General features: G+C 50.3%; 2 protein-coding genes across 2 annotated transcripts; one reads left to right on the top strand and one right to left on the bottom strand.

Annotated features, from left to right (window-relative positions):
• Positions 1-26,071: 26,071 nt before the first annotated feature.
• On the bottom strand, positions 26,072-49,098 carry ARL2 (ADP ribosylation factor like GTPase 2). The gene is made up of 6 exons (XM_063943682.1): positions 49,000-49,098; positions 44,598-44,795; positions 43,495-43,605; positions 42,659-42,821; positions 35,903-35,983; positions 26,072-26,579 (listed from the first exon to the last, which is right to left on the bottom strand). Exons 2-6 carry the CDS (start codon positions 44,660-44,662, stop codon positions 26,445-26,447), a joined length of 555 nt encoding a protein of 184 aa, XP_063799752.1. The 5' UTR covers positions 44,663-44,795; positions 49,000-49,098; the 3' UTR covers positions 26,072-26,444.
• Positions 49,099-49,184: 86 nt separating this feature from the next.
• DCPS (decapping enzyme, scavenger) lies at positions 49,185-115,834 on the top strand. The gene is made up of 6 exons (XM_063943681.1): positions 49,185-49,484; positions 52,931-53,099; positions 59,965-60,110; positions 73,759-73,872; positions 94,263-94,373; positions 115,279-115,834. Exons 1-6 carry the CDS (start codon positions 49,305-49,307, stop codon positions 115,543-115,545), a joined length of 987 nt encoding a protein of 328 aa, XP_063799751.1. The 5' UTR covers positions 49,185-49,304; the 3' UTR covers positions 115,546-115,834.
• Positions 115,835-122,347: the final 6,513 nt, after the last annotated feature.

Here is a 122,347-nt window from a genome sequence, read left to right as displayed (position 1 = left end):
TGAAACCTGAGGAACACACCGTTGCAGCGTATTTGTGAATAACAGCCCTTACTTATGTAGGGTACAAACTTGAACGATGTGTTGAGCGACCGACTGATTTAACGATGTAACAAAGGATGCACACCAATATTGTGCGTACACAATTACCAATTGGCCGCACAAATGTGTTTGTTCAGAAAGACCCATGTAAATGTTCCTGCCTAGTTTGGGACCATCTTTTCAAAGGATCCTGTGGACGACATATACGTGTGCGATCGTTTGGTTGTCTGTACACACAAGATACAGATGACATATCAGTGCAAGATATTACATCAGCCCTTGCTAAGTATCGGTGAAAGACGTCAGTCACAGATGTATTGGGTGTACACACAGATGGGACCATAGGTCTTTCATCAGCTGTATGAACAATATATTGTCTAGTGCATGGATCTTCAGCCCGTGGCCCTCCAGCTGCTGTGGAACTACACATCCCAGCATGCCCTGCCACAGTTTTAGCATACCTTAAGAGCAAAACTGTGGCAGGACATGCTGGGATGTGTAGTTTCACAGCAGCTGGAGGGCCACAGGTTGAAGACCCATGGTCTACTCTAGTGTGTACCCAGCATTAGACGCATTAGTAACCATGGATGCAAATTGCACCTGCAGTGTGTTTCTGAGTTTTCCCAGATTGATTGCAGGCCCATTCTTTGTATCGGCAGTTATTCCAGGCAGTTCTAGTGCCCAGCATAGCGGTTCTCATTAGACAGAATCATTTTTAGGTGGTGGTAAATCTGCTTTCCATCCTGCAGAATCAGCGGCTGGTGAATTAATATTATTTTTATATTCTTTCATTTCGAAACAAAAATTACAGAACTATCATTGGTGTCAATAATACAGAATAAAAGAGATACAAGATACGTAGACACAAGACTCCAAATCCATAATAAAGTAACACGACAACCCTGTAACAGAACATGCCAGCAGCAAGCTTATAGGTCAGTGTTACAACACGGGAAGAGTAAACACGCGGAGACAGCGAGAATGTTTCAGAACACATTTTATGAGTTTTCCTTCCAATCACCCCAGCGCTGCACATCAGGAGTCACACTCATGCACCAGGGAAACCTGCCAAACGTCAACAAGCAGAAGCAAATAGGGGAGAGGTGGCTGCGGCCACATGCTGAATGCACGCTCCCACCGTGCCAGGACAGCGGCAAATTGATCCAGATGACAATCCAAAACAAGATGATCACAATAGGGAAGTAAGTTACCCACTGCAATAGGCAGAGGTAAAACGGAGGCGCTTTACGTAATCTCATCAGTAACACGATGGCTGGTACCTGGGCGCTTATGGTGATGTCACAGCGCAGATCCCAACAAAGAGAAGAATTTGGGAATATTGCTGCTGGGTCACTCCAAAAGAAAAATCTGGGTCGGGGCACAGCAGCCACAATGTTACCCTGGCATTGGCATTTAAAGCACCCGCTGATTCACAGAGATGTAATAACCCATAACACCAATTGGATCACTATACCTCCTTATAAATAATCAGTCCCCGTATAAGGGACACATCTGGTTTCCCATCTCTGGAGCAGGGGTAGGCAACCTGTGGCACGCCAGCTGCTGTGGAGCTACACATCCCAGCAAGCCCTCTCAGTTTTAGACGCTTTAACTCTAAAATTGGCAAAGCATGCTGGGAGTGCCACAGGTTGCCTAGCCTTGCTCTGCAGAATTGTGTTTATTATGCGCTATAATGAGAAGACTAGCTGGGACTTTTCTACCATCAGATTATATTTTAGACTGAACATTTCGCGGCAGTGTTCTTCATCAGACAGGACGCACCTACAAGTAGGCTACAGAACGGCTAATGTCAGCAGGTGAAGCTGCGCCCTGAAACGAAAAGAGACGGCCATCGGAGCCATCGCAAACTCATTTGCAACTGTGCACACATACGCAGCCTATACGCAAGAACGAGGAACACTGTAGGGATACCCCTGTGGCTACGCAGGCTGGCCGTCGCAGTAGCGTCACTGGCATCCTCTTTGCACACATGATTGCAGCTGAAGGCAGACACACACCCCGAAAATGGCATGACAAGCCTGCGTTTTTGCAGCCCCTCCCCGTTTACTCCCTCTACCGGTCGCTTACCATCAATCACTCTACGTTAAAGTTCTCAGTGTGATTGCAAAGATGTCTTGCTGCGTGCGCAGTGCGGCACATGTGCGGCCTGCCTATAATTGCCGTGTTGCATAAACATCGGCATGGTGTACAAAATGAATTAGGCACTACAGTATGTGTCCAGAGACTTCCTTAATGTTTCAAAGCAAAAGAGGACCCCACGCTATAGAGCAGGGGTGGGGAACCTTTTTTCTACCAAGGGCCATTTGGATATTTATAAAATCCTTCGGGGGCCATACAAAAATTATCAACTTAAAAATATGCCTGCCCCCAGTATATCCCCAGTCAGTAGTTATGCCCCCAGTAGATGTGCTCCCAGTAAATATGCCCCCAGTCACTTGTTATGCCCCATTAGATATGCCACCAGTCAGTTGTTATGCCCCATTAGATATGCCCCCTAGTATCGACACTTACACACACACACACCCACACACAAAGAAAAAAACAACACAATACTCACCAGCCCCGCTCCTGCTTCCGGACCGTTGCCCTCTCCCTGGCCGCTCGCTCCTCAGAACTATGGGAGAGAAGTCATGACATCTCTCCCATAACACCGCACAGCAGCACACTGCCGGAAGCCGGAGCTCAGGAGTGAGCTCCTGCCTCCGGCTGCTACTGAGGGTAAGAAGCTAGGTGAACCTGGCCGGGCCGGATCAAGTGGCTCTGCGGGCCTTTTAAGGCCCTCGGGCCTGAGGTTCCCCACCCCTGCTATAGAGCAATCCCAGCATTTAAACATTACTGCAGGGTATTACGTGGGATCTGGCGTTCCACCCGACAACTGCTACAGTCCTACATGTCTCTCCAGCAGGTGGTTTATGGGTGTGGAGCGCACGTCCTCAGATCAAGTGTAGCTATCTGTTCTTCTATGGTGAGGCCTAGCCCCTCGTGATGGCCAGACCTAGCTTGGTCCTCAGGCTACATGTCGCCCGGTTGAAAAGCCTGTAATTCCCATGATGATGACCCTACCGGGGGTGATTGAATATCACTGCGGAGTTGTGGCCCTCCCAGGAAGAATGGGACAAGCGGCACAAAAGTTCCCACATTTTTCAGCGCTGCATATAGTTTCCCATGGCTTAACCTGGCAGGGCGTTGTAATGTTCATATTCTCAGCCAGGGTTCACCAGGTCTCGGCCCACTTCACGGTATAAGTGTGTGGTATCTATTAGGGGTGTCCGCTCTTCATATTCCGGAGCCTCCGGGAATTTGTGGGAGAGTAGGCAAGCATGACCCAGCAATAAAAAGGTGTGACGTCAGAAGAAGCTCCAATGACTCTTTGCCATCAAGTTTGTCCTAAAAAGAAATGATGTGATGGTTTTATGGCTTACATCAATTTCAGATCACATAGCAGCCTTGCCTTTACTCCAAAATGACAGGAGCTCTAATTATGTGGGATTAGTAGACACTTACTGCTGGGAGTCTGGGGGAACTCACCAAAATTTGTCTTTCATGTAGGTAAATATGGATTAATGTATCATTGAAAATATATGGTTTCCATACTCTTGCTACAATCTTGATATCAAGTGGCACTGTTCCTCTTCTACTAAGCTGGCCGTTCCGTCCCCTTCCTGTTTCCCTTCCTTCCCTCACAGAGAAGATCCTCTCCAAACTGAAGAACCTAAGCGTGGCCTACATACCCAGAGAAGCTTGGACCTCTGGTGAGTGAACCCTGACCCAGTTATGCGGGCCATACACCCGAGTCGCAATTCCGCTTTTTGCCAATCGGCGCACCTCGATGATCAGAGATATGGCGGTGAGTCGTCAAAATCACTGACTCAACCTGTAAGTGCAGTGACCTGTCGGCGCCAGGCGGAGGGTGAGACCGGGTGCGGGCGGCTGCCTGCACGGAGCCCTGCGGTTGCCGGGACGACCGTCGCGAGCCGCCGAAGACGAGCAGTGGGCCTTTCCGGCTTGCAGCTGACGGCGGCGGCGGCTCTCCCCCTCTAAGCCGGGACCGTCTACGAGTGATAACCTCGCTGCCCGACGGAGCCCCTCACGAGGGCTTGAAGAAGGCAATCCCGCGGCTGGCGGCCATCTTGGATTGGGGAGCACGGACGCGGGTGCGGCCCCCGGCGGCCGGAGGTGAGATTAGGGGACCCTGTGAGTTGGCTGGAACACAGGCAGGGAACCCCCCTCTCCCCCCTCCCCCCCCCGGTGGATACCTACAGTGAACCTCAAAAATAACACTCCTGATCTGCAGGATTGGAAAGAGATCCCCGGTGAACCCGGAGCACACCACATGGCACTGGCTCACTGCCCCCCATCACAGGCCCACTAGAGGAGCCCAGCTCACCCGGGTATACAAATAAATAAGTACAGGGGGGCCCTATTTTTCAACCAGGGCAGAGTATTTCACCGCAAATATTGCTCACCATTTACTTAGCTCTGTTTCACCTATGATATATGAGCCTGGAGCTCCACCTACTGGCAGCCCTTATATATGACCCCAGCTGCAAGCTGTGTACTTTAACTTTCATAATGTGACCAGCCGGAGTATGCCCTGAGTCTCGGGATCTCCTATGTCATAAAATAGAGGCTGCTCCGTCTCCGCCACCGGGACGCTCTCAAATACACTGATGCAGTGATTCTCTTTAATCCAACATTTACACACGCATGCTCAACATGTCTAAAGGCAATAAAAAGCAACAAGCGGCAGCGGCCACTCCGAACCTGAAGAAATACGCATACTCAAACTCCAAACCAAAAGATCAAGAGACCACATCACAACTCGACGTCTCAGACTCGGAGGACTCCGATCATTCTCCTCTGACACGAAAAGATCTCCATCTGCTTTTCTGCGAAATCAAGGAGACAAGGAGATCTGTACAAGCGGTACAGGCGGAGGTCCACACCGCTATTACCTCCCTTAAAGCCGATATCTCAGACCTGGGGGACAGGACAGACCACCTGGAGTCCAAAATGGACGAAGTGGTTGCCTTCCAGCAGGGGGTGGAGGACGATGTCCATACCCTGAAGCAAGAAATGCGCCTAATCCTGGAACATCAGGAAGACCAGGATAATCGGGCGCGCCGGAATAATCTTCGCATCAGGGGGATCCCTGAGGAAGTGGATATGACATCCCTCCCCGGCTTCCTCAAGAAATTGTTTATTCATCTCTCGCCCTCAACGCCGGAAGATCAATTTCTGCTGGATAGAGCTCACAGAGCTCTTCGCCCCCGCTCTCAAGACCAAGCGCAACCCAGAGATGTTATTCTACGATGCCACTACTACTCGGCTAAGGAGGACCTGCTGCGGGAGACTAGAAAGCTTCCCAAGCTGGATTTCCTAGGACACTCCCTGCAAATATTTCAGGACATTGCTCCCAGTACGCTACTTAAGAGAAAGGAATTCCGTCCTATCACTATGGCTCTGCGGGATAAGGGCATCAGATATAGATGGGGATTCCCCTTCCGCATACTTGTGTGGCACCATAACCGCCTACATTCAGCTAGGGACCTAGATGAAGCTAAAGACCTCCTACGTAACTTAGGCGTTACCCCGTCTCTGCCTATGCCTGAATCCCCGCAGCGGATGAAAGCGACTCCCCCCGCAGAATCGCCCGACACTCCGAGGCGCTCTCTGAATCGCGACTGGACACGTGTCCCATCAACACGGAAAGCTGCCTCTGTTGGTCGTATCCCTTGAGGACAGCCCGGCCTAATTGTTATATTTTTCCTCTGTCCTACATTGCCTACATGCGTGTCTATCTCTCCCAGATGTGGCCTTCCCCCACATCCGCCCCAACAACATCCCACCCCCCCCGCATCCAATACACCACCAGCTGGGTTCGTTAACCTAGATTGGCCACTGTCACACCGTTGATTAACTGAGGGGACGGTGGAGTTGGGGAGCAGCTATATATGTATATTTCTCTCCAATTATAGGCTCCCAGACTCGGGGCACTGAGCTGAGTGCCCGCCACTTTTGATGTGTCTGACTCGGCCAGGCCGCATCCCCACATTTGGGTCTTATACCCTTGCCCGGTCGTTGCCACCTGGCGACCCCCTATGGTTTCCCCCTGACCGGCACGTATGGCCAGATGCTATCTCGTCTGATCTCCAACCCACCCCTTTTTCCTGTCTCCCCCACGTTTGGTCCCCCCGGTTCCTACCACCATCTTGGCATCTGTATTTTTCCTTTTCTTCTGTCCGTCTATACATAAATACCAATCAATTACTGCATACACTCATATTGTTTTTCTCCTGGTTCTTTGTAGAGCTGCGGTGTCTGGAGGGAGGTGATGAAGCGACTCGAGGTCCGGTCGGATATGGCTCTTAAAATCTATTCGCACAACGTTAAAGGTTTGAATAGCCCCTACAAACGCACTAAACTATTCCTCTCCCTTAAACAGGCCAAGGGAGATTTAGTCTTCCTACAGGAAACGCATTTTAAGAAGTCCCTACACCCCGATTTAAAATCCAAAGCTTATCCTCTTACGTTCCATGCATGCGATGCCACACACAAGAAGAGAGGGGTTTCCATCCTCATAGCTGCTCACCTCACGTTCGAATTGCTGGACAGACATGCAGATAAAGCAGGTAGATGGCTTATCCTAGTGGGGAAATTAAACGATAGCCTATGTACCCTAATTAACATTTACGCCCCAAACCAAAACCAAGCTACATTCTTCAGGAGAATAAGTACACAGCTGACTAGCCTCGGCCGGGGTGAGGTCATCATGGCTGGAGATTTTAATGAGGTACTAGATGCCTCCCTGGATAGGACAAACCCTCCCCATCCTCGGTCCCCCCACCATCCCCGCCCGACCTTGGCGTCCCTTGCTTTGCTAAACCTTTTGAAAACCCACCTGCTATTCGACTCATTTAGGGTATCTGAACCACTGACCAGAGACTACACCTTTTATTCCTCGGTACACAAAACCTACTCGAGAATTGACATGATCCTACTCAGCCGGGATTTATCCTCAAAAATGAAATCTGCTGGGATCCTCCCTATGATATGGTCTGACCATTGCCCGATCACTGCCGAGCTTCAATCCATCACCCCACGACCTCCCCCAGTTTCCTGGCGTCTGAATGACTCCATTTTACACAACCAAGAAGTCACCACTCAAATCAAAGACTGCCTGGCCGAATACTTCCTTCTTAACGATTCCCCAGAGATTTCCTCTACTACTCTGTGGGAAGCACATAAAGCTGTCCTCCGAGGCCATCTGATAAACCAGACGGCTAGGTTTAAAAAATCCCAGAAGCTTAGTTTCCTCTCCCTCTCTACGAAACTCCAGGCCCTTGAGCGTCAACATAAACTCTCCCCTACCCTGTCTAATCTAGAGCCCCTACTAGAGGCTAGGAACGCAATGTCACTTTCTCTGTCGGAACGTACGGCAAAGACTCTTCAGAGGCTTAACCAGACCTTCTATGAGAAAGGTGACAAAGCCGATAAAATCCTGGCATCTCGCCTTAAAGCACAAAGATCCCGCAACAATATCTTAGCAGTAAATTCCGAATCTGGTGAACTCACATATGACCCAAGGGGTATAAACAGGGAATTCCAAGATTACTATACCAAGCTATATAACTTAAACCCTAAGACACCAAACCCCAACCCCCCTGATGCATTAATCTCAGAATTTCTCCGACGAGCAGACCTCCCCCAACTATCGGTTACTGACTCGATAGCTCTGAATAGAGACATCACGGAGGAGGAAATAACGGCCGTCCTGAGAAACCTTAAATCCTCCAAGGCCCCTGGCCCAGATGGCTTCTCGGCCTCATATTACAAAAAATTTGCCCCCTTGTTGGTCCCTCACCTGCGGGTACTATTTAACGCAGTCCTACACGGCGCCCCATTCCCGAGCACCATGTTGGAGGCCAGAGTAATAGTTATACATAAAGAGGGCAGAGACCCGAGAAATTGTGCTAACTATCGTCCCATATCCTTATTGAATCTGGATATAAAAATATATGCGAAGATCTTGGCCACCCGCCTCAACGGTGTATTATCTGAACTGATACACTATGATCAGGTGGGATTTATCCCAGGACGCCAAGCAAGAGATAACACTAGAAAAGCGATCGACATTATCCACCTATTGAATAACAGACAAACCCCCTCTATTATCCTCTCCTTAGACGCTGAGAAGGCGTTCGATCGCATTTCTTGGCCGTTCCTTTTGCAGACACTTCAGGCTTTTGGGATATCGGAGGAGTTTCTTACAGGGGTTTCAGCACTCTATTCCTCTCCAATAGCAAAAGTCCTCACTAATGGGATATTATCCCCCTCCTTCCCACTGACTAATGGAACTAGACAGGGATGCCCGCTTTCCCCTCTGGTGTTTGCCATGGTCATTGAACCATTAGCAGCCATGATAAGGAGGTCCGGCAGTGTCCGGGGAGTACAGATGGGCTCACAGGAGTCCAAGATCTCCCTCTTCGCCGACGACGTTCTACTATCTCTAACCCAACCGCAGTCTTCCCTTCCCGCCCTATACAAGATCATAGAGGAGTATGGTTCCCTCTCGGGATATAAAATAAACTACTCTAAATCGGAGGCCATGTTGCTCCATGTCCCTGGAGACCTCAGGCGCTCCCTACAGTCCTCTTATGACTTGCGTTGGCAGACTAATAAGATCAAATACCTTGGAGTTTATATTACCTCCAACTACAACTCCCTATACTCTGAAAACTTTCCACAAATACTGAACAAGATTAAATCAGATTTGTTAAGATGGAGGACCCACATCATATCCTGGCTGGGTAGGATAATTGCCCTCAAAATGACAGTTATGCCACAACTCCTATATCTTTTTCAGACCCTGCCTGTGAGGGTCCCGGAGAGGGTCCTCAGAGATGCCCAGGCCTCATTTGTGAAGTTTGTCTGGAACGACAAACCCCCACGGATTGCATTCAATATACTTCGACTTCCTCGCTCTGAGGGAGGCCGAGGTTTCCCTGATATCAAATTCTACTACATGGCTAGCCACCTCAGTCAAATAGTGGCCTCATTTGCACCACGTGGCTATATAGCCTGGGTCGATCTTGCCGCAAATTCTATAGGGATGCGTTCACTGGCTTCGCTGTGGGGCCTGGGCAAATCACACCGGCTGGCCCCTGGGGTCATCTCTCCTTCCCTTAAGTTCCACTTATCTACATGGCACAAATCTATTACGAAATTCTGCTTATCTTCCCCAATCTCCCCTCTTACACCCCTGTGGGACAACCCAGACTTTCCCGCCGGGATCCCCCATCGTAAGTTTACACCCTGGTTTAATGCCCAGATCCTTGTGGTCCACGACTTATCCCTACAAGGCCAATGGATGTCATTAGATGATATCAAATCCAAATTCCCCTCAATGTCCCCTCCCTTCTTTGAATATTTCCAACTTCGCCACTTCCTCCTGTCCTTGCCACAGGCCGACGCCCAGAGAGACCTTACTCCCTTTGAGGCTATATGTCTTGCAAAACCCATAAGCAGAGGCCTGATCTCGCAAATATATACCCTGTTGGTTGGGACCACCTCTGGGCGGCAGACCCGCCATGAGCGGGAGTGGGAGAGGGACTTGGGCCCCCCCCCTGACGAAACCTGTTGGGAGGAGGTACGGGAGGGCATTGCTAAAAGCTCAATATCTACCCGACTCAAGGAGACATCCTATAAATTGTATTACCGGTGGTACTATACCCCAGACAAACTTTCGCGGATGTTCCCTTCCGCCACCCCGGTATGTTGGAGGGGCTGCGGACTAAGGGGTACTCTCCTCCATATTTGGTGGACATGCCCACGTATCGTTAACTACTGGAAGAGGGTACTCGACATATTGAACTCGTTAGCAGGGCTTAAGCTTACACTAGACCCATGGATGTTTCTACTGGCCCGCCCACATCCGGACCTTGACCCACTATTGAATAAATTATTTTCCCATATATTAGTAGCGGCTAAATCACTGATAGCCAAAAACTGGAAAACCGCCGCCCCGCCCACGATCCCTGCACTGAACAATCATATATGGTTCGTAGCCAACATGGAAAAAATCACCTATTACCTGCATGACTGCCCTCATAAATTTGAATTAGTCTGGGGTCCATGGTTAACTGTACGGCCCCGCTCAATATAAGATTCAAACCAGGCCTCCGACCGTACCTCACCGACTTCCGAGCGGGACGCACCTGGACTCTCCCTCCGGGCACCGCCACGCAGTCTTGGGACCTGAGTGCCCCTACATTACCACATACTATACAGGTATGTCTATCCCAGAAGAAATGTTTATAACCATAGTGGATAATCCAGTTGCTGTACCGCCATAACTACATAGAACGGACTTGTTGTCCCCTCACCCCTTTTTTTTTTTTTTTTTTCTTCTCCTCTTCCCTTTCTCTCCCTATGTCCCACCTCCCCCCCCTCCCTCTACCTGTTGATGTTCCCAGTTTTTCCTCTTATGCGCTCCTTATATGAGGAGTAATTTTGTTTCACTGTTTAACTTTCCACAAAATAATTGGAAAAAAAAACGGACACCTTGAAGACTGCTATGTACATTTTATTATACCACTGTTTTTTTTTTTTTTTTTTTCTGTTTTCTGTTTATTGTGATACGAATTGTTGATCCTTCAGTCTATCTTGGTGTTAATAAAGAAAATTGTTTAAAAAAAAAAAAAAATCACTGACTCACCAGTCCTAATCATTTTATGGTGAATGGAGGTTTTCCAATATGTTGCACTCCCAGATTCCCTGACCCAAGCATCGGTAAAACGGGGAATTGCACCGCCACTTGCCAAACGTATGGGGCCCTTTAAGTCTACCTACAGCCGAATGACAGTACAAGGTTCTTAGCACGCCTTTGTCTCCAGGTTACAAACTTAACCTAACCTGACCAATTTAAATTTGCAAAAAAGGAAATGTAAAAACTTTTTTGGCTTGCAATATTGGACATCTGGCCCCAAAAGAAAAAAACGTTGCCTTCCCCTGGTCTAGAAGAACCTTCATGCACTACAAAACCAATACTGATATGTAAACTGAACTTTGTTACAGTGTTGCAATATGTTTTTGTTTTTTCAGTTTAAATGCTATGGGCATTTAAGTGGGTGAGATTATGCATGTCTTTTGGTATTGTCTGGTCATTCGTCCCCTGTAACTTAATCTTCGCCACCGTGGCGTCAGAAGAATTAGATTGCTTGCATCCATTATTCTTTCTACAACAGCCAACTAGAACTTAATTTCAGCTTCTAGTGTTGTACAATTATTCACTGGAACTAGATGCTCATATAGCACTGCCCCATGCTCTTTAGAAAGCCTTCTTGATTCTTATACCACTTGTCCACCAAAAACTCCAGTCAGACCCAGCTAATGAAACACTGTTTAAAGCTTGGTCACAGTAGCTTGAAACAATGGCCCTCATTCCGAGTTGTTCGCTCGTTATTTCTTTTTCATCCACTAGGGGTCACTGGAGTACTCTTGGGATATGGACGGCTTCCGCAGGAAACAGGGCACTGAATATTTAAATTTAGAACTCTCCACCCCTCCATATCCCCGAGTACCTCAGTGTTTTTTCTGTGCTCATGCACTAACAGAGGCTTGTGTGGGTTCCCACACTTATCTTTGAATATTTTTGATTTTAATTTTTCATTTTTACCTTTTTATTACTATTTCAAGCACATCCCTTCCCAGTTTCTCCTAAAAACATGGGTCCGGGATAGTGCCGCTTCACAGAAGCAGCGCATGGCGTGTCGGTCCTCACAAAGAGTACCCTCACAGCCACACGCAGCTCACTGATTGCTGCTACAGCTGGACGGAGCTTACAGAAAGAAGCCCCGTCACAGCCATGAACAAGAGCTGGACGGAGCTTACAGGAGAAGCACCGTCACAGCCATGACCTGATGCAACAGCTGGACGGAGCTTACAGACAGAAGCCCCGTCGCAGCCCTCCCTACAAGAGACAAGGTATGCTGGGGGGGACGGGGCGGTCAGCGCACGCTGCCGCCCCGCTGTGTGGGGTCCGTGTTTAACCACCGCCCGCACCCGCCGCTAATAAACCAGCCGCTCTGTCCGGCCGCCCAGCCGCTCCGTCCGCCGCTCCGTCCGCACTGTATCCAGCGCTAAGAGGGGGACAACCGCCGCAGCTGAGGATGCTCAGCGCTCACACTAGCGCCGCCGGAAGCCGCTAGCTCCAGCCAGCCGAACTCCGTTCGCTCAGCGGCTCTCCTCACAAGCGTCCCCCGCCTCCCTGCAATGAAGGTCAGCTTCCCGGCACCCGCTCCCCGCTAAACTACACGGAGCACAGGGGGAGGGGGGGGGGGGGGGGGAGACAAGGTCTGATCACAGACAGCGCTGCTGCAGGGGAGAGAAACTTATAAGGCTGCATGACAAGATTTCATATTCAGGCACCATAGGTATATTAATAGACTATTGAGCCTATATTATACACAGGAGTATTGTACCCTAACCTGTGATTATCAGTGTAAGCATGGCATGGGGGCCATTTTAACCATGCTTCCTGTTTTTTTTTTTCCTGTTTGTAATCCAGAACGTTCCTGTCCTACGTCTCTACTCCACCAGAGGCGCAGGGGTGTTAGTGGGAATTTTGGTTCAGGTTTCACATAGGCTGGCCATGTGAACTACAATTCGGCCATATATATATATATATATATATATATATATATATATATAAAACACACCTTAAGTAATAATTTTACTGAGTCGTGCAAGTGTCTGTCTTTGTCTATTGTGTTGTCTGTCTGCATACTGAGTAAGGAGACTAAAAAGAAGTTTTACTGCAATGTCTGTACATAAATTTACCAGATGTTCAGTATGTTTTGTAGGGGTCGCCGCTCGACAGAAGCGGCAAGATCGGAGGCTCAGGTGACACCGCCAGCTCTAACGGAGGAGTCTCAGCCTTTGCAAAGGTCCAACTTCACTTTGGGTAACAGGGTGTTAATTTAATTGGTCTTATAATTTAACCATTTCTGCTATGTTGCAGTCTGACAATTCTATGCCAAACCTCACGGCGCTAAATAAGGGTGAGGAGGGCACATTAGACCAGCAGTCAGATAGTGCGGTTTTTGACAACCAGACATTGATAATGACCAAGGCGTCAGTCTCTGAAGTTTACAGAGACTAAGGAGCCTCTAACATATAATCAGTCGTATTTACTAAACGACAGAGATCTCCAATGGGCTTCTTATTTAGGATATCTTACTAAGATGTTAGTAGACACAATAAGCGAATTTACCCGTTTCCACAAGAATCCGCCATTGGTGAATTTGTCTGTGTCAAACCTTATAAAGACCCAAGATACATTTGGGTCACTAAGGCGCTCTATGTATGGAAACAATGACGATCACGTTAGACTTATCGTTAATCAAATCTGAGAAGCTGCTGAGTATCTATGTACAGCTTCTGCTGCCGGCTGTTAGCTCGCTTCTCATCGTCGCTAGTTACAGCACGACAAGGACTCTGGCTGCGTTCTTGGCAAGCGGAGTCAGAGGTCAAAAGAATACGGTGGCCAGAAGTTGTTTGGTCCTAAATTTGACAAATGCATTTCAGTCTTTTCAAGGCTGTGGTACAGAAATTGTAACGCCAGGGCGCTAAAGTCACCAATAAGCCAGTGGCTTGACGGGCTCCCAGGTCATCTCGGATTTCCAATTGTGGGAGCGCGCCTTTAGACGTTACATTAGCCGGGATTCCAGACATCCACTGATGGATGTATCCGCAATTTAGGGTTAAAAGAAAGCTGTCTCCCGCCACTGCGCTTTTTCAAGAAAGGACTGCCTCTGTCGGATGACAAGAAGGCGTTTTGGCAGATTGCCATTCAGTCTCTGCTGGATTCAGCAGTTTTTAATTCCAGGCCTGGTACACCAACAAGGTCAGGGTTATTATTCCCGTCTGTTTGTGGTACCGAAGCCGGAGGCCTCCGTCACAGTCTCAATCAGTAAGTCACTTACTACAGATTGAAGATGGAATTTCTGCTGTCAGTATTTGCAGATTTGGAGCCACAAGATTGCATGATTGCACTTGATCTCACGGTTGCGTACTTACACGTTTCGATTGGTCGCCTCATCAGAGGTTCTTGCGTTTTGCAATACGCCACAACCATTAACAGTGTCAGGCTCTACCGTTTGGCCTCTCGTCAGCGCCACGGATATTCACCAAGTGATGTTTGTGATGATAGCTCATCTCAGATTCCTGGCAGTGACAATCGTTCCGTACTTAGACGATCTGCTCATAAGAGCTCCGTCTCAACAGATGCTCCTCCAACTTGCGCTGCTAACGTACACCACGGTTGCAGTGTCAACTTCAAGAAATCGCATCTCATTCCGTCTCAACGACTTCAATTCCTGGGTATGATTCGAGATACGGTAAATCATAGAATTTACCTACTACACCAGAAAGTACAGATTATTCGCCATCTGGTACAATTAGTGTTCAAGCCACGCACACTCTCGGTACATTTGTGTATTCGCCTATTAGGAACAATGGTGGTGGCTTTCGACGCGCTTCAGTTCAGAGGTTTGCACTCGCGTCCATTTCCACAGCATGTGCTCGCACAGTGGTTGCCCTCGCATCGGCAGATTCCCCACAGGGTGAGGTCCCCAAGGGCGAGGGTGTCTCTACTCGGGGTGAGTCTCAGAAGTTGGGGAGCTGTAGTTTAAAATCGTAAGCGACAGGGTCTCTCGGCGGATCACGACAGATTGCTGTCTTTAAATGTCCTGAAACTCCACGCAATTTACAAAGCACTACATGCTTCGCTCTCATACTCGCCAAGTGCAGTCAGACAACGCGACGGCAGTCGCATACATCAACAACCAGGGAGGAACGAGCAGCTGCATGGCAATGCGGGAAGTAGCTCGAATCCTCAATTGGCCAGAATACCACCAGGTGATATTGTCGGCAGGGTTCATTCCAGGAGTGGACAACTGCGAGGCGGATTATCTCAGCAGTCGGAATTTTCATCCAAGGACTGGGCATTAAAGCCAGAGGTGTTTCACATGTTGGTCCACAGGTGGGGTTACCCTCAGGTGGATCTGATGGCACCTCGCCACAATTACCAAACGCCCCAGTATGTGTCCAGAACCAGAGATCCAAAGGCGGTGGATGCTCTCACAATCGCGTGGCCGTACAGCCTCGTGTATCTGTTTCCACCGTTTCCGCTACTCTCTCGGTTGCTAAAACGGATCAATAGAGAGTCCGTCACAGTCATACTAGTGGTGCCTCATTGGTCTCGGAGAGCTTGGTTCTCGGATCTCCGAGGACTACTCGCAGACGATCCTTGGTCGCTCCTACTACGTCCAGACCTGTTACAACAGGGTCCATTCTTTTACCTCGGTTTAGCGCGGCTGCGTTTGACGGGGTGGTTGTTGAGACCGCCCTCTTAAGAAGAGAGGGCATTCCAGTATCGGTTATAACAACCATGTTACGTGCCAGGAAGCCGGTTACGGCAGCTCATTATTACAGAATTTGGCGTGCCTATATAGGTTGGTGTGAAGCTCGGAAGTTTCCGACATCATCTTTCAAGTTATCCAGTCTTTTGTTATTTCTACAGACGGGGTTAGATGGAGGACTGCGTTTATCTACACTAAAGGTGCAGGTATCTGCGTTGTCGATTTATTTTCAAAGACGATTGGCTCTATTGCCGTCGGTACACTTTTCTACAAGGTGTCCTCAGAGTACAGCCTCCATTAATTCCACCTACAGCGCCATGGGACTTGAATCTGGTTTTAGATTTCTTACAGTCTTCATATTTTGAACCCTTACAGCAAGTGGATATAAAGTTTCTCACTTGGAAAACTATTTTTCTTCTAGCCTTAGCTTCGGCAAGGCGTGTTTCACATTTGGGTGCCTTGTCATGCAAGCCACCGTATTTGGTGTTTCATGATGACAGAGCGGAACTTCGGACGAATCCCGTTTTTTTACCAAAGGTAGTGTCATTTTTTTTACATCATTCAACCAATAGTAGTTCCTGTGTTAACAACACATTCGGGAACTCTGAATGTGGTACGCGCATTACGCGTTTATGTATCCCGAACATCTACAGTTCGTAATACGGATACGTTGGTTGTTCTCTATGATGCTGCCAAGTTGGGTTGGCCAGCTTCTCAGCAGACCTTATCCAGATGGATAACACTGACTATACGTCAGGCTTACCTTAATGCTAGGTTACAGCCGCCTACATCAGTAACAGCTCATCCCACACGTTCTGTGGGAACTTCATGGGCAGCTGGTCGTGGAGCTTCTATGACGCAGCTTTGCCGTGCGGCTACATGGTCTTCAGTGCACACGTTTGTGCGCTTTTACAAGTTTGATACGTTTTGCGGCATCAGCATCTAGCTTTGGCCGCCTAGTGTTACAGGTGTCAAACAGCTCTCCTGCCCACGGGGAAAGCTCTGGTACGTCCCAAGAGTACTCCAGTGACCCCTAGTGGATGAAAAAGAAAATAGGATTTTGGTACTTACCAGGTAAATCCTTTTCTTTGAATCCATAGGGGGCACTGGACGCCCACCCAGAGCAGTTTTACCTGGTTTGTATTAAGCTCAGGGGATCTTATGGTAACACATTTTCACCGAGTAGTTCAAATTATAAGGTTCTATCGGTTATGGTGTCAACTGTTTAGTTGTCAGTAACGTTATGCGTCAACTTTGTTGTTGTCCGTTATGTTATATGTAATTCTCCATTGTCAACCTCTCTATAGTTCCTGTTCGGCTCAGTAAAAAACACTGAGGTACTCGGGGATATGGAGGGGTGGAGAGTTCTAAATTTAAATATTCAGTGCCCTGTTTCCTGCGGAAGCCGTCCGTATCCCAAGAGTACTCCAGTGCCCCCTATGGATTCAAAGAAAAGGATTTACCTGGTAAGTACCAAAATCCTATTTTTTTTCTTCGCATCGGTGCGATTTTCCGCTAAGTGCGCATGCTCAATGTTCGCACTGCGGCTGCGTCAATTAAATTCGCTAAGAAGTTTGGTATTTTACTCACGGCATTACAAGGTTTTTTCTTCGTTCTGGTGATCGGAGTGTGATTGACAGGAAGTGGGTGCTTCTGGGCGGAAATTTACAGTTTTATGGGTGTGTGTGAAAAAACGCTGCCGTTTCTGGGGAAAACGCGGGAGTGGCTGGAGAAACAGGGGAGTGTCTGGCCGAACGCTGGGTGTGTTTGTGACGTCAAACCAGGAACGACAAGCACTGAACTGATCGCACTGGAAGAGTAAGTCTCGAGCTACTCAGAAACTGCAAAGAAAAGTCTTTTCGCAATATTGCGAATACTTCGTTCGCAATTCAGCTAAGCTAAGATACATTCCCAGAGGGCGGCGGCTTAGCGTGTGCACTGCTGCGAAAAGCGGCTAGCGAGCGAAAAACTCGGAATGAGGGCCATTGTTCCCACTACAGGCAGGACAACGGTTAGTAGCGGGTCTGGCCTCGACCGGAGCATGGAGATGACTCATAAACTTGATAAATGCCAACTGGAAATTATAGGTTGCTATGGACAACTTCTCCACTCTTTAGAAGGTTTGATACATTACAAAGTCAAATGCAACAGAATACATCCAGCCTGCCACTGCTTCATCTCCACAGCACACCTGTAACAGAATACATCCAGCCTGCAGCTGCTTCAGCCACACCTGTAACAGAATACATCCAGCCTGCCACTGCTTCATCCACACAGCACACCTGTAACAGAATACATCCAGCTTGCCACTGCTTCATCTCCACAGCACACCTGTAACAGAATACATCCAGCCTGCAGCTGCTTCAGCCACACCTGTAACAGAATACATCCAGCCTGCCACTGCTTCATCTCCACAGCACACCTGTAACAGAATACATCCAGCCTGCCACTGCTCCATCTACACCGCACACCTGTAACAAAATACATCCAGCCTGCCACTGCTTCATCATCTACACCTGTAACAGAATACATCCAGCTTGCCACTGCTTCATCTCCACAGCACACCTGTAACAGAATACATCCAGCCTGCAGCTGCTTCAGCCACACCTGTAACAGAATACATCCAGCCTGCCACTGCTTCATCCACACAGCACACCTGTAACAGAATACATCCAGCTTGCCACTGCTTCATCTCCACAACACACCTGTAACAGAATACATCCAGCCTGCCACTGCTTCATCTCCACAGCACACCTGTAACAGAATACATCCAGCCTGCCACTGCTTCAACCACACCTGTAACAGAATACATCCAGCCTGCCACTGCTTCAGCCACACAGCACACCTGTAACAGAATACATCCAGCCTGCCACTGCTCCATCTACACCGCACACCTGTAACAGAATACATCCAGCCTGCCACTGCTTTATCTCCACAACACACCTGTAACAGAATACATCCAGCCTGCCACTGCTTCATCTCCACAGCACACCTGTAACAGAATACATCGAGCCTGCCACTGCTTCATCTCCACAACACACCTGTAACGGACTACGCCCAGCCTGCCACTGCTTCATATCCACAGCACACCTGTAACAGAATACATCCAGCCTGCCACTGCTTCATCCCCACAGCACACCTGTAACAGAATACATCCAGCCTGCCACTGCTTCATCTCCACAACACACCTGTAACAGAATACATCCAGCCTGCCACTGCTTCATCTCCACAGCACACCTGTAACGGAATACATCCAGCCTGCCGCTGCTTCATCCACACAGCACACCTGTAACGGAATACATCCAGCCTGCCACTGCTTCATCCACACAGCACACCTGTAACAGAATACATCCAGCCTGCAGCTGCTTCATCCACACAGCACACCTGTAACAGAATACATCCAGCCTGCCGCTGCTTCATCCACACAGCACACCTGTAACAGAATACATCCAGCCTGCCACTGCTTCATCCACACAGCACACCTGTAACAGAATACATCCAGCCTGCCACTGCTTCATCCACACAGCACACCTGTAACAGAATACATCCAGCCTGCAGCTGCTTCATCCACACAGCACACCTGTAACAGAATACATCCAGCCTGCCACTGCTTCATCCACACAGCACACCTGTAACAGAATACATCCAGCCTGCAGCTGCTTCATCCACACAGCACACCTGTAACAGAATACATCCAGCCTGCAGCGGCTTCATCCACACAGCACACCTGTAACAGAATACATCCAGCCTGCCACTGCTTCATCCACACAGCACACCTGTAACAGAATACATCCAGCCTGCCGCTGCTTCATCTCCACAGCACACCTGTAACAGAATACATCCAGCCTGCCGCTGCTTCATCTCCACAGCACACCTGTAACAGAATACATCCAGCCTGCCATTGCTTCATCTCCACAGCACACCTGTAACAGAATACATCCAGCCTGCAGCTGCTTCATCTCCACAGCACACCTGTAACAGAATACATCCAGCCTGCCACTGCTTAATCCACACAGCACACCTGTAACAGAATACATCCAGCCTGCAGCTGCTTCATCTCCACAGCACACCTGTAACAAAATACATCCAGCCTGCCACTGCTTCATCCACACAGCACACCTGTAACAGAATACATCCAGCCTGCCACTGCTTCATCCACACAGCACACCTGTAACAGAATACATCCAGCCTGCCGCTGCTTCATCATCTACACCTGTAACAGAATACATCCAGCCTGCCACTGCTTCATCTACAGCACAACTTAAACATTCTCTCACTGGCACAAGCACGTTCTCCACAAAAGAGCAGCCAAAATTTAACTGGGATATTTTTATTACAGAACAATGAAGTTATCTTGTTATAGACAGAAAACATTTTTAAAACCAATGTTTCTTCCTGGTGTAAATCATTAGCATGTAATCCGTATATAGGATCTGATATTAGTGTTGAATGTAATCCTCAAACCCTTACTGTGCAAGGCATAATGTGCAGGGAAAGGATACCCCAAGGTTTAAATCTTCATGTTGCACAGTCTCCCATAGAGACTATGTGAGCCTAACACAAAGAATAATCAGCGTACACTGTACTATTCATATCTAATCGCTAAAAATAGGATTTTGGTACTTACCAGGTAAATCCTTTTCTTTGAATCCATAGGGGGCACTGGAGTACTCTTGGGATATGGACGGCTTAGCAGAAACAAAGGCACTGAATATTTAAATTAAGAACTCTCCACCCCTCCATATCCCAGAGTACCTCAGTGTACGACCTCAGTGTTTTTTACTGAGCCAAACAGGAACTATAGAGAGGTTGACAATGGAGAATTCCTATAACATAACGGACAACAACAAAGTTGACACATAACGTTACTGACAACTAAACAGTTGACACCATAACCGATAAACCTTTATAATTTGAACCAATCGGTGAAAATGTGTTACCATAAGCTCCTCTGAGCTTAATACAACCAAGGTAAAACTGCTCTGGGTGGGCATCCAGTGCCCCCTATGGATTCAAAGAAAAGGATTTACCTGGTAAGTACCAAAATCCTATTTTCTTTTTCATCCACTAGGGGTCACTGGAGTACTCTTGGGACGTACCAAAGCTTCCCTCGTGGGCGGGAGAGCTGTTTGACACCTGTAACAGTAGGCGGCCAAAGCTAGATGCTGATGCCGCAAACGTTTCAAACTTGTAAACGCGCACAAACGTGTGCACTGAAGACCATGTAGCCGCGTCGTAGAAGCTCCACGACCAGCTGGTCATGACGTTCCCACAGAACCTGTGGGATGAGCTATTACTGACGTAGGCGACTGTAACTTAGCCTTAAGGTAAGCCTGACGTGTAGTCAGTTTTATCCAACTGGATAATGTCTGCTGAGAAGCTGGCTAACCCCACTTGGCAGCATCATAGAGAACAAACAACGTATCCGTATTACGAACTGTAGACGTTCTGGACATATAAACGCGTAATGCGCGTACCACATTCAGAATTCTAGAATGTGCTGTCAACACAGGAACCACTATTGGTTTATTGATGTGAAAAATAAGAAATCGGAATTCGTCCGAAGTTCCGCTCTTTCATCAGGAAACCCAAATACGGTGGCTTGGAATACAAGGCACCCAAATTTGAAAAACGCCTTGCCGAAGCTAAGGCTAGAAGAAAAAACGTTTTCCAAGTGAGAAACTTAATCCCCACTTGTTGTAAGGGTTCAAAATCTGAAAACTGTAAGAAATCTGAACCCAGCTTCAAGTCGCATGGCGCTGTAGGTGGGATAAATGGAGGCTGCACTTTGAGGACACCCTGTAGAAAGGTGTGTACCGACGGCAATAGAGTCAATCGTCTTTGAAAATAAATTGACAACACAGATACCTGCACCCTCAGTGTAGATAAACGCAGTTCTCCATCCCACCCAGTCTGTAAAATAACAGAATACGGGTAACTTGAAAGATGATGTCGGAAACTTCCGAGCTTCACACCAACCTATATAGGCACGCCAAATTCTGTAATAATGAGCTGCCGTAACCGGCTTCCTAGCTCGTAACATGGTTGGTATAACCGATACTGTAATGCCCTCTCTCTTTTCTTAAGAGGGCGGTCTCAACAACCACCCCGTCAACCGCAGCCGCGGTAAATAGGGGTAAAATAACGGTCCCTGTTATAACAGGTTGGACGTAGTATGAGCGGCCAAGGATCGTGTGCGAGTATTCCTTGGAGATTCGAGAAGCAAGCTCTCCGAAACCCATGAGATATCACTAGTATGACTGTGACGAACTGTCTTATGATCCGTTTTAGCAACGGAGAGAGCAGCGGAAAACGGTGAACCCAGATACACGAGGCTGTACGACCACGCGAATGTGAGCGCCTCCACCGCCACTGCCCTTGGGATCTGTCGTTCTGTACACATAATGAGCGTTTGTAATTGTGGCGAGATGCCATCATGTCCACCGGAGGGTAACCCCACCTGTGGATCCACATGTGAAACACCTCTGGATTTAATGCCCAGTCTCCTGGATGAAAATCCCGACGGCTGAGATCATCTGTCTAACAGATGTCCACTCCCGGTATGAACCCAGTCGACAATATCACCTTGTGGTATTCTGGGCAATTGAGGATTCGAGCTACTTCCCGCATTGCCATGCGGCTTCTCGGTCCTCCCTGGTTGTTGTGTATGCAACTCCCGTTGCGTTGTCTGACTGCACTTGGACAGACTGAAAGCGAAGCATGTAGTGCATTGTAAATTGCACGGAGTTCCAGGACATTTATAGACCGCAATCTGTCGTGATCCGTTTTAGAACCCCTGTCGCTGACCTTTTTAAACTACAACTCCTCAACCTCTGAGACTCTCGCCCAGAGTAGAGACACCCTCGCCCCCCTGTGGGAAACGCGAGTGAAACCCGCCGAACTGAAGCGCTTCGAAAACACATCATTGTTCCTAATAGGCGAATACACCAATGTAGCGCTAGTGTGCGTGGTTTTTGCACTAATTGTACCAGATGGTATAATCTGTTCTTTCTGGTGTAGTAGGTAAATATTTGATTTACCGTATCTGTAATCATACCCAGGAATTGAAGTCGTTCAGACGGAATTAAATGCGATTGTTTTTGAACTTGACACTGCAACCGTGGTGTACGTTAGCAGCGCAAGTAAGAGGAACCTCTGTTGAGACAGAGCTCTTATGAGCAGATCGTCTAAGTATGGAACGATTGTCACTGCCAGGGCTCTGAGATGAGCTATCATCACCAACATCACTTTGGTGAATACCCGAGGCGCTGACAAGAGGCCAAACGGTAGAACCTGAAACGGTTAATGGTTGTGGCGTATTGCAAAACGCAAGAACCTGTGATGTGGTGACCAAACCGGAATGGGTAAATACGCATCCTGAAGATCAAGCGCAATCATGCAATCTTGTGGCTCCAAATATGCAAATACTAACCGCAGAAAATCCATTTTCAAACTGTAGTAAGTGACTTGCTGATTGAGACTGCGACGGAGCCCTCCGACTTCGGTACCCCAAACAGAGGGAAATAAATAACCCTGACTCGGTTGGTGTACCAGGCCTGGAAATAAAAACAGCTGAAACCAGCAGAGACTGAATGGCAACCTGCCAAAACGCCTAATTTCGTCCGACAGAGGCAGTCTTGTCTTTTAACCTTTAAATGGCGGATACATCCATGAGTGGATGTCTGGAAACCCGGCAAATGTAACGTGTAAAGGCGCGCTTCCACAATTGGAAATTCGATATGGCCTAAGAGGCCGTCAAGCCACTGGCTTGTTGACTTTAGCGCCCTGGCGTTACAAGTCGTGACTGTTTTTGTACCCCAGCCTTGAAAAGACTGAAGTCTAAAGGCTTTAAACGCCGGACCAAAGTATTTCCGTTTTGATACCGGAGGAGGCAATGGCTAGACATTTACCCCCCCCCCCCCCCCCCCCCCGCCTTGGCCTGAATATCAAATTTAGGACCAAACGACTTCTGGCCTTGTCGTGCTGAAACTAGCGACGATGAAAAGCGAGAATCGAGGTAACAGGCGTCAGCAGAAGCTTTACAGAGATACTCTGCAGCTTCTCATTAACGATAAGTCTAACGTGATCGTCATTGTTTCCATACATAGAGCGCCTAGTGACCCAAATGTATCTTGGGTCTTTATAATGTTTGACACAGACGAATTCACCAATGGCGGATTCTCCCATTTAGATGTGGAAACGGGTAAATAGAGTAAATCTTAGTCAGATATTCTAAATAAGAAACTCATTGAAGATCTGTCGTTTATTAAATTCGACGGATTAGATGTTAGAGTCTCCTTAGTCTCTGTAAACATTGAGACATTGACTCACTGGTCATTAGCAATGTATGGTTGTCAAAACCCGCACTACCTGACTGCTGGTTTAATGTGCCCTTCTCACTCGTAGTTAGCGCTGTGAGGTTTGACATAGAATTGTCAGACTGCATTAAATTATAAGACCAGTTAAATTAACAGGGAAGTTGGACCTTTGGAAAGGCTGAGACTCCTCCGTTAGAGCTGGCGGAGTAACTTCCGAGACTCCGATCATACCGCTCCTGTCGAGCGGAGTCAATTTGAATTGCCAATGCTTAACATAGGATCTGGGACTGACCCGGCTTCCGGAGTGGAAACCTACAAAACAACTGAATCTGTGGTAGATTTATGTACAGACATTGTAGTAAACCTTATATTTAGTCTGTGTTGGAGCCTTACCCCTTATACAGACAGACACCACAATAGCCAAAGAACAGACACTTGCACGACTCAGTAAAATCTTTACTTAAGGTGCGTAATATATATATATATATATATATATATATATATATATTTATTTATTTATGGGCGAAATACAGTTCACATGGGCAGCCTATGTGAAACCTGAACCAAAATTCCCACTAACACCCCTGCGCCTCCGGTGGCGTAGAGATGTAGGGCAGGAATGTTCTGGAAATACCACTGGAAGAAACCGGTAACATGATTAAAATGGCCCCTATGTGTTACACTGATACTCACAGGACAGGTTACAATACCTGCTGCAGTGAATATAGGCTCAATAGATTATTATACAGTGATAATCACAGTCTAGTATACACTGATAATCACAGTCTAGTATACACTGATAATCACAGGCAGGTTACAATACAATCACAGGCAGGTCACCTTTAATATAAGCTCTGCCTGCAGTTAATTTTGTATTAATATCTTCTATAGATATGGCAGCCTGTTAATATTAATATCTTCTATAGATATGGCAGCCTGTTAATATATATATATATATATATATATATATATATATATATATATATATATAGGCTCAACAGCCTATTATACCGTGTTTTTCCCCTTGCAGCATTAATACCTTCTGGCAGCTGCAGCCACGCTGTAATCAGCCAGGTCCCCCACCCCCCCTTCCCTGTACTCCCTGTAGCGCTGTGTCTCAGCGGGGAGCCGGGAAGCTCATTGCAGGGAGGCGAGGGACACATAGTTCAGAGCAGCCGAGGTCGGCTGGCCGGAGCGCGGCGTCTCTAGGCAAGCTGCGGCGGGTCTCCCTCTCTGAGCGGTGTACCGCTGACGGAGCGCCTGGCGGGAGGACGGAGCGCCTGGGGCGGGCGGGTGGAGCGGCAGACGGAGCGCTGGACGGAGCGGCTGGGGCGGCTATCACGGCAGTGAGCGGTCGGCTTTACCCACGGACCCCACACAGCGGGGCGGCAGCCTGCGCTGACCGCCCCGTTTCCCCAGCATACCTTTTGTAGGGAGGTCTGCAACGCTTTCCGGTCATGGCTGCGACGGGGCTTCTATCTGTAAGCTCCGTCCAGCTCCTCAGGTCATGGCTGCGACGGGGCTTCTATGTGTAAGCTCCGTCCAGCTCCTCAGGTCATGGCTGCGACGGGGCTTCTATGTGTAAGCTCCGTCCAGCTCTTGCAGTAGGCAGTGGGCTGCCTGTGGCTGTGAGGGTGCTCTTTGTGAGGACCGACACGCCATGCGCTGCCCGTGCAGCGGCACTATCCCGGACCCATGTTTTTCCAGAAACTGGGAAGGGATGTGCTAAGTTGAAAAAGTAAAAAGAAAAAATGAAAAATTAATAAAATCTTCCACCAAGTGTGGGAAGTTCCCACAAGCCTTGTTATTGCTGTGAGCAGGGAAAAAACACTGAGGTCGTACACTGAGGTACTCTGGGATATGGAGGGGTGGAGAGTTCTAAATTTAAATATTCAGTGCCTTTGTTTCTGCTAAGCCGTCCATATCCCAAGAGTACTCCAGTGACCCCTAGTGGATGAAAAAGAAAAGGCCATGGTACGGACCACTGTGCTGTTTGGTGTTGCTGTGCGCCTTTCTGCAAGTGCACCTAGATTTTCAGCACAGTAAGCCAGGCGCTTTGTAGAGCAAGGTGTCCATGTTTATGGAGAAGCAGACGTGTGCACTATGGGAGAAGATGGGCAGAGGGAGGGAGCTCGCGGCTCAGCATGGAGTAGGCAGAGCTTTGTGGAAAAGTTCAGTACAGGATTACGGGGCTGCTCCTTGCTGTGTAGAAAGGTCGCAGAATGCCGTGCGCTAGATCTGAGCTGGCGGGGATTGAGACAAACACTAAACTGAACAGGATGTATCTTGTATTTTATTGGAGAAGTGCATTTGTGGCACAATTACCACATGTAAATAAAAGCTTCAACACACATAAGTGCAATAAAACAGTCCCTTCCCTCTGGAGATTAATGTAAGACGGGTCATTACTGTGTTAGCTCCTGTGTGTGTTCAGGCGTATCCTCTTAAATTGTAAAATATGAATTAAGTCACTGAAAAAATGTGCCCAATTCCACTTATGGGCCGATCATGCCAGTAAGCCGCCTCTGCCCCGTGGCCTGCTCCGCAGCTTCTCTCTGACCGCCACAGCCATGTTAGGCGTTGTTACACAAAATAATAAATAAGCCGCTGTGTCCGTCAGTCTCCACTTGCTGCATCTCGTCCGTCAGTCTGCGGTAAAGATGCGACTGGAGATATCATCCAATAACCAGTCTATCCCTAGAAGGAGGTTTTCTCCGGTCACCGCGCTACAGCCTTGTATGCACCAGTGATGCGTCTTAATGTTATCCAACTCGAGGGCCTGCAGGAAAATGGAAGGTGCGGTCAATGCAACAGAAGGGTTTTGTATATCAATATACACAGTAATATGTCAGCCCTTCTGTAATATTCAATACCGCGGCAGCTAAACGGAATACATTATTACGCCTCTCCCGATCAGAAACACACGGGTCTGATGCCTGCGACGCCTCTGTTATACATCTTTCGCCTTCTGCCGGTGACAGTTAATTATGAGCGTCACAGTTTAAGAGACATCAAAATGATGAAACACAAACTGGAAAACTTACAGCAAATATAAACAACAAAAATAAGGGGAGAAAGGAAATGGAGAATTTCACAAAACAGAGACCAGTGCCACGCCTCGCCGCCGCCCCCTCTCTTCCCCCAAATAGCTGTAGACTGCCAATAAACTGATGTGTGCAGCCGGACATGTTTGACGATGCAGGACCCGTACCAAACATTGGTGCATTGCGTCTTACTTCAAATGCAACCAGACCTGAATCACCCCCACCCCCGTAATAAATGCAGCATTGCATACTAACTTTACACATTCACATTTTGTGTTAATAACTGGACCTTAAAGCCTGAGAGGGTTTGAATGGGTATGGGGAAAACAATACAACCTCTGTTACACTAAAGCACAGATGTGTCCACACAACCCTATCCTCAAATCGCGCCAAACAACCCTGCTCAGTGTGCCACTGATGCGCCAAAACACTAATCCTATGTACCTAGGACTTTAGAAGTGAACTATCACTATAAGATCCACATCTGAGGAATAAGCAGCAAAATTGAGGAAAATGTTAAGTCTATGCACAAAAGGAAAATACAGGTCCAATATGAGCGACACAAAACAGCTAATCTGAAGATCCTAGTACACTATGAGTTTGTAAGTAAAGCAAAAAAAGCTAGCAACAGGGCAAAACCATGTGGCACTGCAGGTGGGGCAGATGTAACGTGCAGAGAGTGTTAGATTTGGGTGTGTTGTGTTCAAACTGACATCAAAAATATGCAGTGTAAAAATAAAGCTGTATCATTGCGGAAAAAAAAGGAATATCTCCCAGCGCTAAATTTTATCAGATGAGTCCTATACACTTTTAGCTATATGATCGAACTATCAGACATCAATAGTCACAAAGTCAAATGTTAAATGAATTTCCTTTATTAAAGGTAAAATATAGGAACCTACATATAATAGCTCTTTCACTCAATTCAAAATACTAAAATAAATTATAGTGATTCCTAATACCGGTATACTGAAAATAAATAAAAAGACAAGACAAAAAACATATACAATCAGTGATACGCTGTCTTAAGCGATTTACTCACTATAGTCAGATTGTTCTCAGATGCTTTTAAAAATTACTGAAGTATAGTCCTGAAGTTCCAGGAGTGGGGCAAATTTCCACCAAGTTAGGCTACTTGAACCAGAGAGGCAGTCTTAGTTTAGAGTCCGTTCAGGCCAATACCTCCTTAATCCAGTATATATTCCTGTCCCAGGTAAAACCATATGAAGAGCCACTTACTTCAATCTCACGGAGAAATAAACGACGGGTGTCTGCCGGCAGACAGTAAATTGGCGTCTGTGCAATCGACTAGTTTCGCCTGTCTCAGCAGGCTTCCTCAGGATGGCCGAGTGCACCTATTCCCGGCTATTTAAGCCTCCGTGCGGCTTCTGTTACTATGGTTACCCGCTACTCCCCGGCCGCCGTAGGATCAGACGGAAGAGTCACGTCACTTCCGTTCCTCGGAAGTTACATAAGTAACCAAGGCAACAAACATGGAGGAAGAGATCACGAGGAACGGAAGTGACGTGACGCTTCCGTCTGATGCTACGGCGGCCGGGGAGTAGCGGGTAACCATAGTAACAGAAGCCGCACGGAGGCTTAAATAGCCGGGAATAGGTGCACTCGGCCATCCTGAGGCAGCCTGCTGAGACAGGCGAAACTAGTCGATTGCACAGACGCCAATTTACTGTCTGCCGGCAGACACCCGTCGTTTATTTCTCCGTGAGATTGAAGTAAGTGGCTCTTCATATGGTTTTACCTGGGACAGGAATATATAGTGGATTAAGGAGGTATTGGCCTGAACGGACTCTAAACTAAGACTGCCTCTCTGGTTCAAGTAGCCTAACTTGGTGGAAATTTGCCCCACTCCTGGAACTTCAGGACTATACTTCAGTAATTTTTAAAAGCATCTGAGAACAATCTGACTATAGTGAGTAAATCGCTTAAGACAGCGTATCACTGATTGTATATGTTTTTTGTCTTGTCTTTTTATTTATTTTCAGTATACCGGTATTAGGAATCACTATAATTATTTTAGTATTTTGAATTGAGTGAAAGAGCTATTATATGTAGGTTCCTATATTTTACCTTTTAATAAAGGAAATTCATTTAACATTTGACTTTGTGACTATTGATGTCTGATAGTTCGATCATATAGCTAAAAGTGTATTGGACTCATCTGATATAATTTAGCGCTGGGAGATATTCCTTTTTTTCTGTGTTTCTAGCTACGGAGAGGATAGTGGAATCCGCTCTTTTTTCTCCATAGCAGCTTTAACATATAGAGTGAGGCAGAAATAAGCGCAGTCCCCAACTCTTTCTATTTTTATATTTGTCTATCATTGCGGGCTACATGCAAAAGCAGACAGTATTTACCCTGCACAGGAAAAAATTATTACCCACACAAATCTAACTCTCTCTGCACTTTACATCTGCCCCAGCTACAGTGCAACATGGTTTATCCAGATGCTTGGTTTTTTTTTTGCGCTACTTACAAACATGAATCAAGTACTTATTTGCAAACTAAGACACTAAGGCCCTCACTCCGAGTTGATCGCACGTAACAACTTTTTGCTGCTCGTGCGATCAACTTGACCCCGCCTATGTGGGAGTGTATTTCTGCATAGCAGGGCTGCGATCGCTTGTGCAGCCCTGCTATGTTAAAAAAGCTTCCTGCAAAACAAGACCAGGGTCAGACTTACTTACCCTGTGCGACGGATCCAGCGACGAAGGTCCTGGGATTGACGTCAGACATCCGCCCTCCAAACGCCTGGATCCGCCTGCGTTCGCCTCACCGCGCCTTGAAAACTGTCATGACGCCCCAGAACGCTTCCCGCCTGTCAGTCAGTCTTCATGCGATCGCCACTGCGATCACTTTCTGCGCTGGCAACGACGCGCGTGTGCATTGCAGGCGCCGCCGCAGTCCCGACCCGTTCGCACCGCCGCGAAGAACCGCTGCGTGCGAACGGGTCGGAATGACCCCCTAAGTTGAGAAAGAAAATGGTACAGCACGGCAATTGCGACAGGCCATATCCTGAAAAAAGGACGTCGGTAGGCAATACCTTAAATAATTAAAATAAGAATTTACTCACCGGTAATTCTATTTCTCGTAGTCCGTAGTGGATGCTGGGAACTCCGTAAGGACCATGGGGAATAGCGGGCTCCGAAGGAGGCTGGGCACTCTAGAAAGATTTCAGACTACCTGGTGTGCACTGGCTCCTCCCACTATGACCCTCCTCCAGGCCTCAGTTAGGATACTGTGCCCGGAAGAGCTGACACAAGTAGGAAGGATTTTGAATCCAGGGTAAGACTCATACCAGCCACACCAATCACACCGTACAACTCGTGATATGAAACCCAGTTAACAGTATGAAACAACTGAGCCTCTCAACAGATGGCTCAACAAAAACCCGATTTAGTTAACAATAACTATGTACAAGTATTGCAGATAAACCGCACTTGGGATGGGCGCCCAGCATCCACTACGGACTACGAGAAATAGAATTACCGGTGAGTAAATTCTTATTTTCTCTGACGTCCTAGTGGATGCTGGGAACTCCGTAAGGACCATGGGGATTATACCAAAGCTCCCAAACGGGCGGGAGAGTGCGGATGACTCTGCAACACCGAATGAGAGAACTCCAGGTCCTCCTCAGCCAGGGTATCAAATTTATAGAATTTTGCAAACGTGTTTGCTCCTGACCAAGTAGCAGCTCGGCAAAGTTGTAAAGCCGAGACCCCTCGGGCAGCCGCCCAAGATGAGCCCACCTTCCTTGTGGAATGGGCATTGACAGATTTAGGCTGTGGCAGGCCTGCCACAGAATGTGCAAGTTGAATTGTACTACAAATCCAACGAGCAATAGTCTGCTTAGAAGCAGGAGCACCCAGCTTGTTGGGTGCATATAGGATAAACAGCGAGTCAGATTTTCTGACGTCAGCCGTCCTGGAAACATATATTTTCAGGGCCCTGACCACGTCTAACAACTTGGAGTCCTCCAAGTCCCTAGTGGCCGCAGGCACCACAATAGGCTGGTTCAAATGAAACGCTGACACCACCTTAGGGAGAAACTGGGGACGAGTCCTCAATTCTGCCCTATCCATATGGAAAATCAGAATAGGGCTTTAATAAGACAAAGCCGCCAATTCTGATACTCGCCTGGCAGAAGCCAAGGCCAATAACATGACCACCTTCCACGTGAGATACTTCAGATCCACGGTTTTTAGTGGTTCAAACCAATGTGATTTTAAGAAACTCAACACCACGTTGAGATCCCAAGGTGCCACAGGAGGCACATATGGGGGCTGAATATGCAGCACTCCCTTTACAAATGTCTGAACTTCAGGTACTGAAGCTAGTTCTTTCTGAAAGAAAATCGATAGAGCCGAGATCTGTACCTTAATGGAACCCAGTTTTAGGCCCATATTCACTCCTGCTTGCAGGAAATGCAGAAATCGACCTAGTTGAAATTCCTCAGTTGGGGCCTTTTCGGCCTCACACCATGCAACATATTTCCGCCATATGCGGTGATAATGATTTGCTGTAACCTCTTTCCTGGCTTTAATAAGCGTAGGAATGACTTCCTCCGGAATGCCCTTTTCTTTCAGGATCCGGCGTTCAACCGCCATGCCGTCAAACGCAGCCGCGGTAAGTCTTGGAACAGACAGGGCCCCTGCTGTAGCAGGTCTGGTCTTAGCGGCAGAGGCCACGGGTCCTCTGAGATCATCTCTTGAAGTTCCGGGTACCATGTTCTTCTTGGCCAATCCGGAACCACGAGAATTGTGTTTACTCCTCGCTTTCTTATTATTCTCAATACCTTTGGTATGAGAGGCAGCGGAGGGAACACATAAACTGACTGGTACACCCACGGTGTCACCAGAGCGTCCACAGCTATCGCTTGAGGGTCTCTTGACCTGGCGCAATACCTCTCTAGTTTTTATCATGTCCACCTGTGGACGACCCCACTGATGTACAATCATTTGGAAGACTTCTGGATGAAGTCCCCACTCTCCCGGGTGGAGGTCGTGTCTGCTGAGGAAGTCTGCTTCCCAGTTGTCCACTCCCGGAATGAACACTGCTGACAGTGCTAGTACATGATTTTCCGCCCATCGGAGAATTCTTGTGGCTTCTGTCATTGCCATCCTGCTTCTTGTGCCGCCCTGTCGATTCACATGGGAGACTGCCGTGATGTTGTCTGACTGGATCAGCACCGGCTGGTGTAGGAGCAGGGATTTTGCTTGACTTAGGGCATTGTAGATGGCCCTTAGTTCCAGAATATTTATGTGAAGGGAAGTCTCCTGACTCGACCATAGTCCTTGGAAGTTTCTTCCCCGTGTGACTGCCCCCCAGCCTCGCAGGCTGGCATCCGTGGTCACCAGGACCCAGTCCTGAATGCCGAATCTGCGACCTCCAGAAGATGAGCACTCTGCAGCCACCACAGAAGAGACACCCTGGTTCTTGCAGACAGGGTTATCAAGAGATGCATCTGAAGATGCGATCCGGACCACTTGTCCAACAGGTCCCACTGAAAGATTCTGGCATGGAACCTGCCGAATGGAATTGCTTCGTAAGAAGCTACCATCTTTCCCAAGACCCGCGTGCAGTGATGCACCGATACCTGTTTTGGTTTCAGGAGGTCTCTGACTAGAGAAGACAACTCCCTGGCTTTCTCCTCCGGGAGAAACACTTTTTTCTGGACTGTGTCCAGAATCATCCCCAGGAACAGTAGACGTGTCGTCGGGACCAGCTGTGACTTTGGGATATTCAGAATCCAGCCGTGCTGGTTCAGCACTTCCTGAGATAGTGCTACTCCCACCAACAACTGTTCTTTGGACCGTGCCTTTATTAGGAGATCGTCCAAGTACGGGATAATTAAAACTCCCTTTCTTCGAAGGAGTATCATCATTTCCGCCATAACCTTGGTAAATACCCTTGGTGCCGTGGAGAGTCCAAACGGCAGCGTCTGGAATTGGTAATGGCAATCCTGTACCACAAATCTGAGGTACTCCTGGTGAGGATGGTAAATGGGGACATGCAGGTAAGCATCCTTGATGTCCAGGGAAACCATGTAATCCCCCTCGTCCAGGCTTGCAATAACCGCCCTGAGCGATTCCATCTTGAACTTGAATTTTTTTTATGTACATGTTTAAGGATTTAAAATTTAAAATGGGTCTCACCGAACCGTCCAGCTTCGGTACCACAAATAGTGTGGAATAGTAACCCCGGCCTTGTTGAAGTAGGGGTACCTTGATTATCACCTGCTGGGAATACAGCTTGTGAATTGCCGCTAGCACCGCCTCCCTGTCTGAGGGAGCAATCGGCAAGGCAGATTTTAGGAACCGGTGGGGTGGAGCCGCCTCGAATTCCAGCATGTATCCCTGAGATACTACTTGAAGGATCCAGGGATCCACCTGTGAGCGAGCCCACTGATCGCTGAAATTTCTGAGGCGGGCCCCCACCGTACCTGGCTCCACCTGTGGAGCCCCACCGTCATGCGGCGGACTTGGAAGAGGAAGCGGGGGAGGACTTTTGTTCCTGGGAACCTGCTGTCTGTTGCAGCCTTTTTCCCCTACCTCTGCCTCTAGACAGAAAAGACCCTCCTTTTCCACGCTTGCTTTTCTGGGTCCGAAAGGACTGAACCTGATAAAATGGCGCCTTCTTAGGCTGTGAGGGAACATGGGGTAAAAATGCTGACTTCCCAGACGTTGCTGTGGAAACTAGGTCGGAGAGACCATCCCCAAATAATTCCTCCCCTTTATAAGGCAAAACTTCCATGTGCCTCTTGGAATCTGCATCTCCCGTCCACTGACGAGTCCATAAGCATCTCCTAGCAGAGATAGACAATGCACTTACTTTAGATGCCAGCCGGCAAATTTCCCTCTGTGCATCTCTCATATATAAGACTGAATCTTTTATATGGTCAATCGTTAGCAGAATAGTGTCTCTGTCTAGTGTGTCAATATTTTCTGACAGTTTTTCTGACCATGCAGCGGCAGCACTGTACATCCAAGCTGACGCAATAGCTGGTCTAAGTATAATGCCTGAGTGTGTGTATACAGACTTCAGGATTGCCTCCTGCTTTCTATCAGCAGGCTCCTTAAGGGCGGCCGTATCCTGAGAGGGTAGTACCACCTTTTTTGACAAACTTGTGAGCGCTTTATCCACCCTAGGTGGTGTTTCCCAACGTGACCTATCCTCTGGCGGGAAAGGGAACGCCATTAGTACCTTCTTAGGAATTACAAATTTTTTATCAGGGAAAAGCCACGCTTCTTCACACACTTCATTTAGTTCATCTGATGGGGGAAAAACTACGGGTAGTTTTTTCTCCCCAAACATAATACCCTTTTTTGTGGTACCTGGATGTAAATCAGAAATGTTTAACACCTCTTTCATTGCCTCAATCATGCAGTGAATGGCCCTGACAGGCATTAGGTTTGACTCATCGTCGTCGACACTGTTATCAGTATCCGTGTCGACATCCGGGTCTGCAAACTGAGGTAGCGGGCGTTTTAGAGCCCCTGACGACCCCTGAGGCACCTGGACAGGCACGAGCTGAGATCCCGGCTGTCCCACATTTGGCATGTCGTCAAATTTCTTATGTAAAGAATCTATACGTGCACTCATTTCTTTCCATAAGTTCATCCACTCGGGTGTCTGCCCCGCAGGGGGTGACGTCCCTTCAAAATGCATCTGCTCCGCCTCCACCTCATTATCCTCATCAAACATGTCGACACAGCCGTACCGACGCACCCCACACACACAGGGAATGCTCAACAGAGGACAGGACCCACAAAAAGCCCTTTGGGGGGACAGAGTGAGAGTATGCCAGCACACACCAGAGCGCTCTAATATATATATATATATATATACACATATACATACAGGGACTAACTGAGTTATGTCCCTAATAGCTGCTTTACATATAATATATGTATATATACTGCCAAATTTAATGCCCCCCCTCTCTTTTCCCTCTTACTGTTACTGTATATTGCAGGGAAGAGCCAGGGAGCTTCCTTCCAGCCGAGCTGTGAGGGAAAAATGGCGCCAGTGTGCTGAGGAGATAGGCTCCGCCCCTTTTTCGCGGCCTATTCTCCCGCTTTTTATGGAATTCTGGCAGGGGTATTTACCTCATATATAGCCTCTGGGGCTATATATTGAGGTATTTTAGCCAGCCAAGGTGTTATTATTGCTGCCTCAGGGCGCCCCCCCCCAGCGCCCTGCACCCTCAGTGACCGGAGTGTGAAGTGTGAGAGGAGCAATGGCGCACAGCTGCAGTGCTGTGCGCTACCTTGGTGAAGACAGAGTCTTCATGCCGCCGATTTTCCGGACCATCTTCTTGCTTCTGGCTCTGTAAGGGGGACGGCGGCGCGGCTCCGGGACCGAACACCAAGGACTGGGCCTGCGGTCGATCCCTCTGGAGCTAATGGTGTCCAGTAGCCTAAGAAGCCAAATCCGGCTGCAAGCAGGCGAGTTCGCTTCTTCTCCCCTTAGTCCCTCGCTGCAGTGAGCCTGTTGCCAGCAGGTCTCACTGAAAATAAAAAACCTAAGTCTATTCTTTCTAAGAGCTCAGGAGAGCCCCTAGTGTGCATCCAACCTCGGCCGGGCACGAATTCTAACTGAGGCTTGGAGGAGGGTCATAGTGGGAGGAGCCAGTGCACACCAGGTAGTCTGAAATCTTTCTAGAGTGCCCAGCCTCCTTCGGAGCCCGCTATTCCCCATGGTCCTTACGGAGTTCCCAGCATCCACTAGGACGTCAGAGAAAATTAATTTCGAGTGCTTCTACCCTTCACAAGAATGGAGAGTGGATCTCTGCTATGGCAGGAGACCCAGCTCAGTGCACAGGAGGTAATAGCCGTTGTGGTGCTCAGTGGTTAAGCATACATTCATTCCATCCTCTTTTCTGCACGTGCTTGCATGGTAATCTGTCATTTTCACTATTCTTTGCTACACCGATCTTCCCTCAATGATTACAGACGCACTTCTATATTCAATGAACTATTGTCGCTTGCTCTTGTTACAACCACTGACTGCAGTAAAAGAACCAAATAACAAACCTACCTCACAGATGGCATCTTTAGACAAGGCACCAGGCAAGTCCTGCTTATTGGCAAACACCAGTAATGTTGCTCCAGACAACCTCTGCAAAACGAAAGAGATTGTAGGAGCTATTCAATTGTCCACAATATATTTTCTGTTAGAATTCTCCATAGGTAAACAGCACATTTCAATTCACCACCTCTGAATTGAAGCTTGGGGAAAATCCCTATTTTAAAACAAGTTTGGTTCAGAACCTCTGGTACACCTCCCTGAATGACTAATTAGTTGCCAAGATGTTTAATTATTTTTATTTGGCCAGTAATGACATATCAATTTTGGGGTCAAAAAAATGCAAAATGATGGAAACTGGGGTACAAAGTATGGGACAGGTATATGGGGAGCTATATCAGTGGGAAGAGTGTTTTTAGGCTTGTGGGTGGGAATAATCTTTTTGACAGTTTTTGAAAGTGCCCTAAAATGATCCACATATATACTTACATCCATGTACCCCTAATTTTATTCGGGCACTTGTTTTGCTGAAAGACACTAGCTTTATCCATATAACAGCCATTTCACCCAAATAAAGTACCCCAAATCCTTTTATTATGACCACCAAGACTTCTATACTGTTTTCCTATTTTAGTTTGGCAGTTTTGGGGGTACAGGCAGATTTCCACATTTTCTCCTACACTTTTCCCATTTTCACAAGTGTGTAATTGAATAGGGTGAATCGCGTGAGCGCATAAACCTGCAATAAGCCGCTTTTCACCGTAATTATTTTGCCAAGTCCGTGAAAAGTTCACTGGCGATAAATTACCATGTTACTGTGGCTAATTGGATTCCCCCCATAGTGTGCAACTCCCTTAAGGTGAATAGGCTTTGTACCATTATATTAAGGGAAGGCTAGTGATAACATTAGTTTTAATCAAAAACAACTGTATTTTCTCTCTGTTTCTGTTCTTGGATAGGCTTACTGGAACTTATATTATAGGTTAACAGGACTTTGAATAAGTTACTGCCATCTCTATGGGGCACCAGTCACGTGACAATGTTATAATGACATTACTTATGCCACGTAACGCTGATAATAAGATTTTACTTACCGATAAATCTATTTCTCGGAGTCCGTAGTGGATGCTGGGGTTCCTGAAAGGACCATGGGGAATAGCGGCTCCGCAGGAGACAGGGCACAAAAAGTAAAGCTTTTTTAGATCAGGTGGTGTGCACTGGCTCCTCCCCCTATGACCCTCCTCCAGACTCCAGTTAGGTACTGTGCCCGGACGAGCGTACACAATAAGGGAGGATTTTGAATCCCGGGTAAGACTCATACCAGCCACACCAATCACACCGTACAACCTGTGATCTAAACCCAGTTAACAGTATGATAACAGCGGAGCCTCTGAAAGATGGCTTCCTTCAACAATAACCCGAATTAGTTAACAATAACTATGTACAATTTATGCAGATAATCCGCACTTGGGATGGGCGCCCAGCATCCACTACGGACTCCGAGAAATAGATTTATCGGTAAGTAAAATCTTATTTTCTCTATCGTCCTAGTGGATGCTGGGGTTCCTGAAAGGACCATGGGGATTATACCAAAGCTCCCAAACGGGCGGGAGAGTGCGGATGACTCTGCAGCACCGAATGAGAGAACTCCAGGTCCTCCTTAGCCAGAGTATCAAATTTGTAAAATTTTACAAACGTGTTCTCCCCTGACCACGTAGCTGCTCGGCAAAGTTGTAATGCCGAGACCCCTCGGGCAGCCGCCCAAGATGAGCCCACCTTCCTTGTGGAGTGGGCCTTTACAGATTTAGGCTGTGGCAGGCCTGCCACAGAATGTGCAAGTTGGATTGTGCTACAGATCCAACGAGCAATCGTCTGCTTAGACGCAGGAGCACCCATCTTGTTGGGTGCATACAATATAAACAACGAGTCAGATTTTCTGACTCCAGCTGTCCTTGCAATATATATTTTTAATGCTCTGACAACGTCCAGTAACTTGGAGTCCTCCAAGTCACTTGTAGCCGCAGGCACTACAATAGGCTGGTTCAGATGAAATGCTGACACCACCTTAGGGAGAAAATGCGGACGAGTCCGCAGTTCTGCCCTGTCCGAATGGAAAATCAGATATGGGCTTTTGTAAGATAAAGCTGCCAATTCTGATACTCTCCTGGCAGAAGCCAGGGCTAGAAGCATGGTCACTTTCCAAGTGAGATATTTCAAATCCACCTTATTTAGTGGTTCAAACCAATGAGATTTTAGAAAGTCCAAAACCACATTGAGATCCCACGGTGCCACTGGAGGCACCACAGGAGGCTGTATATGCAGCACTCCCTTAACAAAAGGTCTGGACTTCAGGGACTGAAGCCAATTCTTTTTGAAAGAAAATCGACAGGGCCGAAATTTGAACCTTAATAGATCCCAATTTGAGACCCATAGACAATCCTGATTGCAGGAAATGTAGGAATCGACCCAGTTGAAATTCCTCCGTCGGAGCACTCCGATCTTCGCACCACGCAACATATTTTCGCCAAATTCGGTGATAATGTTGCACGGTTACTTCCTTCCTTGCTTTAATCAAAGTAGGAATGACTTCTTCCGGCATGCCTTTTTCCTTTAGGATCCGGCGTTCAACCGCCATGCCGTCAAACGCAGCCGCGGTAAGTCTTGAAACAGACAGGGACCCTGCTGAAGCAAGTCCCTCCTTAGAGGTAGAGGCCACGGATCTTCCGTGATCATCACTTGAAGTTCCGGGTACCAAGTCCTTCTTGGCCAATCCGGAACCACTAGTATCGTTCTTACGCCTCTTTGCCGTATAATTCTCAATACTTTTGGTATGAGAGGCAGAGGAGGAAACACATACACCGACTGGTACACCCAAGGCGTTACCAGCGCGTCCACAGCTATTGCCTGCGGATCTCTTGACCTGGCGCAATACCTGTCCAGTTTTTTGTTGAGGCGAGACGCCATCATGTCCACCATTGGTCTTTCCCAACGGGTTACCAGCATGTGGAAGACTTCTGGATGAAGTCCCCACTCTCCCGGGTGAAGATCGTGTCTGCTGAGGAAGTCTGCTTCCCAGTTGTCCACTCCCGGGATGAACACTGCTGACAGTGCTATCACATGATTCTCTGCCCAGCGAAGAATCCTTGCAGCTTCTGCCATTGCACTCCTGCTTCTTGTGCCGCCCTGTCTGTTCACATGGGCGACTGCCGTGATGTTGTCCGACTGGATCAACACCGGTTTTCCCTGAAGCAGAGGTTCTGCCTGGCTTAGAGCATTGTATATTGCTCTTAGTTCCAGAATGTTTATGTGAAGAGACGTTTCCAGGCTCGTCCATACTCCCTGGAAGTTTCTTCCTTGTGTGACTGCTCCCCAGCCACTCAGGCTGGCGTCCGTGGTCACCAGGATCCAATCCTGTATGCCGAATCTGCGGCCCTCCAATAGATGAGGACTCTGCAACCACCACAGAAGAGACACCCTTGTCCTTGGAGACAGGGTTATCCGTAGGTGCATCTGAAGATGCGACCCTGACCATTTGTCCAACAGATCCCTTTGGAAAATTCTTGCGTGGAATCTGCCGAATGGAATTGCTTCGTAAGAAGCCACCATTTTTCCCAGGACTCTTGTGCATTGATGTACAGACACCTTTCCTGGTTTTAGGAGGTTCCTGACAAGGTCGGATAACTCCTTGGCTTTTTCCTCCGGGAGAAAAACCTTTTTCTGAACCGTGTCCAGAATCATCCCTAGGAACAGCAGACGAGTTGTCGGCATTAACTGGGATTTTGGAATATTCAGAATCCACCCGTGCTGTTTTAGCACTTCTTGAGACAGTGCTAATCCCATCTCTAGCTGTTCTCTGGACCTCGCCCTTATTAGGAGATCGTCCAAGTATGGGATAATTAATATGCCTTTTCTTCGAAGAAGAATCATCATCTCGGCCATTACCTTTGTAAAGATCCGAGGTGCCGTGGACAATCCGAACGGCAGCGTCTGAAACTGATAGTGACAGTTTTGTACAACGAACCTGAGGTACCCCTGGTGTGAGGGGTAAATTGGAACGTGGAGATACGCATCCTTGATGTCCAAGGATACCATAAAGTCCCCCTCTTCCAGGTTCGCTATCACTGCTCTGAGTGACTCCATCTTGAACTTGAACTTCTTTATGTACAGGTTCAAGGACTTCAGATTTAGAATAGGCCTTACCGAGCCATCCGGCTTCGGTACCACAAAAAGAGTGGAATAATACCCCTTCCCTTGTTGTAGAAGAGGTACCTTGACTATCACCTGCTGAGAGTACAGCTTGTGAATGGCTTCCAAAACCGTCTCCCTTTCGGAGGGGGACGTTGGTAAAGCAGACTTCAGGAAACGGCGAGGTGGATCTGTCTCTAATTCCAACCTGTACCCTTGAGATATTATCTGCAGGATCCAGGGATCTACCTGCGAGTGAGCCCACTGCGCGCTGTAATTTTTGAGACGACCGCCCACCGTCCCCGAGTCCGCTTGAGAAGCCCCAGCGTCATGCTGAGGCTTTTGTAGAAGCCGGGGAGGGCTTCTGTTCCTGGGAAGGAGCTGCGTGTTGCTGTCTCTTCCCTCGACCTCTGCCTCGTGGCAGATATGAATAGCCCTTTGCTCTCTTATTTTTAAAGGAACGAAAGGGCTGCGGTTGAAAAGTCGGTGCCTTTTTCTGTTGGGGAGTGACTTGAGGTAGAAAGGTGGATTTCCCGGCTGTAGCCGTGGCCACCAAATCTGATAGACCGACTCCAAATAACTCCTCCCCTTTATACGGCAAAACTTCCATATGCCGTTTTGAATCCGCATCGCCTGTCCACTGTCGCGTCCATAAAGCTCTTCTGGCCGAAATGGACATAGCACTTACCCGTGATGCCAGTGTGCAGATATCCCTCTGTGCATCACGCATATAAAGAAATGCATCCTTTATTTGTTCTAACGACAGTAAAATATTGTCCCTGTCCAGGGTATCAATATTTTCAATCAGGGACTCTGACCAAACTACCCCAGCACTGCCCATCCAGGCAGTCGCTACAGCTGGTCGTAGTATAACACCTGCATGTGTGTATATACTTTTTTGGATATTTTCCATCCGCCTATCTGATGGATCTTTAAGTGCGGCCGTCTCAGGAGAGGGTAACGCCACTTGTTTAGATAAGCGTGTTAGCGCCTTGTCCACCCTAGGAGGTGTTTCCCAGCGCTCCCTAACCTCTGGCGGGAAAGGGTATAATGCCAATAATTTCTTTGAAATTTTCAGCTTTTTATCAGGGGCAACCTTCATTACACACGTCATTTAATTCTTCTGATTCAGGAAAAACTATAGGTAGTTTTTTCATACCCCACATAATACCCTGTTTAGTGGTACCTGTAGTATCAGCTAAATGTAACGCCTCCTTCATTGCCAAAATCATATAACGTGTGGCCCTACTGGAAAATACGGTTGAATCGTCACCGTCACCACTGGAGTCAGTGCCTGCGTCTGGGTCTGTGTCGACCGACTGAGGCAAAGGGCGTTTCACAGCCCCTGACGGTGTTTGAGTCGCCTGGACAGGCACTAATTGATTGTCCGGCCGCCTCATGTCGTCAAACGACTGCTTTAGCGTGTTGACACTATCCCGTAGTTCCATAAATAAAGGCATCCATTCTGGTGTCGACTCCCTAGGGGGTGACATCCTCATATTTGGCAATTGCTCCGCCTCCACACCAATATCGTCCTCATACATGTCGACACACACGTACCGACACACAGCAGACACACAGGGAATGCTCCTAACGAAGACAGGACCCACTAGCCCTTTGGGGAGACAGAGGGAGAGTTTGCCAGCACACACCAAAAGCGCTATATATATATATCAGGGATAGCCTTATAATAAGTGCTCCCTTATAGCTGCTTTGTTATATCAAAATATCGCCATAAATTTGCCCCCCCCTCTCTGTTTTACCCTGTTTCTGTAGTGCAGTGCAGGGGAGAGACTTGGGAGCCGTCCTGACCAGCGGAGCTGTGAGAGGAAATGGCGCCGTGTGCTGAGGAGATAGGCCCCGCCCCTTTTCTGGCGGGCTCGTCTCCCGCTATTTAGAAAAATCAGGCAGGGGTTAAATATCTCCATATAGCCTCTAGGGGCTATATGTGAGGTATTTTTAGCCTTTATAGGTATTCATTTGCCTCCCAGGGCGCCCCCCTCCCAGCGCCCTGCACCCTCAGTGACTGCCGTGTGAAGTGTGCTGAGAGGAAAATGGCGCACAGCTGCAGTGCTGTGCGCTACCTTTAGAAGACTGCAGGAGTCTTCAGCCGCCGATTCTGGACCTCTTCTGACTTCAGCATCTGCAAGGGGGCCGGCGGCGCGGCTCCGGTGACCATCCAGGCTGTACCTGTGATCGTCCCTCTGGAGCTTGATGTCCAGTAGCCAAGAAGCCAATCCATCCTGCACGCAGGTGAGTTGACTCCTTCTCCCCTCAGTCCCTCGCTGCAGTGATCCTGTTGCCAGCAGGAATCACTGTAAAATAAAAAACCTAGCTAAACTTTGTCTAAGCAGCTCTTTAGGAGAGCCACCTAGATTGCACCCTTCTCGGCCGGGCACAAAAATCTAACTGGAGTCTGGAGGAGGGTCATAGGGGGAGGAGCCAGTGCACACCACCTGATCTAAAAAAGCTTTACTTTTTGTGCCCTGTCTCCTGCGGAGCCGCTATTCCCCATGGTCCTTTCAGGAACCCCAGCATCCACTAGGACGATAGAGAAACAGTATTTATCGTTTACATTCTCACCTCTTCCAGCAGAAGCCCAGACAGTTCTCGAGCGCAGTCCTGTAACCTTGCGCGATCAGCGCTGTCAACCACCCAGATTAAACCATCTGTGCTCTCAAAGTAATTTCTCCAATAGGAACGCAGGGACTTTTGACCTCCAACGTCCCACATATTCAGCTTGAACCTACGGGAAAATATACAGAAACAATGAAAGAGAAACACAGTGCCAGGAATCGATGAACGGTGCGAGTCAGTACAGGAGGGCAGAGATCCCACTGTAAGTGACTGGGATGCAGGATCGTCATACGGATACTCCTAGCTCTCACAGGAAGGATTCCTAGCTTTCAACTAGCGACGCCAGGATGTGAGCTTTGGAAAGAAAGCACTAAAACAGTTTGAAGGTTTAATTCCACCGACATTACAGGCGCCTAAGAAAAGAATGTCAGAACTAAGAGGAGACGTCCTGGTTACGTTTGTAGCTCTGGACTGTCCTGCCTCACTGTAGTGAACGAGAGGTCTGACCACACAAAATAATGTCATTATTATAAGATCAATTTACCATATTCTGCAAAGACAACATTTTTTTATTTATTATTTTTAAAGTGAAATAATTATCTGGAAGGCAGATTATGTGAGGACGTGCAAACAGTAATATAGTGCAAGGGCATTCCAGAGAAGGTGAGCAAGTAACCCTAGCTTCCGCTCACAGGTATCCCAGAGACACCTCCAAGCAGTACGTAGCCACAAGCATAAGGCTTGCAGCGTCCAACTGATCCTTCCAGAAACCCCGATTTCAGCTGGTAATTTTAAATGCTGAAAAATTAAGGCTGGAGGAAGAAATATGACGTGCACCTTACCCTCTGTGCTCCAATGTTTTGATGTTGAATCCAAGTGTTGGTGAAATAGTGCTTATATCTTCACCATTAAACTTCTTCAGAATTGTGGTCTTCCCGGCGTTGTCTAGCCCTCTGAGGTAAGCAGTAAGTTAAGGAAACAGGAGGCATATATAACATTCCAGCTTACACATGCAGCAAAGGCAGATGGCCGTATCGGAGAACAGACTTGGGACGTTCTGCCTCAGGCCCACACAAGCGGATATGGGCATAGTTTAAATTTGCAGATCTTTTTTTCTAATATTTGCTTATTTTGGCTTCTTTTATGTATAACCTTCTCTGTCTGGCTGTCACAATTGTATGCAAGCCGGCAGTCTAATAATGTACAGCAGCCCACAGCATACACTCAGAATAGGTTTGCACACAGTGATGTGAAACTCAAATTAGGAAAGGCCATTGACAGCAACCATCGACGGTCAACCAACGGTGGCTAATGGTTTTTACCATGGATGGCGGGGCTCCAGGTGGTTCACCGCAATTAACGGAAGCCATGGGCCTAATGGCTCTCCTTTCACATTTGCAGGCGGACTGCTGCAGCTTCACAGAGCTACCAGGCTGTCTGCCAGCAGTGCTGCGCCACCCCCTGCTTACACATACAACACGGTGCACGTGCCGGGATGGGCTGGCCCGCCTCACTGACTGGACAGGCTGAGCGCGGCTGTCAGTCAGCACTCCAATACCGTCCCCCGGCTCACACACAGCAGAGAGTGTACCAGGGTGGCTGGCCTGCCGCCTCGTTCAGAACGAGCAAAGTGGTAGCACCAGCCGGCACACCTGCACTAGGAAGACTTGGGTCTCTGACGTCAGTGCAGGCCCAGTCTCTCCTGCGCATGCACAAACCATCAATGGTACAGCGTCACAGAGTTTAATACCATCGATGGATGCCACTGCAATGGCCATTACTTACACTTGTTCTATATAGTACGGTGGTCTGCTGTTAGTCCTCCCAATCACTGCTATATACTAGAGAACCTCACTAGCACAGAGCTGAGTAAGAGCCTCAGTAAAGGAATAAAGCCTGCGTCATACAGCCCAGCAGCAGCTCTGCCCGGTAAAGGTCAGGATACAACATGAGCAGCCGGACTTCTCGCTCCTTCTGTTTCATTTTCTTTAAAATGGTCAGGAGCCCCATACTGCCGCAGAGATCACTGCTTCCTTGTCGCTCCGCTGTGACGTAATGCCCAACCAATAAGCTCTCCTAGGTCAAACCGATGCGTCCACTTCAGTGACTGAAACTGCCAATCGGAGCGTTGTTGAGGTTGTCGCTACGGAGACGCAAATTTGTGAAAGCTTTTTGTTATATCAACAACTTTATACATACTCAGCAAGTGTACAATCTAAAGGTTTCTTATATCATCACTGTAGACCTTAAGCATGTGGGGGGGAGTTCCTCAAAGTTTGTAATCTCATTGTATATTAGAAAAAAATCTCATGGCTGTAACGCTAGATATCGTCTTTTATTGTTATTATTAGTCAAGACGTGTGACAACAACAAAAATCCCAAGACTACGGACTGTGGGCCTAATTCAGAGTTGATCGCAGCAGCAAATTTGTTAGCAGTTGGGCAAAACCATGTGCACTGCAGGCGAGGCAGATATAACATGTGCAGAGAGAGTTAGATTTGGGTGGGGTGTGTTCAATCTGCAATCTTATTTGCAGTGTAAAAATAAAGCAGACAGTATTTACCATGCACAGAAACAATATAACCCACCCAAATCTAACACTCTCTACACATGTTATATCTGCCCCCCTGCAGTGCACATGGTTTTGCCCAAATGCTATCAAAAATCCTGCTGCGATCAACTTGGAATTACCCCCCCATGTGCACTGCAGATGGGGCAGATGTAACATGTGCAGAGAGAGTTAGATTTTGGTGGGGTGTGTTCAAACTGAAATCTAAATTGCAGTGTAAAAATAAAGTAGCCAGTATTTACCCTGCACAGAAACAAAATAACCCACCCAAATCTAACTCTCTCTGCACATGTTATATCTGCCTCCCCTGCAGTGCACATGGTTTTGCCCAACTGCTAACAAATTTGCTGCTGCGATCAACTCAGAATTAAGCCCTGTGAGTGCACTATGAAAACACAGGAGAAACACAAACGGGTAAGCACTGTGACACAATGAGTACTACACTATACCAATACTATGTAGACTGAACTGCTACTAGTCAACCGCGTTGCTCGAAATCAGGCAAAAAAAAAATAATAATAATAATAATAATAATAATAATAATTATAGTGTGCTCTACAATGCGTTCCTCTATAGTTTCCTGTGTCCCGACAGCTTCCTGTATCCCGCAGGTGTTTGAAGAATCCATTATATTGACTGAAATAAATTAGCACGGGCTTTACAGCAATTTACAACCCAAAAAACAACCGCACTCAATGCTTTTCCTATGGGGGGAAAAAAAAAAATCATGTCTGGACGCGTTATTTCTCCACAGACTGACCTTTCACCAAAATTCTGCGACCTCATTGCACATCTACCTCACGGGCCCTATCAAATGACTCCTGATCCGTCAAAATCAGTGAAGTCATTGCTCAGCCGATTCAACATATAGCTATTCTGTAGAAAAGTTTCCGTAGAAAACATTTAGAGGGGAATAAAATTGGGTGTGCCCAACTTTGGATTGTAGGGTAAGGGGGGGGGCACGACCCAGTGTAGTGTACGGGGGAAGGGGCACGACCCAGTGCAGGGTACGGGGGAAGGGGCACGACCCAGTGCAGGGTACGGGGGAAGGGGCACGACCCAGTGCAGGGTACGGGGGAAGGGGCACGACCCAGTGCAGGGTACGGGGGAAGGGGCACGACCCAGTGCAGGGTACGGGGGAAGGGGCACGACCCAGTGCAGGGTACGGGGGAAGGGGCACGACCCAGTGCAAGGTACGGGGGAAGGGGCACGACCCAGTGCAAGGTACGGGGGAAGGGGCACGACCCAGTGTAGGGTACGGGGGAAGGGGCACGACCCAGTGTAGGGTACGGGGGGGGGGGGGGGCACGACCCAGTGCAGGGTACAGGGGGGGGGGGAGGGGAAAGGGGGCCACTGGGTACAGGGGGGGGAGGGGCCACAACCCGGTGGAGGGTACGTGGTGGGGGGCACAACCCAGTAGAGGGTACGTGAGGGGGGGGGGGGGGCACAACCCAGTGGAGGGTACGTGGGGGGGGGGCACAACCCAGTGGAGGGTACGTGGGGGGGGGGGGCACAACCCAGTGGAGGGTACGTGGGGGGGGGGCACAACCCAGTGGAGGGTACGTGGGGGGGGGGGCACAACCCAGTGGAGGGTACGTGGGGGGGGGCACAACCCAGTGGAGGGTACGTGGGGGGGGGGGGGCACAACCCAGTGGAGGGTACGTGGGGGGGGGGCACAACCCAGTGGAGGGTACGTGGGGGGGGGGCACAACCCAGTGGAGGGTACGTGGGGGGGGGGCACAACCCAGTGGAGGGTACGTGGGGGGGGGGCACAACCCAGTGGAGGGTACGTGGGGGGGGGCACAACCCAGTGGAGGGTACGTGGGGGGGGGCACAACCCAGTGGAGGGTACATGTGGGGGGGCACAACCCAGTGGAGGGTACGTGGGGAGGGGGGGCACGACCCAGTGGAGGGTACGTTGGGGGGGGGGGGGGGGGGGAGGGCACAGCCCAGTGGAGGGTACGTGGGGGGGGGGGCACAACCCAGTGGAGGGTACGTGGGGGGGGGGGGCACAACCCAGTGGAGGGTACGTGGGGGGGGGGGGCACAACCCAGTGGAGGGTACGTGGGGGGGGGGGGGGCACAACCCAGTGGAGGGTACGTGGGGGGGGGGGGGGGCACAACCCAGTGGAGGGTACGTGCGTGGGGGAGGCACAACCCAGTGGAGGGTACGTGGGGGGGGGGAGGGCACAACCCAGTGGAGGGTACGTGGGGGGGGGCACAACCCAGTGGAAGGTACGTGGGGGGGGGCACAACCCAGTGGAGGGTACATGTGGGGGGGCACAACCCAGTGGAGGGTACATGTGGGGGGGCACAACCCAGTGGAGGGTACGTTGGGGGGGGGGGGGGGAGGGCACAGCCCAGTGGAGGGTACGTGGGGGGGGGCACAACCCAGTGGAGGGTACGTGGGGGGGGCACAACCCAGTGGAGGGTACGTGGGGGGGGGCACAACCCAGTGGAGGGTACGTGGGGGGGGGCACAACCCAGTGGAGGGTACGTGGGGGGGGGGGCACAACCCAGTGGAGGGTACGTGGGGGGGGCACAACCCAGTGGAGGGTACGTGGGGGGGGGCACAACCCAGTGGAGGGTACGTGGGGGGGGGCACAACCCAGTGGAGGGTACGTGGGGGGGGGGGGGGCACAACCCAGTGGAGGGTACGTGGGGGGGGGGGGGCACAACCCAGTGGAGGGTACGTGGGGGGGGGGGCACAACCCAGTGGAGGGTACGTGGGGGGGGGGGCACAACCCAGTGGAGGGTACGTGGGGGGGGGGCACAACCCAGTGGAGGGTACGTGGGGGGGGGGGCACAACCCAGTGGAGGGTACGTGGGGGGGGGCACAACCCAGTGGAGGGTACGTGGGGGGGGGGCACAACCCAGTGGAGGGTACGTGGGGGGGGCACAACCCAGTGGAGGGTACGTGGGGGGGAAGCACAACCCAGTGGAGGGTACGTGGGGGGGAAGCACAACCCAGTGGAGGGTACGTGCGTGGGGGGGGGCACAACCCAGTGGAGGGTACGTGGGGGGGAAGCACAACCCAGTGGAGGGTACGTGGGGGGGGAGCACAACCCAGTGGAGGGTACGTGGGGGGGGGGGGGCACGAACCAGTGGAGGGTACGTGGGGGGGCACGACCCAGTGGAGGGTACGTGGGGGGGGGCACGACCCAGTGGAGGGTACGTGGGGGGGAACACAACTCAGTGGAGGGTACGTGGGGGGGGCACGACCCAGTGGAGGGTACGTGGGGGGGGGGCACGACCCAGTGGAGGGTACGTGTGTGGGGGGGGGGGCACGACCCAGTGGAGGGTACGTGGGGGGGGGGCACGACCCAGTGGAGGGTACGTGGGGGGGGCACGACCCAGTGGAGGGTACGTGGGGGGGGGGGGGCACGACCCAGTGGAGGGTACGTGGGGGGGGGGGGGCACGACCCAGTGGAGGGTACGTGGGGGGGGGGCACGACCCAGTGGAGGGTACGTGGGGGGGGGGGCACGACCCAGTGGAGGGTACGTGGGGGGGGGCACGACCCAGTGGAGGGTACGTGGGGGGGGGCACGACCCAGTCTAGAGTACGGGGGGGGGGGGGGGGGGCGCAATCCAGTCTTGAGTTCGGGGGGGCCTGGTGACCCAGTGTAGGGTCCAGCGATGTAGTATAGAACCAAAGCCTTCACATACGCAAACTTCACACATTACTCTGACTCCAAAGCCCCACTAACACTCCACATAGCGTCCTCACAGGCTGTTACACATCATACAGGGTTACATCATGCCCAGTACAGAGACTTACGGCTGCTACTGTGCAGGGACTGGGGGCAGCCGGCGATGAATGACTCCTGTCCAGTCATGTACTGTGTGTTGTGCAGTACACTTCCGTCTCTTCTGTTCTGGCGCTGGCGTCATGACGTCATAACGTCGGCGTTTGGAGGTTTTCTGCACAGACCACAGGACTATGCGCCGGCTGGAACTATCTCAGTGCAGTTCACTAGGGGCCCCCCAGGTGGCGCTGGTTAATGTCAGCGCAGGCGGTATGGAGTCGTTGTACTTCCCTAGGCTGTGCAGCAGTGGGCGCTCTGTACTCAACTCGTACTGCGCATGCTCCTGGTCGCCATGGCCCATGCCGGGGAGAAGAGGAAGCGGGCGGATGAGGAGGAGAATGGCGGCAGCGGGGATGCGGAGACCCTGGCGGGACCACAGCATCCACTCTCCGGGTTTCGGCTGCAGACTGTCCTGCGGGAGTCAGCCCGGGACAAAAGCATCTTCCTGCACGGACAGGTACCCGGGGGCAGAGAGAGGACAATGGGCGGCATGTAATGTACCACTGGCACGGAGAGAGGGGGTGTGGCGCATACCATCCAGCCAGGAATAGGGGGAGACTGGGGGGTGTACTACAGCTTCATGGCTGCTCAGTGGGGACAGTTAGGGATGGGGGAGGAGCAGGGGACTGTAGGGATGGGGGAGGAGTAGGGGACTGTAGGGATGGGGGAGGAGTAGGGGACTGTAGGGATGGGGGAGGAGTAGGGGACTGTAGGGATGGGGGAGGAGCAGGGGACTGTAGGGATGGGGGAGGAGCAGGGGACTGTAGGGATGGGGGAGGAGCAGGGGACTGTAGGGATAGGGGAGGAGCAGGGGACCGTAGGGGGAGGAGTAGGGGACTGTAGGGATGGGGGAGGAGGAGCAGGGGACTGTAGGGATGGGGGAGGAGCAGGGGACTGTAGGGATGGGGGAGGAGCAGGGGACTGTAGGGATGGGGGAGGAGGAGCAGGGGACTGTAGGGATGGGGGAGGAGCAGGGGACTGTAGGGATGGGGGAGGAGCAGGGGACTGTAGGGATGGGGGAGGAGAAGGGGACTGTAGGGATGGGGGGAGGAGTAGGGGACTGTAGGGATGGGGGAGGAGTAGGGGACCGTAGGGGGAGGAGTAGGGGACTGTAGGGATGGGGGAGGAGCAGGGGACTGTAGGGATGGGGGAGGAGCAGGGGACTGTAGGGATGGGGGAGGAGCAGGGGACTGTAGGGATGGGGGAGGAGCAGGGGACTGTAGGGTGGGGGACAGTAGTGGTGTAGGACAGTAGGGATGGGGACTGTAGGGGTGGGGGTGGAGCAGGGGACTGTAGGGGGAGGAACAGGGGACAGTAAGGATGGGGGACTGTAGGGGGAGGAACAGGGGACAGTAAGGATTGGGGACTGTAGGGGGAGGAGCAGGGTACAGTAAGGATGGGGGACTAGGGGTGGAGGAGGAGCAGGGGACTATAAGGATGGGGGACTGTAGGGGGAGGAGCAGGGGACAGTAAGGATGGGGGACAGTAGGGGTGGGGAGCAGGGGACTGTAAGGATGGGGGACAGTTGGGGTGGGGAGCAGGGGACTGTAGGGGGAGGAGCAGGGTACAGTAAGATTGGGGGACTGTAGGGGTGGGGAGCAGTAGGGGTGGGGAGCAGGGGACTGTAAGGATGGGGGACAGTTGGGGTGGGGAGCAGGGGACTGTAGGGGGAGGAGCAGGGGACTGTAGGGGTGGGGAGCAGGGGACAGTAGGGATGGCGACTGTAAGGTGGGGAGCAGGGGACAGTAAGGATGGGGAGCAGAGGACAGTAGGGTTGGGGGACTTAAGGGGGAGGAGCAGGGGACAGTAAGGATGGGGGACTGTGCGGGTAAGGGGACAGTAGAGGTGGGCAGCAGGGGACAGTAGGGTTGGGGGACTTAAGGGGGAGGAGCAGGTGACAGTAAGGATGGGGGACTCTAGGGTTGGGGAGCAGGTGACAGTAAGGATGGGGGACTTTAGGGGGAGGAGCAGGGGACAGTAAGGATGGGGGACTGTAGGGGTGGGGAGCAGGGGACAGTAAGGATGGGGGACTGTAGGGGTGGGAAGCAGGGGACAGTAAGGATGGGGGACTGTAGGGATGGGGGACTGTAGGGGTGGGGAGCAGGGGACAGTAGGGATGCGGGAGGAGCAGGGGACTTTAGGGGTGGGGACAGTAGGGACAGGCCCGGTTCCATACCCCCTTCCCCCTTGATAGGCAAAAAAGGGTTAGTGCGTGCCTAAGCATGTGTTAAAAAAATAGGGCGTGGCTTCATATGGAAGGGGCGTGGCCATATAATAGTACCAATTCAGTTTACACTGCACAGTACTATTAATATTATTAACAGTTTCATAAATAGCACAGCAAATTCCATTGCGCTATAGAACTGGACACAATTGGAAGACAAAACTGGGTAAACAACAATCATAGAGGTAGGAGGTAGCGTCCGTCTGTCACCTTACACCGAACAGTAGCGTCTGTCAGTCGCCTTACACCACACAGTAGCGTCCGTCAGTCGCCTTCACCGCACAGTGGCGTCTGTCAGTCGCATTACACCGCACAGTGGCGTCTGTCAGTTGCCTTACACCGCACAGTGGACCGCACGGCAGTGGCGTCTGTCAGTTGCCTTACACCGCACGGCAGTACCCCTTATACCATGTTAGAGCCCCGTATACACATTACACCACAGTAGAGCAGAGCCCCTTGCACACGTTGCGCCGGGCAGCCCCTTGCACACGTTGCGCCGGGCAGCCCCTTGCACACGTTGCGCCGGGCAGCCCCTTGCACACGTTGCGCCAGGCAGCCCCTTGCACACATTGCACTTAAGTGCCTCCTATGCAATGCCATCATTAGTGTTGCCCCCTAGTTGCGCCGCTTACACACACACAAAAAAAATCATACTCGCCAGCCCCGCTCCTGCTTCCGGACCGCTGCTGCCCTCCGTCTGGCATCCGTTCCTCGGTTCTATGGGAGAGATGTCATGATGTCTCTCCCATAGCGCTGCACACTGCCTGAGCCGGAGGCTGGAGCTCATAAGTGAGCTCCAGCCTCTGCCGGCTGCCGCTGGGTGGAGTTGCCGGATGCGGTGGACGCCCACAGCTGCAAAGTAGGTATGGTGAAGCAGGGTTTTCGGGAACAGTAGAGGTGTGGGGAACAGTAAGTATGAGGAGCAGGACTTCCAGGCACAGTAGGGGTGGGGAACAGGGTTTCATGGGAACAGTGTGGGTGGGGAGCAGGGTTTTCCAGGAAAGTAAGGGCTTGTAGGAAACTGTAAGGGTGGTCTTCAGGCTTCTTTATGCTGCAGAAACATGATACGCTGAGGGAACGTCCCCCGGTCAGACAAAGCCCCTTGGGTGAAACGCGTAAGCAGCACAACACTGCAGCTAGTACCTGGATGAATCTCTGTATTCTAAAAGTAGAATAATGTTTGTGGTTGAGTTTTGTGTTAAGGGTCCTACACACCTGGTGATTGGCCGCCCTAGGTGGCCGGCGAGGGACCCGGTGACCCGACTCCATAGCCCTGCATGCTAATATGGACGAGATTGTCCATATTGGTTTGCATGTATAAGGGACCCGACACCAACAATGAACGAGCGCGAGGCCGCGCATCGTTCATCGTTGGTGCATACACACTGAAAGATATGAACGAGTTCTCATTCATTAATGAACAAGATTGTTCATATCTTTCAGTGATAACGCGTAATGTGTAGGGCCTATTAGTAATGACGCTTAACTGCGTGTTTTTGTTTTTTGGGGGGGTTGGGCCGACCCAACGTAACCTTTCTCACAAAGAATCCTCCACCTTCTCACGCCCCGTCTTGTGACTCTCTGATAAATACGTTGCCCCAGTGACATACCTCTGTGTCGTTCTATATTGGTGATATCTGAAAGGCTGTGCTGTAACGGTGTGACTATGGTTTCATCAGGTGACGAGTGACGGTCAGGACACAGAAGATGCAGTCGTCATCCTGGAGAGGGCGCCCTTCCATGTGGATGCAATCTCTCCTCTACTTGGCAATAACCCAGAGCTGAAGCTCCAGCTAAAGAATGATATATACAGTGTTTATCAGCTGACTCCCCCACCAGCGCTAAGCGGTGAGTATGGGTCGCAAAGCTGACACTCTGTTACTGCACTGGCACTGCTGGAGGAGCCCTGTATTCAGGGGAACAGTATGTCTGTAAATCTGTAAGCCCTGTGTTATATTAGTTAATGGGATATCCAATATGACGTAGTCGCTCCTGTATTATATTATTATAGATTAGCCTAGGCCTGGGAGCTGATGGGAACTGACTTCTGGCTGACACCACTCTCCTAGGTGCAGAGGATTTCCTGACCCCTCGTGCAGTGTTGTCTACAGAAACACTAGTTATTAGTACCAACCTGGAAGTAGAAGACCTAGCAGAACCTGCCAAGCACACAGCTGGGACTTACTCATTCCACAGCTGAAAGAGCAGAGGTTGCCTAAGCCTGGGGTATAGTGTCTTTGCTACAAGGCAGTGGGGTAACTGCGCCACCTAGTGTATAATAATCACATAACAGAGCAGCACCACTAACGGGCTAAGTAAGGAAAAACCCACATATAAATGCTTGGCAACAGGAAGGGTCTCCATACTAATAACGGGTTGGTATCTATATATCGGCGATCAGAATCCTGCCAGTGGTATCCTGGAATGCCGGCAGCTGGGCGATCGCAAAAGAGACCCTTGCAGGCTCGCTGCGCTACACACACTGCGGGCACGGTGGTGCGCCACGCTATTTATTCTCTCTCCAGGGGTGTCGTGGACATCCCAAGAGGGGGAATAGGTGTCGGTGTCCCAGCGGTACAGGATCCCGACAGCCGGATATTGAATGCATCCCCTACTTCCACAGGAGGTGGAGAGTCTTAGATTTCCAACCTCTAATGTATTCATTATATATGCTGGTACAAGGATGTAAGTGCCAGGAGAACAGGTAGTACAGTTACTGTGCTGCAGGGGGGGATGGGTAGTACAGTTACTGTGCTGCAGGGGGGGATGGGTAGTACAGTTACTGTGCTGCAGGGGGGGGGATGGGTAGTACAGTTACTGTGCTGCAGGGGGGGATGGGTAGTACAGTTACTGTGCTGCAGGGGGGGATGGGTAGTGCAGGTACTGTGTGCAATGAGGGGGGGAATAGGTAGTACAGTCACTGTGTGCAATGGGGGGGGATAGGTAGTACAGGTACTGTGTGCAATGGGGGGGGATAGGTAGTACAGTCACTGTGTGCAATGAGGGGGGGAATAGGTAGTACAGTCACTGTGTGCAATGAGGGGGGGGGGGGGGAATAGGTAGTACAGTCACTGTGTACAATGGGGGGGGGAATAGGTAGTACGGTCACTGTGTGCAATGAGGGGGGGAATAGGTAGTACAGTCACTGTGTGCAATGAGGGGGGGGGAATAGGTAGTACAGTCACTGTGTGCAATGAGGGGGGGGGAATAGGTAGTACAGTCACTGTGTGCAATGGGGGGGGGAATAGGTAGTACGGTCACTGTGTGCAATGAGGGGGGGAATAGGTAGTACGGTCACTGTGTGCAATGAGGGGGGGAATAGGTAGTACAGTCACTGTGTGCAATGGGGGGGGGAATAGGTGGTACAGTCACTGTATGCAATGAGGGGGGGGGGATGGGTAGTACAGTCACTGTGTGCAATGAGGGGGGGGGATGGGTAGTACAGTCACTGTGTGCAATGAGGGGGGGAATAGGTGGTACAGTCACTGTGTGCAATGAGGGGGGGGGGATAGGTAGTACAGTCACTGTGTGCAATGGGGGGGGGAATAGGTAGTACGGTCACTGTGTGCAATGAGGGGGGGGAATAGGTGGTACAGTCACTGTGTGCAATGAGGGGGGGGGAATAGGTAGTACAGTCACTGTGTGCAATGGGGGGGGGAATAGGTGGTACAGTCACTGTATGCAATGAGGGGGGGGGGATGGGTAGTACAGTCACTGTGTGCAATGAGGGGGGGGGATGGGTAGTACAGTCACTGTGTGCAATGAGGGGGGGATAGGTAGTACGGTCACTGTGTGCAATGAGGGGGGGGGAATAGGTAGTACAGTCACTGTGTGCAATCAGGGGGGGGGGATAGGTAGTACAGTCAGTGTGTGCAATGAGGGGGGGGGGAATAGGTAGTACAGTCACTGTGTGCAATGAGGGGGGGATAGGTAGTACAGTCACTGTGTGCAATGAGGGGGGGGGAATAGGTAGTACAGTCACTGTGTGCAATGAGGGGGGGGGAATAGGTAGTACAGTCACTGTGTGCAATGAGGGGGGGAATAGGTAGTACGGTCACTGTGTGCAATGAGGGGGGGGGGAATAGGTAGTACGGTCACTGTGTGCAATGAGGGGGGGGGAATAGGTAGTACAGTCACTGTGTGCAATGAGGGGGGGGGAATAGGTAGTACAGTCACTGTGTGCAATGAGGGGGGGAATAGGTAGTACGGTCACTGTGTGCAATGAGGGGGGGAATAGGTGGTACAGTCACTGTGTGCAATGAGGGGGGGGGAATAGGTAGTACAGTCACTGTGTGCAATGGGGGGGGGAATAGGTGGTACAGTCACTGTATGCAATGAGGGGGGGGGATGGGTAGTACAGTCACTGTGTGCAATGAGGGGGGGGGATGGGTAGTACAGTCACTGTGTGCAATGAGGGGGGGATAGGTAGTACAGTCACTGTGTGCAATGAGGGGGGGGGATGGGTAGTACAGTCAGTGTGTGCAATGAGGGGGGGGGGAATAGGTAGTACAGTCACTGTGTGCAATGAGGGGGGGGGGATAGGTAGTACAGTCACTGTGTGCAATGAGGGGGGGGGAATAGGTAGTACAGTCACTGTGTGCAATGAGGGGGGGATAGGTAGTACAGTCACTGTATGCAATGAGGGGGGGGAATAGGTGGTACAGTCACTGTATGCAATGAGGGGGGGGGATGGGTAGTACAGTCACTGTGTGCAATGAGGGGGGGATAGGTAGTACAGTCACTGTGTGCAATGAGGGGGGGGGATGGGTAGTACAGTCACTGTGTGCAATGAGGGGGGGGGATGGGTAGTACAGTCACTGTGTGCAATGAGGGGGGGATAGGTAGTACAGTCACTGTGTGCAATGAGGGGGGGGGATGGGTAGTACAGTCACTGTGTGCAATGAGGGGGGGGGATGGGTAGTACAGTCACTGTGTGCAATGAGGGGGGGAATAGGTAGTACAGTCACTGTGTGCAATGAGGGGGGGAATAGGTAGTACAGTCACTGTGTGCAATGAGGGGGGGAATAGGTAGTACAGTCACTGTGTGCAATGAGGGGGGGGGATGGGTAGTACAGTCACTGTGTGCAATGAGGGGGGGATGGGTAGTACAGTCACTGTGTGCAATGAGGGGGGGGGATGGGTAGTACAGTCACTGTGTGCAATGAGGGGGGGAATAGGTAGTACAGTCACTGTGTGCAATGAGGGGGGGAATAGGTAGTACAGTCACTGTGTGCAATGAGGGGGGGAATAGGTAGTACAGTCACTGTGTGCAATGAGGGGGGGAATAGGTAGTACAGTCACTGTGTGCAATGAGGGGGGGAATAGGTAGTACAGTCACTGTGTGCAATGAGGGGGGGAATAGGTAGTACAGTCACTGTGTGCAATGGGGGGGGGAATAGGTGGTACAGTCACTGTATGCAATGAGGGGGGGGGATGGGTAGTACAGTCACTGTGTGCAATGAGGGGGGGATAGGTAGTACAGTCACTGTGTGCAATGAGGGGGGGGGATGGGTAGTACAGTCACTGTGTGCAATGAGGGGGGGGGATGGGTAGTACAGTCACTGTGTGCAATGAGGGGGGGGGATGGGTAGTACGGTCACTGTGTGCAATGAGGGGGGGATAGGTAGTACGGTCACTGTGTGCAATGAGGGGGGGGGGGATGGGTAGTACAGTCACTGTGTGCAATCAGGGGGGGGGGATAGGTAGTACAGTCAGTGTGTGCAATGAGGGGGGGGGGAATAGGTATTACAGTCACTGTGTGCAATGAGGGGGGGATAGGTAGTACAGTCACTGTGTGCAATGAGGGGGGGGGAATAGGTAGTACAGTCACTGTGTGCAATGAGGGGGGGGAATAGGTAGTACAGTCACTGTGTGCAATGAGGGGGGGAATAGGTAGTACGGTCACTGTGTGCAATGAGGGGGGGAATAGGTGGTACAGTCACTGTGTGCAATGAGGGGGGGGGAATAGGTAGTACAGTCACTGTGTGCAATGGGGGGGGGGAATAGGTGGTACAGTCACTGTATGCAATGAGGGGGGGGGATGGGTAGTACAGTCACTGTGTGCAATGAGGGGGGGGGATGGGTAGTACAGTCACTGTGTGCAATGAGGGGGGGATAGGTAGTACAGTCACTGTGTGCAATGAGGGGGGGGGATGGGTAGTACAGTCAGTGTGTGCAATGAGGGGGGGGGGAATAGGTAGTACAGTCACTGTGTGCAATGAGGGGGGGGGGATAGGTAGTACAGTCACTGTGTGCAATGAGGGGGGGGGAATAGGTAGTACAGTCACTGTGTGCAATGAGGGGGGGATAGGTAGTACAGTCACTGTATGCAATGAGGGGGGGGAATAGGTGGTACAGTCACTGTATGCAATGAGGGGGGGGGATGGGTAGTACAGTCACTGTGTGCAATGAGGGGGGGATAGGTAGTACAGTCACTGTGTGCAATGAGGGGGGGGGATGGGTAGTACAGTCACTGTGTGCAATGAGGGGGGGGGATGGGTAGTACAGTCACTGTGTGCAATGAGGGGGGGATAGGTAGTACAGTCACTGTGTGCAATGAGGGGGGGGGATGGGTAGTACAGTCACTGTGTGCAATGAGGGGGGGGGATGGGTAGTACAGTCACTGTGTGCAATGAGGGGGGGAATAGGTAGTACAGTCACTGTGTGCAATGAGGGGGGGAATAGGTAGTACAGTCACTGTGTGCAATGAGGGGGGGAATAGGTAGTACAGTCACTGTGTGCAATGAGGGGGGGGGATGGGTAGTACAGTCACTGTGTGCAATGAGGGGGGGATAGGTAGTACAGTCACTGTGTGCAATGAGGGGGGGGGATGGGTAGTACAGTCACTGTGTGCAATGAGGGGGGGAATAGGTAGTACAGTCACTGTGTGCAATGAGGGGGGGAATAGGTAGTACAGTCACTGTGTGCAATGAGGGGGGGAATAGGTAGTACAGTCACTGTGTGCAATGAGGGGGGGAATAGGTAGTACAGTCACTGTGTGCAATGAGGGGGGGAATAGGTAGTACAGTCACTGTGTGCAATGAGGGGGGGAATAGGTAGTACAGTCACTGTGTGCAATGGGGGGGGGAATAGGTGGTACAGTCACTGTATGCAATGAGGGGGGGGGATGGGTAGTACAGTCACTGTGTGCAATGAGGGGGGGATAGGTAGTACAGTCACTGTGTGCAATGAGGGGGGGGGATGGGTAGTACAGTCACTGTGTGCAATGAGGGGGGGGGATGGGTAGTACAGTCACTGTGTGCAATGAGGGGGGGGGATGGGTAGTACGGTCACTGTGTGCAATGAGGGGGGGATAGGTAGTACGGTCACTGTGTGCAATGAGGGGGGGGGGGGATGGGTAGTACAGTCACTGTGTGCAATCAGGGGGGGGGGATAGGTAGTACAGTCAGTGTGTGCAATGAGGGGGGGGGGAATAGGTAGTACAGTCACTGTGTGCAATGAGGGGGGGATAGGTAGTACAGTCACTGTGTGCAATGAGGGGGGGGGAATAGGTAGTACAGTCACTGTGTGCAATGAGGGGGGGGAATAGGTAGTACAGTCACTGTGTGCAATGAGGGGGGGATAGGTAGTACAGTCACTGTATGCAATGAGGGGGGGGAATAGGTGGTACAGTCACTGTATGCAATGAGGGGGGGGGATGGGTAGTACAGTCACTGTGTGCAATGAGGGGGGGGGATGGGTAGTACAGTCACTGTGTGCAATGAGGGGGGGGGATGGGTAGTACAGTCACTGTGTGCAATGAGGGGGGGGGATGGGTAGTACAGTCACTGTGTGCAATGAGGGGGGGGGATGGGTAGTACAGTCACTGTGTGCAATGAGGGGGGGGGATGGGTAGTACAGTCACTGTGTGCAATGAGGGGGGGGGATGGGTAGTACAGTCACTGTGTGCAATGAGGGGGGGATAGGTAGTACAGTCACTGTGTGCAATGAGGGGGGGGGATGGGTAGTACAGTCACTGTGTGCAGTGAGGGGGGGAATATGTAGTACAGTCACTGTGTGCAATGATGGGGGGGGGATAGGTAGTACAGTCACTGTGTGCATTGGGGGGGAGGGTAATAGGTAGTACAGTCACTGTGTGCATTGGGGGGGTGGGTAATATGTAGTACAGTCACTGTGTGCAATGAGGGGGGGGGTAATATGTAGTACAGTCACTGTGTGCAATGAGGGGGGGGGGTACTAGGTAGTACAGTCACTGTGGGCAATGAGGAGTGGGGGGGTGGGTACTAGGTAGTACAGTCACTGTGGGCAATGAGGAGTGGGGGGGTGGGTAATAGGTAGTACAGTCACTGTGTGCTTGCAGCGGGAGAGTTGCAGGTAGAACTGTCTTCACAAATACCAGCAATTTCTATTCTATTCATTTATAATGTCCGCTAATCGGCCTCCTCTTCAGTCTTTGGAGTTCCTCTTGTAATCTCAGTACGATAGGAAGTTGTGGCATTGGACGGGAAGGGGAAAGTGTAAACTATAATGAGCGACTTTCTGGTCTTGGGCCAAAGGCAGACATGAGCCTCTTCTATAAACAGTCGGTGATGTGGTCCGTACAGGTCACATGTATGAAACACGTGATTATACCATTGTGCGGTAGTGCTAGCCTGAGCTCTGTTACAATACTAGGGCTGCACACTGGCAGGATAAAGAGGTCACTCGTCTATTTCATCTCTCTATAATGCTGCTGTTTATCCCCCTTATCCAGAAGTGAAAACGACGATCATCCGTCCAGCCACCGCTAAGCATATAAAGAAGTATCTGCGTCAGGAGGTTTGTCTGATCCATGAAACTGGCGAGGACTATAAGAGCATCACCTTACCCTTCATAGAGTCCCAGAGCTTCAGCATCCAGGTAATCCGCTGTGCGTGGTATAATTGTTGCATTATCCAGGTGTCTGCAGCCAGGTAATCCGTTGTGCGTGGTATAATTGTTGCATTATCCGGGTGTCTGCAGCCAGGTAATCGGCTGTGTGTGTGGTATAGTTGCTGCATTATCCGGGTGTCTGCAGCCAGGTAATCGGCTGTGTGTGTGGTATAGTTGCTGCATTATCCGGGTGTCGACAGCCAGGTAATCCAGTGTGTGTGGTATAGTTGCTGCATTATCCGGGTGTCGGCAGGCAGGAGGTGGCATCAGGTCTTACATGATACTTTATGGAATCATTAACATTCTGAGTATCCAGCAGACATGGTCCATATTGGCCTGATATGTCGGCCCGTCATATCGTCTGTCGGCACATCGCCCGGTGTGCCAAGCTGTAGAGGCTGACATTAAATGTATCATTTCTGTTGTCCTGATTTACACAACAAACGTTCTCTACCGGACAGAGAGGACAATTGGCGACTTCTCTGAGAATCACAAACCTGTTCGTGGCCGGGTTACACCCCCTGCGTCCAGCGCATGTTTAGGGGTAACTTCTACAGGTGCAAGTAACCATTCCATCCTCCACGTACTCAGCAGGACTAAAACATCCGTATTATTACAACTAAACACATTTGCATAAAAACAAAAAATATAATTTATTTTTCTCTGACGTCCTAAGTGGATGCTGGGGACTCCGTAAGGACCATGGGGATAGCGGCTCCGCAGGAGACAGGGCACAAAAGTAAAAGCTTTAGGATCAGGTGGTGTGCACTGGCTCCTCCCCCCATGACCCTCCTCCAAGCCTCAGTTAGGTTTTTGTGCCCGGCCGAGAAGGGTGCAATCTAGGTGGCTCTCCTAAAGAGCTGCTTAGAGTAAAAGTTTTGTTAGGTTTTTTATTTTCAGTGAGTCCTGCTGGCAGCAGGCTCACTGCAACGAGGGACTTAGGGGAGAAGAAGTGAACTCACCTGCGTGCAGGATGGATTGGCTTCTTAGGCTACTGGACACTAGCTCCAGAGGGACGATCACAGGTACAGCCTGGATGGGTCACCGGAGCCGCGCCGCCGACCCCCTTGCAGATGCTGAAGAGAGAAGAGGTCCAGAAATCGGCGGCTGAAGACTTCCCAGTCTTCTTAAGGTAGCGCACAGCACGGCAGCTGTGCGCCATTGCTCTCAGCACACTTCACACCAACGGTCACTGAGGGTGCAGGGCGCTGGGGGGGGGCGCCCTGGGCAGCAATGAAAGTACCTATGCTGGCTAAAAATACATCACATATAGCCTCTGGGGCTATATGGATGTATTTAACCCCTGCCAGGTTGTCAGAAAAACGGGAGAAGAAGCCCGCCGAAAAGGGGGCGGGGCCTATTCTCCTCAGCACACAGCGCCATTTTCCTACACAGCTCCGCTGCTAGGAAGGCTCCCAGGCTCTCCCCTGCACTGCACTACAGAAACAGGGTTAAAACAGAGAGGGGGGGGCATTTTGTGTGGCGATATTATAATATATTAAGATGCTATAAGGGAAAACACTTGCATAAGGTTGTCCCTGTATAATTATAGCGTTTTGGTGTGTGCTGGCAAACTCTCCCTCTGTCTCCCCAAAGGGCTAGTGGGGTCCTGTCCTCTATCAGAGCATTCCCTGTGTGTGTGCTGTGTGTCGGTACGTGTGTGTCGACATGTATGAGGACGATGTTGGTGAGGAGGCGGAGCAATTGCCTGTAATGGTGATGTCACTCTCTAGGGAGTCGACACCGGAATGGATGGCTTATTTAGGGAATTACGTGATAATGTCAACACGCTGCAAGGTCGGTTGACGACATGAGACGGCCGGCAAACCAATTAGTACCTGTCCAGGCGTCTCAAACACCGTCAGGGGCTTTAAAACGCCCATTACCTCAGTCGGTCGACACAGACACGGACACTGACTCCAGTGTCGACGGTGAAGAAACAAACGTATTTTCCATTAGGGCCACACGTTACATGTTAAGGGCAATGAAGGAGGTGTTACATATTTCTGATACTACAAGTACCACAAAAAAGGGTATTATGTGGGGTGTGAAAAAACTACCTGTAGTTTTTCCTGAATCAGATAAATTAAATGAAGTGTGTGATGATGCGTGGGTTTCCCCCGATAGAAAATTATTGGCGTTATACCCTTTCCCGCCAGCAGTTAGGGCGCGTTGGGAAACACCCCCTAGGGTGGATAAGGCGCTCACACGCTTATCAAAACAAGTGGCGTTACCGTCTCCAGATACGGCCGCCCTCAAGGAGCCAGCTGATAGGAGGCTGGAAAATATCCTAAAAAGTATATACACACATACTGGTGTTATACTGCGACCAGCGATCGCCTCAGCCTGGATGTGCAGCGCTGGGGTGGCTTGGTCGGATTCCCTGACTGAAAATATTGATACCCTTGACAGGGACAGTATTTTATTGACTATAGAGCATTTAAAAGATGCATTTCTATATATGCGAGATGCACAGAGGGATATTTGCACTCTGGCATCAAGAGTAAGTGCGATGTCCATGTCTGCCAGAAGATGTTTATGGACACGACAGTGGTCAGGTGATGCAGATTCCAAACGGCACATGGAAGTATTGCCGTATAAAGGGGAGGAGTTATTTGGGGTCGGTCCATCGGACCTGGTGGCCACGGCAACAGCTGGAAAATCCACCTTTTTTACCCCAAGTCACATCTCAGCAGAAAAAGACACCGTCTTTTCAGCCTCAGTCCTTTCGTCCTCATAAGGGCAAACGGGCAAAAGGCCAGTCATATCTGCCCAGGGGTAGAGGAAAGGGAAGAAGACTGCAGCAGGCAGCTCCTTCCCAGGAACAGAAGCCCTCCACCGCTTCTGCCAAGTCCTCAGCATGACGCTGGGGCCGTACAAGCGGACTCAGGTGCGGTGGGGGGTCGTCTCAAGAGTTTCAGCGCGCAGTGGGCTCACTCGCAAGTGGACCCCTGGATCCTACAAGTAGTATCCCAGGGGTACAGATTGGAATTCGAGACGTCTCCCCCTCGCAGGTTCCTGAAGTCTGCGTTACCAACGTCTCCCTCCGACAGGGAGGCAGTATTGGAAACAATTCACAAGCTGTATTCCCAGCAGGTGATAATCAAAGTACCCCTCCTACAACAAGGAAAGGGGTATTATTCCACACTATTTGTGGTACTGAAGCCAGACGGCTCGGTGAGACCTATTCTAAATCTGAAATCTTTGAACACTTACATACAAAGGTTCAAATCAAGATGGAGTCACTCAGAGCAGTGATAGCGAACCAGGAAGAAGGGGACTATATGGTGTCCCTGGACATCAGGGATGCTTACCTCCATGTCCCAATTTGCCCTTCTCACCAAGGGTACCTCAGGTTCGTGGTACAGAACTGTCACTATCAGTTTCAGACGCTGCCGTTTGGATTGTCCACGGCACCCCGGGTCTTTACCAAGGTAATGGCCGAAATGATGATTCTTCTTCAAAGAAAAGGCGTCTTAATTATCCCTTACTTGGACGATCTCCTGATAAGGGCAAGGTCCAGAGAACAGTTGGAGGTCGGAGTAGCACTATCTCAAGTAGTTCTACGACAGCACGGGTGGATTCTAAATATTCCAAAATCGCAGCTGATTCCGACGACACGTCTGCTGTTCCTAGGGATGATTCTGGACACAGTCCAGAAAAAGGTGTTTCTCCCGGAGGAGAAAGCCAGGGAGTTATCCGAGCTAGTTAGGAACCTCCTAGAACCAGGCCAAGTGTCAGTGCATCAATGCACAAGGGTCCTGGGAAAAATGGTGGCTTCTTACGAAGCGATTCCATTCGGCAGATTTCACGCAAGAATTTTTCAGTGGGATCTGCTGGACGAATGGTCCGGATCGCATCTTCAGATGCATCAGCGGATAATCCTGTCTCCAAGGAGAAGGGTGTCTCTTCTGTGGTGGCTGCAGAGTGCTCATCTACTAGAGGGCAGCAGATTCGGCATTCAGGACTGGGTCCTGGTGACCACGGATGCCAGCCTGAGAGGCTGGGGAGCAGTCACACAGGGAAGAAATTTCCAAGGAGTGTGGTCAAGTCTGGAGACTTCTCTCCACATAAATATACTGGAGCTAAGGGCAATTTACAATGCTCTGAGCCTAGGAAGACCTCTGCTTCAAAGTCAACCGGTGCTGATCCAGTCGGACAACATCACGGCAGTCGCCCACGTAAACAGACAGGGCGGCACAAGAAGCAGGAGGGCAATGGCAGCAAGGATTCTTCGCTGGGCGAAAAATCATGTGATAACACTGTCAGCGGTGTTCATTCCGGGAGTGGACAACTGGGAAGCAGACTTCCTCAGCAGGCACGACCTCCACCCGGGAGAGTGGGGACTTCATCTGGAAGTCTTCCACATGATTGTGAACCGTTGGGAAAGACCAAAGGTGGACATGATGGCGTCCCGTCTGAACAAAAAACTGGACAGGTATTGCGCCAGGTCAAGAGACCCTCAGGCAATAGCAGGGACGCTCTGGTAACACCGTGGGTGTACCAGTCGGTGTATGTGTTCCCTCCTCTGCCTCTCATACCCAAGGTACTGAGAACTATAAGACGGAGAGGAGTAAGAACTATACTCGTGGCTCCGGATTGGCCAAGAAGGACTTGGTACCCGGAACTTCAAGAGATACTAAGAAGGGACTTGATTCAGCAAGGATCATGTCTGTTCCAAGTCTTACCGCGTCTGCGTTTGACGGCATGGCGGTTGAACGCCGGATCCTAAGGGAAAAAGGCATTCCGGAAGAGGTCATCCCTACCCTGGTCAGAGCCAGGAAGGAGGTGACCGCACAACATTATCACCACATTTGGCGAAAATATGTTGCATGGTGTGAGGCCAGGAAGGCCCCCACGGAGGAATTTCAACTCGGTCGATTCCTGCATTTCCTGCAAACAGGAGTGTCTATGGGCCTCAAATTGGGGTCCATTAAGGTTCAAATTTCGGCCCTGTCGATTTTCTACCAGAAAGAATTGGCTTCAGTTCCTGAAGTCCAGAAGTTTGTCAAGGGAGTACTGCATATACAGTACTGGGATTCCTCAAATCACATTGGTTTAAACCGCTCAAATCTGTGGATTTGAAATATCTCACATGGAAAGTGACCATGCTGTTGGCCCTGGCCTCGGCCAGGCGAGTGTCAGAATTGGCGGCTTTGTCTCACAAAAGCCCATATCTGATTGTCCATTCGGACAGGGCAGAGCTGCGGACTCGTCCCCAGTTTCTCCCTAAGGTGGTGTCAGCGTTTCACCTGAACCAGCTTATTGTGGTACCTGCGGCTACTAGGGACTTGGAGGACTCCAAGTTGCTAGATGTTGTCAGGGCCCTGAAAATATATGTTTCCAGGACGGCTGTTTCCAGGACGGCTGGAGTCAGGAAAACTGACTTGCTGTTATCCTGTATGCACCCAACAAACTGGGTGCTCTTGCTTCTAAGCAGACTATTGCTCGTTGGATTTGTAGTACAATTCAGCTTGCACATTCTGTGGCAGGCCTGCCACAGCCAAAATATGTAAATGCCCATTCCACAAGGAAGGTGGGCTCATCTTGGGCGGCTGCCCGAGGGGTCTCGGCTTTACAACTTTGCCGAGCTGCTACTTGGTCAGGGGCAAACACGTTTGCAAAATTCTACAAATTTGATACCCTGGCTGAGGAGGACCTGGAGTTCTCTCATTCGGTGCTGCAGAGTCATCCGCACTCTCCCGCCCGTTTGGGAGCTTTGGTATAATCCCCATGGTCCTTACGGAGTCCCCAGCATCCACTTAGGACGTCAGAGAAAATAAGAATTTACTTACCGATAATTCTATTTCTCGTAGTCCGTAGTGGATGCTGGGCGCCCATCCCAAGTGCGGATTGTCTGCAATACTTGTACATAGTTATTGTTACAAAAATCGGGTTATTATTGTTGTGAGCCATCTTTTCAGAGGCTCCGCTGTTATCATGCTGTTAACTGGGTTCAGATCACAGGTTGTACAGTGTGATTGGTGTGGCTGGTATGAGTCTTACCCGGGATTCAAAATCCTTCCTTATTGTGTACGCTCGTCCGGGCACAGTATCCTAACTGAGGCTTGGAGGAGGGTCATGGGGGGAGGAGCCAGTGCACACCACCTGATCCTAAAGCTTTTACTTTTGTGCCCTGTCTCCTGCGGAGCCGCTATCCCCATGGTACTTACGGAGTCCCCAGCATCCACTACGGACTACGAGAAATAGAATTATCGGTAAGTAAATTCTTATTTTCGCTAACGTCCTAAGTGGATGCTGGGGACTCCGTAAGGACCATGGGGATTAGCGGCTCCGCAGGAGACTGGGCACAACTATAAAGAAAGCTTTTAGACTACTGGTGTGCACTGGCTCCTCCCACTAAGACCCTCCTCCAGACTTCAGTTAGATTCTTGTGCCCGGCGAGCTGGATGCACACTAGGGGCTCTCCTGAGCACCTAGAAAGAAAGTATATTTAGGTTTTTTATTTTACAGTGAGATCTGCTGGCAACAGACTCACTGCAGCGAGGGACTAAGGGGAGAAGAAGCGAACCTACCTAACAGGTGGTAGTTTGGGCTTCTTAGGCTACTGGACACCATTAGCTCCAGAGGGATCGACCGCAGGACCCGACCTTGGTGTTCGTTCCCGGAGCCGCGCCGCCGTCCCCCTTACAGAGCCAGAAGCAACGAAGAGGTCCGGAAAATCGGCGGCAGAAGACTTCGGTCTTCACCAAGGTAGCGCACAGCACTGCAGCTGTGCGCCATTGATCCTCATGTACACCTCACACTTCGGTCACTGATGGGTGCAGGGCGCTGGGGGGGGGGGCGCCCTGAGGGCAATATATGACACCTTGGCTGGCAAATATACATCATATATAGTCCTAGAGGCTATATAGATGTAAAATTACCTCTGCCAGTATTCCAGAAAAAGCGGGAGAAAGTCCGCCAAAAAGGGGGCGGGGCTTCTCCCTCAGCACACTGGCGCCATTTTTCCCTCACAGCTCCGCTGGAAGGAAGCTCCCTGGCTCTCCCCTGCAGTCTGAATGCTACAGAAGGGTAAAAAAGAGAGGGGGGCACTAAATTTAGGCGCAGTATAGATAATATATATATATCAGATATATAAAAAAGCAGCTATAAGGGAAAACACTCATTGATAGTGGGATCCCAGTGTTATATAGCGCTCTGGTGTGTGCTGGCATACTCTCTCTCTGTCTCCCCAAAGGGCTTTGTGGCGTCCTGTCCTCTGTCAGAGCATTCCCTGTGTGTTTGCGGGTGTCGACATGTTTGATGAGGAGGCTTATGTGGAGGCGGAGCAGATGCCTGTAATGGGATGTCACCCCCTGCGGAGTCGACACCTGAGTGGATGGTGCTGTGGAAGGAATTACGTGATAATGTCGACTCCTTACATAAAAGGTTTGACGACATACTAAAATGTGGGACAGCCGGCTTCTCAGCCTGTGTCTGCCCAGGCGTCTCAAAAGCCATCAGGGGCTCTAAAACGCCCGCTACCTCAGATGGTTGACACAGATGTCGACACGGATACTGACTCCAGTGTCGACGACGAGGAGACTAATGTAACTTCCAGTAGGGCCACACGTTACATGATTGAGGCAATGAAAAATGTGTTGCACATTTCTGATGTTACCCCCGGTACCACAAAAAAGGGTATAATGTTTGGAGAGAGAAAACTACCAGTAGCTTTTCCTCCATCTGAGTTAAATGAAGTGTGTGAAGAAGCGTGGGCTTCTCTGATAAAAAGCTGGTAATTTCTAAGAGGTTACTAATGGCGTACCCTTTCCCGCCAGAGGATAGGTCACGGTGGGAAACATCCCCTAGGGTGGATAAAGCGCTCACACGCTTGTCAAAGAAGGTGGCACTACCGTCTCCGGATACGGCCGCCCTGAAGGAATCTGCTGATAGAAAGCAGGAGGCTATCCTGAAATCTATATATACACACACAGGTGTTATATTGAGACCGGCTATAGCTTCAGCCTGGATGTGCAGTGCTGCTGCTGCATGGTCAGATTCCCTGTCAGAAAATATAGATACCCTAGACAGGGACACTATTTTGCTAAACGTAGAGCATATAAAAGACGCACTTTTATACATGAGGGATGCACAGAGGGATATTTGCCGGCTGGCATCCAAAATTAGTGCAATGTCCATTTCTGCCAGGAGAGGGTTATGGACTCGGCAGTGGACAGGTGATGCAGATTCCAAACGACACATGGAAGTTCTGCCTTATAAGGGTGAGGAATTGTTCGGGGATGGTCTCTCGGACCTCGTTTCCACAGCATCAGCTGGGAAGTCTACATTTTTACCCCATGTTCCCTCACAACCAAAGAAAGCACCGTATTATCAGGTACAGTCCTTTCGGCCCAATAGGGGCAAGCGGGTTAAAGACGCGTCCTTTCTGCCCAGAGGCAGAGGTAGGGGAAAGAAGCTGCAGCATACAGCCAGTTCCCAGGAGCAAAAGTCCTCCCCCGCTTCCTCTAAGTCCACAGCATGACGCTGGGGCTTCACAGGCGGAGCCAGGTACAGTGGGGGCCCGTCTCAAAAATTTCAGCAATCAGTGGGCTCGCTCACGGGTGGATCCCTGGATCCTTCAAGTAGTATCTCAGGGGTACAAGCTGGAATTCTAGACGTCTCCCCCCCGCCGTTTCCTCAAATCTGCCTTGCCAACCACTCCCTCAGGCAGGAAGGCAGTGTTACAGGCAATTCAAAAGCTGTATTCACAACAAGTGATAGTAAAGGTGCCCCTACTTCAACAAGGAAGGGGTTACTATTCCACAATGTTTGTGGTACCGAAACCGGACGGTTCGGTGAGACCCATTTTAAATTTGAAATCCTTGAACACATATATAAAAAAATTCAAGTTCAAGATGGAATCGCTCAGGGCGGTTATTGCAAGCCTGGACGAGGGGGATTACATGGTATCGCTGGACATCAAGGATGCCTACCTACATGTCCCCATTTACCATCCTCACCAGGTGTACCTCAGGTTTGTGGTACAAGATTGTCATTACCAATTCCAGACGTTGCCGTTCGGTCTCTCCACGGCTCCGAGGGTCTTTACCAAGGTAATGGCGGAAATGATGATACTCCTTCGAAAGAAGGGAGTTTTGATTATCCCGTACTTGGACGATCTCCTGATAAAGGCGAGGTCCAGAGAGCAGTTGTTGGTAGGGGTAGCACTATCTCGGGAAGTGCTACAACAGCACGGCTGGATTCTAAACATTCCAAAGTCACAGCTGGTCCCTACGACACAACTGCTGTTCCTAGGGATGGTTCTGGACACAGAACAGAGAAAAGTGTTTCTCCCGGAGGAAAAGGCCAAGGAGCTGTCATCTCTAGTCAGAGGCCTCCTAAAACCAAAACAGGTGTCGGTGCATCACTGCACGCGGATCCTGGGAAAAATGGTAGCTTCCTACGAAGCGATTCCATTCGGCAGGTTTCATGCAAGAACCTTTCAGTGGGACCTGTTGGACAAGTGGTCCGGATCGCATCTTCAGATGCATCGTCTGATAACCCTGTCTCAGAGGACAAGGGTGTCTCTGCTGTGGTGGCTGCAGAGTGCTCATCTTCTAGAGGGCCGCAGATTCGGCATACAGGACTGGGTCCTGGTGACCACGGATGCCAGCCTTCGAGGCTGGGGAGCAGTCACACAGGGAAGAAACTTCCAAGGACTATGGTTAAGTCAGGAGACTTCCCTGCACATAAATATTCTGGAACTAAGGGCCATTTACAATGCCCTAAGTCAGGCAAAACCCCTGCTTCAAAACCAGCCGGTACTGATCCAGTCAGACAACATCACGGCGGTCGCCCATGTAAATCGACAGGGCGGCACGAGAAGCAGGACGGCGATGGCAGAAGCAACAAGGATTCTCCGATGGGCGGAAAATCACGTGTTAGCACTGTCAGCAGTGTTCATTCCGGGAGTGGACAACTGGGAAGCAGACTTCCTCAGCAGGCACGACCTCCACCCGGGAGAGTGGGGACTTCATCCAGAAGTCTTTCAAATGATTGTAAACCAGTGGGAAAAGCCACAGGTGGACATGATGGCGTCCCGCCTAAACAAAAAGCTAGAAAAATATTGCGCCAGGTCGAGAGACCCGCTGGCGATAGCTGTGGACGCTCTGGTAACACCGTGGGTGTACCAATCGGTTTATGTGTTCCCTCCTCTTCCTCTCATACCAAAGGTACTGAGGATAATAAGGAGAAGAGGAGTAAGAACCATACTCATTGTTCCGGATTGGCCAAGAAGAGCGTGGTATCCGGAACTTCAAGAAATGATGTCAGAGGACCCATGGCCTCTACCGCTCAGACAAGACCTGCTGCAGCAGGGGCCCTGTCTGTTCCAAGACTTACCGCGGCTGCGTTTGACGGCATGGCGGTTGAACACCGGATCCTGAAGGAAAAGGGCATTCTGGAGGAAGTCATTCCTACGCTGATTAAAGCTAGGAAAGAAGTAACCGCAAACCATTATCACCGCATATGGCGAAAATATGTTGCGTGGTGTGAGGCCAGGAAGGCCCCAACGGAAGAATTTCAGCTGGGCCGGTTCCTGCACTTCCTACAGTCAGGGGTGACTATGGGCCTAAAATTGGGTTCCATTAAGGTCCAGATTTCGGCTCTATCGATTTTCTTCCAGAGAGAATTGGCTTCACTACCTGAAGTTCAGACTTTTGTTAAGGGAGTGCTGTATATTCAGCCCCCTTTTGTGCCTCCAGTGGCACCTTGGGATCTCAACGTGGTGTTGGATTTCCTAAAGTCACATTGGTTTGAGCCACTGAAAACCGTGGATTTGAAATATCTCACGTGGAAAGTGGTCATGTCGTTGGCCTTGGCTTCGGCCAGGCGTGTTTCAGAATTGGCGGCTTTGTCATGTAAAAGCCCTTATCTGATTTTCCATATGGATAGGACAAAATTGAGGACTCGTCCCCAGTTTCTCCCCAAAGTGGTATCAGCTTTTCATCTGAACCAACCTATCGTGGTGCCTGCGGCTACAAATGACTTGGAGGCTTCCAAGTTGTTGGATGTAGTCAGGGCTCTAAAAATTTATGTTTCCAGGACAGCTGGAGTCAGAAAGACTGACTCGCTCTTTATCCTGTATGCGCCCAACAAGTTGGGTGCACCTGCTTCAAAGCAGACTATTGCTCGCTGGATCTGTAGTACGATTCAGCTTGCACATTCTGCGGCTGGACTGCCGCATCCTAAATCCGTAAAAGCCCATTCCACGAGGAAGGTGGGCTCTTCTTGGGCGGCTGCCCGAGGGGTCTCGGCTCTTCAACTTTGCCGAGCAGCTACTTGGTCGGGGTCAAACACGTTTGCTAAATTCTACAAATTTGACACCCTGGCTGAGGAGGACCTTGAGTTCTCTCATTCGGTGCTGCAGAGTCATCCGCACTCTCCCGCCCGTTTGGGAGCTTTGGTATAATCCCCATGGTCCTTACGGAGTCCCCAGCATCCACTTAGGACGTTAGAGAAAATAAGAATTTACTCACCGGTAATTCTATTTCTCATAGTCCGTAGTGGATACTGGGCGCCCATCCCGAGTGCGGATTGTCTGCAGTACTTGTATATAGTTATTGCTTAACTTAAGGGTTATTGTTGAGCCATCTGTTACTGAGGCTCAGTTGTTATCATACTGTTAACTGGGTATTGTATCACGAGTTATACGGTGTGATTGGTGTGGCTGGTATGAGTCTTACCCGGGATTCAAAATCCTTCCTATTTGTGTCAGCTCTTCCGGGCACAGTATCCTAACTGAAGTCTGGAGGAGGGTCTTAGTGGGAGGAGCCAGTGCACACCAGTAGTCTAAAAGCTTTCTTTATAGTTGTGCCCAGTCTCCTGCGGAGCCGCTAATCCCCATGGTCCTTACGGAGTCCCCAGCATCCATTACGGACTATGAGAAATTACCGGTGAGTAAATTCTTATTTAATTCAATGCATAAAGCTGTAAGAGGCTCCTCTATAATATGCTTGCGTACATTATGGGGTATGTGGAGCAAAGATGAATATATTACCGCAGAGTTTCCCGAACTTTGTCTTTAAGGCACTCTAACAGTCCAGGTTTTTAAGCATGGATATCCTTAAAACCTGGAATGTTAGGGTGCATTGAGGACTGAGTATAGGGAAACCCTGGTTTATATGCCCTGGCATACACTGGGAGTACGTGGTGAGATTTGCTCTTGTAATCCGGTACCTTGCCGATAAAGGCTTGGAGATCCTGGTGTAGGGCACCCATTGCAGCACAAGAAGTGTTCGGTTTGCTACAGAGCAATGCCAGCTGTGGACTAGACCATACCTCCATCAGGTTATGGCTTTGTGCTTCTTCTTAGCAGTCTTGGTGGTTTTATCTGTTATAGTTAGAATTGACCCTACAACAAGGCAGCTTATTACATCTATGATATGACCTGTCCCTAATTAACTGGTTTTCCCAGTTTGTTCCCATTTATCAGTTGAAGACCGTCTAAGCATTTGGCAATGTGTTGTGAATTCCTTTGGGCTGTGTACAGTTAGTGCGTGACCTGAAGCCCCGCAGCCTGGCATACATGAGTTATAGTACCCAGCTGGCTGGTGCCGAGGGATCACTGTACAGTCGGTATCCGTTCACATGGTCGACAGTCATTAGGTCGACCACTATTGGTCGACATTGACATGGTCGACATGGACACATGGTCGACACGTGAAAATGTTCGACACATGAAAGGTCGACACGTGGAAAGGTCGACATGAGGTTTTTTACTTTTTTTTCTTTTGGGGGACTTTTCCATACTTTACGATCCACATGGACTACGATTGGAACGGTAATCTGTGCCAAGCGGTAGCGGAGCGAAGGCACCATGCCCGAAGCATGGCAAGCGAAGCGGTGCACTAATTGGGGTTCCCAGTCACTTTACGCAAAAAACGACACCAAAAAAAGTTAAAAAAACTCATGTCGACCTTTTCATGTGTCGACCTTTCATGTGTCGACCATGTGTCCATGTCGACCATGTCAATGTCGACCAATAGTGGTCGACCTACTGACTGTCGACCATAACATGGTCGACCATTCATACCGGAACCGTACAGTCAGCCCACCCACAGCGCTGGCCACACTGGATGAGGTCTTGTTGTTTGGGGGCTGACGCCAGGTGGTCATGCCCCGTTCTCCTTTTAGTGCAGGTGGTATATAAATGCCCACATGGGCACATATTGCTCATATTTACCTTTCCTATGCCCAATAATGAACCGAGTCGCTTGGCACAGCGTATGAATCTTCTCTCTGTAGGACAGGCTGGGTCAGGGAACCCTATCCTGACTGGCCAGATGTTCCTGGGGCTGCACCAGGTCTTTGCTCATTCTCACGGTTCTCCAGGTTCTGCGTTTTACGCTGTGTAATGCAGTCAGTAATGTGCAGGCAGCCGCCAGTGTGTAACAAGGCCGCTGAACTCTGGTCAGGTTCCAGATAAGGTATCTAGGAAAGGCTGTCAGAGCAGATTACCTGCTTGGTGGCTGTGCCAGAGTAAATAATCCAGTGCTTCGTGTAGAAGGAGTGATTGTGGATTGCTTCCTGAATTTACATACAAAGTCTCAGTGACGATGCAATACCACTCCGATTCCTGTACTAGCGTAATGGTGCCACTGACCAACATCTGCCATTCACCCTCTTCCAGTGGGTCTATAATATCCTGGAGAAGAAGGCAGAGGCTGACCGGATTGTCTATGAGAACCCAGATCCAGAACAAGGTTTCATCCTCATTCCTGACTTCAAGTGGAACCAGAAACAAGTGAGTGATTTCAGCTGCTCGTTACTTGTATGACTGTAACTTGTGGTATATATAATATTCCCTTCATGCCCATCCGGGATGTTCCCGGCATTACACTGAGCTGGGATAGCACAATAGTTATTCAGTCGGATACTCTGTACAGCAGAACAGAGTGTTTCAGGAAACAGCTGAACCATCTTGTTGTAGGCAGTGACCAGTCCACTCAAGTGATACCATGTAATGAGGACAGGGCTGCATGTGACGTGATGTAAGGAGGGGAATGGGAGCAGCAGGACGTCAGACTGAGAGTTATATAGTTGAGCAGGGTCCCCAGCAGCACAGAGTATATCAGGATATGAGTGATGTGTCATTGAGGACAGGGCTGCATGCGACAGGGGCAGTGATGTGAGGAGAGGAATGGATGCAGCATGAAGCCACAGACTGAGAGTTATATAGTGGGAGGAGCAGGGTCCCCAGCAGCACAGAGTATATCAGGAGATGAGTGATGTGTCAGTAAGGACACGGCTGCATGTGACAGGGGCAGTGACATGATGTGAGGAGGGAAATGGAAGCAGAAGGAAGCCACAGACAGAGAGCTATACAGTAGGAGGAGCAGGGTCCCCAGCAGCACAGAGTAGATCAGGAGATGAGTGATGTGTCAGTGAGGACAGGGCTGCATGTGACAGGGGCAGTGACATGATGTGAGGAGGGGAATGGAGGCAGCAGGAAGCCACAGACTGAAAGTTATACAGTGGGAGGAGCAGGATCCCCAGCAGCACAGAGTATATCAGATGGGTGAGGACAGGGATGTATGTGGCACAGTATCCAAATATGAGCCACTAAATGACTTACAAAAACGTGGATCTCTTTCTTACTACCCATTTCCTGTGTGTGTGTTGTTTAAATTTTCTATACAATCGCGCTATATATATATATATATATATATATATATATATATATGTGTGTGTGTATATATGTGCTTTACAATTCTTTAAACTATGACGAGGCTTGATGGAACAAGTGATACGGTGTGAATAAATAGTTACTATATATATATATACATACATACATACATACATACATACATACAGTACTGTCCATAAACTAGAGAATCCCACAGGAACCAAGCTCAGGATAAACCAGCACACTATTCAATCATGAGAAAATCTTTCTATATTTTTGTATCCGTAAAGTGCAAAAAATCCAATGCAAACATGCAGCACAAGTAATTCAGCAGCAAAGTGTCATATGCAATAGTATACTCAACATCCCAAAATATATATCCAGCAGAGGGCGCTCCTATTCCTCTGACACTGTTATAAAGGGACATAGCACACCTGCAGATGCTGCTCTCTCTTCTGCTGTTACTGGATGACGGGCACAGGGGTAGAAACCATAATGCTGGAAATCTGCATTTTACACTAGCAGGAAATCAGAAGTCCAGCTGCTCTTGCCTGCATCTCCCATAAATAGGTTGGGTATGTTTTGTTGCTGTTCATAATGGTGACCTTGTCATGATGTCAGTGTGATTAGATTGTTGAGAAAACACAGCTGGACAATGTTGGTCACCGCTAGATCAGCAGGACTACCCTAATCCTTGCCCATATACCTTACCCTCCCTACCTGCAGCCTAACCCACCCCCCTAGTGCCTGCCACCCACCCCCAACGTCTATCCCTAGCCCTCCTGTCCCACAACCTAACCAGAGGCGGATTGGCCATAGGGTTTACAGGGAAGATTCCCGGTGGGCCGACGCACCAGTGGGGCCTGTTTTGTTTGAGGACATGTGGTCCTTTTTATAGACAAAATGAATATGATGCAAAATAATTTGCATATATGAAAATGACTTTGCCACTTAGCCTGTGATTGCAGATGATCTAGTGTATGCTCTGTCTGCCTGCTTGGCTGACATATAAGATTGAGTAAATAGTGATTGGGAATGGATACACGGTTGGTGTAATAAGCAAGAAAATATATCTTTCTAAAGAATGTTATAGTTTCCTAAATTCTGAAGGTGTATCATATAATGTGCTCATAATATTTAATTGTATTTCTTTTTCTTCCCCCTTGATGCTAGACATGCCCACTATCTGGAAAGTCTTGTGGTGAGGGTGCTGCTGCCATGGCCCATGGCTAGACCTTACACTTCTGGTGCTGCCCATGTGGGGCCACTAGTACAAATTTTTCCAGGGCCGCTTTTTGTTCCCAATCCGCCCCTGAACCTAACCCTCCTCCTCCTAGTGCCTAGCCTGCCCGCCCCACCACCTAGCCCCCCCCCCCCCCCCCCACAAGTCTACCCCTAACCCTTCAGTCCCACAGCCTAACCCGTTTACAAAGCTTAATGTTAACCCTCCTGCCTGCAGCTTAACCCTCCCCCCTAGTGCCTTAACCCGCCATCGAGTAGTCTAATCCTCCCCCTGGTGCCTTACCCTCCTGCCCTGCAGCCTAATCCTCCACCTGGTGCCTAACCCTCCTGCCCTGCAGCCTAATCCTCCACCTGGTGCCTAACCCTCCATCCTGCGGCCTAATCCTCCTCCTGGTGCCTAACCCTCCTGCCCTGCAGCCTAATCCTCCACCTGGTGCCTAACCCTCCATCCTGCGGCCTAATCCTCCTCCTGGTGCCTAACCCTCCATCCTGCGGCCTAATCCTCCTCCTGGTGCCTAACCCTCCTGCCCTGCGGCCTAATCCTCCTCCTGGTGCCTAACCCTCCTGCCCTGCGGCCTAATCCTCCTCCTGGTGCCTAACCCTCCTGCCCTGCAGCCTAATCCTCCCCCTGGTGCCTTACCCTCCTGCCCTGCAGCCTAATCCTCCACCTGGTGCCTTACCCTCCTGCCCTGCAGCCTAATCCTCCACCTAGTGCCTTACCCTCCTGCCCTGCAGCCTAATCCTCCACCTAGTGCCTAACCCTCCTGCCCTGCAGCCTAATCCTCCTCCTAGTGCCTAACCCTCCTGCCCTGCAGCCTAATCCTCCCCCTGGTGCCTTACCCTCCTGCCCTGCAGCCTAATCCTCCCCCTGGTGCCTTACCCTCCTGCCCTGCAGCCTAATCCTCCCCCTGGTGCCTTACCCTCCTGCCCTGCAGCCTAATCCTCCACCTAGTGCCTAACCCTCCTGCCCTGCAGCCTAATCCTCCACCTAGTGCCTAACCCTCCTGCCCTGCAGCCTAATCCTCCTCCTAGTGCCTAACCCTCCTGCCCTGCAGCCTAATCCTCCCCCTGGTGCCTTACCCTCCTGCCCTGCAGCCTAATCCTCCCCCTGGTGCCTTACCCTCCTGCCCTGCAGCCTAATCCTCCACCTAGTGCCTTACCCTCCCATCCTGCGGCCTAATTCCACACTCCCATAGCCTAAACCTGATGTTTGCATTCTGCAGAATGTTGACGTGTCACATAGGTGAAGGTCTTGTGCTATCTGACGCTTACTTCTTTCCATAGTTGTGAGTTCCCTGGAGTGAGGGGAACAATGAGCTGCTTCGCTGTCACAATGGAGGCTCTGTGGGAATATTAGACTGCAGTATTGATGATGAGAGGTTTTGTGCACCCCTCCACTGTTCCAGATCCAGCACCCCTGTCCAGCTGGGTAACCACCTTCCCCTCTTCCCTAGCTCCGGCGGAATGCTCTGCACCAGGGCGGTAACTTTAGATGTACCGACATTGCAGGGCACTGGATCACAGATGGATGTGTATGGTCCATTGATGATCTGTGTATGGTGCTGGGAAACGTATGGTGTTTGGCCTGGTGGCTGGCAGCCCCGGATGTCTATATGGAGCTTATGATGTTGTCACCTGCCTGGGATTTATCAGTAAAATAATCTGCATTTTATTTCTGGAGTGTAACACATGAAACAAATGTGTTTCTTTCCCTGCACTCCCTGCATTCTATCCATCTCATTATCTCCAGCTCTTTACATCTGTTCTGTCTTCTCTTCCATGCTCGGTGTCACGGCTTTGTAGTAACAAAGGAATCCTCTGTCTAACAGGCTTATTCCAGCCTAACAGAGCTGCATTGTGCAACCGCAAGGCTGGATGGAGGAGCCGCTTCTTGGCCATCTCATAAGAGACTGATGTAAAGTAACGAAGATATGGAGACTCTAGAATTTCTTGCTTAACGGATCTCTGTATGGAGTGTCACCTGTTACAGGTTATATAGACAAAATATGCCGCATAATTCCATCATCTCGGATAATATTACATAACCCCAAAGGGTCTTTACTACCAGTCAGTCCTACACAGTCCCTGCGGTCAGTCAGAATAGTCTTCATTGGGTCAGTGTTATACTGTACTTGGTCTTGTGGGTGGTGGGAAGCCTGGACCTGTCTGGGCTGAGAATTCCTGGTCCAGGATTCACTGGGCCTGTGCGTGTGATGTGCTGGGGGGCGGCTGGTCTGTGTTACACTGGGCCTGTGCGTGTGATGTGCTGGGGGGCGGCTGGTCTGTGTTACACTGGACCTGGACCTGTGCGTGTGATGTGCTGGGGGGCGGCTGGTCTGTGTTACACTGGACCTGTGCATGTGATGTGCTGGGGGGCGGCTGGTCTGTGTTACACTGGGCCTGTGAGTGTGATGTGCTGGGGGGCGGCTGGTCTGTGTAACACTGGACCTGTGCGTGTGATGTGCTGGGGGGCGGCTGGTCTTTGTTACACTGGGCCTGTGCGTGTGATGTGCTGGGGGGCGGCTGGTCTGTGTTACACTGGACCTGTGCGTGTGATGTGCTGGGGGGCGGCTGGTCTGTGTTACACTGGACCTGTGCGTGTGATGTGCTGGAGGGCGGCTGGTCTGTGTTACACTGGGCCTGTGCGTGTGATGTGCTGGGGGGCGGCTGGACCTGTGCGTGTGATGTGCTGGGGGGCGGCTGGTCTGTGTTACGCTGGACCTGTGCGTGTGATGTGCTGGGGGGCGGCTGGTCTGTGTTACGCTGGACCTGTGCGTGTGATGTGCTGGGGGGCGGCTGGTCTGTGTTACACTGGGCCTGTGCGTGTGATGTGCTGGGGGGCGGCTGGTCTGTGTTACACTGGGCCTGTGCGTGTGATGTGCTGGGGGGCGGCTGGTCTGTGTTACACTGGACCTGTGCGTGTGATGTGCTGGGGGGCGGCTGGTCTGTGTTACACTGGACCTGTGCGTGTGATGTGCTGGAGGGCGGCTGGTCTGTGTTACACTGGGCCTGTGCGTGTGATGTGCTGGGGGGCGGCTGGTCTGTGTTACACTGGGCCTGTGCGTGTGATGTGCTGGGGGGCGGCTGGTCTGTGTTACACTGGGCCTGTGAGTGTGATGTGCTGGGGGGCGGCTGGTCTGTGTTACACTGGGCCTGTGCGTGTGATGTGCTGGGGGGCGGCTGGTCTGTGTTACACTGGACCTGTGAGTGTGATGTGCTGGGGGGCGGCTGGTCTGTGTTACACTGGGCCTGTGAGTGTGATGTGCTGGGGGGCGGCTGGTCTGTGTTACACTGGGCCTGTGCGTGTGATGTGCTGGGGGGCGGCTGGTCTGTGTTACACTGGACCTGTGCGTGTGATGTGCTGGGGGCGGCTGGTCTGTGTTACACTGGGCCTGTGCGTGTGATGTGCTGGGGGGCGGCTGGTCTGTGTTACACTGGGCCTGTGCGTGTGATGTGCTGGGGGGCGGCTGGTCTGTGTTACACTGGGCCTGTGCGTGTGATGTGCTGGGGGACGGCTGGTCTGTGTTACACTGGGCCTGTGAGTGACGCCTGGTCTGTTACACTGGACCTGTGCGTGTGATGTGCTGGGGGGCGGCTGGTCTGTGTTACACTGGGCCTGTGAGTGTGATGTGCTGGGGGGCGGCTGGTCTGTGTTACACTGGGCCTGTGCGTGTGATGTGCTGGGGGGCGGCTGGTCTGTGTTACACTGGACCTGTGAGTGTGATGTGCTGGGGGGCGGCTGGTCTGTGTTACACTGGGCCTGTGAGTGTGATGTGCTGGGGGGCGGCTGGTCTGTGTTACACTGGACCTGTGAGTGTGATGTGCCGGGGGGCGGCTGGTCTGTGTTACACTGGGCCTGTGAGTGTGATGTGCTGGGGGGCGGCTGGTCTGTGTTACACTGGGCCTGTGCGTGTGATGTGCTGGGGGGCGGCTGGTCTGTGTTACACTGGACCTGTGCGTGTGATGTGCTGGGGGGCGGCTGGTCTGTGTTACACTGGGCCTGTGCGTGTGATGTGCTGGGGGGCGGCTGGTCTGTGTTACACTGGGCCTGTGCGTGTGATGTGCCGGGGGGCGGCTGGTCTGTGTTACACTGGGCCTGTGCGTGTGATGTGCTGGGGGGCGGCTGGTCTGTGTTACACTGGACCTGTGCGTGTGATGTGCTGGGGGGCGGCTGGTCTGTGTTACACTGGGCCTGTGAGTGTGATGTGCTGGGGGGCGGCTGGTCTGTGTTACACTGGGCCTGTGTGTGTGATGTGCTGGGGGGCGGCTGGTCTGTGTTACACTGGACCTGTGAGTGTGATGTGCTGGGGGGCGGCTGGTCTGTGTTACACTGGACCTGTGAGTGTGATGTGCTGGGGGGCGGCTGGTCTGTGTTACACTGGGCCTGTGCGTGTGATGTGCTGGGGGGCGGCTGGTCTGTGTTACACTGGACCTGTGCGTGTGATGTGCTGGGGGACGGCTGGTCTGTGTTACACTGGGCCTGTGAGTGACGCCTGGTCTGTTACACTGGACCTGTCAGTGTGGCGTGAGGGGGGCATCTGGTCTGTTACACTGGGCCTGTCAGTGTGGTATGATGGGGTCGGCATCTGGTTTGTTACACTGGGCCTGTCAGTGTGGCGTGAGGGGCATCTGGTCTGTGTTACACTGGGCCTGTCAGTGTGGCGTGAGGGGCATCTGGTCTGTGTTACATTGGGCCTGTCAGTGTGGCGTGAGGGGCATCTGGTCTGTGTTACATTGGGCCTGTGAGTGTGGCGTCAGGGGGGCACCTGGTCTGTGTGTTAGATTGTGCCTGTCAGTGTGGCGTAAGGGGGCATCTGCACTGGGCCCGTCAGTGTGGCGTGAGAGGGGCATCTGGTCTGTGTGTTACACTGGGCCCATCACTGTGGCATGAGGGGGGGGGGGGGCATCTGGTCTGTTACACTGGGCCTGTCAGTGTGGTATGATGGGGGTGGCATCTGGTCTGTTACACTGGGCCTGTCAGTGTGGTATGATGGTGCGTCATCTGGTCTGTTACACTGGGCCTGTCAGTGTGGCGTCAGGGGGGCATCTAGTCTGTGTTACACTGGGCCTGTCAGTCTGGCATGAGGGGGGCACCTGGTCTGTGTGTTAGATTGTGCCTGTCAGTGTGGCGTAAGGGGGCATCTGCACTGGGCCCGTCAGTGTGGCGTGAGAGGGGGCATCTGGTCTGTGTGTTACACTGGGCCCATCAGTGTGGCATGAGGGGGGGGGGGGGCGCATCTGGTCTGTTACACTGGGCCTGTCAGTGTGGTATGATGGTGCGGCATCTGGTCTGTTACACTGGGCCTGTCAGTGTGGCATGAGGGAGGGGGGGGCATCTGGTCTGTTACACTGGGCCTGTCAGTGTGGCATGAGGGAGGGGGGGGGCATCTGGTATGTTACACTGGGCCTGTCAGTGTGGTATGATGGGGGTGGCATCTGGTCTGTTACACTGGGCCTGTCAGTGTGGCGTGAGGGGGGCATCTAGTCTGTGTTACACTGGGCCTGTCAGTCTGGCGTGAGGGGGGCATCTGGTCTGTGTTACACTTGGCCTGTCAGTGTGGCGTCGGGGGCATCTAGTCTGTGTTACACTGGGCCTGTCAGTCTGGCATGAGGGGGGCACCTGGTCTGTGTGTTAGATTGTGCCTGTCAGTGTGGCGTAAGGGGGCATCTGGTCTGTTACACTAGGCCCGTCAGTGTGGCGTGAGAGGGGGCATCTGGTCTGTGTTACACTGGGCCTGTCAGTGTGGCATCTGGTCTGTGTTACACTGGGCCTGTGACTGTGTGGCGTGAGGGGGGCATCTGGTCTGTTACTCTGGGCCCGTCAGTGTGGCATGGGGGGGGGGGGGCGGGCATCTGGTCTGTTACACTGGGCCTGTCAGTGTGGCATGAGGGGGGGGGGGGGGGGGCGCATCTGGTCTGTTACACTGGGCCTGTCAGTGTGGTATGATGGTGCGGCATCTGGTCTGTTACACTGGGCCTGTCAGTGTGGCATGAGGGAGGGGGGGGGGCATCTGGTCTGTTACACTGGGCCTGTCAGTGTGGTATGATGGGGGTGGCATCTGGTCTGTTACACTGGGCCTGTCAGTGTGGCGTGAGGGGGGCATCTAGTCTGTGTTACACTGGGCCTGTCAGTCTGGCGTGAGAGGGGCATCTGGTCTGTTACACTAGGCCTGTCAGTGTGGTGTGAGGGGGCATCTGGTCTGTTACACTGGGCCTGTCAGTGTGGTATGATGGTGCGGCATCTGGTCTGTTACACTGGGCCTGTCAGTGTGGCATGAGGGAGGGGGGGGGCATCTGGTATGTTACACTGGGCCTGTCAGTGTGGTATGATGGGGGTGGCATCTGGTCTGTTACACTGGGCCTGTCAGTGTGGCGTGAGGGGGGCATCTAGTCTGTGTTACACTGGGCCTGTCAGTCTGGCGTGAGGGGGGCATCTGGTCTGTTACACTAGGCCTGTCAGTGTGGTGTGAGTGTGGCATCTGGTCTTTGTGTTACACTAGGCCTGTCAGTGTGGTGTGAGGGGGCATCTGGTCTGTTACACTGGGCCTGTGAGTGTGGCGTGAGGGGGGCATCTGCTCTGTGTTTCACTGGGCCTGTGAGTGTGGCGTGAGGGGGGCATCTGGTCTGTGTTACACTGGGCCTGTGAGTGTGGCGTGAGGGTGGCATCTGGTCTGTGTGTTAAATTGTGCCTGTCCGTGTGTGGCATAAGGGGGCATCTGGTCTGTTACACTGGGCCCGTCAGTGTGGTGTGCAGGGAAGACCACAGCTAATGTGGATGTACCCATGGTTACTGAGACAGCATTATTATGTTTGCCAACATCACCCATATGGTCATTGACAGCCTACTACTTTCCGTTGTGGCGCAGGCAGACCTGCGCAGATGCCATATATAGGAGAGATCTGTAAACAAGTGGTGTCTCTCTCGTTCATGGATCCTGAGAGCCTGTTGACTTCTGTCGGCGGTTTATTGACTGGCGTCTCGCCTCCTTCATGTGTGGCTGCAGACAGGATAGCTCGGGGAGGTGTAATAGCTCGGAGCGTATAACTCGGGGAGGTGTAATAGCTCGGAGCGTATAACTCGGGGACGTGTAATAGCTCGGGGCATATAACTCGGGGACGTGTAATAGCTCGGGGCATATAACTCGGGGAGGTGTAATAGCTCGGGGAGGATATTCGGGGACGTGTAATAGCTCGGGGCGTATAACTCGGGGACGTGTAATAGCTCGGGGAGGATAACTCGGGGAGGTGTAATAGCTCGGGGCGTATAACTCGGGGACGTGTAATAGCTCGGGGAGGATAACTCGGGGAGGTGTAATAGCTCGGGGCGTATAACTCGGGGACGTGTAATAGCTCGGGGAGGATAACTCGGGGAGGTGTAATAGCTCGGGGCGTATAACTCGGGGACGTGTAATAGCTCGGGGAGGATAACTCGGGGAGGTGTAATAACTCGGGGTGTAATAGCTCGGGGACGTGTAATAGCTCGGGGCGTATAACTCGGGGAGGTGTAATAGCTCGGGGAGGATAACTCGGGGAGGTGTAATAGCTCGGGGAGGATAACTCGGGGAGGTGTAATAGCTCGGGGAGGATAACTCGGGGAGGTGTAATAGCTCGGGGAGGATAACTCGGGGAGGTGTAATAACTCGGGGTGTAATAGCTCGGGGACGTGTAATAGCTCGGGGCGTATAACTCGGGGACGTGTAATAGCTCGGGGCGTATAACTCGGGGACGTGTAATAGCTCGGGGAGGATAACTCGGGGAGGTGTAATAGCTCGGGGCGTATAACTCGGGGACGTGTAATAGCTCGGGGAGGATAACTCGGGGAGGTGTAATAACTCGGGGTGTAATAGCTCGGGGACGTGTAATAGCTCGGGGCGTATAACTCGGGGAGGTGTAATAGCTCGGGGAGGATAACTCGGGGAGGTGTAATAGCTCGGGGAGGATAACTCGGGGAGGTGTAATAGCTCGGGGGGGGTTACTCGGGGACGTGTAATAGCTCGGGGAGGATAACTCGGGGAGGTGTAATAGCTCGGGGACGTGTAATAGCTCGGGGAGGATAACTCGGGGACGTGTAATAGCTCGGGGAGGATAACTCGGGGAGGTGTAATAGCTCGGGGAGGTGTAATAGCTCGGGGAGGATAACTCGGGGAGGTGTAATAGCTCGGGGCGTATAACTCGGGGACGTGTAATAGCTCGGGGAGGATAACTCGGGGAGGTGTAATAACTCGGGGTGTAATAGCTCGGGGACGTGTAATAGCTCGGGGCGTATAACTCGGGGAGGTGTAATAGCTCGGGGAGGATAACTCGGGGAGGTGTAATAGCTCGGGGAGGATAACTCGGGGAGGTGTAATAGCTCGGGGAGGATAACTTGGGGACGTGTAATAGCTCGGGGAGGACAGCTCGGGGAGGTGTGATAGCTTGGGGAGGATAACTCGAGGACGTGTAATAGCTCGGGGAGGATAACTCGTGGACGTGTAATAGCTCGCGGAGGATAACTCAGGGAGGTGTAATAGCTCGGGGAGGATAACTCGAGGACGTGTAATAGCTCGGGGAGGATAACTCAGGCACGTGTAATAGCTCGGGGAGGATAACTCGGGGAGGTGTAATAACTCGGGGTGTAATAGTTCGGGGACGTGTAATAGCTCGGGGCGTATAACTCGGGGACGTGTAATAGCTCGGGGAGGATAACTCGGGGAGGTGTAATAGCTCGGGGCGTATAACTCGGGGACGTGTAATAGCTCGGGGCGTATAACTCGGGGACGTGTAATAGCTCGGGGAGGATAACTCGGGGAGGTGTAATAGCTCGGGGAGGATAACTCGGGGAGGATAACTCGGGGAGGATAACTCGGGGAGGTGTAATAGCTCGGGGCGTATAACTCGGGGACGTGTAATAGCTCGGGGCGTATAACTCGGGGAGGTGTAATAGCTCGGGGAGGATAACTCGGGGAGGTGTAATAGCTCGGGGAGGATAGCTCGGGGACGTGTAATAGCTCGGGGAGGATAGCTCGGGGAGGTGTGATAGCTTGGGGAGGATAACTCGAGGACGTGTGATAGCTCGGGGAGGATAACTCGTGGACGTGTAATAGCTCGCGGAGGATAACTCGGGGAGGTGTAATAGCTCGGGGAGGTGTAATAGCTCGGGGAAGATAGCTCGGGGACGTGTAATAGCTCGGGGAGGATAGCTCGGGGACGTCTAATAGCTCGGGGAGGTGTAATAGCCCGGGGAGGATAACTTGGGGACGTGTAATAACTCGGGGACGTGTAGTAACTCGGGGACGTGTAATAGCTCGGGGAAGTGTAATAGCTCGGGGAGGATAACTTGGGGACGTGTAATAGTTCGTGGAGGATAACTCGGGGACGTGTAATAACTCGGGGACGTGTAATAGCTCGGGGAGGATAACTCTGGGACGTGTAATAGCTCGGGGAGGATAACTCGGGGACGTGTAATAGCTCGTGGAGGATAACTCGGGGACGTGTAATAGCTCGGGGAGGATAACTTGGGGACGTGTAATAGTTTGGGGAGGATAACTCGGGGACGTGTAATAACTCGAGGACGTGTAATAGCTCGGGGAGGATAACTCGGGGAGGTGTGATAGCTCGGGGACGTGTAATAGCTCGGGGAGGATAACTCTGGGAGGTGTGATAGCTCGGGGAGGATAACTCGGGGCATATAACTCGGGGACGTGTAATAGCTCGCGGAGGATAACTCGGGGAGGTGTAATAGCTCGGGGAGGATAACTCGGGGACGTCTAGTAGCTCGGGAGGTGTAATAGCTCGGGGAGGATAACTCGGGGACGTGTAATAGCTCGGGGAGGATAGCTCGGGGACGTCTAATAGCTCGGGGAGGATAACTCGGGGACGTTTGATAGCTCGGGGAGGATATCTCGGGGACGTCTAATAGCTCGGGGAGGTGTAATAGCCCGGGGAGGATAACTCGGGGACGTGTAATAACTCGGGGACGTGTAATAGCTCGGAGAGGATAACTCTGGGACGTGTAATAGCTCGGGGAGGATAACTTGGGGACGTGTAATAGTTCGGGGAGGATAACTCGGGGACGTGTAATAACTCGGGGAGGTGTGATAGCTCGGGGACGTGTAATAGCTCGGGGAGGATAACTCTGGGAGGTGTAATAGCTCGGGGAGGATAACTCGGGGAGGTGTAAAAGCTCAGGGCGTATAACTCGAGGACGTGTAATAGCTCGGGGAGGATAACTCTGGGAGGTGTAATAGCTCGGGGAGGTGTAATCACTCGGGGCGTATAACTCGAGGACGTGTAATAGCTCGGGGAGGATAACTCGGGGACGTGTAATAGCTCGGGGAGGATAACTCGGGGAGGTGTAATCACTCGGGGAGGATAGCTCGGGGAGGTGTAATAGCTCGGGGAGGATAACTCGGGGCCGTGTAATAGCTCGGGGAGGATAACTCGGGGAGGTGTAATAGCTCGGGGACGTGTAATAGCTCGGGGAGGATAATTCAGGGACGTGTAATAGCTCGCGGAGGATAACTCGGGGAGGTGTAATAGCTCGGGGAGGATAGCTCGGGGACGTGTAATAGCTCGGGGAGGATAATTCAGGGACGTGTAATAGCTCGGGGAGGATAACTCGGGGAGGTGTAATAGCTCGGGGAGGATAGCTCGGGGAGGTGTAATAGCTCGGGGAGGATAACTCGGGGAGGTGTAATAGCTCGGGGAGGATAACTCCGGGACGTGTAATAGCTCGGGGAGGATAGCTCGGGGACGTGTAATAGCTCGGGGAGGATAGCTCGGGGACGTGCAATAGCTCGGGGAGGTGTAATAGCCCGGGGAGGATAACTCGGGGAGGATAACTTGGGGACGTGTAATAACTCGGGGACGTGTAATAGCTCGGGGAGGATAACTCTGGGACGTGTAATAGCTCGGGGAGGATAACTTGGGGACGTGTAATAGTTCGGGGAGGATAACTCGGGGACGTGTAATAACTCGGGGACGTGTAATAACTCGGGGACGTGTAATAGCTCGGGGAGGATAACTCGGGGAGGTGTGATAGCTCGGGGACGTGTAATAGCTCGGGGAGGATAACTCGGGGAGGTGTGATAGCTCGGGGAGGATAACTCGGGGAGGTGTAATAGCTCCGGGAGGATAACTCGGGGAGGTGTGATAGCTCGGGGACGTGTAATAGCTCTGGGAGGATAACTCGGGGACATGTAATCGCTCGGGGAGGATAACTCGAGGACGTGTAATAGCTCGGGGAGGATAACTCGGGGACGTGTAATCGCTCGGGGAGGATAACTCGGGGAGGTGTAATCGCTCGGGGAGGATAACTCGGGGAGGTGTAATCGCTCGGGGAGGATAACTCGGGGAGGTGTGATAGCTCGGGGAGGATAACTCGGGGACGTGTAATAGCTCGGGGAGGATAACTCGGGGACATGTAATCGCTCGGGGAGGATAACTCGGGGACGTGTAATAGCTCGGGGAGGATAACTCGGGGAGGTGTAATCGCTCGGGGAGGATAACTCGGGGACGTGTAATAGCTCGGGGAGGATAACTCGGGGACGTGTAATAGCTAGAGATGAGCGCCTGAAATTTTTCGGGTTTTGTGTTTTGGTTTTGGGTTCGGTTCCGCGGCCGTGTTTTGGGTTCGAACGCGTTTTGGCAAAACCTCACCGAATTATTTTTGTCTGATTCGGGTGTGTTTTGGATTCGGGTGTTTTTTTCCAAAAACACTAAAAAACAGCTTAAATCATAGAATTTGGGGGTCATTTTGATCCCAAAGTATTATTAACCTCAAAAACCATAATTTACACTCATTTTCAGTCTATTCTGAATACCTCACACCTCACAATATTATTTTTAGTCCTAAAATTTGCACCGAGGTCGCTGTGTGAGTAAGATAAGCGACCCTAGTGGCCGACACAAACACCGGGCCCATCTAGGAGTGGCACTGCAGTGTCACGCAGGATGTCCCTTCCAAAAAACCCTCCCCAAACAGCACATGACGCAAAGAAAAAAAGAGGCGCAATGAGGTAGCTGTGTGAGTAAGATTAGCGACCCTAGTGGCCGACACAAACACCGGGCCCATCTAGGAGTGGCACTGCAGTGTCACGCAGGATGGCCCTTCCAAAAAACCCTCCCCAAACAGCACATGACGCAAAGAAAAAAGAGGCGCAATGAGGTAGCTGTGTGAGTAAGATTAGCGACCCTAGTGGCCGACACAAACACCGGGCCCATCTAGGAGTGGCACTGCAGTGTCATGCAGGATGGCCCTTCCAAAAAACCCTCCCCAAACAGCACATGACGCAAAGAAAAAAAGAGGCGCAATGAGGTAGCTGTGTGAGTAAGATTAGCGACCCTAGTGGCCGACACAAACACCGGGCCCATCTAGGAGTGGCACTGCAGTGTCACGCAGGATGTCCCTTCCAAAAAACCCTCCCCAATCAGCACATGATGCAAAGAAAAAGAAAAGAAAAAAGAGGTGCAAGATGGAATTATCCTTGGGCCCTCCCACCCACCCTTATGTTGTATAAACAAAACAGGACATGCACACTTTAACCAACCCATCATTTCAGTGACAGGGTCTGCCACACGACTGTGACTGATATGACGGGTTGGTTTGGACCCCCCCCAAAAAAGAAGCAATTAATCTCTCCTTGCACAAACTGGCTCTACAGAGGCAAGATGTCCACCTCATCTTCACCCTCCGATATATCACCGTGTACATCCCCCTCCTCACAGATTATCAATTCGTCCCCACTGGAATCCACCATCTCAGCTCCCTGTGTACTTTGTGGAGGCAATTGCTGCTGGTCAATGTCTCCGCGGAGGAATTGATTATAATTCATTTTAATGAACATCATCTTCTCCACATTTTCTGGATGTAACCTCGTACGCCGATTGCTGACAAGGTGAGCGGCGGCACTAAACACTCTTTCGGAGTACACACTTGTGGGAGGGCAACTTAGGTAGAATAAAGCCAGTTTGTGCAAGGGCCTCCAAATTGCCTCTTTTTCCTGCCAGTATAAGTACGGACTGTGTGACGTGCCTACTTGGATGCGGTCACTCATATAATCCTCCACCATTCTATCAATGTTGAGAGAATCATATGCAGTGACAGTAGACGACATGTCCGTAATCGTTGTCAGGTCCTTCAGTCCGGACCAGATGTCAGCATCAGCAGTCGCTCCAGACTGCCCTGCATCACCGCCAGCGGGTGGGCTCGGAATTCTGAGCCTTTTCCTCGCACCCCCAGTTGCGGGAGAATGTGAAGGAGGAGATGTTGACAGGTCGCGTTCCGCTTGACTTGACAATTTTGTCACCAGCAGGTCTTTCAACCCCAGCAGACCTGTGTCTGCCGGAAAGAGAGATCCAAGGTAGGCTTTAAATCTAGGATCGAGCACGGTGGCCAAAATGTAGTGCTCTGATTTCAACAGATTGACCACCCGTGAATCCTTGTTAAGCGAATTAAGGGCTGCATCCACAAGTCCCACATGCCTAGCGGAATCGCTCCGTGTTAGCTCCTTCTTCAATGCCTCCAGCTTCTTCTGCAAAAGCCTGATGAGGGGAATGACCTGACTCAGGCTGGCAGTGTCTGAACTGACTTCACGTGTGGCAAGTTCAAAGGGCATCAGAACCTTGCACAACGTTGAAATCATTCTCCACTGCACTTGAGACAGGTGCATTCCATCTCCTATATCGTGCTCAATTGTATAGGCTTGAATGGCCTTTTGCTGCTCCTCCAACCTCTGAAGCATATAGAGGGTTGAATTCCACCTCGTTACCACTTCTTGCTTCAGATGATGGCAGGGCAGGTTCAGTAGTTTTTGGTGGTGCTCCAGTCTTCTGTACGTGGTGCCTGTACGCCGAAAGTGTCCCGCAATTTTTCTGGCCACCGACAGCATCTCTTGCACGCCCCTGTCGTTTTTTAAAAAATTCTGCACCACCAAATTCAAGGTATGTGCAAAACATGGGACGTGCTGGAATTTGCCCATATTTAATGCACACACAATATTGCTGGCGTTGTCCGATGCCACAAATCCACAGGAGAGTCCAATTGGGGTAAGCCATTCCGCGATGATCTTCCTCAGTTGCCGTAAGAGGTTTTCAGCTGTGTGCGTATTCTGGAAAGCGGTGATACAAAGCGTAGCCTGCCTAGGAAAGAGTTGGCGTTTGCGAGATGCTGCTACTGGTGCCGCCGCTGCTGTTCTTGCGGCGGGAGTCCATACATCTACCCAGTGGGCTGTCACAGTCATATAGTCCTGACCCTGCCCTGCTCCACTTGTCCACATGTCCGTGGTTAAGTGGACATTGGGTACAACTGCATTTTTTAGGACACTGGTGAGTCTTTTTCTGACGTCCGTGTACATTCTCGGTATCGCCTGCCTAGAGAAGTGGAACCTAGATGGTATTTGGTAACGGGGGCACACTGCCTCAATAAATTGTCTAGTTCCCTGTGAACTAACGGCGGATACCGGACGCACGTCTAACACCAACATAGTTGTCAAGGACTCAGTTATCCGCTTTGCAGTAGGATGACTGCTGTGATATTTCATCTTCCTCGCAAAGGACTGTTGAACAGTCAATTGCTTACTGGAAGTAGTACAAGTGGGCTTACGACTTCCCCTCTGGGATGACCATCGACTCCCAGCGGCAACAACAGCAGCGCCAGCAGCAGTAGGCGTTACACGCAAGGATGCATCGGAGTAATCCCAGGCAGGAGAGGACTCGTCAGACTTGCCAGTGACATGGCCTGCAGGACTATTGGCATTCCTGGGGAAGGAGGAAATTGACACTGAGGGAGTTGGTGGGGTGGTTTGCGTGAGCTTGGTTACAAGAGGAAGGGATTTACTGGTCAGTGGACTGCTTCCGCTGTCACCCAAAGTTTTTGAACTTGTCACTGACTTATTATGAATGCGCTGCAGGTGACGTATAAGGGAGGATGTTCCGAGGTGGTTAACGTCCTTACCCCTACTTATTACAGCTTGACAAAGGGAACACACGGCTTGACACCTGTTGTCCGCATTTCTGGTGAAATACCTCCACACCGAAGAGCTGATTTTTTTGGTATTTTCACCTGGCATGTCAACGGCCATATTCCTCCCACGGACAACAGGTGTCTCCCCGGGTGCCTGACTTAAACAAACCACCTCACCATCAGAATCCTTCTGGTCAATTTCCTCCCCAGCGCCAGCAACACCCATATCCTCCTCATCCTGGTGTACTTCAACACTGACATCTTCAATCTGACTATCAGGAACTGGACTGCGGGTGCTCCTTCCAGCACTTGCAGGGGGCATGCAAATAGTGGAAGGCGCATGCTCTTCACGTCCAGTGTTGGGAAGGTCAGGCATCGCAACCGACACAATTGGACTCTCCTTGTGGATTTGGGATTTCAAAGAACGCACAGTTCTTTGCGGTGCTTTTGCCAGCTTGAGTCTTTTCAGTTTTCTAGCGAGAGGCTGAGTGCTTCCATCCTCATGTGAAGCTGAACCACTAGCCATGAACATAGGCCAGGGCCTCAGCCGTTCCTTGCCACTCCGTGTGGTAAATGGCATATTGGCAAGTTTACGCTTCTCCTCCGACAATTTTATTTTAGGTTTTGGAGTCCTTTTTTTTCTGATATTTGGTGTTTTGGATTTGACATGCTCTGTACTATGACATTGGGCATCGGCCTTGGCAGACGACGTTGCTGGCATTTCATCGTCTCGGCCATGACTAGTGGCAGCAGCTTCAGCACGAGGTGGAAGTGGATCTTGATCTTTCCCTAATTTTGGAACCTCAACTTTTTTGTTCTCCATATTTTATAGGCAGAACTAAAAGGCACCTCAGGTAAACAATGGAGATGGATGGATTGGATACTAGTATACAATTATGGACGGACTGCCACGGTTAGGTGGTATAAAAAAACCAGGGTTAGGTGGTATATATTGTAATACAATTATGGATGGACGGACTGCCTGCCGAGTGCCGACACAGAGGTAGCCACAGCCGTGAACTACCGCACTGTACACTGGTTGATAAAGAGATAGTAGTATACTCGTAACAACTAGTATGACTGACTATGACGGTATAAAGAATGAAAAAAAAACCACGGTTAGGTGGTATATATTGTAATACAATTATGGATGGACGGACTGCCTGCCGAGTTCCGACACAGAGGTAGCCACAGCCGTGAACTACCGCACTGTACACTGGTTGATAAAGAGATAGTAGTATACTCGTAACAACTAGTATGACACTATGACGGTATAAAGAATGAAAAAAAAACCACGGTTAGGTGGTATATATTATAATACAATTATGGATGGACGGACTGCCTGCCGAGTGCCGACACAGAGGTAGCCACAGCCGTGAACTACCGCACTGTACACTGGTTGATAAAGAGATAGTAGTATACTCGTAACAACTAGTATGACTGACTATGACGGTATAAAGAATGAAAAAAAAACCACGGTTAGGTGGTATATATTATAATACAATTATGGATGGACGGACTGCCTGCCGACTGCCGACACAGAGGTAGCCACAGCCGTGAACTACCGCACTGTACACTGGTTGATAAAGAGATAGTAGTATACTCGTAACAACTAGTATGACACTATGACGGTATAAAGAATGAAAAAAAAACCACGGTTAGGTGGTATATATTATAATACAATTATGGATGGACGGACTGCCTGCCGACTGCCGACACAGAGGTAGCCACAGCCGTGAACTACCGCACTGTACACTGGTTGATAAAGAGATAGTAGTATACTCGTAACAACTAGTATGACTATGACGACGGTATAAAGAAAGAAAAAAAAATACCACGGTTAGGTGGTATATAATTATACAATTATGGATGGACGGACTGCCTGCCGAGTGCCGACTGCCGACACAGAGGTAGCCACAGCCGTGAACTACCGCACTGTACTGTGTCTGCTGCTAATATAGACTGGTTGATAAAGAGATAGTATACAACAATATACTACTATACTGGTGGTCAGGCACTGGTCACCACTAGTCACACTGGCAGTGGCACTCCTGCAGCAAAAGTGTGCACTGTTTAATTTTAAATTAATATAATATTATGTACTCCTGGCTCCTGCTATAACAACCTGCAGTGCTCCCCAGTCTCCCCCACAATTATTATAAGCTTTTATACATTGATGTGCAGCACACTGGGCTGAGCTGAGTGCACACAGACTGAGTCACACTGTGTGACTGCTGTGTATCGTTTTTTTCAGGCAGAGAACGGATATAGCAGAGAACGGATATATTAAATAAAAGTTAACTTAACAACAACTGCACTGGTCACTGTGGTAAACTCTGTCTGCACAATCTCTCTCTCTTCTAATCTATTCTAATGGAGAGGACGCCAGCCACGTCCTCTCCCTATCAATCTCAATGCACGTGTGAAAATGGCGGCGACGCGCGGCTCCTTATATAGAATCCGAGTCTCGCGAGAATCCGACAGCGTCATGATGACGTTCGGGCGCGCTCGGGTTAACCGAGCAAGGCGGGAAGATCCGAGTCGCTCGGACCCGTGAAAAAAAAAGTGAAGTTCGTGCGGGTTCGGATTCAAAGAAACCGAACCCGCTCATCTCTAGTAATAGCTCGGGGAGGATAACTCGGGGAGGTGTAATAGCTCGGGTAGGATAACTCGGGGAGGTGTAATAGCTCGGGGAGGATAACTCGGGGAGGTGTAATAGCTCGGGGAGGATAACTCGGGGAGGTGTAATAGCTCGGGGAGGATAACTCGGGGAGGTGTAATAGCTCGGGGAGGATAACTCGGGGAGGTGTAATAGCTCGGGGAGGATAACTCGGGGAGGTGTAATAGCTCGGGGAGGATAACTCGGGGAGGTGTAATAGCTCGGGGAGGATAACTCGGGGAGGTGTAAAAGCTCGGGGAGGATAACTCGGGGAGGTGTAATAGCTCCTCTGTCTCATCCCTGTAAAGTGGCTGTTTGTGTTTCCTGGAAATGCAGAGTTTGTCCTTATCAGCTGCTCATGGTGATCTGTTCAGTAATGGAAGGATCACGTTGCCTGTCTGAACAAAGAGCCAAAGACTGTTCTCAAGCTGCAGATTGACGGGCAGGTCTAGTCACTTCTGAGATTACACGTAGCGGGGCTTTCACCTGCCCAGCTTGTGTTTCTACTCTGGAGAATGGCTTTAACCTTTTGAAAGTAGTTTGTGATTTGTTGGTGATCAAATGTTTTCACCCTGACCCTGTGCTGCAACTGATCAGAAGCCATTATGCCCGCGGGATTCTCGTATGTCCCTCTCCGTCAGTAAATGCGATCTCCTTGTTTTACAGGTAGAAGATTTGTATCTCATCGCCATTTGTAACCCGCGGGGCATCAAGTCTTTACGGGACCTTACCGCGGACCATCTGCCTCTGTTAAAGAACATCCTGCGGGAAGGGCAGGTAAGAACGGGGTATCGGGCGTCCTCTGTGGAGACCTCTTGGGCATGTAAAGTGTATATTTTATTTGGTTTTGAGGGGGTCAGTAAATTTTGTTGCTTTATTATGGAGGAACAACCAGACACACCCCATTCATCATTCATCAATTTCAGTTCATCGTGCATTCCGGATTGACATCTAATAATTATGTGAGTCTTCTCGTGCCACCAACAGATGGGTCCTCGCTTACTGGGTGTCTGTGCGCCGTACGTCATGAGACGCACAGGAATTGGTTTTCCACACAAGCTATCGCAGATGACTCGCAACTGAACTCTGCTTGAGAAAAGCAGTGGCGCTCGTAACAGAACATTTCTCAAACAGAATCAGTCGCACACAGATGTACAAATATCACACACCAAATTGCTCTGTGCACATATGCAGGAAAAAGAGGCTCATTTTGAGCACAAAAGACGCACTAATGTGTTCATGTCATACAGGACGTGCCGCGCAGAGAGGCAAGAGAGAATGCATCTGTATGCTGGAATGGCAGAGAAATATTCCAGTTTGGCCACAGGGGGGCAGCACTATTTGTTGAGGGAATACAGGCTGACGGCGATTGCTTAAAGGTGCATACACACTTAGCAATATAGTAAACTATATCGCTCATATTCCCCCTTTTGAGCGATATAGTTTGACTATATCGTCCATTGTGTATGCAGCCGACGAGTTGCGTTGTGCGGCTCCACGGGTCGTTAATGAGCCTCGGTCTCGGCCGTGCATGCAGCTTAATTTGGACTCGTTGTCACTAGCAATGTCGCACAGTGTGTATTCCCGCCACCGGGCGGCCCGGGAGGGGGAAACACTAGGCGACGTCGCACATCGCCCAGTGTGTACCCACTTTTTCTCTATCGTCCTAGTGGATGCTGGGGTTCCTGAAAGGACCATGGGGAATAGCAGCTCCGCAGGAGACAGGGCACAAAAAGTAAAGCTTTCCGATCAGGTGGTGTGCACTGGCTCCTCCCCCTATGACCCTCCTCCAAGCCTCAGTTAGATTTTTGTGCCCGGCCGAGAAGGGTGCAATCTAGGTGGCTCTCCTAAAGAGCTGCTTAGAAAAGTTTAGCTTAGGTTTTTTATTTTACAGTGAGTCCTGCTGGCAACAGGATCACTGCAACGAGGGACTTAGGGGAGAAGAAGTGAACTCACCTGCGTGCAGGATGGATTGGCTTCTTGGCTACTGGACATCAGCTCCAGAGGGACGATCACAGGTACAGCCTGGATGGTCACCGGAGCCTCGCCGCCGGCCCCCTTGCAGATGCTGAAACAAGAAGAGGTCCAGAATCGGCGGCAGAAGACTCCTCAGTCTTCTAAAGGTAGCGCACAGCACTGCAGCTGTGCGCCATTTTCCTCTCAGCACACTTCACACGGCAGTCACTGAGGGTGCAGGGCGCTGGGAGGGGAGCGCCCTGGGAGGCAAATGAAAACCTATTTGGCTAAAAAATACCTCACATATAGCCTCCGGGGGCTATATGGAGATATTTAAACCCCTGCCAGAATCCACTAAAGAGCGGGAGACGAGCCCGCCGAAAAAGGGGCGGGGCCTATCTCCTCAGCACACAGCGCCATTTTCCTTACACAGCTCCGCTGGTCAGGACGGCTCCCAGGTCTCTCCCCTGCACTGCACTACAGAAACAGGGTAAAACAAGAGAGGGGGGGCAAAATAGTGGCAAAAATTATATTATAAAAGCAGCTATACAGGGAGCACTTATTATAAGGCTATCCCTGTCATATATAGCGCTTTGGTGTGTGCTGGCAGACTCTCCCTCTGTCTCCCCAAAGGGCTAGTGGGGTCCTGTCTTCGTTAAGAGCATTCCCTGTGTGTCTGCTGTGTGTCGGTACGTGTGTGTCGACATGTATGAGGACGATATTGGTGTGGAGGCGGAGCAATTGCCAAATATGGGGATGTCACCTCCTAGGGGGTCGACACCAGAATGGATGCCTTTATTTTTGGAATTACGGGATAGTGTCAACACGCTAAAGCAGTCGTTTGACGACATGAGACGGCCGGACAATCAATTAGTGCCTGTCCAGGCGCCTCAAACACCATCAGGGGCTGTAAAACGCCCTTTGCCTCAGTCGGTCGACACAGACCCAGACACAGGCACTGATTCCAGTGGCGACGGTGACGAATCAACCGTATTTTCCAGTAGGGCCACACGTTATATGATTTTGGCAATGAAGGAGGCGTTACATTTAGCTGATACTACAGGTACCACTAAACAGGGTATTATGTGGGGTGTGAAAAAACTACCTATAGTTTTTCCTGAATCAGAAGAACTAAATGAGGTGTGTGATGAAGCGTGGGTTGCCCCCGATAAAAAGATGCTAATTTCAAAGAAGTTATTGGCTTTATACCCTTTCCCGCCAGAGGTTAGGGCGCGCTGGGAAACACCTCCTAGGGTGGACAAGGCGCTCACACGCTTATCTAAACAAGTGGCGTTACCCTCTCCTGAGACGGCCGCACTTAAAGATCCAGCAGATAGGAGGATGGAAAATATCCAAAAAAGTATATACACACATACAGGTGTTTATACTACGACCAGCTATAGCGACAGCCTGGATGTGCAGTGCTGGAGTAGCTTGGTCAGAGTCCCTGATTGAAAATATTGATACCCTGGATAGGGACAATGTTTTACTGTCTTTAGAGCAAATAAAGGATGCATTTCTTTATATGCGTGATGCACAGAGGGATATCTGCACACTGGCATCACGGGTAAGTGCTATGTCCATTTCGGCCAGAAGAAGTTTATGGACGCGACAGTGGTCAGGCGATGCGGACTCAAAACGGCATATGGAAGTTTTGCCGTATAAAGGGGAGGAGTTATTTGGAGTCGGTCTATCAGATTTGGTGGCCACGGCTACAGCCGGGAAATCCACCTTTTTACCTCAAGTTACTCCCCAACAGAAAAAGACACCGACTTTTCAACCGCAGCCCTTTCGTTCCTTTAAAAACAAGAGAGCAAAGGGATATTCATATCTGCCACGAGGCAGAGGAAGGGGGAAGAGACAGCAACAGGCAGCTCCTTCCCAGGAACAGAAGCCCTCCCCCGCTTCTACAAAAGCCTCAGCATGACGCTGGGGCTTCTCAAGCGGACTCGGGGGCGGTGGGCGGTCGTCTCAAGAATTTCAGCGCGCAGTGGGCTCACTCGCAGGTAGATCCCTGGATCCTGCAGATAATATCTCAGGGATACAGGTTGGAACTAGAGACAGATCCACCTCGCCGTTTCCTGAAGTCTGCTTTACCAACGTCCCCCTCCGAAAGGGAGACGGTCTTGGAAGCCATTCACAAGCTGTACTCTCAGCAGGTGATAGTCAAGGTACCTCTTCTACAACAAGGAAAGGGGTATTATTCCACTCTTTGTGGTACCGAAGCCGGATGGCTCGGTAAGACCTATTCTAAATCTGAAGTCCTTGAACCTGTACATAAAGAAGTTCAAGTTCAAGATGGAGTCACTCAGAGCAGTGATAGCGAACCTGGAAGAAGGGGACTTTATGGTATCCTTGGACATCAAGGATGCGTACCTCCACGTTCCAATTTACCCCTCACACCAGGGGTACCTCAGGTTCGTCGTACAAAACTGTCACTATCAGTTTCAGACGCTGCCGTTCGGATTGTCCACGGCACCTCGGGTCTTTACAAAGGTAATGGCCGAGATGATGATTCTTCTTCGAAGAAAAGGCGTATTAATTATCCCATACTTGGACGATCTCCTGATAAGGGCAAGGTCCAGAGAACAGCTAGAGATGGGATTAGCACTGTCTCAAGAAGTGCTAAAACAGCACGGTGGATTCTGAATATTCCAAAATCCCAGTTAATGCCAACAACTCGTCTGCTGTTCCTAGGGATGATTCTGGACACGGTTCAGAAAAAGGTTTTTCTCCCGGAGGAAAAAGCCAAGGAGTTATCCGAGCTTGTCAGGAACCTCCTAAAACCAGGAAAGGTGTCTGTACATCAATGCACAAGAGTCCTGGGAAAAATGGTGGCTTCTTACGAAGCAATTCCATTCGGCAGATTCCACGCAAGAATTTTCCAGAGGGATCTGTTGGACAAATGGTCAGGGTCGCATCTTCAGATGCACCAGCGGATAACCCTGTCTCCAAGGACAAGGGTATCTCTTCTGTGGTGGTTGCAGAGTGCTCATCTATTGGAGGGCCGCAGATTCGGCATACAGGATTGGATCCTGGTGACCACGGACGCCAGCCTGAGAGGCTGGGGAGCAGTCACACAAGGAAGAAACTTCCAGGGAGTGTGGACGAGCCTGGAAACGTCTCTTCACATAAACATTCTGGAACTAAGAGCAATCTACAATGCTCTAAGCCAGGCAGAACCTCTGCTTCAGGGAAAACCGGTGTTGATCCAGTCGGACAACATCACGGCAGTCGCCCATGTGAACAGACAGGGCGGCACAAGAAGCAGGAGTGCAATGGCAGAAGCTGCAAGGATTCTTCGCTGGGCAGAGAATCATGTGATAGCACTGTCAGCAGTGTTCATCCCGGGAGTGGACAACTGGGAAGCAGACTTCCTCAGCAGACACGACCTTCACCCGGGAGAGTGGGGACTTCATCCAGAAGTCTTCCACATGCTGGTAACCCGTTGGGAAAGACCAATGGTGGACATGATGGCGTCTCGCCTCAACAAAAAACTGGACAGGTATTGCGCCAGGTCAAGAGATCCGCAGGCAATAGCTGTGGACGCGCTGGTAACGCCTTGGGTGTACCAGTCGGTGTATGTGTTTCCTCCTCTGCCTCTCATACCAAAAGTATTGAGAATTATACGGCAAAGAGGCGTAAGAACGATACTAGTGGTTCCGGATTGGCAAAGAAGGACTTGGTACCCGGAACTTCAAGAGATGATCACGGAAGATCCGTGGCCTCTACCTCTAAGGAGGGACTTGCTTCAGCAGGGTCCCTGTCTGTTTCAAGACTTACCGCGGCTGCGTTTGACGGCATGGCGGTTGAACGCCGGATCCTAAAGGAAAAAGGCATGCCGGAAGAAGTCATTCCTACTTTGATTAAAGCAAGGAAGGAAGTAACCGTGCAACATTATCACCGCATTTGGCGAAAATAGGTTGCGTGGTGCGAGGATCGGAGTGCTCCGACGGAGGAATTTCAACTGGGTCGATTCCTACATTTCCTGCAATCAGGATTGTCTATGGGTCTCAAATTGGGATCTATTAAGGTTCAAATTTCGGCCCTGTCGATTTTCTTCCAGAAAGAATTGGCTTCAGTCCCTGAAGTCCAGACTTTTGTTAAGGGAGTGCTGCATATACAGCCTCCTGTGGTGCCTCCAGTGGCACCGTGGGATCTCAATGTGGTTTTGGACTTTCTAAAATCTCATTGGTTTGAACCACTAAAAAATGTGGATTTGAAATATCTCACATGGAAAGTGACCATGCTACTAGCCCTGGCTTCGGCCAGGAGAGTGTCAGAACTGGCAGCTTTATCTTACAAAAGCCCATATCTGATTTTCCATTCGGACAGGGCGGAACTGCGGACTCGTCCGCATTTTCTCCCTAAGGTGGTGTCAGCATTTCATCTGAACCAGCCTATTGTAGTGCCTGCGGCTACAAGTGACTTGGAGGACTCCAAGTTACTGGACGTTGTCAGAGCATTGAAAGGACAGCTGGAGTCAGAAAATCTGACTCGTTGTTTATATTGTATGCACCCAACAAGATGGGTGCTCCTGCGTCTAAGCAGACGATTGCTCGTTGGATCTGTAGCACAATCCAACTTGCACATTCTGTGGCAGGCCTGCCACAGCCTAAATCTGTAAAGGCCCACTCCACAAGGAAGGTGGGCTCATCTTGGGCGGCTGCCCGAGGGGTCTCGGCATTACAACTTTGCCAAGCAGCTACGTGGTCAGGGGAGAACACGTTTGTAAAATTTTACAAATTTGATACTCTGGCTAAGGAGGACCTGGAGTTCTCTCATTCGGTGCTGCAGAGTCATCCGCACTCTCCCGCCCGTTTGGGAGCTTTGGTATAATCCCCATGGTCCTTTCAGGAACCCCAGCATCCACTAGGACGATAGAGAAAATAAGAATTTACTTACCGATAATTCTATTTCTCGGAGTCCGTAGTGGATGCTGGGCGCCCATCCCAAGTGCGGATTATCTGCAATAATTGTACATAGTTATTGTTAACTAATTCGGGTTATTGTTGTAGGGAGCCATCTTTCAGAGGCTCCTCTGTTATCATACTGTTAACTGGGTTTAGATCACAAGTTGTACGGTGTGATTGGTGTGGCTGGTATGAGTCTTACCCGGGATTCAAAATTCCTCCCTTATTGTGTACGCTCGTCCGGGCACAGTACCTAACTGAGGCTTGGAGGAGGGTCATAGGGGGAGGAGCCAGTGCACACCACCTGATCGGAAAGCTTTACTTTTTGTGCCCTGTCTCCTGCGGAGCCGCTATTCCCCATGGTCCTTTCAGGAACCCCAGCATCCACTACGGACTCCGAGAAATAGAATTATCGGTAAGTAAATTCTTATTTTAGATTGGGTGGCTTGCAGATTACTGGTACTCTTCATGAGACTGGATTATATTATTTCTTTGTTTTTATGATTTCTCTATCGTCCTAGTGGATGCTGGGGTTCCTGAAAGGACCATGGGGAATAGCGGCTCCGCAGGAGACAGGGCACAAAAAGTAAAGCTTTAGGATCAGGTGGTGTGCACTGGCTCCTCCCCCTATGACCCTCCTCCAAGCCTCAGTTAGATTTTTGTGCCCGGCCGAGAAGGGTGCAATCTAGGTGGCTCTCCTAAAGAGCTGCTTAGAGAAAGTTTAGCTTAGGTTTTTTATTTTACAGTGAGTCCTGCTGGCAACAGGATCACTGCAACGAGGGACAGAGGGGAGAAGAAGTGAACTCACCTGCGTGCAGGATGGATTGGCTTCTTGGCTACTGGACATCAGCTCCAGAGGGACGATCACAGGTACAGCCTGGATGGTCACCGGAGCCTTGCCGCCGGCCCCCTTGCAGATGCTGAAGTAAGAAGAGGTCCAGAATCGGCGGCAGAAGACTCCTCAGTCTTCTTAAGGTAGCGCACAGCACTGCAGCTGTGCGCCATTTTCCTCTCAGCACACTTCACACGCAGTCACTGAGGGTGCAGGGCGCTGGGAGGGGGGCGCCCTGGGAGGCAAATGAATACCTATTTTGGCTAAAAATACCTCACATATAGCCTCCGGAGGCTATATGGAGATATTTAACCCCTGCCAGAATCCGTTAAGAGCGGGAGACGAGGCCGCCGAAAAAGGGGCGGGGCCTATCTCCTCAGCACACAGCGCCATTTTCCCTCACAGAAAGGCTGGAGGGAAGGCTCCCAGGCTCTCCCCTGCACTGCACTACAGAAACAGGGTTAAAACAGAGAGGGGGGGCACTAATTTGGCGTTAGAAATATATAAAAAAGATGCTATAAGGGAAAACACTTATATAAGGTTGTCCCTATATAATTATAGCGTTTTTGGTGTGTGCTGGCAAACTCTCCCTCTGTCTCTCCAAAGGGCTAGTAGGTCCTGTCCTCTATCAGAGCATTCCCTGTGTGTGTGCTGTGTGTCGGTACGTGTGTGTCGACATGTATGAGGACGATGTTGGTGAGGAGGCGGAGCAATTGCCTGTAATGGTGATGTCACTCTCTAGGGAGTCGACACCGGAATGGATGGCTTATTTAGGGAATTACGTGATAATGTCAACACGCGCCAAGGTCGGTTGACGACATGAGACGGCCGACAAACAATTAGTACCGGTCCAGACGTCTCAAAAACACCGTCAGGGGTTTTAAAACGCCCGTTTACTTTAGTCGGTCGACACAGACACAGACAGGGACACTGAATCCAGTGTCGACGGTGAATAAACAAACGTATTCCTTATTAGGGCCACACGTTAAGGGCAATGAAGGAGGTGTTACATATTTCTGATACTACAAGTACCACAAAAGAGGGTATTATGTGGGATGTGAAAAAACTACCGTAGTTTTTCCTGAATCAGATAAATTAAATGAAGTGTGTGATGATGCGTGGGTTCCCCCCGATAGAAAATATGGGCGGTATACCCTTTCCCGCCAGAAGTTAGGGCGCGTTGGGAAACACCCCTTAGGGTGGATAAGGCGCTCACACGCTTATCAGAACAAGTGGCGGTACCGTCTATAGATAGGGCCGTCCTCAAGGAGCCAGCTGACAGGAGGCTGGAAAAATATCATAAAAAGTATATACACACATACTGGTGTTATACTGCGACCAGCGATCGCCTCAGCCTGGATGTGCAGAGCTGGGGTGGCTTGGTCGGATTCCCTGACTAAAAATATTGATACCCTTGACAGGGACAGTATTTTATTGACTATAGAGCATTTAAAGGATGTATTTCTATATATGCGAGATGCACAGAGGGATATTTGCACTCTGGCATCAAGAGTAAGTGCGATGTCCATATCTGCCAGAAGATGTTTATGGACACGACAGTGGTCAGGTGATGCAGATTCCAAACGGCACAAAGGTGTATTGCCGTATAAAGGAAGAGGAGTTATTTGGGGTCGGTCCATCGGACCTGGTGGCCACGGCAACTGCTGGAAAATCCACCGTTTTTACCCTAAGTCACATCTCTGCAGAAAAAGACACCGTCTTTTCAGCTTCAGTCCTTTCGTCCCTATAAGAGTCATATCTGCCCAGGGATAGAGGAAAGGGAAGAAGACTGCAGCAGGCAGCCCATTCCCAGGAACAGAAGCGTTCCACCGCTTCTGACAAGCTCTCAGCATGACGCTGAGACCGTACAGGACCCCTGGATCCTACAAGTAGTATCCCAGGGGTACAGATTGGAATGTCGAGACGTTTCCCCTGCGCAGGCTCCTGAAGTCTGCTTTACCAAGGTCTCCCTCCGACAAGGAGGCAGTATGGGAAAAAATTCACGAGCTGTATTCCCAGCAGGTGATAATTAAATTACCACTCCTACAACAAGAAAAGGGGTATTATTCCACACTATATTGTGGTACTGAAGCCAGAAGGCTAGGTGAGACCTATTCTAAATCTAAAAAAATTTGAACACTTACAAAGGTTCAAATCAAGATGGAGTCACTCAGAGCAGTGATAACGAACCGGGAAGAAGGGGACTATCTGGTGTCCCGAGACATCAGGGATGCTTACCTCCATGTCCCAAATTTGCTCTTATCACTAAGGGTACCTCAGGTTCGTGGTACAGAACTGTCACTATCAGTTTCAGACGCTGCCGTTTGGATTGTCTACGGCACCCCGGGTCTTTACCAAGGTAATGGCCGAAATGATGGTTCTTCTTCGAAGAAAAGGCGTCTTAATTATCCCTTACTTGGACGATCTCCTGATAAGGGCATAGTCCAGGGAACAGTTGGAGGCCGGAGTAGCACTATCTCGGATACTGTTACAACAGCACGGGTGGATTCTAAATATTCCAAAATCGCAGCTGATCCCGACAACAAGTCTCCTGTGCTTAGGGATGATTCTGGACACAGTCCAGAAAAAGGTGTTTCTCCCGGAAGAGAAAGCCAGGGAGTTATCCGAGCTAGTCAGGAACCTCCTAAAATCAGTGCATCATTGCACAAGGGCCATGGTAAAAAAATGGTGACTTCCTTCGAAGCAATTCCAGTCGGCAGATTTCATGCAAGAACTTTTCAGTGGGATCTGCTGGACAAATGGTCCGGATCGCATCTTCAGATGCATCAGCGGATAACCCTATATCCAAGGACAAGGGTGTCTCTCCTGTGGTGGTTACAGAGTGCTCATCTTCTAGAGGGCCGCAGATTCGGCATTCAGTTTTGGATGTTGGTGACCACGGAGGCCAGCCCGAGAGGCTGGGGAGCAGTCACACAAGGAAAAAATTTCCAGGGAGTGTGATCAAGTCTGGAGATTTTTCTCCACATAAATATAGCTAAGGGTAAAATTATAATGCTCTAAGCTTAGCAAGACCTCTGCTTCAAGGTCAGCCGGTATTGATCCAGTGGGATAAAACATCACGGCAGTCGCCCACGTAAATAGACAGGGCGGCACAAGAAGCAGGAGGGCAGTGGCAAAAACTGCAAGGACTTTTCGCTGGGCGGAAAATCATGTGATAGCACTGTCAGCAGTGTTTCATTCCGGGAATGGAAACTGGGAAGCAGACTTCCTCAGTAGGCACGACCTCCACCCGGCAGAGTGGGAACTTCATGGGGAAGTTTTCCACATAATTGTAAACCGTTGGGAATTACCAAAGGTGGACATGATGGCGTCCCGTCTGAACAAAAAACGGGACAGGTATTGCGCCAGGTTAAGAGACCCTCAGGCAATAGCTGTGGACGTTCTGGTAACACCGTGGGTGTACCAGTCGGTGTATGTGTTCCATCCTCTGCTTTTCATACCTAAGGTACTGAGAATTATAAGACGTAGAGGAGTAAGAACTATACTCATGGCTCCGGATTGGCCAAGAAGGACTTGGTACCCGGAACTTCAAGAGATGCTCACAGAGGACTTATGGCCTCTGCCGCTAAGAAGGGACTTGTTTCAGCAAGTACCATGTCTGTTCCAAGACTTACCGCAGCTGCGTTTGACGGCATGGCGGTGGAACGCCGGATCCTAAGGGAAAAGGCATTCAGGAAGAGGTCATTCCTACCCTGGTCAAAGCCAGAAAGGAGGTGACCGCACAACATTATCACCACATGTGGCGAAAATATGTTGCGTGGTGTGAGGCCAGGAAGGCCCCACGAAGAAATTTCAACTCGGTCGATTCCTGCATTTCTTGCAAACAGGAGTGTCTATGGGCCTCAAATTGGGGTCCATTAAGGTTCAAATTTCGGCCCTGTCGATTTTTCTTCCAGAAAGAATTGGCTTCAGTTCCTGAAGTCCAGAAGTTTGTCAAGGGAGTATTGCATATACAACCCCCTTTTGTGCCTCCAGTGGCACTGTGGGATCTCAACGTAGTTCTGGGATTCCTCAAAACACATTGGTTTAAAACCAGTCAAATCTGTGGATTTGAAGCATCTCACATGAAAAGTGAACATGCTCTTGGACCTGGCCTGGACCAGGCGAGTGTCAAATTGGTGGTTTTTTTTCTCAAAAAAGCCCATATCTGTTTGTCCATTCGGACAGGGCAGAGCTGCGGACTCGTCCCCAGTTCTCTCCCTAAGGTGGTGTCAGTGTTTCACCTGAACCAGCTTATTGGGGTGTCTTGCGCCTACTAGGGACTTGGAGGACTCCAAGTTGCTAGATGTGGTCAGGGCCCTGAAAATATAGGTTCCAGGACGGCTGGAGTCAGGAAAACTGACTTGCTGTTATCCTGTATGCACCCAACAAACTGGGTGCTCTTGCTTTTAAGCAGACTTTTGCTAGTTGGATGTGTAATACAATTCAGCTTGCACATTCTGTGGCAGGCCTGCCACAGCCAAAATATGTAAATGCCCATTCCATAAGGAAGGTGGGCTCATCTTGGGCGGCTGCCCGAGGGGTCTCGGCTTTACAACTTTGCCGAGCGGCTATTTAGTCAGGGGCAAACACGTTTGTAAAATCCTACAAATTTGATACCCTGGCTAAGGAGGACCTGGAGTTCTCTCATTCGTTGCTGCAGAGTCATCCGCACTCTCCCGCCCGTTTGGGAGCTTTGGTATAATCCCCATGGTCCTTTCAGGAACCCCAGCATCCACTAGGACGATAGAGAAAATAAGAATTTACTTACCGATAATTCTATTTCTCGGAGTCCGTAGTGGATGCTGGGCGCCCATCCCAAGTGCGGATTATCTGCATTACTTGTACATAGTTACAAAAATCGGGTTATTATTGTTGTGAGCCATCCTTTCAGAGGCTCCGCTGTTATCATACTGTTAACTGGGTTCAGATCACAGGTTGTACAGTGTGATTGGTGTGGCTGGTATGAGTCTTACCCGGGATTCATAAATCCTTCCTTATTGTGTACGCTCGTCCGGGCACAGTACCTAACTGAGGCTTGGAGGAGGGTCATAGGGGGAGGAGCCAGTGCACACCACCTGATCCTAAAGCTTTACTTTTTGTGCCCTGTCTCCTGCGGAGCCGCTATTCCCCATGGTCCTTTCAGGAACCCCAGCATCCACTACGGACTCCGAGAAATAGAATTATCGGTAAGTAAATTCTTATTTTATACAACATGGTAGATCATACAATACACAACATAGCTATCAATGTGCGTTACACCACCAATGCCGGATTCCGTTCCAAATAGCAGCCACCGGCATTGGCATAACTGCTGTATGTCTGAAAGCTACTGTATACATGGTTACAGTGGCGGATCCGGGGGGGGGGGGCACTCGGGCCCGTGCCCCCCCTGTCATTTCTGGCCTCCGTCCCCGTTCTCCCCCTGCGCCGCACAGGGAGATGACGGGCGCCCGCTGAGATTGTGTTACCAGCGGGCGCTCGTCTCCCTGCACAGCGGCAGCCGGAGGCAGGAGCTCTCCGGCTTCCGGCGCTGTCACTGTGCGCTATGGGAGAGACGTCAGTCATGACGTCTCTCTCATAGTGCTGAGTGACTGAGGAGCGGACGCCCAGGGAGGAGGAGGACTGCAGCGGCGCGGGAACGGGGCTCGGTAAGTATGTTTTTTTTCTTCCTTAATGCAGCGGGGGCATCTCCTGGGGGCAAACTACGGGGGACATTACTACTGGGGGGGGCATCAACAAGGGGCATTACTACTGGGTGGGCAAACTACTGGGGGCATTATAACTGGGGGGCATCTACTGGGGGCATCACTACTGAGGGGTCATCTATTGGGGGCAGCTACTGGGGGACATTTTTACTGGGGGCCATCTACTGGGGGCATTACTACAGGGGGGTCATCTATTGGGGCAAACTCGTAGGGGGCATTATTACTGGGGGTCATCTATTGGGGGCAGCTACTGGGGCATTATTACTGGGGGGCATCTACTGAGGGCATTACTACTGGGGGGTCATCTATTGGGGGCAGCTACTGGGGCATTATTACTGGGGGGCATCTACTGGGGGCATTACTACTGGGGGGGTCATCTATTGGGGGCAGCTACTGGGGGATATTTTTACTGGGGGCATTATTACTGGGGGGCATCTACTGGGGGCATTACTACTGGGAGGTCATCTATTGGGGGCAAACTCATAAGGGGCATTACTACTGGGGGCAAACTACTGGAGGACATTATTACTGGGGGGCATCTACTGGGGGCTAACTACTGGGGGACTATTACTGGGGGCCAACTACAAAGGTGCCAACTACTGGCGGCGTAACTACAGGGGCATTACTACTGGCGGCTTAACTACAGGGGTATTACTACTTGGGGGTTAAACTACAGGGGGGCCAAACTACTGGGGGCTTAACTACAGGGGCCAAACTACTGGGGGATAACTACAGGGGCCAAACTACTGGGGGCATTACTACTGAAGGCTAAGCTACAAGGGGGCATAACTACAGGGACTAAATTACAATGGGGCAAACTACAGGGGGGCATTACTACTGGTGGCTAAACTACTGGGGGCATTACCACTGGGAGGCTAAACTAAAGGGGGGGGGGGTAAACTACTGGGGTCATGACTGCAGGGGAATTACCACTGGGGGCATAATGACTGGGGGCATTACTACTGGCAACATTACTACTGGGGGCAATACGGGCATTGCAAAAGGGGCACCACTACTTGGGGGTCTATATAAGGGGCACTACCAGTACAGTGGACATTGCATAATGAGCGCTACAACTGTGGGCTTTGTATAAGAAGCGCCACCTCACATGCACCGAAGCCGCACGCAATGTACTTGCCCCTTCCATGGTGCCCCCCCTATCATTTTCTTCTGGATCCGCCCCTGCATGGTTACTCCAGCTACTAAAATCAGAAGATTGTAACAATGGGGGCGGGTAGGTGGCGTGGAAACCAGGAATGTATAGGGTGCTACAAGGACAGTGGGCGGTTGGGATTGAGGTTGTGGCACTGGTCCAAAGAACGCTACCTGTGAGAGTTCGTCCAAGCTTGCGCAAACTCCTCAAAGCCGCCATGATAGTTTTGGTAGGTGTGCTTTCTACACGTTTCAAACACACTATGGGTATTCCCCATCTGTATCGGCTGTGTCGCACCCACCTCCGCTGCCCTGCTGATTCCGCGCAAACTGGTGGATTGTTTCCGTTCTTATCGCCAGATCCACCTAGCACAGAAGTCCTCATACTTGTCGTCCGCTGCAGATGTGTCCTCTGTATTCATGTAATAGTCACTTCCCGTAAACCAGTCTTTCAGGATCGGGGACAGGAGACGGGTCTCCCAGCGAGAGGGAATTCCTGGCCTTTTTCGTCAAGAATTGAGCCCTGAGGCCCGTTCTCAAGCCAGCATCAGTAGGGTCCTGTCTGCCGGGTTATGATCTTATAGTCTATTTTGGCATTTGGTAATCTCTAAATCTCCCTGCAGTCGTCTCCCAGGCTGGCGACCAATGTAATTGGAATAACACACAAGACTAATAGATCATCTGCAAATTATGCTAATTTCCTACTCCGTAGGGGAATTTAAAAGCGTAGAATCGTCACCAGATTAAAACGGCATTGTTTTTAAAGACAAAACCAGATTGGTCATAAAAAAAAAAATAGATATCCTATATAATAAAAAAAAAACTAGTGCATATAAAAAAAAAAACTAGTGCTGCTCCTCACCTCTATGGGGGGGAATTCAAGTGTTTTGTGCGCAGACGGCCACCATATGGTGACTGAACAATTGAAGCGTTGTTTCATTTGGCCGCGCACAGCTGTCGGCTCTGACTTTACTGCTATGTTCTTCCTGCTATGTTCTTCCGTCATTTTGATGGGATGGTAATTAGTGTATAATGTGCGTATTATTTTTATTTTATTTTTTATGCTGTTTTAAGCTTTGCAGAAAATAAATAGCTGTAACAGCAGCATTTTTAGAAACTCCATCCCCCACCCCCACCCCACCCCCCATGAGGTATATAGATAAGAGCCTGGAGCCTACATACATGGGACAGACATTAGGGGGAAAACACTATCTGGTGATGTCGGATAGTTTTACAGGTGGTGTCGGGGAAAATGGCTGCAGTGTGCTCTTCTCATCCTAGCTGTAGTCAGAGAATTGCCAGCTGGAACATTTATGACCTGGTTAATAACACGGTTACATCACACAGATTAGTGACATTACATCCTGGCTACAGACACGTTCATAAAACACACTAAAGACCAGAATACATTGTGTGGTGCAATTTTTGGAGAGTTATTTAGCTTTTGTGGGTGGGTAGGGGGTTATACATTGAAATTACTATTTTATTTTCTCTATCGTCCTAGTGGATGCTGGGGTTCCTGAAAGGACCATGGGGAATAGCGGCTCCGCAGGAGACAGGGCACAAAAAGTAAAGCTTTAGGATCAGGTGGTGTGCACTGGCTCCTCCCCCTATGACCCTCCTCCAAGCCTCAGTTAAATTTTTGTGCCCGGCCGAGAAGGGTGCAATCTAGGTGGCTCTCCTAAAGAGCTGCTTAGAAAAGTTTAGCTTAGGTTTTTTATTTTACAGTGAGTCCTGCTGGCAACAGGATCACTGCAACGAGGGACTTAGGGGAGAAGAAGTGAACTCACCTGCGTGCAGGATGGATTGGCTTCTTTGGCTACTGGACATTAGCTCCAGAGGGACGATCACAGGTACAGCCTGGATGGTCACCGGAGCCTCGCCGCCGGCCCCCTTGCAGATGCTGAAAAGAGAAGAAGGTCCAGAATCGGCGGCAGAAGACTCCTCAGTCTTCTTAAGGTAGCGCACAGCACTGCAGCTGTGCGCCATTGCTCTCAGCACACTTCACACGGCAGTCACTGAGGGAGGGGGGCGCCCTGGGAGGCAATGTAAACCTATTTTTTGGCAAAAAATACCTCACATATAGCCTCCGGGGGCTATATGGAGATATTTAACCCCTGCCAGAATCCGTTGAAGAGCGGGAGACGAGCCCGCCGAAAAAGGGGCGGGGCCTATCTCCTCAGCACACAGCGCCATTTTCCCTCACAGAAAGGCTGGAGGGAAGGCTCCCAGGCTCTCCCCTGCACTGCACTACAGAAACAGGGTTAAAACAGAGAGGGGGGGCACTAATTTGGCGTTAGAAATATATAAAAAGATGCTATAAGGGAAAACACTTATATAAGGTTGTCCCTATATAATTATAGCGTTTTTTGGTGTGTGCTGGCAAACTCTCCCTCTGTCTCTCCAAAGGGCTAGTGGGTCCTGTCCTCTATCAGAGCATTCCCTGTGTGTGTGCTGTGTGTCGGTACGTGTGTGTCGACATGTATGAGGACGATGTTGGTGAGGAGGCGGAGCAATTGCCTGTAATGGTGATGTCACTCTCTAGGGAGTCGACACCGGAATGGATGGCTTATTTAGGGAATTACGTGATAATGTCAACACGCTGCAAGGTCGGTTGACGACATGAGACGGCCGAAAAACAATTAGTACCGGTCCAGACGTCTCAAAAACACCGTCAGGGGTTTTAAAACGCCCGTTTACCTTAGTCGGTCGACACAGACACGGACACTGAATCCAGTGTCGACGGTGAATAAACAAACGTATTCCTTATTAGGGCCACACGTTAAGGGCAATGAAGGAGGTGTTGCATATTTCTGATACTACAAGTACCACAAAAGAGGGTATTATGTGGGATGTGAAAAAACTACCTGTAGTTTTTCCTGAATCAGATAAATTAAATGAAGTGTGTGATGATGCGTGGGTTCCCCTGATGCGTGGGTTCCCCCCGATAGAAAATTATTGGCGGTATACCCTTTCCCGCCAGAAGTTAGGGCGCGTTGGGAAACACCCCTTAGGGTGGATAAGGCGCTCACACGCTTATCAAAACAAGTGGCGGTACCGTCTATAGATAGGGCCGTCCTCAAGGAGCCAGCTGACAGGAGGCTGGAAAATATCATATAAAAGTATATACACACATACTGGTGTTATACTGCGACCAGCGATCGCCTCAGCCTGGATGTGCAGAGCTGGGGTGGCTTGGTCGGATTCCCTGACTAAAAATATTGATACCCTTGACAGGGACAGTATTTTATTGACTATAGAGCATTTAAAGGATGCATTTCTATATATGCGAGATGCACAGAGGGATATTTGCACTCTGGCATCAAGAGTAAGTGCGATGTCCATATCTGCCAGAAGATGTTTATGGACACGACAGTGGTCAGGTGATGCAGATTCCAAACGGCACAAAGGTGTATTGCCGTATAAAGGAAGAGGAGTTATTTGGGGTCGGTCCATCGGACCTGGTGGCCACGGCAACTGCTGGAAAATCCACCGTTTTTACCCTAAGTCACATCTCTGCAGAAAAAGACACCGTCTTTTCAGCCTCAGTCCTTTCGTCCCTATAAGAGTCATATTTGCCCAGGGATAGAGGAAAGGGAAGAAGACTGCAGCAGGCAGCCCATTCCCAGGAACAGAAGCCTTCCACCGCTTCTGCCAAGCTCTCAGCATGACGCTGGGACCGTACAGGACCCCTGGATCCTACAAGTAGTATCCCAGGGGTACAGATTGGAATGTCGAAACGTTTCCCCCTCGCAGGCTCCTGAAGTCTGCTTTACCAAGGTATCCCTCCGACAAGGAGGCAGTATGGGAAAAAAATTCACAAGCTGTATTCCCAGCAGGTGATAATCAAATTACCCCTCCTACAACAAGGAAAGGGGTATTATTCCACACTATATTGTGGTACTGAAGCCAGAAGGCTAGGTGAGACCTATTCTAAATCTAAAAAAATTTGAACACTTACAAAGGTTCAAATCAAGATGGAGTCACTCAGAGCAGTGATAACGAATCAGGAAGAAGGGGACTATATAGTGTCCCGGGACATCAGGGATGCTTACCTCCATGTCCCAAATTTGCCCTTCTCACTAAGGGTACCTCAGGTTCGTGGTATAGAACTGTCAGTTTCAGACGCTGCCGTTTGGATTGTCCACGGCACCCCGGGTCTTTACCAAGGTAATGGCCGAAATGATGATTCTTCTTCGAAGAAAAGGCGTCTTAATTACCCCTTACTTGGACGATCTCCTGATAAGGGCAAAGTCCAGGGAACAGTTGGAGGTCGGAGTAGCACTATCTCGGATACTGCTACAACAGCACGGATGGATTCTAAATATTCCAAAATCGCAGCTGATCCTGACGACACGTCTGCTGTGCCTAGGGATGATTCTGGACACAGTCCAGAAAAAGGTGTTTCTCCCGGAAGAGAAAGCCAGGGAGTTATCCGAGCTAGTCAAGAACCTCCTAAAACCAGGAAAAGTGTCAGTGCATCATTGCACAAGGGTCCTGGTAAAAATGGTGGCTTCCTACGAAGCAATTCCATTCGGCAGATTTCACGCAAGAACTTTTCAGTGGGATCTGCTGGACAAATGGTCCGGATCGCATCTTCAGATGCATCAGCGGATAACCCTATATCCAAGGACAAGGGTGTCTCTCCTGTGGTGGTTACAGAGTGCTCATCTTCTAGAGGGCCGCAGATTCGGCATTCAGGATTGGATGCTGGTGACCACGGAGGCCAGCCCGAGAGGCTGGGGAGCAGTCACACAAGGAAAAAATTTCCAGGGAGTGTGATCAAGTCTGGAGACTTTTCTCCACATAAATATACTGGAGCTAAGGGTAAATTTATAATGCTCTAAGCTTAGCAAGACCTCTGCTTCAAGGTCAGCCGGTATTGATCCAGTGGGAAAAACATCACGGCAGTCGCCCACGTAAACAGACAGGGCGGCACAAGAAGCAGGAGGGAAATGGCAAAAACTGCAAGGACTTTTCGCTGGGCGGAAAATCATGTGATAGCACTGTCAGCAGTGTTTCATTCCGGGAGTGGAAACTGGGAAGCAGACTTCCTCAGCAGGCACGACCTCCACCCGGGAGAGTGGAAACTTCATCGGGAAGTTTTTCCACATGATTGTGAACCGTTGGGAAATACCAAAGGTGGACATGATGGCGTCCCGTCTGAACAAAAAACGGGACAGGTATTGCGCCAGGTCAAGAGACCCTCAGGCAATAGCTGTGGACGTTCTGGTAACACCGTGGGTGTACCAGTCGGTGTATGTGTTCCCTCCTCTGCTTCTCATACCTAAGGTACTGAAAATTATAAGACGTAGAGGAGTAAGAACTATACTCATGGCTCCGGATTGGCCAAGAAGGACTTGGTACCCGGAACTTCAAGAGATGCTCACAGAGGACTTATGGCCTCTGCCGCTAAGAAGGGACTTGCTTCAGCAAGTACCATGTCTGTTCCAAGACTTACCGCAGCTGCGTTTGACGGCATGGCGGTGGAACGCCGGATCCTAAGGGAAAAAGGCATTCCGGTAGAGGTCATTCCTACCCTGGTCAAAGCCAGGAAGGAGGTGACCGCACAACATTATCACCACATGTGGCGAAAATATGTTGCGTGGTGTGAGGCCAGGAAGGCCCCACGAAGAAATTTCAACTCGGTCGATTCCTGCATTTCCTGCAAACAGGAGTGTCTATGGGCCTCAAATTGGGGCCCATTAAGGTTAAAATTTCGGCCCTGTCGATTTTCTTCCAGAAAGAATTGGCTTCAGTTCCTGAAGTCCAGAAGTTTGTCAAGGGAGTATTGCATATACAACCCCCTTTTGTGCCTCCAGTGGCACTGTGGGATCTCAACGTAGTTCTGGGATTCCTCAAATCACATTGGTTTAAAACCAGTCAAATCTGTGGATTTGAAGCATCTCACATGAAAAGTGACCATGCTCTTGGCTCTGGCCTGGGCCAGGCGAGTGTCAAATTGGTGGGTTTTTTCTCAAAAAAGCCCATATCTATTTGTCCATTCGGACAGGGCAGAGCTGCGGACTCGTCCCCAGTTCTCTCCCTAAGGTGGTGTCAGTGTTTCACCTGAACCAGCTTATTGTGGTGCCTTGCGCCTACTAGGGACTTGGAGGACTCCAAGTTGCTGGATGTTGTCAGGGCCCTGAAAGTATAGGTTCCAGGACGGCTGGAGTCAGGAAAACGGACTTGCTGTTATCCTGTATGCACCCAACAAACTGGGTGCTCTTGCTTCTAAGCAGACTATTGCTAGTTGGATGTGTAATACAATTCAGCTTGCACATTCTGTGGCAGGCCTGCCACAGCCAAAATATGTAAATGCCCATTCCACAAGGAAGGTGGGCTCATCTTGGGCGGCTGCCCGAGGGGTCTCGGCTTTACAACTTTGCCGAGCGGCTATTTAGTCAGGGGCAAACACGTTTGTAAAATCCTACAAATTTGATACCCTGGCTAAGGAGGACCTGGAGTTCTCTCATTCGGTGCTGCAGAGTCATCCGCACTCTCCCGCCCGTTTGGGAGCTTTGGTATAATCCCCATGGTCCTTTCAGGAACCCCAGCATCCACTAGGACGATAGAGAAAATAAGAATTTACTTACCGATAATTCTATTTCTCGGAGTCCGTAGTGGATGCTGGGCGCCCATCCCAAGTGCGGATTATCTGCATTACTTGTACATAGTTACAAAAATCGGGTTATTATTGTTGTGAGCCATCCTTTCAGAGGCTCCGCTGTTATCATACTGTTAACTGGGTTCAGATCACAGGTTGTACAGTGTGATTGGTGTGGCTGGTATGAGTCTTACCCGGGATTCAAAATCCTTCCTTATTGTGTACGCTCGTCCGGGCACAGTACCTAACTGAGGCTTGGAGGAGGGTCATAGGGGGAGGAGCCAGTGCACACCACCTGATCCTAAAGCTTTACTTTTTGTGCCCTGTCTCCTGCGGAGCCGCTATTCCCCATGGTCCTTTCAGGAACCCCAGCATCCACTACGGACTCCGAGAAATAGAATTATCGGTAAGTAAATTCTTATTTTTTGCTAGGACGGAGCTGTGTAACACTGACTGTGTAAGATTTTGTCGTCTGAAGAGCTGACATTCTTGTTCTGTTTGTTGGGTCTCCTAGGAAGCCATATTGAAGCGTTACAGTATCCCAGGAAACCAGCTACGAGTCTATCTGCACTACCAGCCGTCCTACTATCACTTACACGTGCACTTCACTGCGCTCGGACACGACGCTCCGGGGACTGTGGTTGAGCGCGCACATCTCCTGTGTGACGTCATACAGAATCTAGAGATGGACCCGCAATACTACAGGACGCGGGCACTGACGTACGCGCTGCGGGCAGACGAAGCTCTGCTGAAAGCTTTTAAAGAAGCTGGAAAGTGCTGAGAGACTTTATTTATTTATTTTATAGTTTTTTATTTTATTTTTACATTGTAATTTTTTTATAATTGTTTGGGGGTATTTTGATGGATCTATTCTTGTGAAAGTGTCATGTGTGTCTAATTGTTCACTTTTCATCTCCGTTGACCTCATTGGCATTAATGTGATCTCAGTGGTCAGGCCGCCCTCTTTTATATCTGCCATTTTTGTATTTTTATGTATTCTTTATTTGAAAGGTTTTTCCAGCACAATAAACTTGAAATATTCAAAATGTGCATTGTAAGCGACAATTAAACCCGTCTCCAATTAATACCTTGTTAACTGTAATAGTGGCAGTTGTGCTGAGACTGACAGAGCCACAAAGCCCAGTGTTGTCACACTCGGGCCTGTGCTTTGTTACATTATGCACTTTGGATGCAGGGGTCATCAGTGTTTTTACTTAAATGCCATGCCCACCTCTCCAGTGTATCGTGGCAGTGGTTTAACTGGATATTGCCAGCCTGCTCATCCATGTCAGTCTTCTCCTCCTCTCCTTGCAAATCTCCCCGCCCCCCCCCCCCCACCTCCGTTCTGCCTCCCACCTACCTTCTCAGTGCAGATGTCCGTTTCGTGGATTAGGGGGAAGTATAAGGCTAGGCATGTTTACATTTGAAAAGAGGAGACTAAGAGGGGACATGATCAACATCTACAAATATATAAGGGGTCAATACACAGAGCTTGGGAGGGACCTGTTTTCTATAAGATCAGCACAGAGGACATGTGGCACTCGCTTAGGTAAGAGGAGAGGAGTTTCCGCACATTGAGGCGAAAAGGTTTTTTCACAGTAAGGACAATACGTGTTTGGAATTCCCTGCCTGAGAGAGTAGTAACGGCGGACTCAGTCAACACCTTTAAGAATGGGTTAGTTAAATTCCTATTGGATAAAGATATTCAGGGTTATGGTGCGTAGGCACGCATTATAGTTAATATAACTAGTCCTAACATAAAAATAACTAGTCCTATAATAAGACTGCTTAGGAGACCATAAATAGGTTGAACTCAATGGACAATTGTCTTTTTTTTTTCAACCTTTAGTTATATTATAGTATGTTACTATGTATACTAAGCATTGATAAAAGTGGAGAAGTTGCCCATGGCAACCAATCAGCTGCTCTGTATATTTTTATAGTATGCAAATTATAAAATGTTCCGTCAATGCTGATTGGTTGCCATGGGCAACTTCTCCACTCACTCACTTCACTTTTATCACTGCTTAGTACATGTCCCTGAGTCTCTCTCCCCTTGCCCTGCTCAAAACACCGTGCGGTGTAGTGGCCAGCTCCACGTGTGTTCTGACAACGGATGTTGATAAAGTAAGCTTCATTACATGGTTCACTAGAGCAGAACTGGCCATTGTTATCTTTAATAGTGCAGCCAAACTTCTCACTCACTTATACGTCTTCTCCACTGCTGCTACAAAACCGTGTTATTGGCGTGATATCCCAGGAGCGGCTTAGTGGAAAAGGGTTAACCGTGGTCCAGTGACCTGGGAATCCTGCAGGTTTGGTTCAAAGAAGGTAAATATGTGAGCCGGCACCCGTTTACAGCGCAGGGAGAGCCGCCACTAGGAGGAGATCTCGTCTCCAAGCGCCGTCCCTGGTGACGTCAATAAGCCGGGTCCAGCAGCCACTCTGAAAGAGGTCTCAGCTGGGTCGCACCCAGGTTGGACCCGTATACAAAATCCCGGGTACAATTTAAAAAGGATATTGGTGGGAACCGACATATCACGAGTGCAGCACTAACGATCTAGGGGAGCCGATCAGACCCCCACGGGAACACGCATTGGAACGGATACACCTCCAAAATGCCCGATTTCACCCGATCTATTGTCCCGAATGCCCGAAATTGGATGAAATCGGGCAGTATGGTGCACTAGACGTTGGCGATACAGCTGGAAACCACCGTTAGCTGACCACCGGACCCGAAAGAGCCGCACTCCCTTTCCTAGTGTACGTAATAGGCTGTACTTCCCTTCTGTACTGTGCACAAACATGGTCTTCCTTCTGCAGAGAAAACAAATAGAAGTACATTAAGAAATGAATAAAATCTATTGGTGTAAGTTTATCCAAATTGGGGGCCGTTGTGCAGGTTGGTGCCTGTGTGTCCTCCATAACAGCCTCTGCATAGGAGAACAAAACACAGTATGTGGCAGCAGAGAGGGTTTCCCACGGGGCTCAGTGCTGTGACTGCAGCTCTTATTACTCTGCGCCAAATTAAAGCTAGGAGAACACCTTTCTCATCTTTTGTACAGCACAGTGGTTAGCATTGCTGCCTAACAGCGATTAGGTCAGGGGTAGGTAACCCCTGACTAACAGCAAAACTGTGACGGGGCATGCTGGAATATGCAGTTCCACACCACCTGGAACGCCACAGGTTGCTTCCCCCTGGATTTAGGACACGTCTTAAATCCCAATCAGTCGATATATGTGTTGAGTTTGCATGTGCTCCCCATTTCTGCATGGACATAGGGAGGCATGCGATAGGCTAAGATTTTGAAGGAGTGTTGAGTTTCTAATCACTCTATGTAGTAAAATGTTACTGGATGCAAATCAGCCAGAGACCGCCATTCCTGGGTGCAAGGTGTCGTCCTGATTTTTTTAAAGTTGAACAAGTCATCCGATGTAAACGCCCTGTAAATGCGACAGAGGAACCCTTGGAATAAAAGGGGTGCCTCTAACAAATGCATCTGCCTCTGGCCAGAGACTCTCATACCATGCAACAGGCAGTGCCGCAAGTTTGCAATATAATTGGGGCTTCTATCGTCATTTAATTAATGGTATCTGGATGATAGACAGTGTCTAGTTGGACAGTCAATAGATAGACACCATATGTTTGACAGACATTAAGTCGACAGAGTCAAAAGGTCGACATGAAAACGTTAGTACAAACGGTCGATATGAAAATGGTCAACATAAAAAAGGTAGACGCAGGTGTTTGTTTTTTTAGTTGACATGTTTTTGGACTATTTTATACCTTCTCTATCCATGTCGGCATAGAGTTGGTTATAAACCTTGTGGCGAGCCAAAAAATGCAAAATACAAAAATGCTAATAAAATGGTGTCTACCTTTTTTGTGTCGACCATTTTCATGTCAACCTTTTGTACTGTCTACATTTTGAATGTTGCCCTTCTGACCCTGTCGTCCTAATGTCTGTCTAAAATATGGTGTCTGTCTATTGACTGTCTAACTAGACGCTGTCTATCATCCCACATCCTTAATTAATACGCCTCCAATAAAAATAAACATTTTATTTGTAAACATTGCCCCAATAATAAAATCTTTCAATAATTCTAGCTCAATAACATAGTATTGTTGGGGTTCCTTAAGTATTAATTAGTGACAAAGTAATGCATTATATTTACATTTTATTTATAAGGCGCTACCAGTGTTCTGCAGCGCCGTACATACGACGCACATTAGAACAATACAGGGTACACAGAACTTAACATTACTGTAAATGGAAAACTAAAACAGAGCCCAGGTAACAATTAGCAGCACACAGTACACAATACAGCTGAGATGTAATGAAGCAAAGGAGTAATCTGCTTACTACCAGGGGTGGCAGTTGGCCTAATGATGTAGAGAAGACACAGGGGAAGAGGGCACTGCCAGCTGCCACTCTATAGCTGATACGGGTGAGGACAATTAGGAGAGGGGGCAGAGGCTGCAGTTAGGAGCACTGTTGCTATTCTAGAAGGAAGAAATGCGTTTTAAGGACACGTTTGCTGGGAGGCTGGATGTACAACCGCACGTACCTGGCGTCTTGCCACTGATAGTACAATAGTCACCGCATTTCAGCTGTGAAATTGACTCTAGATCATATCTCTATTTTAAGGTTATACATTCATTCTCCTGGTTGCCGCCTGGTATTCATGAGACTTTCTACAGTGACAGGTGCAATTACCATATATTTCACCTCCAAGGAGAACGAAGTGTGTGTCCTCACTAAGAGGGTTACGCAAGGGAGCATTCCTAATCCGCCCAGGTACGTAAGTGGAAAGAAATCATTTTTGAAGCACCGTTTGTGGTGCAATGATATAAATGAATATACTTGGCTTCCCATCTGCGGCCTGCCAGTAATGGAGGCATAGGCGCCGAATCCGTGGGGCTCCCGGGCCCGAGCACCCACTGAAAATGATGAGCACCCACCAGGGCCACTGGATGGTGGCATGCTTTAGCGTCAGTTGCTTAACGGGTCCAGCCAGCGCAGCCGCCGCTGTCCGTCACCTCAGCACCGGAAGTACACTGGTCACATCAATGACAGTGGTTGGTCTCCTTTGCCCGCTGCACCTGCACGGGTTGCCTGACAGCCGCCAGCACGGACGTGCCTGTAACCATGGAGACGACAGTCCGCCCTGTTATTTTCTTCTACGGCCGCAGTTTCACTTCATCCATAGGGCAAGGCCCACCCCCTGCTTACCCTCAGCCGGCCCCCTCTACCTTGCTCCTTCCCATCCGTCGACCAGGCCTGCCCCCTTCTTCCTCTCAGCTCGCCCTCTTCTTCCTCTCTACCCTGCTGTCTCCCGTCCAGCTTACCAAGCCTGCCTCCTTCCACTCCACGCTGCTGCCCTCATTCTACTCAGCCTGGTGGTGGTTCGTTGGGGAGAGGACTCATGATGGTGAGTTCACATAGAGAGAGGCACTGAGGGGGACATTTACTAAGCAGTGATAAGAGCGGAGTAGTGTGCCAGTGGAGAAATTGCCCCATCAACCAATCAGCAGTTCTATCATTTTATAGTATGCAAATTATAGATGTTACTTCAGTGCTGATTGGTTGCCATGGGCAACTTCTCCACTGGCTCACTTCTCCGCTCTTATCACTGCTTAGTAAATGTTCTCCTGAGATATTTTAATTCATTTTCAGGAATGTAGTGCAGTGTGTAAAATGGGGGACTTTGCTGCCGTAATGTGTAAAAATGGGGACTCTGCTGCCGTAATGTGTAAAGAGGGGGACTCTGCTGCCGTAATGTGTAAAAATGGGGACTCTGCTGCCATAATGTGTAAAGAGGGGGACTCTGCTGCCGTAATGTGTAAAGAGGGGGACTCTGCTGCCGTAATGTGAAAAGAGGAGGACTCTGCTGCCGTAATGTGTAAAGAGGGGCACTCTGCTGCCGTAATGTGTAAAGAGGGGGACTCTGCTGCCGTAATGTGTAAAGAGGGGGCACTCTGCTGCCGTAATGTGTAAAGAGGGGGACTCTGCTGCCGTATTGTGTAAAGAAGGGGACTCTACTGCCGTAATGTGTAAAGAGGGGGACTCTGCTGCCGTAATGTGTAAAGAGGGGGACTCTACTGCCGTAATGTGTAAAGAGGGGGACACTGCTGCCGTAATGTGTAAAGAGGGGGACACTGCTGCCGTAATGTGTAAAGAGGGGGACACTGCTGCCGTAATGTGTAAAGAGGGGGACTCTACTGCCGTAATGTGTAAAGAGGGGGACTCTGCTGCCGTAATTTGAATAATGTGTACTACTGTGCTGCGTAAGATGAATTGCTATTATTTTGTGACCACGCCCCTTCCCCGTGAAGCCACTCCCCTATATTTTTGGCTTGGGCACCCACCAGCAAAAGCATAAATCGGCACCTCTGAATGGAGGAGAGAGGCTGCAGTGACGACGCAGGGGCAATACAATCTGACACATCAGCTGCCGCCGCTCCCACGTCCTGTGTGCTCAGCTGCAGACAGGAGACAGCGGTGGAGCAGAAAGGGCTGGCATCGCACATTGTATAAATGTACGTCACGGTCCCTTATGCACGGCTGAACCTCTCCTTCCTTACGCTGCGCCCCTTTTATTCTCCAGCATAGGATTAAGCAATTTCCCATGACATGACCTGTCACAGCGAGGATTACACTGAGAAGCCGCGGCGCTAGATGAAGACGGGATGTCACGTTAGTGCTGTCCCGGAACACAGCGAATGAGTTTCCCCATTTACAGAGGCACAGATGGTTGTGACTGGTGAAACGTGGGGTTGGCACAGACTACATGGCAAACAGAGGAAAAAGTGGAACAAATGGAGACAGTTATTTCGCAGCTGCCCTTGGCACAAGCTTCTTCCCTAGTTCTGAATAGATATATAAATCAATTTCCCTCTTACGTATATGAAGGTGTTGACCTGCACTGGCAGTAATGATTAATACTGGTTGACAATGCCTGTCCCTCATGGAACAATGGATATTGTGAAAGGAAAGATTGTTTGACAGCCACTCACTGCCCGGCGTCACCTGCATTCCTGACATGACTCTGTAATCACACAGTACATGCAGCAGGCACTCACCAGCGGCCCAAGGCATCGACCTACCTGCCAGTCATAACCGCAGCTTCTGTTCTCCGTGTTATTGGCCGTTTCACCTCGTACTGCAGGGGGAGGCAAAAAAAAAAAACTCCCAAATTTTAAAGGTTAACAAAAAAGGCACGGTACACGCTATTCAGAGTGGGGGTAATTCAGAGTTGATCGCAGCAGCAAATTTGTTAGCAGTTTGGCAAAACCATGTGCACTGCAGGGGGGGGGGGGGGGGGGGGCAGATGTAACATGTGCAGAGAGAGTTAGATTTGGGTGGGGTGTGTTCAAACTGAAATCTAAATTGCAGTGTAAAAATAAAGCAGCCAGTATTTACCCTGCATAGAAACAAAATAACCCACCAAAATCTAACTCTCTCTGCACATGTTACATCTGCCCCCCCCCCCCCCCCCTGCAGTGCACATGGGTGGTCATTCCGAGTTGATCGCTGGCTGAATTTGTTCGCAGCGCAGCAATCAGGCTAAAAAACGGCAGT

Source organism: Pseudophryne corroboree, chromosome 10 (genome assembly GCF_028390025.1).
Source record: "Pseudophryne corroboree isolate aPseCor3 chromosome 10, aPseCor3.hap2, whole genome shotgun sequence".
Lineage (NCBI taxonomy): Eukaryota > Metazoa > Chordata > Amphibia > Anura > Myobatrachidae > Pseudophryne > Pseudophryne corroboree.
The sequence above is the reverse complement of the archived record's forward strand: the minus strand, read 5'-3'. Positions and strand labels throughout refer to the sequence as shown.

Coding starts and splice junctions, on each gene's coding strand:
- ARL2 (XM_063943682.1), bottom strand. CDS start 44,662: ATGGGGCTCCTGACCATTTTAAAGAAAATGAAACAGAAGGAGCGAGAA. Junction 42,822..43,494: donor AAAACATTGGAGCACAGAGG/GTAAGGTGCACG, acceptor ATTTTCCCGTAG/GTTCAAGCTGAATATGTGGG. Junction 35,984..42,658: donor CTGGGCTTCTGCTGGAAGAG/GTGAGAATGTAA, acceptor TTCGTTTTGCAG/AGGTTGTCTGGAGCAACATT.
- DCPS (XM_063943681.1), top strand. CDS start 49,305: ATGCTCCTGGTCGCCATGGCCCATGCCGGGGAGAAGAGGAAGCGGGCG. Junction 49,485..52,930: donor GCATCTTCCTGCACGGACAG/GTACCCGGGGGC, acceptor TGGTTTCATCAG/GTGACGAGTGACGGTCAGGA. Junction 73,873..94,262: donor TCAAGTGGAACCAGAAACAA/GTGAGTGATTTC, acceptor CTTGTTTTACAG/GTAGAAGATTTGTATCTCAT.